This window comes from Arachis stenosperma, chromosome 7, assembly GCF_014773155.1.
Source record: "Arachis stenosperma cultivar V10309 chromosome 7, arast.V10309.gnm1.PFL2, whole genome shotgun sequence".
Lineage (NCBI taxonomy): Eukaryota > Viridiplantae > Streptophyta > Magnoliopsida > Fabales > Fabaceae > Arachis > Arachis stenosperma.
This window is the reverse complement of record NC_080383.1, coordinates 74,920,668-75,050,215: the sequence shown is the minus strand read 5'-3', so window position 1 is coordinate 75,050,215 and position 129,548 is coordinate 74,920,668. Positions and strand designations below refer to the sequence as shown.

Below are 129,548 nucleotides of genomic sequence, written 5' to 3'. Positions count from 1 at the left end.
ATTAACAAAATAATGAATTATGAGAATAATCAAACTTATCATAATGGAATAATTAAATATGTCATAGTTAAATAATTAATTTTTTTATAAACACTAAACAGATATTTTTATACGGTTTTTATATTTTATGCGCGTATATAGTTGTACTTAGAAATTAAAATAAAAACTTTTAAAGGATTTTTTAATAATATATACATGCGCAAAAAATATTAGAACATGCAAATTTAGATTCTAAATAAAACTTTTTATATTTAGTATTAATTATGTTAAGTATATATTAATATTAATTAATATAAAATATTTTTTAAAAATACACATTATATATTAAATATGAATAAAATTATATACACATATTTATACAAAAATATATAATAATTAATTTTAGTGACGGATGTTAATATATATATATATATATATATATATATATATATATATATATATAATATTTTTGATTTAATATCTTTAGCCAAACGCTCATTTTAATAGATTATATAATTTAAATATAAATACTTTCTGTAAACGCATCAAGGATATTAGGGGTGCATATGGTCCGATCCGGCCTGAAAATTTGGTTTGGTTTCGAACATTTTAGGTGCTAATTTGGTGTGATTTCACTGAATTTAGGGTCGGGTAAGAGTCTCAAAAATAGACCCGGTCATTATTTTGGGACGGGGTCCGAATCATAGTTCGGATCACCTGAAGTTGGTCTGGTGACCTGGTCATCATACATAATTAATATTTTGTGTTATTAGTAATGGATAATGGCTATTCTTATGTGAAATTTAAGTATTGTAAACCTTAATATTTTGTGTTATTAGTCATTATAAGACTATAAATTAATGTTTTATGTTTAGAATGCATAAGACTTTAGACTAATGCATAATATTATGTTATTTGTATTAATTTAAATATTTGGTGTTATTAGACAATATTAGTATTGATTGTGGTTATGCTTTAATTTTGAAGAAGGGTTGGTTCTTGTTATATTTTTCTAAGTGAATTTTACCATGTCAAATAATGGTTGGAGTCTTAGAAATTTGGATATTCTTACATGCTAACTTACAAAAAGATATTAACGTAATGTAATGTTAACGGCCCGGTTTTTACCCGATATAATTGTGGTTCGAAAGTATATTGATTTCATCGGATCTAGAGTCGAGTTCGGATCTAATAAATAGATCTGATGTATATTTTAAATTGGATCTAAATTAATCAAATTCGGCTTCATCTTGCCTATGTGCAACCCTAAACGATATATATGAATAGGAAGTCCTTGGCTATTAACTATTAGTTTACCGCTGATTGGTGATTCTTTTGCTTGAGACTAACCACATTCTCTTAATTAGTTTAAGAGTTTAGATAATTAAATTTATTATTAACAAAAAAAACTATATATTTTTATCTATTAAATATAAAATAAATGTATTAAAAATTTAAAATTTTTATATTTAAAAAAATATTTTATAATTTTAATATTTATTCTTAAGACACATATGATAAATAAATTCTTAGTCTAATGCCAAAAATAAACGGTACTACTTAAGTAGTGCATTGAATTAAGCAGATAAGGCATAGATATAATAATACTATGTGGATTGAGATATTTAGATTGCTGTCGGCCAAGCACCCTCCAAAGTCCAAACATGTTGTTGTTGTTACTGCAAATATATTTTATTATATATATAATATAACTTTTCTTAATTGCGCAGTTGTACTTATCGTTTATCATCATATATATTAAACTTATGAGTATTGAGTAGCTAGACAGAGTCTGCAAAAATTAGTTTTCATCATATCATACTAAAGCTTTTAACAACAATATATATCAATACACACACAGATATATTAAATAATTTTTCTATGAGCACAGCCTTTTACTTTTTAAAATGATTATATTTAATAATACATTTTATAACTAATACTTATTTTCTATTGTTCAGAAGGATTCGCTTAAAAATAACTATTATTTATTTTATGATGTAACTTGTTTTTGTTTCTCTTAGAAATTGTGTTTATTAACAAAAAAATATTATTTATAGGTGGCTAGTAGATATTCCTAATCGCAAGGATGATTTTCAAATAATAGAATGGTGATCTTTTAAATTTTATTTGAATTTTATTAACAAAGATACCATGGGAGATGATAGAAAAAGATTGTCTATCTAAAGTGAGGAGAATATAATCATAAAGTAATAAAATAAAAAGTTATTACCATTAAATTTGTAATTTTTATATGCATGAGCTCTACTTTTTTTTATTTAAGAGTTATTGATACATGTTGAAAAAGATAACAGGGGCATTCTAAGGCAAAAAGACAGAATGAGAATTTCACACTTCCAGAGGACCTTATCACTAGAGCACGTGCAAAGAAGTTCAAAGAGAGTTTTGGAAACCTGGCAGCGCTTGTGCATATAGAGTTACATCAAGTTCTAACCAAGAAAGAATGGGCAAGGCCCATTGGACTAAGTCAGGACAGCAAAAAACCCAATAATGCTTTCCGAATTCAGTGGGAGGCATAATTTATTTTTAAATTTCGAAATTCTAGACTCTTGTTTTAGTTTGTTAGATGGTCAAAAGTTTGTTAGAAGACTTATTTTAAATCTGTTATGCTTAATAGTATTTTTAGGGATTTTAAATTTAAATTAAATCTGATCTAATCCAATAAGATCAAATCTGATTTAAATTAGTTATCTTATCTTTTAGTTAATTGTTAGGTGCTTATTTAAACACCTTTGGTGAGACAATTTACATAATTTTTGATGAATAAATTTTAGTTGCTTTTAAGCACCTTTTATTGTGTGAGAAGTGAGGTGAGTGATTTGCTTCACTTGTTGCAAGAGGAAGATTGGAGGATCCAACACTAAGGTGATCTGCGTGGTGGTTTCTTTCAGTTTTCGCCCCTCTGGTATAGGTTGTCAAGGACAAGTTCTTTGAAGGTCTAATAGAAAATCCTTTTCGGTGATCTAGGTTGCTAAGAACAAGTATCTTAAAAGTTTAGTAGGAAAAATCCATTTATCTATTCCTTTTAAATTCCTTATCAGTTATTGTGTTCTCGCTTTCTCATTTGACTAACATTTTAATTTTAGAATAGTTTGATCCGGAGATGAAAAACATATATGAGTATGGATAATTTTTTTATTTTTTCATTTTTATGTATTCATAAGCTTATAATAAAATATTTTTTTATTTTAATAAATATATAAAAAAATTTAATTCAATGGATTCTTTTAAATTCATACTTTTTTTGTTAAATTCGTTATATAAATTTTTGTTTGTTATCTTTTTTTGCATATTTTATAAGTGGAAATTATTTAAATTTCAACTATATATACTACATGAATATAAAAAATCAGTCCTTGTATAAAAATATATATTTAGTATTTATAAAAACTTTACTAAAGTTGCTACAAAAATGTTTGATTATTCTGCTGTAAAATGTTTAATTATGATAGGTGATTCCTTTATTGAAAAATTTTATTTTTGTTTTAAGGATGCAAGAGTTTAAAATTAGTATTTTTTAAAATATAACAAAGAAGGTATTAAACATTATACTAAAATTGGGTAGATCACGTCACATTATGAATACTCTAAGAACCATATTTTTGAAAAATGTAAGAGTTATTTATAATAAATCAAAGGGAATTGTATTAAAATGTATGGAATAAGAAAAATAAAAGTAAAAGTATTGATAAAATGAGAATTTCATCGTGCTAGTATTATAGCATAAAACTCCATATACCATAGAAATTATAAATTTAAGAATGATTATGTCATTTTTTTTTTTACTTTTTACTTTAAAACATTGTTTTAATGTTTTCAACAAAACAGGTTTTATATGAAGCATATACAAGTATAAAATTACTTTTTTATATATTGATGTGATCATAATATATATTTGTAAAACATTTTCTTGTACACAAAAGTATTAATATACGATGTCATGTATATATTATAATAATAATAATTAAAATATGTTGTTTATGTAATATTTCTTAATAATGACACCAAAATCATGCAGTTTGGATTTGGATAAGTGTTCGTTCCTAATTACAGAAAGGTTGAATCAGAATATGAAACGAAACCATACAAAAGTGGAAAGAAAATCCAAGTATGGTTAAAGCAGGAAAACGGAAAGCTTTTATAATTTTATATTAAGAAAATAACATAGAGGATCACGCAAACCAAGTGAAGAAAGAGAAAAAGAAAAGAAAAACAAAAAACAATGAAATTAAAATACCACACTAACCAAAGCAGGCTTTACAGCACATATACACATGATAGGTAGAACTTACAAGTTACAAGCCATCCACATCACAGTCGCAATAGGCTCCTAGCTCCCATAAAGATTAAAAAGTCATCCAACTCCTCACATGCATGCAATTGTGAAACTAAGAATTTCTCTTATTATAAGTAGTAACCTATTCACATTTTAATTTACAAAGGGTGTAGGTAGATAATAAAAATATTAAATAATATAAATAATAAATATATTGAATATTTATTTTATTAAGTATACAGATAGTTATTTTAATATTAAGATTTAGATAAATAATTTAAAATATAATATATTTTTATTTAATTAATAATTATTCATATTATTTAAAAAAATTATTAATTACTTATCATAATCTTTTAATTTAATATATACGAAATGATTAATATAAAAAAATTATATTACTGTTCAATTATATATTAATATATATTACTTAATAAAATCGCATTTGACTTAAATTTATTGAGATAATAGTACATAATTTAAAAGAAGTTATTCTACTATCATATTTTTAGAGAAGATAATAACCCTAATTATTTGTACACTTTATCATTTATATTAGATTTAATATTTTAAAAGTATGAGTTTATGATATTTCGTTATTATTAGTTTTAATTTTTTGTTTGTTAAAAATTTTAAAAATCTAGCTGCATTGTCTGCTATCTTTTCCTCTTCTTACTGGCCTCGCACACTGCCACACCACCATTCACATCTTCTCTGTTTTGTCCTCATTGTATTGCATGTCCCTCTCTTCATTATTGTTTTTTGGGGTTAATGTTGGTTTTCTATAACTTCATTTATGTTTTTCTAAATTTATTATTTTATGTTTGGATCTAATTTTATGTTGTTCAAGAAAGTTATTATTTATCTAGCATAATCCATAATTTCATATTAGAATACATTTTTAGAACGAAAATGTGAGAAAGATATTCAATGATTCCTCTTTAACCTTATGTTTGCTGGAAATTAGGGAGTAATAAGAGAGTGTATATGAAATAATAAAAAAGATTACATGTTTGATTAAATGTGTACATTTAAGTATTTATTTCGTGAAAAATGAAATATTGCTTGGTAGAAGCCAAAATTTTGTGTATTTTTTTAGAAATATATGATGTCATTAATGTCTATTCTATAGGGGTGAAAACAGGCCATGTCAGGCCAGGCTTTGCTCTTAATAGATCTGGCCTGTCATATAGTTAATTGGCCTGAGCCGGCCTGTAGCCTGTTATAGGCTCTTTATAAAGTACTAGGCCTGGCCTGTTATTCAGCCTGGCCTGGCCTGGCTTGAAGCCTGTTAAAAGGCCTGATAATTTTTTTTTTACAAAAATAAAAATATTATTTAAAAAAAATATTTTTTAATAAAAATAATTATATGTAATATGTCATATATTTAATATTTATAAAAAATTTTAAACTTTTAACATATTTAAAATATACAAAAATATTTATAATAAAATATAATAAATTTAAAATATCTCATAATTTTATTAATAATAAATAATTATTTATATATTTAATTATATTTTAACAGGCCCAGGCAGGCCTGACAGGCCTATAAGGCTAATTAGTAAGCCTGGGTCTGGCCTATTAATGTAATAAGGCTTTTAAAAGAGCCTGGGCTTGTACCTATTTTATAACAGGTCAGGCCAGGCTAGGCCAAACACAGGCCAGGCTGTAGGCCCCTGGCAGGCCGCCTGGCCTTTTTCCACCCCTACTATTCTATATGTTGCTATAAAAGCTTTTTACATTGTAAAAATGAAAATATTATTTGCTGAAGACCTCTAAGTCAAGGGAAAATGCGATTGAAAATTCGAAAAATATTAAAGTGATAATATCACTAATGTCCAGGTTGTTTGCCCTTTTTTAGAACATGATTCTAATTTATCATTTGTGGATGGATGATATGTTGCACAATTTATGAAGATAATAAAACTTGAGAGTATTTTTATAGTGTCGATTTTTTTTGTTGCACATGCGTTCAACGTTAAATTGTTAGATTGCACTACAAAAAACTTGTTGAAAATTGTTGAAATTACCATTAGATTTTGCATGAGTCATTATCAGAGGATTTACCGTCGGACTTTGCAACGGTTAGCAATACCGTTTCGTCAAGCTATAAGCGTTACTGTCGGATTAATTAACCTGTTGCGAAATTTGCCAGCTACCTTGGCACAAATCCAAATTAAAAGAGCTCGCTTATTATCATCAAAATTTATGTCGGATAAATCTGACGGTAATCAAAATTTCGAAACCCATCATTTTGCTTAATGAAACCAATCTTACCATCGAAAGTGTTCGACAAAAAATCTGACGATAAACGTAACCTAAATTCAAATTCACACCCATCCTCCCTCATTTCTGAATCTCCCCCCTCTCTCCCCTCTTTTCTCTTTTCTATCTTCTTTCCTATACCGCAGTAGCCACCACCCTCCATTGTCGCTACTAGTGACTTCCGACGTGGTCACCGTCATTGCCACTGTTACAACACCCATCATTTTTCTATTTTTTCTCTTCTCTCACTACCACTAGCCTTCATTGTTACTATCACTGAGGTCTATCATCGCCACTATCTCTGCCACTGTAGTTGTCCCCTTCTCTACCATCATGAATGGGTGTTACGCAAAGGAAGAGCGTCTTCAACCTCCTTCAACTGCTGTTACCACAGCTATTGCTTCCACTGTCACTGCTGTCACTGCGTAGAGGTGCCAACGTCACTGCTTCTGCCACTCTTTATAACAACCCAACTCCTAGCACATCATGACTAATGGTAATAGCTAGGTGCTACTACTCGACTTACCTTAGGGACTCTAAATTAAATATATTAAGCATATAAATATGATCCTGTATCGCTTATTGAGATGGTGTGTTGCCAGATATAAAGGAATCCATATAAGTTAAACAATAAAAACATGTAGCATATAAATATACAAAAGCATAGTAATATCATATACTTGTCCATAGGCTTAGTTTAATACATCATAAAGATTACATCCGCTGCTTATTTATATGATATATAGATATTCATCGACTCTGGAAAAAGACGACAACTATACTATTACCACTACCACCACTACCACCACTACCACCACTACTACTACTACCACTACCACTACCACTACTACCACTACCACAACTATTACCACCACTACTACTACCACTACTATTACTACTACTACTACTACCACTACCACTATCATTATTATTACCATTACTACCACCACCACCACTACTGTCACTACCACGATTACTGTTGCTGTAGGAGATGATGGTGGAGTGAAAGGCATAGGTGCATCCGACATCACTGGCTCTTGAGAAGGATCAAACCATGTGGATACTCTGACTCATAGATCATCGGGGATTTCAGCTCAGGCTTTGCCATGTTCAAAGGATATAGAAGGAACAGGTATTGGCCTCTACTTGGGTGAAGCTCAAATAGCAGCATGTCATACGACATGTTGGGGTCAAAGTCTAAGGTGAGCAAGGGATGGGAGAATGGATGGTCTGAAAGGTAGTATGTACGAGTGCGTGGAGTGCCCCCAAAATACCGCACCTCCCATCGCAGGATTTATGTACCGTCAAAACACCAAATATTCAAAGAATATCACGCCTGTCCCTATCTGCGGACATGAAAAGTAAAGGGGTGAGAACCTAAGGCTTCTAGCAGGGTACTACAGAGGAAAAAATTAAGGGGTCTGCAACCTAAGTCTAGGAATTCACGCAGTTGCATCGATAGATCACATAAACAAGTACAAGCACAAATATATAATAGAATATCAATTATAGGAACTGGTAAACAATCACAATCACAAGAACTGGTAAACAATCACAAACACAGAGAAATACAACAAGCAAGTATGATGTATGTCTAATCCTACGTAGGCCATGAGTGCATAGGTTGGTTGACTACCTGCAACCCGATGTTACCTATCCCTATGTCCGGATATGGTTACTCCGCTGTGTATAGTCGTGCATACGTGCCTCATGAGTTTCAATAAACTATGTCCATTTTATAACACTTAGAAAGAATGGCCCAAGAAATGTGCTCACAATGAATAACGATCCACATGGTGGACATTTCCACGTTCATATAGTCTCTAGGTAGGTGGAATGGAAGTTTACTCTACCAGGAAACCTTTAGCACCTTGGGGTTTATAGTTTCTCTTCATGACACATTTTAATTAAATTTTCACGTTCTTGTTTTGCATCAATACACATCCTAAGCCTTTTACTAAAGCATCACAATAAACCTCAAATGATCCTTGGGGCTTTGGTAGTACTAACATCGATGCTGTTATCAGCTTCTCCTTTAAGATCTTGAAACTTTTTTTACAATCATCCGTTTAGACGAATGGTATTTCTTTTCTGGTGAGTTCAGTTAGTCGTAAAGCCAACTACAAGAATCTCTTTATAAACCTTTGGTAGTATCCGGCCAATCTGAGGAAACTCCAAATCTCAGTGACCGTCTTAGGTAGTTCTCATTCCAGTACTACTTCTTTCTTGGTGGGATCTATGCCTATGCCTCCTTTCAATACCACATGTCGCAGAAATTTTACTTCCTTTACCCAAACTCACACTTAGAGAGTTTGGCAAACAATTTCTTTTCCTTCAGAATCTGTAGTACCATCTTCAGATGTTTCCCATGCTCTTCCTCCATTCTCGAGTAAATAAGGATATCATCGATAAATACCACCACAAACTTGTCCAGGTAGGGGCAAAAGGTTCTATTCAAGTAATCCATGAAAACGGCAGGAGCATTTGTCAGTCAGAAGAACATAATGATATACTCATAGTGATCGTATTTGGTCCTAAAGACAGTCTTTGGTATATTTGATTCTCTGACTTAGATCTATGGTACCCGATCTTAGATCGATCTTGGAGCTGAAAAAATTGTGGCTCTTCTTAACTGATCCATCAAGTCATCGATCCTAAGAAGAGGATACTTATTCTTGATAGTGATCTTGTTCAGTTGCCTACAGTTAATGCACAACCTCATACTACCATTATTTTTCTTTACTAGCAAAACTGGGCTCCCCATTGCGGTGCACTTGATCGGATAAACTTTTTTTCTATCAGTTCCTCTAGTTGCGACTTTAACTCCTTGAGTTCCAGTGTTGACATCCAGTAGGGTGCAATCGAGATCGTCCCTACTCCCAGTGTAACGACCTACATTTTTAAAAATCTAAATAGAAATAAGTTATAATTTATTTTATTAACTGGAGCTTCTTATTTTTAGGAACTAATTATTAAGAATAATTAAATTAATTTTATGATTATTAAATTTTAAATTAATTATGATTTATTTTATTAGTTTGAACTATTTATTAAAAAACTATTTTTATAGGCAAATTTAAATTGATTTTTTATAATTATTATTATCATTTGAGTTTAGATTAATTAAGATTATTATATAATTTTGATATAATAAGATATTTACATAACTGATTTTATGATAACTAGAGTTTAAATTAATTAGAATTTTTATATAATTTTTATTATAACAAGATATTTTAAGAAAGGATAAAATTATTATTATTATTATTATTATTATTATTATTATTATTATTATTATTATCTTTGATTAAAATAAAGTTTAGTTAATATTATTATTTAGTTCAAAATTTGCCGGTATGAGTAAATATCAGTACTCTTTGATGAACTTAGTTTTGCTAATATTTTATCATATGTCTTTATCATTATGTTACTAATGTAATTTATATTAGTAACTCATGCATATATATACATATATACATATGTATGTATATATATATATATATATATATATATATATATATATATATATATATATATATATATATATATTACTTGTGTTTTAATATATTCAGCTTTCATAGTTATCCGCTTAAGATATTTATAACTTAAATCGTTGACTCAGCAATTTAAACATGTGACACGTGGCCTTAATGACACTTGCCCCTTTTATTAATCTCATCATATCATTATCTTACTTATTTCTTTTCTTTTCAATGGAATTAAGAAAAAAAGGGAGGGAGCCGTGAGTGAGAGAGAATGAGAAGCCATGAAAGCCATAATCTTCGGCATTCGATTTCTTGAGTTTTGTAACTCTGATAAAAAAAATCTAATCCAAATAAAGTATTCGTATCTTCCAACTCTTCGCATTGACGTCACTTTTGTTTGGAAGAAGTCGCGAAAGGGAGCCGCTGAACCTTCCATAGCCGCAGCCGTGAAGAGTGTCGCCGTCGAGCTGCCGCAAGAAGAGTCAGATGAGATAGAGAGAGAGACGCGATGGAGAAGAGGGGAAGGTGTGGTGTTTTCCTTCACTACCATTGTTGTTTGAGGTTGACCGGAAGAGTGGAGGTGACGGTGACTGATGAGCGGATATTTTATATGCTTTTTGGGGATATTTTCATATAGTTTTTAGTAGGATCTAGCTACTTTTTAGTATATTTTTATTAGTTTTTATGCAAAATTCATATTTCTGGATTTTGCTATGAGTTTGTGTATTTTTCTATGATTTCAGGTATTTTCTGGCTGAAATTGAGGGACCTAAGCAAAAATCTGATTCAGAGGCTAAAAAAGGATTGCAGATACTGTTGGATTCTGACCTCCTTACACTCAAAATAGAATTTTTGGAGCTACAAAACTACAAATGACACACTCTAAATTGCGTTGGAAAGTAGACATCTAGGTCTTTCCATCAATATATAATAGTTTATACTTTGTCCGAGTTTAGATGACGAAAACTGGCGTTCAACGCCAGCTCTCTGCCCTATTCTGGCGTTAAACGCCAGAAACAAGTTGCAAGCTAGAGTCAAATTCCAGAAACAAGTTACAAACTGGCGTTCAACTCCAAAGAAGGCCTCTACACGTGAAAGCTTCAATACTCAGCCCTAACACACACCAAGTGGGCCCTGAAAGTGGATTTCTGCACTATCTATCTTAGTTTACTCATTTTCTGAAAACCTAAGTTATTAGTTGAGTATAAAAACTACTTTTAGAGATTTATTTTTTACCTCATGGCATTTTTACATCTAAATTTGTATCTTGGACGGCATGAGTCTCTAAACCCCATGGTTGGGGGGTGAGGAGCTCTACTGTGTCTCGATAAATTAATGCAATTACTTATGTTTTTTATTCAATCACGCTTGTTTCTATTCTAAGATATTCATTCGCACTTCAACATGATGAATGTGATGATCCGTGACACTCATCACCATTCTCAACCTATGAACGCGTGCCTGACAACCACTTCCGTTCTACCTCAGATTGAATGTATATCTCTTGGGTTCCTGGTCCATGCATTTGATTGCCTCTCCTGATGGCAGAGCCTTCAATTCTTTGAGATTAGAGTCTTCGTGGTATAAGCTAGAAATAATTGGCAGCATTCTTGAGATTCGGAAAGTCTAAACCTTGTCTGTGGTATTCTGAGTAGGATCTGGGATGGGATAACTGTGCCGAGCTTCAAACTCATGACTGTTGGACGTAGTGACAGACGCAAAAGGATCAATAGATCCTATTCCAACATTGGTGAGAACCAACAGATGATTAACCATGTACATGAACCCTTTTCACTGAGAGGACGGCTGGTAGCCATTGACAACGGTGATCCACCAACATACAGCTTGCCATGGAAGGAGACCTATGTGCGTGAAGAAGAAGACAGTAGGAAAATAGAAATTCAGAAGATAGAGCATCTCCAAAACTTCAACCTGTTCTCCATTACTGCATAACAAGTATCATTTAATTCATGCTCTTTTACTTTTCGCAATTAAAACTAAGAACCACTATTGATATCCTGACTAAGAATAATAAGATAACTGATAAACCACTATTTTATGGTTTATCTTGTGCTCAATTGAGTGATTTTTATTAACTCTTTACCCACTTATTCATATGATTTGCATGTTTTACATTTTTCTTCCTGATTTTGTGCTATGATTGAAAACATGCTTCTTTGGTCTTAATTTTGCTATGTTTAATCCTCTCTTATTACCTTTTGATGCGTTGATATGTGTATTAAGTGATTTCAGAGATTATAGGGCTAGAATGGCTTAGAGGATGGAAAGGAAGCATGCAAAACTGGAAGGAATACAAGGAACTGAAGGAACTGCTAAAGCTGTCCAGCCTGACCTCTTGGTACTAAATCGACCATAAATTGAGCTACAGAGGTTTAAATGACGCGGTTTCAATTGTGTTGAAAAGCTAACATTCGGGGCTTCGTAATGATATATAATTTGTCATAGTTTCTCCAAAGTTAGGCGACGGAACGCGTGGATGACCCGCCCACGTCGCATCTGTGAATTTCAATCCACGCAAACGCGTAAACGACGCCTCCGCGTCACTTTCCCGCGACCTGTACGTACCAAAAAATGCTGGGGACAATTTCTGGGCTATTTTTGACCCAGTTTTCGGTCCAGAAAGCATAGATTAGAGGCTATAAAGTGGGGGAATCCATTCATTCATGATATACTTCATATACAACATACATTCATCCATAAGTCACACTTTTCATAATTTAGATGTAGTTTTTAGAGAGAGAGGTTCTCTCCTCTCTCTTAGGATTAGGATTAGGATTTCTCTTAAAGAATTTAGGAATATTTTCATCTTCTTTATCTCAGGTTCAATGTTCTTTTTATTTATTTTCTCTTTTATTTGTTTATGAACTCTTCATGTTAGGATTTTCTTAATTAATATAATTTGAGGTATTTCAGACTCATGATTGCTTTCTTCTATTTATTATATAAATAATTTAGATTTTTTTCCTTTTGGCTTTGGTTGATTAATTGGTAACTCTTGAGTTGTCAAACTCATCGTGATTGATAATTGTTATCTTTGCTGATTAATTTAGATTCCTATAACTCTAGTCTTTCCTTAAGGAGTTGACTAGGACTTTAGGTGTTAAATTAATTTGTCCACTTAACTGACCTTCATAGTTAGAGGTTGACTTAGTGGGAGCAAAAATATAATTTTCATCACAATTGATAAGGATAACTAGGATAGGACTTCCAGTTTTCATACCTTGCCAAGAGTCTTATTAGTTATTAATTTATTAATTCCCTGCAATCTATTTCTCTTATTCAAATCTTTCAAAAACCCAAAAATACTGTTTTTCATAACCAATAATAAATCATACTTTCCTGCAATTCCTTGAGAAGTCGACCCGATGTTTGAATACTTTGGTTAATTATTTTTATTGGGTTTGTTACTTGTAACAACGAAACGTTTGTAAGAAAGGAATTCTTGTCGGTCTAGAAGCTATACTTACAACGGAAATTTATTTGTGAAAATTCTAAATTGCGCTAGAATTTTGTTCTTCAATAACCATAGCTTGCTTCAAACCGGCAATCTCCGTGAGATCGACCCTTACTCACGTAAGGTATTACTTGGACGACCCAGTGCACTTGCTGGTTAGTTGTGCGGAATTACAAAGTGTGATTGTAATTTTCGTGCTCCAAGTTTTTGGTGCCATTGCTGAGGATTGTTCGAGTTTGAACAACTGACGGTTTATTTTGTTACTTAGATTAGGAAAAATTTGTCTTTTTGGTTTAGAGTCTTTTACTTTCTTTTCAAAAAAAATTTCTTCAAAAATATTATTTTTCTTTATTAATTGTTAGTTTCTCATTGAGTCTAGTTGCATGTTTTAAGTTTGGTGTCCTTTGTGTTTTTATCATCTAAAAAAATAGTTTTTCTCTGTTCAATCCTTGCATTTGTTGAATGTGTTTATGTTCTTGGAAATAGTTGCTCCTTTGAGTCTTCCTTTCTAAAATATTTTTAAAAATAATTTTTCTTTGATTAAATCTTGTGCCAAATTTTAAGTTTGGTGTTCTCTTGTTAATTTTTCTTTAGTTTTCGAAAATTTTATTTTGGTTTTCTAAAAATTTTAAGTATGGTGTTCTTTCTTTTTGTTCTTGTTGTTCTTGTGAGTCTTCAAAGTGTTCTTGAGTCTTCTTTGTGTTTTGATCTTGTAATTTTTAAGTTTGGTGTGCCTTGGTGTTTTCCCTCCAAAATTTTCGAAAACAAAGAGCATTGGATCTAAAAATTTTAAGTCTTGTGTCTTTTGTGTGTTTTTCTCTTTCATAATAAAATTCAAAAATAAAAAATATATTTTCCTTTAATTACTCATTAATTTTCGAATCCCTTGGGTTGACTTGGTCAAAATTTTTAAAATCATACCTTTTTCAAAAACTTCCTAACCACTTTCTCTCTCCTCATTTTTTCGAAAATCCTCATAAAATATTTTCAAATCTTCTTTTTTTTATTTTATTTTTTTTATTTTATTATTTCGAAAAAATATATAAATTAATAAATAAATATAATAAAATAAATAAAATAAATCCACATTATCTCCCTTTCTCCATCATGGACCTAAGTAGAAATGAACAGTCTAGAAGGACTCTGGGGTCATATGCTAACCCCACTACTGCTTCATATGGGAGTAGTATATGTATACCCTCCAACGGAATCAGTAGTTTTGAGTTGAATACTTAGCTCATTATCATGGTGCAGCAAAATTGTCAGTATTCCGGTCTTCCACAGGAAGAACCTACTGAGTTTCTGGCACAGTTCTTACAAATTGCCGACACAGTACATGATAAGAAATTAGATCAGGATGTCTACAGATTATTACTATTTTCATTTGCTGTAAAAGACCAAGCTAAGAGGTGGTTAAATAACCAACCTAAAGCTAGCATAAGAACATGAAAACAGTTGTCAGACAAATTTCTGAATCAATATTTCCCTCCTAAGAGGATGACACAGCTAAGGCTGGACATCCAAGGCTTTAAACAAGAGGATAATGAATTCCTTTACAATACCTGGGAGAGGTATAGAGAGATGCTAAGAAAATGCCCTTCTGAAATATTTTCAGAATGGGTGCAGTTAGACATCTTCTACTACGGGCTTACAGCAAAAGCTCAGATATCTCTAGATCACTCAGCTGGTGGATCTATACACATGAGAAAAATAATTAAAGAGGTTCAAGAGCTCATTGATACAGTTGCTAGAAATCAGCATCTGTACTTAAGTAGTGAGTCCTCCATAAAAGAATAGGCTAAGGCAGTATCCATTGAACTTAGTCCTCCAGAACAAGTTGCTGAAATTAATCAGCAATTATGCTATCTGACAGAACAGTTGGCAGAATTTAGAGAGATGTTATAAGACACTAAGGATGCTAACAGGAACATGAAAGTACAACTTGACCAGACAAGATAGCAGTTATCAAAACAGATAACAGAAGAGTGCCAAACAGTTCAATTAAGGAGTGAAAAAAGATTGAATACCTCAACTCAAAGTAGCAGAAAGCCCAGAAAAGAACAAATAATAGAGGATGAGCAGACTGCTATCTAAAATCCCTCTAAGGACAGTAAGAGCCCAGAGAGGAATGATTCTAGCGTTTAAACACTAGAAAAGGGTGAAAAACTTGTGTTAAACGCCAGAAAAGGGAGAAAAATTGGCGTTAAATGCCTAACCCATGTTCAGTTCTGGCGTTCAAACACCAGAAAAGGGAGGGAATTTGGCGTTAAACGCCAATCCAGCCCCTAATCCTGACGTTCAAACGCCTATGAGGGGTCAAACACTTGCAAGTGCTGATAATAACTCCCTCAAGAAGGCTTTTCAACCTACCTCTGTAGGAAATAAACCTGCAGCAACCAAGGTTGAAGAATACAAAGCCAAAATACCTTATCCTCAGAAACTCCACCAAGCGGAACAGGATAAACAATTTGCCCACTTTGCAAACTATCTCAGGACTTTTGAAATCAAGATTCTGTTTGCAGAGGCACTTGAGCAAATACCCTCTTATGCTAAGTTCATGAAAGAGATCTTAAGTCATAAGAAGGATTGGAGAGAAACTGAAAAAGTTCTTCTCACTGAAGAATGCAGCGCAATCATTTTAAAGAGCTTACCAGAGAAGCTTAAGGATCCTAAAAGCTTTATGATACCATGCACATTAGAGGGTACCTGTACCAAGACAGCTCTATGTGATCTTGGGGCAAATATCAATCTAATCCCTGCATCCACTATCAGAAAGCTTGGCTTGACTGAAGAGGTCAAACTAACTAGGATATGTCTTCAACTTGCTGATGGCTCCATTAAATACCCATCAGGTGTGATTGAAGACATGATTGTCACAGTTGGGCCATTCGCCTTTTCCACTGACTTTGTAGTGCTGGAAATGGAGGAGTACAAGAGTACAACTCTCATTCTAGGAAGACCTTTCCTAGCAACTGGACGAACCCTCATTGCCGTCCAAAAAGGGGAAGTAACCCTGAGAGTCAATGAGGATGAGTTTAGGCTACATGCTATTGAAGCAATGAAGCACCCAGACACATCAAAAGACTGCATGCGTGTCGATATTATTGACTCCCTGGTACAGGAGATCAGTATGGCTGAGAGTCTCGAATCAGAGCTAGAGGAACTAGAGGAAATAAAAGAACCTCTGAAAATTCCTTAGGAAGAGGAGAAATCTCCTAAACCCGAGCTCAAACCACTACCACCATCCCTAAAATATACTTTTCTGGGAGAAGGTGAAACTTTTTCTGTAATCATAAGCTCTACCTTAGAGCCACAGGAAGAAAAAGCACTAATTCAGGTGCTAAGGACACACAGGACAGTTCTTGGGTGGTCCATTAGTGATCTCAAGGGCATTAACCCAGCCAAATGCATGCACAAGATCCTACTGGAGGTTAATACCAAACCAGTGGTTCAACCACAAAGGCGACTGAATCCAGCCATGAAGGAGGTGGTGTAGAAAGAGGTCACTAAATTACTAGAGGATGTGATTATTTATCCCATTTCTGATAGCCCCTGGGTGAGCCCTGTCCAAGTTGTACCCAAAAAGGGAGGCATGACAGTGGTTCATAATGAAAAAAATGAACTGGTTCCTACAAGAACAGTTACGGGGTGGCGTATGTGTATTGACTACAGAAGACTCAATACAGCCACCAGAAAGGATCATTTTTCTTTACCATTCATAGACCAAATGCTAGAAAGACTAGCAGGTCATGACTATTACTGCTTCCTGGATGGCTACTCAGGCTACAACCAAATTGCAGTAGATCTCCAGGATCAAGAGAAAACGACATTCACATGTCCATCTGGAGTATTTTCCTACAGAAGGATGCCATTTGGTCTGTGTAATGCACCGGCAACCTTTCAGAGATGCATGCTCTCTATTTTCTCTGATATGGTAGAAAAATTTCTGGAAGTCTTCATAGACAACTTCTCCGTATTTGGAGATTCATTCAGCTCCTGTCTTGACCATCTAGCACTTGTTCTGAAAAGGTGCCAAGTGACCAACCTGGTTTTAAACTGGGAGAAATATCACTTTATGGTGACTGAAGGAATTGTCCTTAGACACAAAATTTTGAACAAGGGGATAGAGGTGGACCAAGCCAAGGTAGAGGTAATTGAAAAATTACCACCACCTACCAATGTTAAGGCAATCAGAAGCTTTCTGGGACATGCAGGATTCTATAGAAGGTTTATAAAGTATTTTTCAAAAATCACAAAACCTCTGAGTAACCTGCTAGCTGCTGATACACTATTTGTCTTTGACACAGAGTGTTTGCAGGCCTTTGAGACTTTGAAGGCTAAGCTGGTCACAGTGCCTGTCATTTCTGCACCGGACTGGACATTACCATTTGAACTAATGTGTGATGCCAATGACCATGCTATTGATGCAGTATTGGGACAAAGGCATGACAAGCTTCTGCACGTCATTTACTACGCCAGCCGTGTTCTAAATAACGTGCAAAAAAATTACACAACCACAGAAAATGAATTGCTTGTAGTGGTTTATGCCATTGACAAGTTCAGATCCTATTTTGTAGGATCAAAAGTGATTGTGTACACTGACCATGCTGCTCTTAAATATCTACTTACAAAGCAGGATTCAAAACCCAGGCTCATAAGATGGGTGTTGCTTTTGCAAGAGTTTGATATAGAAATAAGAGACAGAAAAGGGACAGAGAATCAAGTAGCAGATCACCTGTCCCGAATAGAACCAGTAGAAGAGATGTCTCTCCCCCTCACTGAGATCTCTGAAACTTTTCCGGATGAGCAACTCTTTGCCATTCAGGAAGTGCCATGGTTTGCAGACATTGCAAACTATAAAGCTGGAATATTCATTCCCAAGGAGTACAGCAGGCAGCAAAAGAAAAAATTACTTTCTGATGTGAAGTACTACTTGTGGGATGAACCATATCTATTCAAGAGATGCGCAGACAGAATAATCCGTAGGTGCGTGCCTAGAGAAGAGGCGCAGAAGATCCTATGGCATTGCCATGGCTCACAATATGGAGGACATTTCGAAGGTGAGCGATCAACCACCAAGGTCCTTCAATGTGGCTTCTACTGGCCTACACTCTATAGAGTCTCCCGAGAGTTTGTACGTAACTGTGACTATTGCCAGAGAGCTGGTAATCTGCCTCATGGTTACGCCATGCCTCAATAAGGAATCTTAGAGATTGAGTTGTTTGATGTATGGGGTATTAACTTCATGGGGCCTTTCCCACCATCATACTCAAACACTTACATTCTGGTGGCAGTAGACTATGTATCTAAATGGGTGGAGGCAATTGCGACACCTACTAACGATACTAAGACAGTCCTGAAGTTCCTCCAGAAATATATCTTTAGCGGATTTGGTGTCCCTAGATCACTAATCAGTGATGGAGGCACTCATTTCTACTATAAATAGCTTTATACTGCCATGGTCCGATATGGGATTAGCCACAAGGTGGCAACTCCATATCATCCACAGACCAATGGGCAAGCTGAAGTCTCTAATAGAGAATTAAAAAGAATCCTGGAACGGACTGTAATTGCCGTAGAAAGGATTGGGCAAAGAGCTTAGATGATGCTCTATGGGCATACAGAACAGCATTCAAGACTCCTATAGGAACCTCTCCATACCAGCTTGTGTATGGGAAGGCCTGTCACCTGCCCGTGGAACTGGAGCATAAAGCCTACTGGGCAACCAGATTCCTAAACCTTGATGCCAAATTAGCTGGAGAGAAAAGATTGCTCCAGCTGAATGAGCTAGAGGAATTCAGACTCAAGGCTTTTGAAAATGCCAAAATTTACAAGGAAAAAGCAAAAGGATGGCATGATAAGAACCTGTCATCCAGAGTCTTTGAGCCAGGACAAAAGGTTTTGCTGTTTAACTCTAGGCTCAGACTATTTCTTGGGAAACTAAAATCTCGGTGGAGAGGACCATATGTTATTACAGGTGTGTCACCATATGGATATGTAGAGCTTTAGGATATTGATTCTGGCAAAAAGTTCATTGTTAATGGACAGAGAGTCAAACATTATATTGAAAGCAATTTTGAGCAAGAATGCTCAAAACTGAGACTAGATTAAGGCTCAGTAAGATCCAGCTAAGGACAATAAAGAAGCGCTTGCTAGGAGGCAACCCAGCCATTACTGTAGTATATTTGTTATTTAAATAATAATTATAGGAGTTTAATAAATTATTATCAGAATTAATTCTCATTTACAGGAGTTCACAGAGTTACAGAAGGGTTCAGAATAGAGAGCAGAGAAAAGAAATTCACTGGCACAAAAACGCCAGTAAGAGGCACTTTTGGGCGTTAAACGCCAGAATGGGCATCATTCTAGGCGTTTAACGCCAGTAAGGATACATTTCTGGGCGTTTAACGCCAGACTTACAGCATCCTCGGCGTTTAGAAAAATGCCCACTGACAAAGGCTTTCTGGCATTTAACGCCAGCAAGGGTACTTGGCTGGGTGTTAAACGCCCAAAACAAGCAACAAATGGGCGTTAAACGCCCAAAACAAGCTACAGTTGGGCGTTAAACGCCCAAAACAGGCAACATTTGGGTGTTTAACGCCAGGAACGTGGAGGGAAGGTAGTTTTGTTTTCCAACTCAATTTTTTTTATTTTTTTTTATGTTTTCATCCATAATTTCTTGCATAAACATATTACAAATCCTCATCTTTCAATTTCAAATTTCAAAAATAACTCTTAATCCTAAAAATCTTTTCTTCTTTTCAAATCTTTTTTCAAAACTCATATATCTTTTTTATTTCTTTTCAAATCTTTTGCAAAATCCATCTATCTTTTTAATATCTTTTCAAATCTTTTTCAACTCATCATACTATCTTTTCCAATTCAGTTTTATCTTTTTCAAAATCCTCTCATATCTTTTCAATTTTAAAATTACATCATTTGCATTTCATACTTATCTTTTACAAATCATATCTTCTATCATATCTTTTTCAAAAAAAATTTCAAGCCCACCCCTTCTTTTAAATTCACATTTGACCACCCCCTTTCCTCCACAATTTGAATTTGGCTCTCCTCCTTCTCCTCTCTTTTTCTTTCTTTTGCTTGAAGACAAGAAAACCTCTAAGTTTGGTGTGTTTTGCATGATCACTGAGCTAAGACTCACTAAGATCATGGCTTCTAAGGGAAAACAAACCACTTCAAGAGGTAAGAAAGAGAATAATCCAAAATCACTTTGAAATCAAGAGAGGTTCTTGACCAAGGAACATTCCGACCATTACTACAAAATAATGGGTCTAAGGTCAGTGATCCCGGAAGTTAAATTCGATCTGAAAGAAGACAAATATCCGAAGATCCAAGAGTAGATTCGAAACAGAGGCTGGAAATTTCTAGCTAATCCTGAGACAAAGGTGGGTAGAAACATGGTTCAAGAATTCTACTAAAATCTGTGGCAAACAGAGAGGCAGAGAATGATTAGAACCACTTTTTATACCTTTCGAACCATGGTCAGAGGGAAGATTATTTACTTTGACCTGGACAGAATAAGAGAGGTCTTCAAGCTGCCTCAACTACAAGATGATCTAGAATCCTTTAATAGGAGAATAGTGAGAGTAGATAAGCACTTGGACCAAGTTCTAGAGGACATATGCATCCCTGGAGCCAAGTGGATAACCAACATAAAGGGTGTCCCAAATCAACTCAAGAGAGGAAATCTCAAACTAGTTGCTAGAGGCTGGCTGGGTTTCATTAGGCATTCCATACTGCCCACCAGTAACCGCTCTGAGGTCACTGTCAAAAGAGCAGTGATGATCTATTGCATTATGCTGGGAGACAAAGTGGAGGTTCATCATTTGATTTCTTGTGAGCTTTACACAATTGCAAACAAGAACTCCACTGAAGCCAAATTGGCCTACCCAAGTGACATGCGAAATTGTGAACTATACTTTTTCACAACTCTCATAATCCCTGGTAATGGCTCCAAAAACTTGGTGCGCCTAATACCATGGCATTACACAACTTCGCACGACTAACCAGCAAGTGCACTGGGTCGTCCAAGTAATAAACCTTACGTGAGTAAGGGTCGATCCCACGGAGATTGTTAGTATTGAAGCAAGCTATGGTCATCTTGTAAATATTAGTCAGGCAAGCTCAAATGTATATGATGATGAACGAAAATAACATAAAGATAAGGATAGTGATACTTATGTATATCATTGGTGTAAGAGCTTCAGACAAGTGTATGAAGATGCCTTCCCTTCCGTCTCTCTGCTTTCCTACTGTCTTCATCCAACCCTTCTTACTCCTTTCCATGGCAAGCTCGTATAGGGTCTCACTGTTGTCAGCAGCTACCTCCCATCCTCGCAGTGAAAGCTAATGCTCAATACTCTGTCACAGTACGGCCAATCACCGGTTCGGTTCCCTCCCCTACCGGAATAGAATAACTCTTTTGCGTCTGTCACTAACGCCCAGTAGGTTATAGGTTTGAAGCACGTCACAGTCATTCAGTCATTGAATCCTACTCAGAATACCACAGACAAGGTTAGACCTTCCGGATTCTCTTGAATGCTGCCATCAGTTCTTGCCTATACCACGAAGACTCTGATCTCACGGAATGGCTGGCTCGTTTGTCAGGCGAGCACTCGGTTGTCAGGCGATCAACCATGCATCATGCAATCAGAAATCCAAGAGATATTCACTAAGCCTCAGATGCTTGTAGAACAAGAATGGTTGTCAGTCACCTTGTTCATGGGTGAGAATGGTGATGGGCGTCAATCATCACCTTCATCATGTTGAAGAACAAGTGATATCTTGGTAAAAGAACAAGCGGAATTTGAATGAAAGAACAATAGTAATTGCATTAATACTCGAGGTACAGCAGAGCTCCACACCTTAATCTATGGTGTGTAGAAACTCCACCGTTGATAATACATAAGAACAAGGTCTAGGCATGGCCGAATGGCCAGCCTCCCAAAGAGGGTTCAATCATAAAAACATGATCAAAAGCTTTCTATACAATAGTAAAAGGTCCTACTTATAAGAAACTAGTAGCCTAGGGTGTACAGAAATGAGTAAATGACATAAAAATCCTTTTCCGGGCCCACTTGGTGTGTGCTTGGGCTGAGCAATGAAGCAATTTCGTGTAGAGACTCTTCTTGGAGTTAAACGCCAGCTTTGGTGCCAGTTTGGGCGTTTAACTCCCATTTGGGTGCCAGTTCCAGCGTTTAACGCTGGGATTTCTTGAGGTGACTTTGAACGCCGGTTTGGGCCATCAAATCTTGGGCAAAGTATGGACTATTATATATTGCTGGAAAGCCCAGGATGTCTACTTTCCAACGCCGTTGAGAACGCGCCAATTGAGCTTCTGTAGCTCCAGAAAATCCACTTCGAGTGCAGGGAGGTCAGAATCCAACAGCATCTGCAGTCCTTTTGAGTCTCTGGATCAGATTTTTGCTCAGGTCCCTCAATTTCAGCCAGAAAATACCTGAAATCACAGAAAAACACACAAACTCATAGTAAAGTCCAGAAAAGTGAATTTTAATTAAAAACTAATAAAAATATACTAAAAACTAACTATATCATATCAAAAACATACTAAAAATAATGCCAAAAAGTATACAAATTATCCGCTCATCACAACACCAAACTTAAATTGTTGCTTGTCCCCAAGCAACTGAAAATCAAATAAGATAAAAAGAAGAGAACATGCAATGAACTCCAAAAACATCTATGAAGATCAGTATTAATTAGATGAGCGGGGCTTTTATCTTTTTGTCTCTGAATAGTTTTGGCATCTCACTCTATCCCTTGTAATTCAGAATGATTGGCTTCTTTAGGAACTCAGAATCCAGATAGTGTTAATGATTCTCCTAGTGAGGTATGATGATTCTTGAACATAGCTATTTATTGAGTCTTGGCTGTGGCCCAAAGCACTCTGTCTTCCAGTATTACCACCGGATACATACATGCCACAGACACATAATTGGGTGAACCTTTTCAGATTGTGACTCAGCTTTGCTAAAGTCCCCAATTAGAGGTGTCCAGGGTTCTTAAGCACACTCTTATTTGCCTTGGATCACAACTTTATTCTTTCTTTTGATTCTTTCTTTTCTTTTTTTTTCGGTTTTTTTTTTTTTGAAATGCTTTTTCTTGCTTCAAGAATCATTTTATTGATTTTTCAGATCCTCAGTAACATGTCTCCTTTTTCATCATTCTTTCAAGAGCCAACATTCATGAACCACAAATTCAAAAGACATATGCACTGTTCAAGCATACATTCAGAGAACAAAAGTGTTGCCACCACATCAAAATAATTAAACTATTATAAAATTCAGAATTCATGCAATTCTTTCCTTTTCAATTAAGCACATTTTTATTGAAGAAAGGTGATGGATTCATAGGACATTCATAACTTTAAGGCATAGACACTAAGACACTAATGATCACAAGACACAAACATGGATAACCATAAGCATAAAAATCGAAAAACAGAAGAATAAAGAGCAAGGAAATCAAGGAACGGGTCCACCTTAGTGATGGCGGCTCTTTCTTGCTCTTGAAGATCCTATGGAGTGCTTGAGCTCCTCAATGTCTCTTCCTTGTCTTTGTTGCTCCTCCCTCATGATTCTTTGGTCTTCTCTAATTTCATGAAGGATGATGGAGTGTTCTTGATGCTCCACCCTCAGTTGTCCCATGTTGGAACTCAATTCTCCTAGGGAGGTGTTTAATTGCTCCCAATAATTTTGTGGAGGAAAGTGCATCCCTTGAGGAATCTCAGGGATCTCATGGTGAGAGGGGTCTCTTGTGTACTCCATCCTTTTCTTGGTGATGGGCTTGTCCTCATCAATGGGGATATCTCCCTCTATGTCAACTCCAACTGAATAACAGAGGTGACAGATGAGATGAGGAAAGGCTAACCTTGCCAAAGTGGAGGTCTTGTCCGCCACCTTGTAGAGTTCTTGGGCTATAACCTCATGAACTTCTATTTCTTCTCCAATCATGATGCTATGGATCATGATGGCCCGGTCTATGGTAACTTCGGACCGGTTGCTAGTGGGAATGATTGAGCGTTGTATGAACTCTAACCATCCTCTAGCCACGGGCTTGAGGTCATGCCTTCTCAATTGAACCGGCTTTCCTCTTGAATCTTGCTTCCATTGTGCGCCCTCTTCACATATGGTTGTGAGGACTTGGTCCAACCTTTGATCAAAGTTGACCCTTCTAGTGTAAGGATGCTCATCTCCTTGCATCATAGGCAAGTTGAACGCCACCCTCACACTCTCCGGACTAAAATCCAAGTATTTCCCCCGAACCATAGTGAGATAATTCTTTGGATTCGGGTTCACACTTTGGTCATGGTTCTTTGTGATCCATGCATTGGCATAGAACTCTTGAACCATCAAGATTCCGACTTGTTGAATGGGGTTGGTGAGTACTTCCCAACCTCTTCTTCGGATCTCATGGCGGATCTCCGGATATTCACCCTTTTTGAGTGAAAAGGGGACTTCGGGGATCACCTTCTTCAAGGCCACAACTTCATAGAAGTGGTCTTGATGCACCCTTGAGAGGAATCTATCCATCTCCCATGACTCGGAGGTGGAAGCTTTTGCCTTCCCTTTCCTCTTTCTAGAGGTTTCTCCGGCCTTGGATGCCATAATGGTTATAAAAAAGCAATGCTTTTACCACACCAAACTTAAAATGTTTGCTCGTCCTCGAGCAAAAGAAGAAAGAAGGGAGTAGAAGAAGAAGAAATGAGGAAGAGGGAGATGGTGGTGTATTCGGCCAAGAAGGGGGAAGAAAGGGTGTTTAGGTTGTGTGAAAATGAAGAGTTGAAGAAGGGTATTTATAGGAGAGAAGGGGGTAAAGGTTCGGCCATTATGGGTGGGTTTGGGAGGGAAAGTGGTTTGAATTTGAAGGGTGAGGTTGGTGGGGTTTTATGAAGGATGGATGTGAGTGGTGAAGAGAAAGATGGGATTTGATAGGTGAGGGGTTTTTGGGGAAGAGGTGTTGAGGTGATTGGTGAATGGGGGAAGAAGAGAGAGAGTGATGGTAGGGTCCTGTGGGGTCCACAGATCCTGTAGTGTCAAGGAAAAGTCATCCCTGCACCAAATGTTGCTCAAAATCACGTTTTGAGCCATTTCTGGCGTTAAACGCCGGGCTGGTGCCCATTCCTGGCGTTTAACGCCAGGTTCTTACCCTTTACTGGCGTTTAACGCCAGTCTGGTGCCCCTTTCTGGCGTTAAACGCCCAGAATGGTGCCAGACTGGGCGTTAAACGCCCAACAGCTAGCATTACTGGCGTTTGAACGCCAGTTTCTTCTCCTCCAGGGTGTGCTGTTTTCTTCCTGTTTTCATTCTGTTTTTGCTTTTTTCATTGTTTTTGTGACTTCTTATGATCATCAACCTACAAAAAAAAGATAAAATAACAAAAGAAAATAATTAATTATAAAACATTGGGTTGCCTCCCAACAAGCGCTTCTTTAATGTCATTAGCTTGACAGAGGGCTCTCATGGAGCCTCAGAAATGCTCAGAACCGTGTTGAAACCTCCCAACACCAAACTTAGAGTTTGAATGTGGGGTTTCAACACCAAACTTAGAGTTTGGTTGTAGCCTCCCAACACCAAACTTAGAGTTTGACTGTGGGGGCTCTGTTTGGCTCTGTTTTGAGAGGAGCTCTTCATGCTTCCTCTCCATGATGACAGAGGGATATCCTTGGGCCTTAAACACCAAGGATTTTTCATTCACTTGAATGATTAACTCTCCTCTGTCAACATCAATCATAGCCTTTGCTGTGGCTAGGAAGGGTCTGCCAAGGATGATGGATTCATCCATGCACTTCCCAGTCTCTAGGACTATGAAATCAGTAGGAATGTACTGGTCTTCAACTTTAACCAAAACATTCTCTACAAGTCCATGGGCTTGTTTTCTTGAGTTGTCTGCCATCTCTAATGAGATTCTTGCAGCTTGCACCTCAAAAATCCCTAATTTCTCCATTACAGAGAGGGGCATGAGGTTTACACTTGACCCTAAGTCACACAAGGCCTTCTTGAAGGTCATGGTGCCTATGGTACAAGGTATAGAAAACTTCCCAAGATCCTGCCTCTTTTGAGGCAGTTTCTGCCTAGACAAGTCATCCAGTTCTTTAGTGAGCAAGGGTGGTTCATCCTCCCAAGTCTCATTTCCAAATAACTTATCATTTAGCTTCATGATTGCTCCAAGGTATTTAGCAACTTGCTCTTCAGTGACATACTCATCCTCTTCAGAGGAAGAATACTCATCAGAGCTCATGAATGGCAGAAGTAAGTCCAAGGGAATCTCTATGGTCTCAATTTGAGCCTCGGATTCCCATTGTTCCTCATTGGGGAACTCATTGGAGGTTAGTGCACGCCCACTGAGGTCTTCCTCAGTGGCGTCCTCCTCCTCTCTTTCCTCCCAGAATTCGGCCATGTTAATAGCTTTGCACTCTCCTTTTGGATTTTCTTCTGTATTACTTGGGAGAGTGCTAGGAGGGAGTAAGTAACTTTCTTGCTCAGCTGACCCACTTGTCCTTCCAAATTTCTGATGGAGGACCTTGTTTCATTCATGAAACTTTGAGTGGTCTTTATTAGATCAGAGACCATTGTTGCTAAGTCAGAAGTATTCTGCTTAGAACTCTCTGTCTGTTGCTGAGAAGATGATGGAAAAGGCTTGTTGTTGCCAGGCCTGTTTCTTCCACCATTATTGTTATTGAAACCTTGTTGAGGTCTCTCTTGATTCTTCCATGAGAAATTTGGGTGATTTCTCCATGAAGAATTATAGGTGTTTCCATAGGGTTCTCCTAGGTAATTCACCTCTTCCATTGAAGGGTTCTCAGGATCATAGGCTTCTTCCTCAGATGAAGCTTCCTTAGTACTGTTTGGTGCATTTTGCATTCCAGACAGACTTTGAGAGATCAAATTGACTTGTTGAGTCAATATCTTGTTCTGAGCCAATATGGCATTCAGAGTGTCAATCTCAAGAACTCCTTTCTTCTGACTAGTCCCATTGTTCACAGGATTCCTTTCAGAAGTGTACATGAATTGGTTATTTGCAACCATTTCAATTAGCTCTTGAGCTTCTGCAGGCGTCTTCTTCAGATGAAGAGATCCTCCAGCAGAGCTATCCAAGGACATCTTAGATAGTTCAGAGAGACCATCATAGAAAATACCTATGATGCTCCATTCAGAAAGCATGTCTGAAGGACATCTTCTGCTTAATTGTTTGTATCTTTCCCAAGCTTCATAGAGGGATTCTCCATCCTTCTGTCTGAAGGTTTGGACTTCCACTCTAAGCTTACTCCATCTTTGTGGTGGAAAGAACTTTGCCAAGAAGGCATTGACTAGCTTTTCCCAAGAGTCCAGGCTTTCTTTAGGTTGAGAATCCAACCATATTCTAGCTCTGTCTCTTACAGCAAAAGGGAATAGCATCGGTCTATAGACCTCAGGGTTAACCCCATTAGTCTTGACTGTGTCACAGATTTGCAAGAATTCAGCTAAAAACTGATGAGGATCTTCCATTGGAAGTCCATGGAACTTGCAATTCTGTTGCATTAGAGAAACTAATTGAGGCTTAAGCTCAAAGTTGTTTGCTCCAATGGCAGGGATAGAGATGCTTCTCCCATAGAAATCGGGAGTAGGTGCAGTAAAGTCACCCAGCACCTTCCTTGCATTGTTGGCATTGTTGTTGTTTTCGGCTGCCATGGGTTCTTCTTCTTTGAAGAATTCGGTCAGGTCTTCTAAAGAGAGTTGTGCTTTGGCTTCTCTTAGCTTTCTCTTCAAGGTCCTTTCAGGTTCAGGATCAGCTTCAACAAGAATGCCTTTGTCTCTGCTTCTGCTCATATGAAAGAGAAGAGAAAAAGAAAATGTGGAATCCTCTATGTCACAGTATAGAGATTCCTTGAAGTGTCAGAGGAAAAGAGAAATAGTAAGAAGAAGGAGAAGAAGAATTCGAACTTTAATTGGATAAGGTTCGAATTGTGCATTTAGAAGGAGTAGTATTCCATAAAAGGATGTGGGAAGGAGGGAAGAGAATTTTCGAAAATTCAATCAAAAGATTTTGAAAACATTTTGAAAATTTGATTGAAAAATTTCGAAAATTCAAAGTGAGAAAGAAATCAAGTGATTTTTGAAAAAGAATTTGAAATTAGAAATCAAAAAGATTTGATTGAAAACTAATTTGAAAAAGATGTGATTAAAAAGATTTGATTGAAAAGTTATGGTTTTAAAAAGATGTGATTGAGAAGATATGATTTGAAAACAGTTTTAAGAGATATGATTTGAAAACAATTTGAAAAGATATGATTTGAAAACAATTTGAAAAGATATGATTTTAAAAATTAATGACTTGCCTAACAAGAAAAGATATGATTCAAACATAAAACCTTCCTTAATAGAAAAGGCAAAAAATGTTCAATCAAATCATTAATTGTTAGTAAGTATCTTTGAAAAAGGAAAGAAATTGATTTTGAAAACATTTGATTGAAAATATATGATTTGAAAAAGATTTGATTTTGAAAAACTTGAAAAAAATTGATTTGAAAACAAAATCTTCCTCCTGGCACCATCCTGGCGTTAAACGCCCAGAATGGTATACATTCTGGCGTTTAACGCCCAAAATGCACCCTTTTTGGGCGTTAAACGCCCAACCAGGTGCCCTGGCTGGCGTTTAAACGCCAGTCTGCCTTCTTCATTGGGCATTTTTGAATGCTCAGCTTTTTCTGTATAATTCCTCTGCAGTGTGTTCTGAATCTTCAATCCCTTGTATCATTGACTTGAAAAGACACAAATTAGAAATATTTTTGGATTTTTAATAATCAAAATGCAACAAGAATCAAATAATAATGCATGCAAGACACCAAACTTAGCAGTTTGTGTACTACTGACACTAATGAACTGAAAATGCATATGAGACACATAAAATACTCAAGTCAATAGAATTCAAAGATCAAAACAAAGAAATATATGCATGGATTCGAAAATTATAACAAAAACATGCAATTGACACCAAACTTAGGATGAGACACTAGACTTAAACAAGAAATATTTTTGAATTTTATGATTTTTTTTTAATTTTTTTGTGTTTTTTTCGAAAATTAAGTAGGAAAAGAAGGTATCAAAATTCTTAATGAGAATTCTAGGAATCAGTGCAATGCTAGTCTAAGACTCCGGTCCAGGAATTAGACATGGCTTCACAGCCAGCCAAGCTTCCAAAGAAAGCTTCGGTCCAAAACACTGGACATGACCAAAGGTCAGCCAAGCCTTAGCAAATCACTGCTCCAAAAGCAAGATTGATACGAAATCAACAAGCTCTTGTGGTGATAAGTTGAAACCTCGGTCCAATCAGATTAGACATGGCTTCTCAGCCAGCCAGATTTCAACAAATCATCATGAAACTCTAGAATTCATCTTCAAGAATTTCGAAAAAAAAAATACCTAATCTAAGCAACAAGATGAACCGTCAGTTGTCCAACCTGAACAATCCCGGGCAATAACACCAAAAATTTGATGTTGTTGCCGGATCTTGGCTCTGATGTTACCAAAGGCTTGCTCAAAACTAGAACAATCCCCGGCAACGGCGCCAAAAACTTGACATGCGAAATTGTGAACTATACTTTTTCACAACTCTCATAATCCCTGGTAATGGCTCCAAAAACTTGGTGCGCCTAATACCATGGCATTACACAACTTCGCACGACTAACCAGCAAGTGCACTGGGTCGTCCAAGTAATAAACCTTACGTGAGTAAGGGTCGATCCCACGGAGATTGTTAGTATTGAAGCAAGCTATGGTCATCTTGTAAATCTTAGTCAGGCAAGCTCAAATGTATATGATGATGAACGAAAATAACATAAAGATAAGGATAGTGATACTTATGTATATCATTGGTGTAAGAGCTTCAGACAAGTGTATGAAGATGCCTTCCCTTCCGTCTCTCTGCTTTCCTACTGTCTTCATCCAACCCTTCTTACTCCTTTCCATGGCAAGCTCGTATAGGGTCTCACTGTTGTCAGCAGCTACCTCCCATCCTCGCAGTGAAAGCTAATGCTCAATACTCTGTCACAGTACGGCCAATCACCGGTTCGGTTCCCTCCCCTACCGGAATAGAATAACTCTTTTGCGTCTGTCACTAACACCCAGTAGGTTACAGGTTTGAAGCACGTCACAGTCATTCAGTCATTGAATCCTACTCAGAATACCACAGACAAGGTTAGACCTTCCGGATTCTCTTGAATGCTGCCATCAGTTCTTGCCTATACCACGAAGACTCTGATCTCACGGAATGGCTGGCTCGTTTGTCAAGCGAGCACTCGGTTGTCAGGCGATCAACCATGCATCATGCAATCAGAAATCCAAGAGATATTCACTAAGCCTCAGATGCTTGTAGAACAAGAATGGTTGTCAGTCACCTTGTTCATGGGTGAGAATGGTGATGGGCGTCAATCATCACCTTCATCATGTTGAAGAACAAGTGATATCTTGGTAAAAGAACAAGCGGAATTTGAATGAAAGAACAATAGTAATTGCATTAATACTCGAGGTACAGCAGAGCTCCACACCTTAATCTATGGTGTGTAGAAACTCCACCGTTGATAATACATAAGAACAAGGTCTAGGCATGGCCGAATGGCCAGCCTCCCAAAGAGGGTTCAATCATAAAACATGATCAAAAGCTTTCTATACAATAGTAAAAGGTCCTACTTATAAGAAACTAGTAGCCTAGGGTGTACAGAAATGAGTAAATGACATAAAAATCCTTTTCCGGGCCCACTTGGTGTGTGCTTGGGCTGAGCAATGAATCAATTTCGTGTAGAGACTCTTCTTGGAGTTAAACGCCAGCTTTGGTGCCAGTTTGGGCGTTTAACTCCCATTTGGGTGCCAGTTCCAGCGTTTAACGCTGGGATTTCTTGAGGTGACTTTGAACGCCGGTTTGGGCCATCAAATCTTGGGCAAAGTATGGACTATTATATATTGCTAGAAAGCCCAGGATGTCTACTTTCCAACGCCGTTGAGAGCGCGCCAATTGGGCTTCTGTAGCTCCAGAAAATCCACTTCGAGTGCAGGGAGGTCAGAATCCAACAGCATCTGCAGTCCTTTTGAGTCTCTGGATCAGATTTTTGCTCAGGTCCCTCAATTTCAGCCAGAAAATACCTGAAATCACAGAAAAACACACAAACTCATAGTAAAGTCCAGAAAAGTGAATTTTAATTAAAAACTAATAAAAATATACTAAAAACTAACTATATCATATCAAAAACATACTAAAAATAATGCCAAAAAGTATACAAATTATCCGCTCATCACCAAGCTTGATTTCTCTGCTATGAAAAGATGCTGGGGTAAAGATGGGAGTAGATGAGTATATCTCAGTCGACCACCCAATCACAAAAAAAGTCAATGGAAGGACAACAAGTGCAAGATAACTCCATCAAAAGGAGGGCACAGGAGTTCCTCCCAGAAATCTCTCAGATTGACTACTGGACCCACCTAGAAGCATCTATCACCAAGCTGCAAGAAACTATGGATCAACTTAAGGAAGAACAACAGAATCAAAATAGCATGCTTTGCAAACTGCTTAAGGAACAAGAGAAGTAAGGGCGTAAGCTATAGGAGCTGAAGTGCCAGAAGCTGTCTCTTGAAGGACCAGACACCCCCCAGATTGAAGGAGCATCCATCTCCCAAAATAGAGATTGTTGAGTCCTAATCTTAACTCTGTAATAACTTCTGCTATTAGAGATCTATTTTAGGAGTCATATGAGTAGTAGTAGTTGGTATTTTTATTTTTATTTTTATCATCTCCAAGTAAGCTATAATTTATTTTTTTCATCATCATTAAACATGAATGAAATAGCAGATATTTTTAGAATAAGGAAGCAACTTTTTCGAGTTCTTAATAAGAAAAATTCAAATTATTTATATGTGGTGGCAACACTTTTTGTTTTCTGAAAGAATGCTTAAACAGTGCATATTTTTTATCTTGTTATTTATGAATGTTAAAACTGTTGGCTCTTGAAAGAATGATGAAAAAGAGAAATGTTATTGATAATCTGAAAAATCATAAAATTGATTCTTAAAGCAAGAAAAAGCAGTGAATATATATATATATAATAATAATAATAATAATAATAATAATAATAATAATAATAATAATAATAATAATAATAATAATAATAATAATAATAAATTTGGCGCAAAAGAAAAAGAAAGAAAAAGAAAAGCAAGCAGAAAAAGCCAATAACCCTTTAAACCAAAAGGCAAGGGTAAAAAAAAAAGATTCAAGGCTTTGAGCATTAAGGGATAGGAGGGCCAAAGGAATAAAATCCTGGCCTAAGCGGCTGAATCAAGCTGTCCCTAATCATGTGCTTGTGGCATGCAGGTCCAAGTGAAAAGTTTGAGACTGAGTTGTTAAAGTCGTAATCCAAAGAGTATGCTTAAGAACTCTGGACACCTATAATTGGGGACTTTAGCAAAGCTGAGTCACAATCTGAAAAGGTTCATCCAGTTATGTGTCTGTGACATTTATGTATCCGGTGATAATACTGGAAACAAAGTGCTTAGGGCCATGGCCAAGACTCATAAAGTAGCTGTGTTCAAAAATCAACATACTAAACTAGGAGAATCAATAACACTATCTGAATTCTGAGTTCCTATGGATGCCAATCATTCTAAACTTCAAGGGATGAAGTGAGATGCCAAAACTGTTCAGAAGCAAAAAGCTACTAGTCCCGCTCATCTAATTAGGATTGAGCTTCATGTAAAACTCTGAGATTGCCTCTTGATCTTCATGCTATCCTATTTTGTTTATCTAGTTGCTTAGGGACAAGCAACAGTTTAAGTTTGGTATTGTGATGAGCGGATATTTTATACGCTTTTTGGGGGTATTTTCATATAGTTTTTAGTAGGATCTAGCTACTTTTTAGTATATTTTTATTGGTTTTTATGCAAAATTCACATTTCTGGACTTTACTATGAGTTTGTGTGTTTTTCTGTGATTTCAGGTATTTTCTGGCTGAAATTGAGGGACCTGAGCAAAAATCTGATTCAGAGGCTGAAAAAGGACTGCAGATATTGTTGGATATTGACCTCCCTACACTCGAGATAGAATTTTTCAAGCTATAAGAGTGCAAATGACACGCTCTTAATTACATTGGAAAGTAGACATCCAGAGATTTTCAGCAATATATAATAGTTCATACTTTGTTCGAGTTTAGACGACGCAAACTGGCGTTCAATGCCAGCTCTCTGCCATATTCTGGCGTTAAACGCCAGAAATAAGTTGCAAGCTAGAGTCAAACGCCAGAAACAAGTTACAACTGGTGTTCAAATCCAAAGAAGACTTCTACACGTGAAAGCTTCAATGCTCAGCACCAACACACACCAAGTGGGCCCCGAAAGTGGATTTCTGCACTATCTATCTTAGTTTACTCATTTTCTGAAAAAACCTAGGTTACTAGTTGAGTATAAAAACTACTTTTAGAGATTTATTTTGTACCTCATGATATTTTTTACATCTGAATTTGTATCTTTGACGGCATGAGTCTCTAAACCCCATGGTTGGGGGTGAGGAGCCCTGCTGTGTCTCGATGAATTAATGCAATTACTTCTGTTTTCTATTCAATCATGCTTGCTTCTATTCTAAGATATTCATTCACACTTCAACATGATGACTGTGATGATCCGTGACACTCATCACCATTCTCAACCTATGAACGCGTGCTTGACAACCACTTCCGTTCTACCTCAGATTGAATGTATATCTCTTGGGTTCCTGGTCCATGCGTTTGATTGCCTCTCCTGACGACAAAGCCTTCAATTCTTTGAGATTAGAGTCTTCGTGGTATAAGCTAGAAACAATTGGCAGCATTCCTGAGATTTGGAAAGTCTAAACCTTGTCTGTGGTATTTCGAGTAGGATCTGGGATGGGATGACTGTGACGAGCTTCAAACTCATGACTGTTGGGCATAGTGATAGACGCAAAAGGATCAATGGATCCTATTCCAATATTGGTGAGAACCAACAGATGATTAGCCATGTCCATGGACCCTTTTCATTGAGAAGACGGCTGGTAGCTATTGACAACGGTGATCCACCAACATACAGCTTGCCATTGAAGGAGACCTGTGTGCGTGAAGAAGAAGACAGTAGAAAAGCAGAAATTCAGAAGACATAGTATCTCCAAAACCTCAACATGTTCTCCATTACTGCTGGTGCACGAAATTGTGATTCATTCTTTTCTAACTCGAAACAATCCCCGGTAATGGCTCCAAAAACTTGGTGCTCAAGATCACGGTGTCTAAAATTCAATTCACAACTCCGCACAACTAACCAGCAAGTGTACTGGGTCGTCCAAGTAATACCTTACGTGAGTAAGGGTCGATCCTACAGAGATTGTTGGTATGAAGCAAGCTATGGTCATCTTGTAAATCCCAGTCAGGAGGATAAAATTATGGAATTTAGAAAATCAAATATGATTAATAAAAATAAACAGAAAATAAATGGATAGAGATACTTATGTAAATCAATAGTGGAAATTTCAGATAGGCGTATGGAGATGTTGTGCTCCTCTTGAATCTCTACTTTCTTATTACATTCATCCAATCCTTCTTACTCCTTTCCATGGCAAGCTGTATGTAGGGCATCACCATTGTCAATGGCTACATCCCATCCTCTCAGTGAAAACGTTCCTATGCTCTGTCACAGCACGGCTAATCATCTGTCGGTTCTCAATCAGGTTGGAATAGAATCCCTTGATTCTTTTGCGTTTGTCATCACGCCCAGCCTTCAGGAGTTTGAAGCTCGTCACAGTCATTCAATCCCAGAATCCTACTCGGAATACCATAGACAAGGTTTAGACTTTCCGGATCCTCATGAATGCCGCCATCTATCTAGCTTATACCACGAAGATTCTGTTGGGGAATCTAAGAGATATGTGCCCGGCCTAAGGTAGAACGGAAGTGGTTGTCAGTCACGCGCGTTCATAGGTGAGAATGATGATGAGTGTCACGGATTATCACATTCATCAAAGTTAAGTGTAGCGTATATCTTGGAATAAGAATAAAAGAGAATTGAATAGAAAGTAAGAGTAATTGTATTGAAACTTGAGGTACAGCAGAGCTCCACACCCTTAATCTATGGTGTGCAGAAACTCCACTGTTGAAAATACATAAGTAAAAGGTTCAGGCATGGCCGAATGGCCAGCCCCCAAAACGTGATCACAGGATTCAAAATACAATCCAGGATGAGATTATGATAGTAAAAAGTTCTATTTATAATAAACTAGCTCCTAGGGTTTACATGAGTAAGTAATTGATGCATAAATCCACTTCCGGGGCCCACTTGGTGTATGTTTGGGCTGAGCTTGATCTATTCATGAGCTGAGGCTTTTATTGGAGTTGAACTCCAAGTTATAACGTGTTTTGGGCGTTCAACTCCGGATCATGACGTGTTTCTGGCGTTTAACTCCAGACAGCAGCATGTACTTGGCGTTCAACGCCAAGTTATGTCGTCAATTTCCGAATAAAGTATAAACTATTATATATTGTTGGAAAGCTCTGGATGTCTACTTTCCAACGCCGTTGAGAGCGCGCCATTTGGAGTTCTGTAGCTCCAGAAAATTCATTTTGAGTGCAGGGAGGTCAGATTCCAACAGCATCAGCAGTCCTTTTGTCAGCCTTTTTCAGAGTTTTGCTCAAGTCCCTCAATTTCAGCCAGAAATTACCTGAAATCACAGAAAAACACACAAACTCATAGTAAAATCCAGAAATATGAATTTAACATAAAAACTAATGAAAACATCCCTAAAAATAGCTTGAACTTACTAAAAACTACCTAAAAACAATGCCAAAAAGCGTATAAATTATCCGCTCATCACAACACCAAACTTAAATAGTTGCTTGTCCCCAAGCAACTGAAAATCAAATAGGATAAAAAGAAAAGAATATACTATAAATTCCAAAATATCAATGAATATTACTTATAATTAGATGAGCGGGACTTGTAGCTTTTTGCTTCTGAACAGTTTTGGCATCTCACTTTTTCCTTTGAAGTTTAGAATGGTTGGCTTCTCTAGGAACTTAGAATTTCAGATAGTGTTATTGACTTTCCTAGTTAAGCATGTTGATTCTTGAACACAGCTACTTATGAGTCTTGGCCGTGGCCCTAAGCATTTTGTTTTCCAGTATTACCACCGGATACACAAATGCCACAGACACATGACTGGGTGAACCTTTTCAGATTGTGACTCAGCTTTGCTAGAGTCCCCAGTTAGAGGTGTCCAGAGCTCTTAAGCACACTCTTTTTCTTTGGATCACGACTTTAACCACTCAGTCTCAAGCTTTTCACTTGGACCTTCATGACACAAGCACATGGTTAGGGACAGCTTGATTTAGCCGTTTAGGCCTGGATTTAATTTCCTTGGGCCCTCCTATCCATTGATGCTCAAAGCCTTGGATCCTTTTTACCCTTGCCTTTTGTTTTTAAGGGCTATTGGCTTTTTCTGCTTGCTTTTTTTTCTTTCTATTTTTTTCGCCACTTTTTTTCTTTTTTTTTTTATGCAAGCTTCTTCTTTTTCACTGCTTTTTCTTGCTTCAAGAATCAATTTCATGATTTTTCAGATCATCAATAACATTTCTCTTTGTTCATCATTCTTTCAAGAGCCAAAAATTTTAACATTCATAAACAACAAGATAAAAAATATGCACTGTTCAAGCATTCATTCAGAAAACAAAAGTATTGTCACCACATCAATATAATTAAACTAAATTCAAGGATAAATTCGAAATTCATGTACTTCTTGTTCTTTTGAATTAAAACATTTTTCTTTTAAGAGAGGTGAAGGATTAATGGAATTATTCATAATCTTTAAGGCATAGTTACTACATACTAATGATCATGAAGTAGAGACACAAAATATAGATAAACATGAAGGATAAAAACCGAAAAAACAGAGAAAATAAGAACAAGGAATGAGTCCACCTGAGTGAGGGTGGCGCCTTCTTGAAGATCCAATGGTGCTTTTTGAACTCCTTTATGTCTTTTCCTTGCTTCTGTTGCATGATCCCTAGTGATTTTGGTGTTTTTATCCTTATTTGCTCCCAATAGTTGTGTGGAGGATAATTTATCCCCTGAGGTATCTCAGGGATCTCTTGATTTGCAGTCAAATATTCTACCACTGAGCTATAAACCCTTTAAATGAGTCTTTCCATCTCCCATGACTCGGAGGTGGAAGCTTTTTGTCTTTCCTTTTTCTCTTTTTTTTTCTTCTTTTTTTTTATTTTTTGAGGTTTCTCTGAATTGTTGATTTTTAGTTTCTCTTGACTTCCTCTTCAGAGTCCTTTCAGGTTCATGATCTGCTTCAATAAGAATGTTCTTGTCCTTGCTCCTGCTCATATAGGGAAGAAGAGAACAAGAAAAGAAAGAGGAATCCTCTATGTCACAGTAAAGAGGTTCCTTATTGTTAGTAGAAGAAGAAAGGAATAAAAGTGGTGAATCCAATGACAATGGTGAGGATAGAGGCAGTGATTGGAGATGAAGAGAGGTGAAGAGAAGTGTTAGTAAATAAATAAAATAAATAGAAAGAGATGAGGGGGAGAGAAATTCGAAAATAATTTTGAAAAATGGGTTAGTAATTTTCGAAAATTAAAACTAAAATTTGAAACAATTAATTAATTAAAAAGAATTTTTGAAAAAGAGGGAGGTATTTTCGAAAATTAGAGAGGGAAAAGTAGTTAGGTGGTTTTGAAAAAAAATAAGAAACAAACAAAAAGTTAATTAGTTAGTTGAAAAAAGATATTAAAATCAATTTTGAAAAGATAAGGAGATAAGAAGTTAGAAAAGATATTTTAAAATTTTTTTGAAAAAGATAAAAATTTTGAAAAAAATATGATATAAAAGATATGATTTAAAAAGATATGGTTTTGAAAAGATAACATTGAAATTAGTTTTGAAAAAGATTTGAATTTTAAAATCACAATTAATGACTTGACTCACAAGAAATCACAAGATATGATTCTAGAACTTAAAATTTGAATCTTTCTTAACAAGAAAGTAACAAACTTGAAATTTTTGAATCAAAACATTAATTTTTTATGCAATTTTCGAAAATATGATGTAAAGATAAGAAAAAGATTTTGAAAATATTTTGAAAAAGATTTTTGAAATTTTCGAAAATGATGAAAAAATGGAAAAGATATGATTTTTGAAAAAGATTTTGAAAAGATAAGATTTAAAAAGATAAGATATTTTTTTATTTTTGAAATTTTTTTTTTGATGAGAGAGAAAAACACTAAAAATACTCAATGCATGAAAATTTTGGATCAAAACACATGATGCATGCAAGAACACTATGAATGTCAAGATGAACACCAAGAACACTTTGAAGATCATGATGAACACTATGAATGCATGAATTTTTCAAAAATTTTATGCAAGAAAAAGATGAACATGCAATTGACACCAAACTTATGACTTGACACAAGACTCAAACAAGAAACACAAAATATTTTTTTATTTTTATGATTTTCTAATTTTTTTGTATTTTATTTTTATATTTTTACGAAAATATATAGGAAAAATAAAATAAGAAATTCTAAATTTTTAATATGAATTCCAGGAATCATGCAATGTTAGTCTAAAGCTTCAGTCCAGGAATTAGACATGGCTTACTAGCCAGCCAAGCTTTTGTAAAAGCTCCGGTCCAAAACACTAGACATGGCCAATGGCCAGCCAAGCTTTAGCATACAGCTAATAATCAAATTAGCTTGCCTCTATGATGATGGTTTTGAAGCCTCAGTCCAAAAGAATTTAGACATGGCTTTACAGCCATCCAGGCTTCAACATGCTTCATGAAACTCTAGAATGCATATTAAAAAATTTTTTTGAATAATTTTCAAAAATAGGGAGAAGATTTTGAAAAGATTTTCGAAATTTTTTTTAATAAAATAAAAATCACCTAATCTGAGCAACAAGATGAACCGTCAGTTGTCCATACTCGAACAATCCCCGGCAACGGCGCCAAAAACTTGGTGCACGAAATTGTGATTCATTCTTTTCTAACTCGAAACAATCCCCGGTAATGGCTCCAAAAACTTGGTGCTCAATATCACGGTGTCTAAAATTCAATTCACAACTCCGCACAACTAACCAGCAAGTGTACTGGGTCGTCCAAGTAATACCTTACGTGAGTAAGGGTCGATCCCACAGAGATTGTTGGTATGAAGCAAGCTATGATCATCTTGTAAATCCCAGTCAGGAGGATAAAATTATGGAATTTAGAAAATCAAATATGATTAATAAAAATAAACAGAAAATAAATGGATAGAGATACTTATGTAAATCAATAGTGGAAATTTCAGATAGGCGTATGGAGATGTTGTGCTCCTCTTGAATCTCTACTTTCTTATTACATTCATCCAATCCATCTTACTCCTTTCCATGGCAAGCTGTATGTAGGGCATCACCGTTGTCAATGGCTACATCCCATCCTCTCAGTGAAAATGTTCCTATGCTCTGTCATAGCACGGCTAATCATCTGTCGGTTCTCAATCAGGTTGGAATAGAATCCCTTGATTCTTTTGCGTTTGTCATCACGCCCAGCCTTCAGGAGTTTGAAGCTCGTCACAGTCATTCAATCCCAGAATCCTACTCGGAATACCATAGACAAGGTTTAGACTTTCCGGATCCTCATGAATGCCGCCATCTATCTAGCTTATACCACGAAGATTCTGTTGGGGAATCTAAGAGATATGCGCCCGGCCTAAGGTAGAACGGAAGTGGTTGTCAGTCACGCGCGTTTATAAGTGAGAATGATGATGAGTGTCACGGATCATCACATTCATCAAAGTTAAGTGTAGCGTATATCTTGGAATAAGAATAAAAGAGAATTGAATAGAAAGTAAGAGTAATTGTATTGAAACTTGAGGTACAGCAGAGCTCCACACCCTTAATCTATGGTGTGCAGAAACTCCACTGTTGAAAATACATAAGTAAAAGGTTCAGGCATGGCCGAATGGCCAACCCCCAAAACGTGATCACAGGATTCAAAATACAATCCAGGATGAGATTATGATAGTAAAAAGTTCTATTTATAATAAACTAGCTCCTAGGGTTTACATGAGTAAGTAATTGATGCATAAATCCACTTCCGGGGCCCACTTGGTGTATGTTTGGGCTGAGCTTGATCTATTCACGAGCTGAGGCTTTTATTGGAGTTGAACTCCAAGTTATAACGTGTTTTGGGCGTTCAACTCCGGATCATGACGTGTTTCTGGCGTTTAACTCCAGACAGCAGCATGTACTTGGCGTTCAACGCCAAATTATGTCGTCAATTTCCGAATAAAGTATAGACTATTATATATTGTTGGAAAGCTCTGGATGTCTACTTTCCAACGCCGTTGAGAGCGCGCCATTTGGAGTTCTGTAGCTCCAGAAAATCCATTTTGAGTGCAGGGAGGTCAGATTCCAACAGCATCAGCAGTCCTTTTGTCAGCCTTTTTCAGAGTTTTGCTCAAGTCCCTCAATTTCAACCAGAAATTACCTGAAATCACAGAAAAATACACAAACTCATAGTAAAGTCCAGAAATGTGAATTTAACATAAAAACTAATGAAAACATCCCTAAAAGTAGCTTGAACTTACTAAAAACTACCTAAAAACAATGCCAAAAAGCGTATAAATTATCCGCTCATCAACTGCATAACAAGTATCATTTAATTCATACTCTTTTACTTTTCGCAATTAAAACTAAGAAGCACTATTGATATCCTGACTAAGAATAATAAGATAACCATAGCTTGCTTCAAGCCGGCAATCTCCGTGGGATCAACCCTTACTCACGTAAGGTATTACTTGGACGACCTAGTGCACTTGCTGGTTAGTTGTGCGGAATTACAAAGTGTGATTGTAATTTTATCGTGCACCAGTGGCGCTGCTACGTGTGACAACAAACGGTTGCGTTGTCGCCCAAGCTCTCTACCGATATTGATGGACAAGAGAAATAAGATTTTTAGACACGTTTGGTTTTATGGGTTTGACTATTCGAGGTAGGGATGATTTTTCAAATTCAATTTACTATCAAGAATTGTTACAAGTCAATATTAGTGTGAAAAATGTATTTTTATGATTTTTATAAGTTCTTAGATTGAATTGAATTATTTTGGATGTATTTAATTATTTGTTTGATTGAATTATTGATTGGTTGTGGTGGCTAGAAATTAATTTTTTATTGTTTATGTCGAAGTTGGTTTAAATTGTGATTTATTGGAACCGGTTTGATTTGGAATTGGTTTGATTTTATAAATGATTTGCTATTGGAGTTGGTTGGTTTTGGAAAAAGATTTAATATTAGAATTAGTTTTGTTGATTTATCGGAAATGATTTTGAGAATTGGAAATGATTTAAGATATAAAAATGATTTGATTTTGGAAGTGGTTTGATTTTGAAATGATTTAATACTGTAAATGGTTGAGAAGAGTTTGATAAATGGTTTGGTTGGGACACGAGAAGGGTGAAAAAGTCTAAGTTTTAGGAAAGGTGTTGTCGAATTTTTTATAAAACTTTGAGAGTTATATATTGTGGGGTTTTTAAACGGAATTAAAGAATGGATTATTGAAATTGATTTAAGACTTTTGTTTTGGTGAAAAGAAGTTTTACAAAAGAGAAATAGATTTGAAATATTTTTAAAGAGAGATTTGGATATTTGAAAAAAATTTGGGCAGTACGCAAGGGTTGTAGTTTAGTCCCACTTGCTCCAGGTTAAAATTTTAAAAGATTATGATTTTGAATGTGAGTTTTGACCTAGTTAAGATCGTGGTGGTATACTGCTTGTCCAATGTCGCAATGTCTATGGGGATCGTAGTGGTGTACCGCTCACAGATGGTGAGAATCGTGGTTATCTACCGTCCATGGGTGTGTGTTTTCCAATTGAAAATCTTACGAGGATCATGGTAGTGTACCGCTTGCAATGGTGAGGATCGTGGTGGTGTACCACTCATCAGGTACGGATCGTGGTGGTGTACCGCCTACCAGTTTTCAAGAGGACGATATTCGGATTAGCTACGGAATGTGTCGTGTTTTGGCAAAGTAACTGACATGTGAGCTCACAGCTAGTAGGACAGGCATGCATCATACTGAATTTATTTGCTTTTTCTGGGTGTGCTTAAGTGTTTTGGTTTGCCTATCTGATGATTTCTCTCTAATTGTTATTTGTTGTACTTGCTGTAATTACTTTCTGATTATGTTTGCCTTTCATTGTTTGTGCCTATGATTGATTCTATTTTGGGTTTGAGTTTTGATGGAGATTTTTTTTTAAATTGGAGGCCAAGTTGATTTGATTTGGGGCAGAGGCCGTAATTGGTTAGATCAGCTGTAAGTTTTAGTAAAAATAGTTTCTTAGTAGGTGGTGAAATGTATGAAATGTTATTTTGCGTGAAATTTTTATAAGAAAATATGACTTTTAAATTTGGATTATAAACTGACGAATCACTGCGATTGAAAATAGTTTTATTTAAAATATCTTCTTATAACAATTCTTAAATCCTCTACTGAGAACCAACGAGGACGATGTTCTCACCCCCTATAGACTTCTCTTTTAAGGATGGACGAGGAAGCTCACAAATTTTTTTTTGTTAAGCTCTTAGATATGCTATGTTATGTTGTATACATGTTATAGATTCCCCTTGCCTTTATTATTATAAGCTTGTAAGAGGGATAGGAGTTATAAATTTTGTATGTATATTATATTTATAAGCTACTTATGTAAGAAGTTTTATATATATGTGTATGCTTGTTTGTTTTTAAGATAAAGTACTTTTCCGATTTTTTTCAAAGAAAACAGCGACACAGTTTCGAGTCAAAGGCTGCTATTTTATTATTAAGTATATGAAGTCGTTATAATACTTCTTGATATTATAGTGGCATAGCCGGAAGCATGACATTCTGATAGTGAGGGTATTACACCCAACACTAGATCTATTGTAAACTCTATCTCGCACTGAGGAGAAAATTTGGGAATATTGTGCAAAAAGACCTCAGGAAATTTCCTTACCACGGGAATCTGCTCTAGGTTCTGTTCATTCTCAGCCAAACTGGCCGCTAAGAGAATATACTCTCTACACTCACTACTACTAAGGTTTATGACTATTGAATTTAGATAATAGCTATGGAGAATATTGAGCGTACTAACAGATAGAATCAAAGCAGTTTTCTTAAAACAATCAAGAAAGACATGATACATAGATAACCAATCTAATCCTAGGATATATAAATACCAAGTAGAGAAAGACAAGCCCAATCATGCGTGAAATATTTCTCTCTAATGATGAAAGACACACCTCTACAAACTAAACTAGTCACAATATTTTATGCAATGGATGTGTGAACAGTCAAATCATACTCAAGTCTAGAGAGTCTTAATCCTAGCATGCATGCACATTCTATAGATATAAAGAAATGAGATGCGCCTGAATCATATAGTATATTTAGGGTTTTGCCTTGAACGGAACACTCACCTTGGATGAAGGAGTCAAACGTGGAAGCATCCTTAGCTGTCATTGCAAAAACCCTTCCTTGTTGTTGGGGTTGAGGGAGAACCAGTCAATTCCTTTTGATGCGATAGTCTCTTGCATGTGGCCCGGTCTACCGCAGCTATAACAAATGCCTAATCCGAACTAGCAGGGTTTATTCCCATGGTTATTCGCACACTTAGTATAAGTAGGATCTGCCTGAGCTCTCTGGAGTTGTCTCCCTGAGTCCTATGACTAATTGTAACTCCTCATGTTGAACTGAGAGTTAGGATTTTAACTTGGTGGGTTTCGGCACTGTAGCTGACCGTCTCTTTTGAAATTCCTTTATTGGTGTGCTAGGTTTCTGTTAAAATTCCTTGAGGAAAAGTCCTAACGGTTTGCTCGGGCCATTGCTAGCTTCTAGGTGCACTCCTCAGCTCAGTAGATTTTGTTCACCAACTCAGTAAAATTTTAGATTTTCAATGGTCCCATTAAGGCTAGCAGTTCCTCCCTAATTCCTCCCTCATACTTGATATATTTTCATTCCTCAAACTCTGCGAGATTTTCATGACACACCTTCGAGAATCAGCATAAATCCTCAAATTTTGTACTGTACTCAGCCACATTCATACTCCCTTGTCTGAATTATAACAATTCCAAATCCTTTGCGATACAATAGGACGGAGAGAGGTATTTCTTGTAGAATTTGGTTTTGAAATTATCCCAAGTAATCGTGGTGTCTCCTTGACCCAGAAATTGGTGTACCCTCTACCACTAATGCTATGTATCCCCGTTTAGCATATAAGCAGTGAACTCCACAGGTTATCTCTCGGGACGTGCTGCACCTGTAAAACTCGTTCCATAGCACGAAACCAATCATCTGCCTTGGTTAGGTTGGTGGTTCCAGAAAATTTGGGAGGGATGACCTTTAAAAAGGATGCCAAGTTCATTGGCCTATCACCCTCAAGTGCACCATTCTCTTGCCTATTTTTGTCCCCGTTACCATTCCAATTGCCACTATCATGCCGTCGTTCCATCCTGTCCACAGCTCTATTAGTCAGCAACAGAATCATGCATAGCCGTAGTTATTGCGTTCATAGCTTCTAACAAAGCAACCGGGTCTAACGCCAACTCGGAATTCAAACTCGCTCTTCGAGGATCACACCTGTTTATGGCTGTTTGGGTCCTGTTAACACCAAACAATTAATATTAAGGTGATCAACCTCAACATATGCAGTTTAAGTGCTAACATTTCCAAAATAAATGCCTCCAAGCAATCATGCAATTATATCATAGGGATATTCGAGCAACATGATAAAAAAAAGCACAGTATGTAATGAAGCATAGCCAGTCCATTCTCCAAACTCTACTAAGGATGAATTGCTCTGATACCAAATTATAACGACCAAACTCCTAGCACGTCATGACCAATGTTAGTAGCTACGCTCTACTATTTGTCTTACCTTAAGAACTCTAGACTAGATATCTTAAGAATATAAATATAAGCCTATGTTGCTTATCAAGATCATGTGTTAGCCAAATATAAAAAGTAGATATAAGTTAAGCAATCAAAACATACAATATATAAATACACAAAAGCATAGTAATATTATATACTTCCCTTAGGCTCAGTTTAATACATCATAGAGATTACATCATTTGCTTATTTATATCACATATAGATATTTATAGACTCTCGTTCTTATATTAACAGGCCTTGACTCTACAAGAGGCACCCTATTTTAGGACCCATCTAACTTATGTAAATATTTACAAAAAATACTAGCCCTTTAAAAAATCTATACAAAGCGAGAAAAAAGATCACACAACTATTACTACTGCTGCTGCTGTTACTGTTGCTACTACTACTGCTACTACTACTATTGCTACTGCTGCTACTACTACTGCTTCTACTACTACTGCTGCTGTTACTGCCTGTTACTACTACTGCTATTGCTACTAATACTGATGCTACTACTGTTACTACTACTACTACTACTGTTGCTATTATTACTGTTATTGTTACAACATTACTACATTTACTGCTATTGCTACTGCTACTGCTACTGCTACTACTACTACTATTACTCTATTGTTATTACTACTGCTACTACTACTACTACTACCTACTGTTATCGCTACTACTACTATTGCTGCTACTACTACTGTTGCTACTACTACTATTACTACTACTACAAGCCATAGATCAATGATAGCTGAAAGAATAAAGAACATTGTGTTGAGATAGAAGGAGTCACTCTGACACATCATTAATATTGTTGCTGCTTGCCTCTCAAACGATTTTCGCTCCCACTAACTTAAGCGAACTAGAATAAAGATCTTCAATCATCTAATCGATCTATATCTATGAGTCCTTCCCTAAAATAGTTTTCACTCCCAATATCTTGAGCGAACTAGAACACAAATTTGCCATCATCTACTCAATCCATATCTTCGAGTCCTTTTGCGATGAGGATGATGACGATCCAATGCCCTCGGGAGCTGCCTGTTCGTCAGCCTCTCCCTAAGGGTTATTGAAGGGCTCGGCTATAGAAGATGGTGGTAGAGTGGTAAGCCTAGGTGCATTCGAAATCACTGGCTCCTGAGCGGCATCGAACGATGGCGGATACTCTGGGTCATAGATCATCAGGGACTCTGGCTCGGGATCTGTTATATTCAAAGGATATAGAGGGAATGAGTACTAGGTGAAGCTCAGATAACAACATGTCATACGGTATGTCGGAGTCGAAGCCTGGGCTGAGCAAGGGATGAAAGAATGGATGGTTCAGAAGGTAGTATGTATGAGTACATGAAGTGCCCCAAACTTAAGGTGATCAGTCTTAACATGTCACGCATAAGCACTTGATATTTCCAAAATGAATGCGTACAAACAAGCATAAAATTATATCATAGAGATACCTTAGTAGCATAGAGTAAAAGACAGAGTATGTAGTGAGGCATAGTTAGTCCATCCCTAGGCTCTACCAAGGACAAACTACTCTGATACTAAATTGTAACGACTCGACTTTTAGCACGTCATGACCAATTCTAGCCATCAGGTGTTACCATTCAGTTGACCTTAGAAGCCTTATATTATATGAATATATGAATGAGCCTTCCTTACTTTCCGAATTTCGTGAGTTAGTGAATTCAAGAAAATAAATGCATCAGTTACGCAAGTAGCATATAGTAGAAAACATAAAGAACATTTATCACATAGATTGCCACTAGGGCATAGTTTTTTTCAAGATCATATGCAAGAAAAGTAAAATGGGTCTTTTAGATACATGCTATTAGTAAGTAATAATATATAAAAACCTCCTTATTGACTCTCAGGCCCCGGCCGACACAAAGGTCACCATAGTCTGGGACTTGACTAAGATATATATACAAAAGAAAATCTTATCCCTCATGAAAATCTATACATGGCGAAGGAAAATAATACTAGACTGTGGACCTGATACTACTCTTCCGGTGCAGAATCTTTTGAAGGACTGGAAGTCAAGTCGATAATCATCGGGTCAACCCATGACAAACTATTCTTGGCCAAGTCAAGAAGCCATTGGAAATGGCTGACATGAAGGCTTCATCCAGAGGACCGAACTACTCGATCGTATCGATTGTAGGATCAAGTGGCAGATGGTTTGGAATGGGTTCCACAAGGATCCAGCTCGAGTATTGGGTCGAACCACTCCAGGTAAATGGGCTGAATGTCAAAGAGAGATTTTGTCTTCTAATCTACTTAGTATAATGCCTAGGGTGGAAAAGGAAATTAGGCACCTCCAGGATGAATCTTGGACATAAAAAAATTATAAGGCTAATCAGGATCAAACTTCAGACTGTTGAATGGGTACGAGAATAAACGATCGTGAAGAATGTACATTCGAGTGTGTGACTCACCCCATACAATGATGATGTCTTATACGGTGTCCACATAGTTGTATACTGCAACAAACCTAAAGAAGAGAAATTCCAAGCCCATCTGTGAGAAAGGGGTAGATGGAAGGTGAGAACATAAGGTTTCCAACAAGATTCTTAAGAGAGAAGACTAAGGAGTTTGTGTACTTAGCTTGTAGGTCTACATTGTTTTGATGTTAAACTACTTAGATAGGAGAAGACTGACAAGGGTAGGCTAGCAGTAATAATCATGAATGTACACACATAATTACAAGCACACAGAGATGCAACACACAAGTATGATGCATGCCTGATCTTAATGCAGGCCATAACTTACATTTATTACTTACTTAGTGCTTATCCTTTCATTTGTTGCTACTAGTAATTTATTATCATTAATCTCTTACTATTTTTAATTATCATAGTTTATTATTTATTTATTTTGTTTTTCTTTAATTAAAAATAAGGTTCTTACAATCCTTCTTTACCATTATTCTTGAATCGGGTACTTTGGTGATGTTCTCCATAGTTACAAATGCACCTTCACATTTTTAAGAGACCATCGCAAAGGTATGTGAGTGAATCCAAAACCTTACAATTTGGATGATCAATGTTACTACTTGCATGAAGCTACGGTCTGTTTTACTTGATCAATTATATGAACATGAGTAAATACTAGAAAAGGACAAACAAGCTTTTGTAGCGCCCATATCAAAATGTTGGGGGACAAAAAAGAGACATCTCAAGATATCAGATGACATCATAGTGCACTATCAACAAGTACGTGATGATAGAAGTTCCGTAGGTAAGGGTCCATCATCATCATCAATACTGCCAATTCGAAAGGAGAACACTGAGGAATAAGATGATGCCAACGATTACGTGGACCTATAGCATTAATTTGATTAATTGATTAGTATTTTAATATTTGATTTAGTATATTTTGTATTGATATTTTTATGATTTAATATACAATATTATCCATATGAACATGAGTAGATGCTAGAAGAGGACAAATAAATTTTTATAGCGCCCATGTTAAAATGTTGAGGAACAAGGAGGAGACATTCTTAATATGATAGGTAACATCATAGTGCACTATCAACAATTACGTGATGATAGCACACTACAAGAAATTATCAGAATAGCGACCGATTTTAGCAACTGAAAAAATTGGTTGCTAATTGTGACTGATTTAGAAACTGATATAGAATTTCTAGGATTAGAAAAAATTGGTCGTTAAATCGGTTGCCAAATTATATTCAGTGACTTATTTTAGTGACTCACAAAATTGGTCACTAATAGCAACCGAATTAGCGACCGATCAGTTTATTATACAACTAGAATACAGTTGGTCGCTAAATCGACCGCTATTTTTTAATTTAGTGACCGAATTAGCAACCAAAACTAGAGAAGAAACGACTTTGGAATTTTTGGTCACAAAATTGGTCGCTATTTTTTAATTTAGCGACCGATTTTGCAACTAATAGAAATCAATGCTGCCAATGCAAAAGAGATCGATGAGGAATAAGATGATGCAAGTGATTATATGGACCTATAACATTAATTTATTTAATTAATTAGTATTTAATGTTTGATTTGGTATATTTTGTATTGATACTTTTATGACTTAATATACAATATTATTTATATTGAGAATTGATAAATAATAGTTTTTTAATAAATTTTATAACAAGATTATGAATATAAAATAAATAAATAAATAAATATTATTTATTTAAGACATACTGATGAAAGAAATGTCGAAAACAGGCGGTTACAAAGTAGATAATTGGATTTATATTACCCTTAAATTTAGTGTAAATAAATTCAACAGTAATAAAAAAATATTATATACACTTTAAAAATAATTTTTTTTAAATTAGAAATAAAACTCAAACCCCACAACTTTTAGGTGAATATTAAGAGATCATATCCAGTGATAAACCTAAAAAATTTTAAAAGTGAGCGCAAAAATATATATACTAAAATATATTTTGTTGAACATTATTAATTATATAGAGATATAAAAATTAAAAAGAGTTAGTGGACACTTTCATTCTTAAAATATTATTTATTATATATAATTTATAAAACATATTTTTTTATTTCTAAAACTTGAACTTAAAATATTTTAATTAAATTATAAATAACTTATTATCCTAACTAATTTTTTTATGTACATTTAATAATAAAAAACTGAATCAATTGGTATATTAGCGTCACACTAATATTTATAATTTAAAATTAAAATTATATATAAATACTAAAAAAATTAAATATGTATATGTATATGAAAAGTATGTTTATATAAAATAATAAAAACTTAATTTATAATTTTTTTATTTTTTTTAAATAATTAAATTTGTTATATATTTTTTAATTTAATTTTGATATAATGTTAGATGAAAGATTTTATGCATCTATTTAATTATGTATTGTAATTAAAATATTTTTTATTATTATTTTTAAAAATAAAAAAATATATTTTAAATTAATAAATTAATCAATTTATTTTAAAAATTTATATGCAACATAGGTACATATAATAGAACAAAAAATAAAAAAATATGTACTAAAGATGAATAAATTAAGAATAAAATAAAATATATAAAGTCATGAAGAGAATAAAATGTTAGTTTAATATCTAAATTATAATTGTTTGAATTAAAATTTGTAATTAAAAATAACAAAAAGAGAAACAATGAAATTGGAAGATACATAGAGTCATCGATCTATATAAATTAAACAAAATGAAGAATTTGAAATTTACCTTTTGACGAAGAGAAGATGACCGCTAGACAAAAAATAGAAAAAGAAGGTCGAAAATATAAAAATAAGAAGAGGGTTTAAGAGAATAAAAGAGTGGTGACACAAAATTAAATTTAATTAAATTAAATAATAGTCAAAATGATAAAAAAAAATAAAAAAATAAATTTGGAATTTTGGCCAATTAAATTTAATTTATTTGTAATAAGGTCATTTAAAATTTAAAATGAAGACATATTATATATAATTATTTTTTTTAAAAAAATTAAAAAATACAGTAGGGGCAAGTTGTCACAGCCTTGGACACACTACAACGCTATCGTGTCGGCACTTGGACTTACTCAACCTCTTGAATTAAGACCAAGTCAGCCTAACCCTCAAACACTTAGTAAGAAAGCTAAGAACACAAGAGAACACAAGAGAAAGAAAGTTTTGGTGGAAAGAGTACTTTATTACTCAAGTGTTTATTACAACTGATTCACACATACATCACACTAACTCTCACCTCCTATTTATAGCCATCTACCTCCTCAATTGATGGTTATGATTAAATCTAATCAACGACCTTGATTAATCATCTAGAACCTTCTTTACAAATATCTATCATACCACAACTTTCTAAATACTTCTAGATTCTTCCATACTACTCTTTATACTCATATATACGTCCACACTCTTCTAGAATACTCTATGGCCTTCCAGAGTATTCTAGAACCTTCTAGAGTATTCCGAGACCTTCTAGAATATTCTAGAACGTTCCAGAATCATCTAGAGCATTCTCAAATCCTCTAGAAAACTCTACAAACACTATTAAATTTAACCTTCTAAAATTTACCGTGACAAAATACTTCTCATTGTTGTTATTAAATTCATCCCTGATTATATTATTTGAGTTATAATTTATTGATATCTAAAAATAATATTTTTGTATATTTATAACTATTGTTTTATATATTTATAGATTCATTATACTTGTTTATGACACTTTATATAAATTATTAACATTTCTCTAATATATAATACACATTAAAATATATAGAATCATATACATAAATATACACAACTATTGTTTTTGGGAGTGCATATAATATTTTAGAGAAATTGGTAACTACAAAAATGTATTTGTATGATTATATATAACATTTCAGTAGCTACTCATATAAAAGTGGCTAGAATAGCTTTCATATGAAGATAATATAAATGTCGTTGTTGAACAGTCAAATAAATTTGATTAAATTGTTACATAACAAATTTTACATCTCATCTATTTTCTTTATCTAAAATTCGTTCTAATTTTCAGGAAAATAATTACCAAACAATAACATCTCTCCTAATTTAACTGTTTAGGCTTTAAAAGTAAAGTTATATTATATTAAAGTATTTTTTTTTGGTGACTATATTATATTAAAGTATTAAACTATATTAATAAGAATAGAATTCAAATTCAATCCAATAATAAACCCCACATAAATTAGCATAATATCACAAGTAAAATTACTACAACAAATAAATATGAAAAGAGCAATGTGAGAAATTCTTTTCCGGTTAGCATCAGCTGACTATTTTAAAGTTATTTTTTATTTATTTTAAAATTTATATTTTAAATCATAAATTATTAATTTTAAATATTAAATTATAAATTAAATTATTAATATTAACTAATTAAAATTGATTCTCCATATTTTTATAAAAAAACAAAAGTTTTAATTTTATCTTTAAATTAGTTCTTTAATTTTTAAAAAATTTAAAATTATTTATTTATTATGTTTTCTAAAAATATAACATATATATTTATAATTTTTTATTCTTTCAAATATTAAAAACTTATAAATATGAATTATAATTTTAAATTATTACTCAATAAATATTACCAAAAAGATCAATTATATTTTGAGTAAGTAATCTAATAGTATTATTACGGAAGTGAATTTTCTTAATATTTTTTTACATATTTTTTATTGGTTTCAAATATAAAGTAAAAAAGTTATACACACCTTACAAAATAATTGAGAAAAAAAACGAGAGAATCCATTTTCGTAATATTACTATATATACAACACATGATTAATCTGCAACATTGTTATCTGGTATTATCTGCTGCAGCTACCCACCCACAGAATCCCGTTACGCGCTACATTACCATCCCAGTTCCCAGGCCACTAATGGCGCCCTTCGCACCTCATCGTTAACGTGTCCTCTCCCCATTCGCACCCCATATGACGTGTCGCCTCACCGAGACATATGAACTCTACCACCCCCAGCTCACTTTAGCATACCGACTTGGTATATATAATTCTTTTCCATTTCCCACCCAATTCAATATCCCAAAAACTTCGCATAAAAAAACACACTGCCTTCGTCACGCACTAGCCAAAACCAGCTTTTCAGGACTTAGTCTCACACAAACACAAACTCTAACACACTCTTTCCATATCTCTTTTCCCATACTCTCTCCACCGCCCTCTGAAGTCCAAAACTTCTGCACTGCAATACCCATTGGTGGATTTTTTGTTTTTTGCTAATATTCTTTATTATTTATTTATTTATTTATAGTACTACATAAACTTCCGCTCTAAGCTTTCCCTCTTGGGTTCTACGAAAGGTCATCAATTGCCTCATAACTGAAACCCCGTCATCCATTAAGTTTCTGTTTGCACGCAGCGTTGAACCATAAATTTGCAGGTGCTTCATTTTAAATTGAAATTTCTATAAGATTAGTATTTATAATGATATATGTTGCAGCTTAACAACGTTTACGTATGTTATGTGCATGTTATAGTTTGAGGGAACAAGAGCACGACGACGATCACCCCAAACAACACGACGACGATTTCAGAGAACAGTGGTTTGCACGGGACAAATCCGTGCATCATCTTCAAAAGCAGCGATATTTACAACTGTGATTGTCGTAGGTGCGTAAGGATCTTCGTGTGGGTGGGTGGTTAAAATAGAAAAGAAAGGAGAAAAAAGTGAGTTCACGGTTTGCGAGTGAATAATAAAGAAACAAACAAGAAAAGGAGAAAAAGAAAAAAAAAAGGCAAAAAAAAAAAAATGCCTCATAGAGCAACTTACATTTTCCCTAGGCAATTTCCAGAGAGAGGGTTGGATGAATCTGCGAGGCAGAGATTGGATCACGAGAAGAAGAGACTCGTCAACTCTGTCAAATCACCTGATAATGATAATAATTTTGGCACTGAAAACGACGTCGTGTCTTCAACGACTACTACTACTGCTACTGACACACCTGCTCCTCACTCCAAAGACGTCGTCGTTTTTCCCTCGGGCAAACACTCGGCTGTTTCTGACCTCTTTGCCGGCGCCGGCGTTGCCGGAGTAGGCAGGTTCAGGGCAAAGAGCAAGCAAATCGCCGCCTTCTGTAACTGGATCAACGATAAGCGTGATTCTGGTAACCGATTGGATCGTCGCCGCCATGTTTTGGCGGCAGCCGAGGAGGAGGAGGAGGAGGAGGATGACGATCACGAAATGTTGCTTCCTCCCACGACGGCGGCGACGGTCAAAGATTCCAGCGGCGGCGGAGGCGTTGACCAGAGCTTCGATCGGCAGGTGTCGCTGCCGCGGTTGTCGAGTGGAAGCAGCTACGCCGGGAGCTTGTTCTCCGGAACGACGACGTTCGACGGCACCGCCACATTTTCCAGCGACATTAACACCATTAACATCAAAGACGACTCCTCCAACGCAACAAGGAAGCACCACCACGACGAAGAAGAGGAGCAAGATCGCAACAACAATAACATCGATAACAGTTATGCTAGAAAGTACAAAGAAAGCTACTACCTCCAAGTCACATTAGCGAAGAGGCTCGCTTGCTTAGCAAGCCTCAGCACGGAACCCTTTCTCATCACGGCAACCGAGACTTGGGATGCTGAATCCGTTTCTTATCGGTTATGGGTAAACGACACTACTTTACCATCAACATATTTTTTTCTTTTGGCTTCGCTGAATGTTCGAGTGCGTTTTGTGTGTTGTTCAGGTGAATGGGTGCTTGTCGTACACGGATAAGATATCGGATGGTTTTTACAACATACTGGGTATGAATCCATACTTGTGGGTGATGTGCAACGAGAACGAAGAAGGGAAGAAGCTGCCTACGCTGATGGCGCTGAAAGCAGTGGAGCCGAGCGAATCGTCGATCGAGGTTGTCGTTATTGATAGGCACGAGGACTGTCGGCTTAAGCAGCTTATGGATAAAGCGCAGGAGCTGTATTGTGAATCGGAGAACTCGTTGGCGCTGGTTGAGCAACTTGGGAAGCTAGTTGCCATATGCATGGGGTAAGGACTCAAGAGAGAAACTAAATTAATCGCATTCTTGAATATCCGTTTCTCTATTTCATTTATATATGTTTGTTTTTTGCATATGGAGGGGCACCTTTCCGGTTGAGCAAGGGGATCTGCACAACCGGTGGAATAGGGTAAGCAAGAGGTTGATAAGTTTTTACCAATGCGTTGTGCTTCCCATTGGAAGCTTGTCTGCTGGTCTGTGTAGGCATCGCGCCATTCTCTTTAAGGTGAAATTCGTTCACTGAATTAATTAATTTATTTATTTGTTATATATGAGTATGTGGTATGGATCATTCTATGATTATGTTACGGTGATTAAAAAGTGCTTTAAAAATTAAAGTAACTTTTATTGTTAAACGCTGCTTTTTAAAAGGTTTTGCTTAAAAAAAAAAATTGTTGCTATTGACAATACTTGCATAGTTACCATAGTCAAATCATAGTACGTCATACTAGAATTCACCTGGTATAACTATGTTGCATGATCAAAATAGTAGCAACACGAGAATGCATGAATATTGGATTATTATTCCAGATTCAGCTGATCTTAGATTAGTATTTGGTTTGTCGAATTTTTCTTATGCAGAGATTGGCAGATTATGTAGGTTTGCCATGTCGCATTGCTAAAGGTTGCAGGTACTGTGCTTCAGATCATAGATCCTCTTGTCTTGTCAAGATTAAAGACGACAGGCAGCACTTAAGGTTAGTAAAATGGCTACTGCCCTTTTTGCAGTTTCACCTATTTTTTAGCTTTCGGTCTTCTTCACAGTTGGGATAGTAATGTCAATCCATAACAATAATGTTTCTCTGCTATGTATTTAATTTTTCCCAGCAGTTTTCACCGACTTGCTTCCGTTTTCTCCTATTTAAATTTTATGTTATCGCACGTTTGATTTTTGAGTCACACGTTGATTTATAAGTTGTATCGTTGTAATTTTCTGTTTACAAATTCAGACTGCTGGTTTTCGGAACTTGGCTTGTGACTTATATATGCTTATTAACCCTGTTGAATATTGCTGTCAATGGATTCCTCAGATCTGTGTTGGCTTGTGACTTATATAGGCTTATCCCTACTTTTCTTTGGGATTTGACTCGTGAGTTGTGCCTTATGAGCTTATCCAATCTAATTTATTATTACTGTGTTTGTAGATCGGCTTATGATACCCTTGGGATCTGTTTCTTGTTGTCAATGGATTGTGATATTATCTAAATTCCTTTTTAACAGGGAATATGTTGTGGACCTAGTCGGAGAACCAGGAACCATCCACGGGCCAGATTCTTCGATCAATGGAGCATATTTGTCTTCCGTTCCTTCTCCATTTCGGATTTCTCATTTAAAGGAATGCCAGTCGCCATATCTGGCTGGTGAAGCATGTACCCGTTCAGTAAATTCAAATCTTACAGGTTGTTGTGTACAGGAAGGTCCTGAAGGAAAAGATACTAATTTGCTGAAAAATTTTAAGAACTCCGGTTTTGCTTCAGTTGATCAAAATTCTGGAGGTATGCCAACTTCCATCTCTTTTTGGATTTGAATGTAGTCACGTAAAATGTGAAATTGTGGGATTTATTAATTATCCATTCTTTTCATGAAGGTGTTTCTGAAGCTGTTCGTCCAGCCTCTGTAACATATGATGAATATCCTGGAATTGCTAAAGATGAGGTTGTGGCACAAGGCATTTCCAACAATGAGATCATTACGAAGAAAAATTCTGAAGCAAAAACCATTTCTAAGCAATCTATACAGAGCACAACCAACCAGTCAGCACCAGAGAAGATAGGCAATAAACATGAAAACCACGGTTCTGGAAATATTCCAAGATACGTGAATCTTGAACCATCGCTTGCAATGGACTGGCTAGAGATAGCATGGGAAGATTTACGTATCAAAGAGCGTATTGGTGCTGGTAAATTTTCTGTTTGCCCATCTACTTCTCTTTGAAGGAACAAAATAGACTCATTTGACCCTCAATTTCGTTATTTTCCCCACTTTATGCAGGATCATTTGGGACAGTGTACCGAGCTGAATGGCATGGATCGGTAAATTCTCTTAGGCACCTAATTTTCATCAAGTTGATGCTGGTGTACTCCATGCAAATTTATCTGGAAGTTCTTTTTAATGACTTCACAGTCATAAAGCTTCCGAAGCCCGTTTGATTGTAGTTGAGTGGATAAGTGCATTATCCATGACTCTGATTATATGTAACCATGGAAGCAACTTGTGTTGAATATGAATTTTTTACGCAGCCTATCACTTTTCATGTTATTTTTCATTTTGGGGTTCCTCATCTGTTGAATTTCATTATAGGATGTTGCTGTCAAGGTTTTAACAGTTCAGGATTTCCATGATGATCAGTTGAAGGAGTTTTTAAGAGAGGTTAGTGTGATGGATCAAGAAATGTATTACTTATTCAAATGTTAATTATTGTGATCAAATGGTCATTGCCCCGTCTTTCTTGAAAGCAAGCATGCATATTAAATGGCGATCAAGGATTCTTATTTAGTCTAAGAGATCATTTACTCGGATAAATTTCTCTTCCATATAAATGTTTACATTTTTTCCGAATTGTTTTGTTTTTATCTTGATATGATAATTATTCAGATGTAGGAGGCCCAAAGCTTATCTAGTAATGAGAAGACACATTCACATGTTACTTTCATTCCTTCAGGTTGCAATAATGAAACGTGTTCGGCATCCAAATGTGGTGCTCTTCATGGGTGCGGTTACAAAACGTCCCCATCTATCTATAGTCACAGAGTATTTGCCTCGGTATTACATCTGATTCCTACCATGACTTAACTGTCTTACTGAACTCTATTGCATGAAGTGTTTTAAGTGTCTTACTGACATTTTTTGGTATCTTTGACAGGGGTAGTCTATACCGCCTGATACATAGGCCGGCATCTGGTGAAATTCTTGATCCGAGGAGACGACTACGGATGGCTTTAGATGTGGTGTATATCAGTTATTCTTATTCTTACATGTTGATGGATTTTGTAGTCCTTGATGATATATTAGATTGTCTTTGTTTGATTGCAGGCTAAAGGGATAAATTATCTCCATTGTCTAAAACCTCCAATAGTGCACTGGGATCTGAAATCTCCAAACCTGTTGGTGGACAGAAATTGGACAGTAAAGGTATAATGACATTGGTTTGCAGTTGAGTTTCTCCGTGAAACTTAGATGAATTTTTAGCGTGTGTCTGATTTCTTCATAATTTCCTGTTCAGGTGTGTGATTTTGGATTATCCAGATTTAAGGCGAACACTTTCATATCATCAAAATCTGTTGCTGGAACAGTAAGGCTCTACTCTGATCAAGTGATTATGCCCATATGCATGATGGTATCAATCATTTAGACTTAGTTGTTTTCTAATTCATTGGTGAGTGATTCACTGCTTCATAGGGAAAGGAAAGGGATTTGAGTAGTACTTCAAGTTTTATGTAGTGAGAATTCAACTATTCTAATACACAAGTGTGCCTAATGCTTGCCCGTGAGGTTGTATATTTGATGACAGTTTGATATCTTGGGCGGGGAAAAAGGTACCTTGTTATTCAGCTGTGCTTTAAGGGATAAATTCATCATTTGTATAATTAGGTCGAGTAGGTTGTGCATGTTGGAATAGATCTGGAGGAAGTTCCTTTTAACATTGAAGCGGTTATTCTATTAATATTTTGCAGGTTGATCTTTCACTTCACCGTGCTTCAACTTCAATTAGTGTGTAACACTCTTAATTTTCTTTTCAGCCTGAATGGATGGCCCCAGAATTTCTTCGCGGAGAACCTTCGAATGAGAAGTCTGATGTCTACAGTTTCGGCGTCATCATGTGGGAACTCATAACCCTGCAACAACCATGGAGTGGACTTGGCCCTGCCCAGGTGAACATTTTCATACCGAATTGCAGATTCTTGTGGACAATCATTCTTGCAATAGTTTCTTACATCAATGACAACAAGATTGCTGGATTTCGTAAAAACAATCGTCCTTTGTGTGTTCAGGTCGTTGGAGCTGTGGCTTTCCAGAATAGAAGGCTAGCTCTCCCTCCAAACATCTCCCCAGTATTGGCATCTGTTGTGGAATCATGCTGGGCCGAGTAAGTGTCGATTAATTGGTCCTTTAGTCTTGCACATCAAACTCTGTAGAGTTCTCGAGGAAAATATGTTGGAAATATCACACAGGAGTTCATGTTTTCTATTCTTGCTTTATTAACTTCTGTCTTCTCGGATTTGCATCATTTCCTTATTTCTAATACGTTGCTCTTTTCTTCAGTAACCCTGCTGATCGACCATCTCTTCCTAGCATAGTTGAGTCGCTGAAGAAGCTGCTAAAGTCCCCAGTGGATTCCATAAAAATGGGTGATGAGACATAAGAGGAGCATGCATGCCTGCTTCCCATGATTAGCTGTTAATTTTTTTTTTTTTTTTGTCAGTGTTTTGTTGCTAACTGGCGGCTATGGAGAAGTTATTGTTAATTTAACCTGAGAACCTTGGCTGGTTTTTCAATTGAGGGAGAACCACCCCCTGAATCGATTGCAACAAATGGTTGCTCAATGCTTTTTACTAACCCGTTTCAGAAGGACAATAAAAAATGCCATCAAGTGGAGTGGAGTAAAATGAAAGTGGTGATATTGTAGGTTTCCTTCCTGTATCTTGAATCTTGGGCTACTGAATTGTATGAATGGAACTCATGACCTCGAGCTCTTTTATCTCTGGCTCGAGATCAATAATATATATTCAAATATCTAGAGCTTACTATATATATATATATATATATATATATATATATATATATATATATATATATATATTTTGTGCCTGTAGTCTGTAGACATGTTCAATTGAGGGCAAAACTTATTCTGGTAGCCACATTCTCTTCTAGCATTCTACGCGCAATGTGTTGTATTTGCCTAAGGAGTAAGGAGAAGGCGTTGGTTGTCGATGCAGTTGGTGATCTATTGTAGATTTTGTAGATTTGTTAGTTTATATACCAAACAATCATGAGATTTAGTTTTCACCAGAAAATGGGCGAATGCTAAGCAAACTTGGAAGTGCAAGTGCCGTACTTTTTAAGGGGGGGAAAGTATTTTTTGGAAAATAATTTTCTTTTAGTGGTAATGAATAAAATAGAATGGATATTGGGATTAAAAATAAATAATTTTAAAAATTATTACAAGAATACGTGATGTATTCTTATCTTGTTTACACCAATGCAAACGAGATATTAAAAATTATTTTGTAAATGAGATATATAAAATTATTTCGTAAATGAAATATATGTAATTATAAATATAAATGTATTCTTTAAAAATAAAAAATATTAACTTAAATTAGACTAAATTTTTAAAAATAGAATATTTTAAATAATAGAAAAAATAGAACATTTCAAATAATAAAAAATGATCGGTTTTATATATCAGAAAAATGAAAAATTTTAAAAATGGAATTAGAGCTATATATGCTTGGATCTATATATGCTTAATTAGAGCTACAATGTATAGAATTGCTCTGCATTTTTTCCTATGAAACAAAATAAAGGTAACATACTAAAATCTACCTAGCTACGTTCCCAGCCCTCAATTTCCTATCTGGCTGTATCATATTTGCTGATGTATCATTTCTATGATCTCTACCATCATCATCATCATCCACAATGATAATTTCGCCATCATCATCATCTTCACCATCCCAATCATCATCAAAATCCTCATCATATTCTGTTTCATATCCTTCATCATCATAATCATCATCTGCACCAGCGCGCAGAGTATGGAACTCGGGAGGAGGAGGACAATCTTCGGTGATTGCCTCGTCCCTCTTGATCACAAGATGCCTAATAACTCTCATCTTGGTCCAATATTGTCTTGAACTCGTTGATATATTTCGCGTCCAACTCAAAGTTCATCAAAATGTAGTGTGCATTTTTAGCTTTCTTTATTTTGTAAGCCAGCCTTCTCATACCCCAATCACTAAATCTCCACACTGCCTTTCTTTTCCCTCAAAAAGTCTGCAAATGTTTGTGAACATGTCCGGAAAACAATCACAATGAAAGAAAAAAGGAAAAGAAAAGAATCCTTAATAAAACAATTTCCAATTTCAATTGCTGACATGTTCCATAACTCCATTTCTATATTACAATCCATCATAACATGCAATAAGTCCTATTATTTCTATTGGATGGTAGTCTCCGAAGAAAATATACTTTTGCTAATCACTGTTAGCAAATCTTAACCCATAAACTTTAAACTCAGCTAAATATAGCAGAAAACTTTTCCGAATTCTTACAAGAACCACTGTTACATCTAGCATCTTTGGAAGAATCCAATTAACAATTTACTTGTTTATGAATTCACACAGATTACGTTTTACTACCCTCAGTTCCTTGGAGCATATAGAACTCCCAATATTCCCCTAAAGAGGATAAAGTATATTTAGTGGTTTCTTTTTTCTTTCTTTTTCCTTCTCATAACAGTGTCTTCCTACTGAATGAATACGAACAAAGAAATCAAAACCTAGCATGTCTACCGAGGATTATGATTTGTTAAGTAACTTGGGTTTCAGCAAAGTACGGTTAAAAACAATATCTATAGAGTTAATTAGACGGATCAGTTACACTCAAACAGAAAACTATTGAAGTAATTCTACAGGCATTCAGGGAACATGAATGGCTAAAAATATACACACATGTAAAGGAAAATATTACCTTGAATTTTCTCGTTGACAGCTGCAACTTGTTCCTCGTGCTTTTCATGAATCAAGTAAACAATCTCATAATGGCGCACTGCACAGACAAAGAAGCAAGACATTGTAAGGTAGAACATTTTACTTTCTCCATGAGAACTAGACAAACATTGGCAACAAGCTCTTTCATTTTCCCACTTACTCGTGTAAAACAGATAATTTAGCAACCAGCTGTGTTCAATTACATCGATAGATACAAATACATATGAAATTTTGACTATCTTTAGAGAAAAGGAAATTGATCAACCAAAAGAAATTCCATTTTCTTTGTCTTTAACTAAAAAGGACTTATAATTCTGCCTAATAGAAAGGTAAACAAATCAACATACTTTGATCAACACTCGTATCACTATCCAGCTCAAGCATAAGTGCTTCAAAAAGTGTTCCTGGAAAAAAAAATAAAAAATAAAAAAAGGAAAAGCGAATAATCTGGGAACAGTAATCCATAAGACAGAACAGAACTGAATGAATAGCAGAAACACAACCACTCACTTTCTTCAGCATCTTCGAACTCCGGCAGAACCTTGCCATCTTCCTGGATTGATTTCTGAAAATAGATAAAAACACAACATCCATGCCAATGAGAAATTCCATCTCACAAAGAACAAATACCAACTCTAAAAAACTAACAGAATAATATAAACAAAACATGGAAATGATGCAACATAATCCTTCTCGAATCTCCGTATACAGATTATAAACAAGTAACAACTAAACTGAATAATATATACAAAACATGGAAAGGATGCAACATATTCCTTCCGAGCCTCCCCAAAAACTATGTCATGCTACACACCTAAACAATACTCCCCAAATTCTTCACCAAAATCAAGGTCATAGTTGGAAGAAACTAAATAGTATATATATAACTGTATAATTAATGATTCATCCAAGAGTCAATCCTCAATAATCATATCATACAATCTAGCAAGTTCTAAAGTTGGCAAATTTTCTTACTCTCTAGCAATTCTTCCTATAAAAGAGAGTAGGAAAAGTAATCCATTTCCTTACCTTCTATCATGATTGAAATTCTTCCTTTTGAACAAAACAGAAAACAGATAAGAATTTTGCTTTTACAATAGAAAGAAATGACTTTCAATCACTAGAAGTGCACAGTACTAATAGAAACAAAGCAATTTATACCGCTAGAAGCTTAAGGTGAACGAATATCCAAAAGGGTATCTTGTTCTCAACGCAAGAAAACCCACAGAAAAACGAGAAAGAAAAAAAACAATTAAACAAACAGTTGGTGTGCGTAAAAAAGCTCACTTTTTTAAGGAGTACTGCTTCTGGGAAGAAGCCAGTGGACTCGTTGGGGTTGGAAACAAAGCTATGGCTGTCATCTTTATTGTCTTTCTTGTGGGCACTCACAACCAGTGATGCTGATTTTCTTCTGGGCTTGGTTAGAATTGAAAATGGTAGGAAAGAGGAAGAAAAGGAAGGGTACCCATTTGCGGAGATGAAGAAATGGTGGTTGGTGTTCGTCAACATAAGAGGAACAAGAAGCTGCAGTTGCAGTTGTAGTTGTAGTTGTTCAAGCTTGTAAACAAACAGCTATGTTTTATTTTTTAATAATTTTAATATGATAATGTTGATGTGCATAACTCAACGTTAAGAAGGTTTGAGGGGTTAATACAGTAATATAACAGCGTTAGTTAGCTGAATAGGGGCTGGAAATCGGACCATCCGATTTTTTTGGGGGAGAAAGGAGTGCACAAATCGGACGGTCTGATTTGTGGGTAATGGAAGAATTTGAACATAGTAATCGGACCGTCCGATTACATGAGGCTGAAATATTTATGAATGGTTCACTAAAATCAGATGGTCCGATTTGCTACATGCTAAAAATTTTAAATTCGAATGTGATCAAAATCGGACGGTCCGATTTCAATGCGTAATAAAACTTCACTGTTGAGATGCGGTCGGACCGTTCGATTTCTGGTTTTATATATACCTCAACATTACCCGAAGTCTCCATTTCTTGTTAGTCTCTGAAATCTCTCCTCTGAAACCCCTTTAATTCTTTCTTCTTCTTCTTCATTGTTTCAGAACCAGCTCTCATCTTCATTGTTTGAAGATCCTATTTTTCCAGGTTTGAGAGTGTTTCGTGTGTGAGTATATCATAATGAATGATAGAGTATTGTTAAAGGTTTATTATCATGGGCAGATTTTATTACAAACAGCTGAAGGTGTAAAATTTGTGTGTGAAAATCCATTGGATGTTGTTATTCCATTCACGTTGTCGTTTGAAGAATTAAAAGGTGTAATTTGTGAGAAGATGGATTCTCGGATACGTAGGAGAATATCGTGCATTTTATACAGGAACCCAGTATCTGTATTTGGTGTGTTCGTTCAGTTTCAAACCAAATATGTAACCGATGAAGCGAGCATGCAGGATATGTTTTCAGTGTACATGGAAACCCGCTCACGGATGTCGTTCATCGAGCTGTATATTGAGTTCGAGCAGTTGGAAGCAGACCGGAATATTGAGATAGAAAATTATAACAGTGATAGTGAGTATGAGTTCGAAAGTAATTATGAATGCCTTGATCTGGGTGGAGACGAAGATCAGGCCGACAGCACTATGCAGGCAGATGTGGCGGATGTGGCAAATGCACTAGTAAACCAGCATCCGTTTGTGAAGCCTACTTTCATGCGCTAGTTGGATTTGGAGGCCATGCATACACCGAAATTTCTTGAGTATATGAATACAGGTATGTAGTTTTGATACAATGTATGATAGATTAATATGATAGATTGATTAACTAGCATGACCAACATGTGATCAGTAGAAATGGTAGTTGATTGTGCAAGATTTTTTTATCTGGTAACTAGCGTAGTTGGCAAAATCGGAATGGATCGGCTCGTTCGACAGGGTTGGACTGAACCGGATCGAATGGTCTGGTCGGGGCTAGACCGGTTAGACTGGAGCAAATCGGTTCGACCAGATCGGACCGGACTAGACCGGATCGACTGGACCAGACCGATTCGACCGGACCAGGTGAACCGACCATCTGACCGGTTCAGTTGGTCGGTTAGACCGCACATGGACACGAATTAAAAACAAGTAACAGCCCATAGGATATAAATATGTTGATATATTGATATTGATTGTGTTATCTTTTTTTTCATTTTAATTTTATTTTTATTTTTATAATTCTATAATTTGATTTAATTATAACCAGGTCAACCGGGTAAACTAGTGACCCGGTCGTATGACCTGGTTGATAACCGGTTCAGTGCTGCTAACTATGGTAATTAGCGTTTAGTTTTTTGGTTGATTTTTTATTTTTTCTGTATTTAATTACTGATTTATATTTATATGTGTAATTTATAATTATTAATCAGAATACATCATTTGTGGTGTGAATGTAGCAGAGCTTCCTGCTGTAGCAGATGGTGAATTCATCGTGGGGATGGAATTCAGTTCTAGGGAGGGCAGTGATTAAGGCAATAAAAGATTACACAATCCGTCGAGGCGTAGATTATCGGGTGTACGAGTCGGAGCCAACAACATTCTATGCTATATGTACACAGTATAGTACTGGTTGTGACTGGCTGATCAAGGTGAGTAAAATGTGCAAAAAGTACTGCTGGAAGATAAGGAGGACAATGGTAGTCACACGTGTACTCGAGCCACATAAAACTTGTTATATTAATTTATGATGATGTTACATGACTATTTGAACCTATTATATGTCCTTGTTATATGTATGTCTGACATTTATGAACTTGTTGTGTGAACTTATTCTATGAACTTGTTATATGAATTTATGATCTTGTTGCATGAATATCTGAACCCATTATATAAACATGTTATACGAAATCAAAGCATATTTAGTTACATAAACTCTACTTAACATAGTACATGTCAAATAAAATAGTTCATCACATAAACTCCAATGAACATAGTACATGCAAATTAAAATAATACATGACCTAAAATAACAACAGGAAGTATTAATCAATGCCGACTGACATTGGACAACTCCGATCTAAAAAACGTGATAAAATCATGTCTCCCACAAATGCCCCTCCACAATTGGATTATATGAATTCGGTGACAAATAATGATCACATATTAACATATGTAAACCCTACAAAATATTACCATATATCACATTAATCAACCATAACCATACTTAATTAACATACAATATTTAACATTCTACCCTTCTCATTATCACATAAGCAACATAACATAACTAATGAACCTTAAATAAATGTAAAATATACATCTATTTATTATTATTATTTCTATCAAAACTATCTTTTTTAATATCTAAATCCTATTTATTTCTTAATAACAATTTCCATTGGTTTAGTATAAATAGAATGTTAAACTCAAATAAATTTAAAATTAAATCTAATTATTATTATTAGTCGACGACAATAAAAATATATATTCTAACATCTAAACTAAATCCTATTTGGTTTATAATAATAATTATTAATAATACCTAATTTATATTAATATAACTGATTCCTCATCTTTTTTATTATTATTATTATTATTATTATTATTATTATTGTTATTATTATTATTACTGTACTGGCACATATAAAAAAATTAACAACCATACATGATATATTCTATTAACTAACCACATTGTTCCTAACGTAATTAACTACCTAAACTAGATTAAATTAGTAACCTAAACCTAAATTAACGGCCACCAGAAAACTAATAATAATAATAATAATAATAATAATAATAATAATAATAATAATAATAATAATAATAATATATCTCAGAAAAAATAATCTATGATACTTAGTTCACTAATTATACTTACACAACTATAACACTTGAATTAACTAACAGTATAGACTAACTAAATATTCGAATAAAATATTTAACTTAACCTAATTATTACTATTTAAATTTAAAAAAATAATTTAGTAAAATAAACTTACATAATTAAGATGATCAAGATAATCAACAATGTGTAACTTTGGACGATTAACATCTTTTGTTCTTCGTTTCCTTGGCATTATTTATTTTGGTCTCTCCTCATTGGATTTTTTTTGCTTCTGCTGGAGCTTCAATGGAAGAAAGGGAATGGGGTTTGAAAGAGATGGAAGGGTGGAAAGTGAGTGTTGAACAAAGTGGGGCACTTGGATGGATGACTGGGGTATTACTCGAATGTCATGAGGGTTCACTGGCTGGTTGATGCATGCGCGACGTGTGGCTGTGGTACGCAAATCGGACGGTCCGATTTGTTTATCCTCTACGCCAGTAATCGAATCGTCCGATTATATGCCTCCTAAATCGGACCGTCCGATTTCACCTACGCAGCCCCCACACCCATGTAATACACGCCAGACCCCAATAACCATAGAATACACCAAACTTAGCCTCATATTAAAATTAAAAAAGTATTTTATCGAATATATTAGTTACCTATTTTTTATTTTTTAAATAATAAAATAAAAATTTAAAAACTTACGTAAAAATATTTGTTGGACATCTCATGCCCTACAATTAAAGCGTAAAAACTAAAAACTTACGGAAAAATATTTGCTGGATCTTTAATCTCGACTAGTATAAAACTCGCGCTATATACCCAGGACGAATATTATTTTATTATAAAAATTTATTAATATTTATTTATTAATATTAATAGTTATTATTTTTAATTTAAAAATTTTTATATGTAAAATTCTATTATTTAGTGTAGAAGAGTATTTTATTCTATGCTTATAAAAGTTAAAATAATTTTGTTATTTTTTAGTTTATTCTAATAAATTTCACTTAAATATAAAAATTATTATATTTGTGTGTTTAAATAAATATGGTTATCCAATTTCTATTATATTATCCAAAAAAAATTAAAATTTCAATCAAAATAGTTTATATTTTAATCACACAAATAACAAATATAATAAATTGTGTATCATTTTAAAGAAATTCCTATTTTAATGAAGAAAGAAACATAATTATATTAATTAAAATATAAATATATAAAAAATACTATTTATACACTAAATATTTTTTATACCTGTATAATAATATATTTATTATTAATTAGTGACATTTAAATTATTTTTAATTAACAAAACAAAAAAAAATCTGTGTATAATTATTAAGAAAATACTGGTATCAAAATAGTATTTATTATAAAGATATACATATATCGAGAATAACAAAAATTAATCAGTTAAATTGTTTCTTTTAAATATTCATTACTAATAAATTCATAATATATCTTACCTTTTATTATAATATATCTTTCACCACCTAAATTTTGAATAAAATAAAAAATAAATTTAATTTATTATTTATAGCAGTTAAGACAATAAATTTTATTTATTTGTTTAATTATACAATAGATATTTTTACATATCTAAAAATAAAAAGATAAAAATACTTCCTACAAAAATAATAATAATATATACTACCATCATCGCCAACACAAATATGAAAATTACAAAAAAAATTTAAATATGAGATATTTTTCTATTCTATAAAAAAGATTATTATTATTATTATTATTATTATTATTATTATTATTATTATTATTATTATTATTATTATTATTATTAAAAACATTAACTATAAAAAAAATAGTGAAGTAGGAAAAAACAAATAATTTTGATACGATCTAATCTTTACATGCTTTTTGAATTTCTGCCTTTTTGATAGTTAATATTTTTTATTACTATTATTTGGTAAGTATTTTGTGAGTTAAATGAATTTTAATTATTTATTTATTTTACCAACCTAAAATAATTTTTATTTTTAAAAATAAAATCTTAAAATTTTATTCTTTAATTAATACGATATGAGAAACACTTACCATTTGTACTATCTTAAAAAAATATGTATATAAAATAGGAGTATATTCACGCTATTTATTTGATGTTAAGTGATCTTTAATAAAATTTGAAGTTATTATATTAATTAAATTGATGATCTATGAGTGTGATTCATGTTAATTATTTTAAAACATTATAAAGAAGTAAAATTACTCAGCTAGAGCCTAAAGGCATAGACAAAGAAAAACTTAGTAGGAATATCAATTTTATTAGAAAGATGATAAAGAATAGCAATTGAGATATGCACTTTTTTATTAGAGTAATTGATAAAATAACATAACATAAAAAAGACAAATTCTTATGTGATATAGACATTTCTTTTCAATTATTCTACTTCATAATATAAAACAATTCATCTGTGTTAGAAAACGATAAAATTGAGATATTACCTTTTAAAAACTAATACCTTGTCAAAACACAATGCAACAAAACAAATTTTTTGGTTTGCTGTTTTATAAATTCATCAGTTCACTCCATTATATAGTCTTTCTCAATTGCACATTGAAATTGATATTTATTTAATTCAACTATTTGATATTAAAATGAAATACCAATTTAAGTGCCACAAATATTATTTTTTAATTTAAAGAGGGTTTATTTAGTTTCACATAAGATGTTTGAACATAAAAGTATTGAGAAAAGAGGAATCCTAAGAGATGTTACACATTCTAATAGAATAATGCTTTGAATTCTCCTATTTGAAATGAAAAACTAAAAAAGGAAAGAAAACACAATAACAATGTATGAGACCTACTTCAGTAACTAGAAACTCAGTAATATTCATATTTTTAAATTCTCTATTGTTACTTAGCTCTTAATATTTTATCAGAAGTTGTTCAGATCCAATGTAACTGAAAATAATATCACAAAAATAATTGTTTATCCTATGATTTGAATATGCTTTCCATTTAAGAATGAGCGGTGAAACTTTGAAGAAAGATAGCAACTACATTTATAAAAATAGTATGGTAATAGATAGCTAAAACAGATAATAGAACTTGAAAGGATCGAATAGTGACAAATCAAAATAGGTTATGTATCTTATAAAGCCTACACATTCTATCATGAGTGTACAAAAAATAAACTTCTTGTAAATTGCATAATTTACCATTTTGTAAAAAATTTGTAAAGAATAATTTGTAAAGAATAAGAATTAAAAAAAATATTAACAGATCTAAATAAAAGAATAAGTGGTAGTAAAATTTTATATGAAGAATAAGAAAGATGTTAATTACCTACTTATTCTTGTATATACACATATAAATTTGAGTGAATTTCAATAAATAAACATGTGTCATTAGTTATACAACAACATCACATTTGGTAAAACAACAACTTGCCTTTATAATTTTTCTATCCAAAATTATTTCAACCATCCATGTGAATATGTTAATTTTTTGCCTATTAAAAAGATAAAGCAACAATAAAAAAATCCTAAAAAAATCTAAAAAATATTCACAGCAATTTTAAATAAGCTACCATTCCAATAAAATCATTTTTGTTACAAAAGATCAATATACCAAGAAGAAATGACACAAATTAAAATGTAGATCTAAAAAAGAACAAAAATCAATTATCAAGTAATAAAAAATAACTCAGCATAGAAATGGACAAAAATTAATTATGAAGATCATAGTATTTAATTGTCTAAAAATTATATAAGTTATACATTTGTGCAGCATAATCAATTCGGCGCATATAGTCAAAAATAATAAAATTAAATAACAACCAATAATATAATACAGTTAATAGAATCTTTTCATTTAACAAAATACTATAAAACTACAGGCCATGTGAAAATCAAGTTCAAAAGGTTTACGGATAGCTAAAACATACACATACATCCAAGCTAACTGTTTAAAAGTGTTAAAATTAAGTTCAATAAATCCAATAAAAGATAATAACCCAATCTCAAAATTAAACGTAAATGGAGCAAAAATATAATATCTTTTTTACCTAATACCCAATTATTTATGACAATGTTATTAGTTCTAATACTTATAATATGAAATGAGATTATTTTGTTAGACTTAAATTGGTCATAAACATTAAATATTAATAAATTTACAGATCAATTTTCAATGCCTAATACACTATAATAACTTAACTTAATCAACTTTAAATCAATAAAAATCGATATCAAACAAAGTATCACCTCATAAAAATGCTTCCACAATACATGTTTCACATGCCAAAAATACATAAACAAAATGTAAAACAAAAAAGAAATACAACAACATTTCATCTAATCTACATATGATACATGCATAACTATTAATTTCCAACATACAGAAGTTATTCAACCTAATTTCTGAATGGTGAAAAATAACATACTAAATCCTTTTAGAAAATATGAATAAAAAACAGTGAACATTCCATTCACACGAACTAATTTTTTAATATTGGAACAAAACAAAGCAAAAAAAAAACCAAAATGAGCGAAACCAAAAAACAAATCTTAAAAGCCAACCTTTAAAAAATACATAGAACTGGCAAAACTTAAACTTACCTACAAAAAGTAATCCACACTAAAATCATTTGCCGTAAAACAAATGACCTTTAAGCTGCTGTTCTCCTCCATGCTCTGCACTTCATAATTTTTAAAATCACACACTAAGGAATCACAAATATAAATATCTATCTTGGTAAAAGTAAAAAACTAATAATAAAGTCAAGTATCCCTTTAAATCTTGGTAATGAATATTAATTGGATGAATTCTTTACATAAAATTTATTACCAAAATTTTTATTTCAATTTTTAAAGGAACATGAAATTAATCCCTCAATTGTAAATTTTAAGAAATATATTCTAAAATTGAATTTAATTTTTTAATAATTTTTCAGCAAGCTATAACTTACAGCTAGATTTAATATTGGCAACTATTTCTTAGAATGACAATTTCAACTCCCAAGTCATAAAAAGTTATCCATGGAAATAAGTACACTAATATCCCAAACATATTACACAAAAATAAAATAAATTTCTAAGGACAAATAAATTATAACACTGTACAACGGTATAAGAATAGATGTCTTATAATACATACTCTAATTCATGCATTTCGAACACTTCTAATGCTGGAATCTCAAATTATCACAGTCAAGATGTGAATCAATGCCTAGAATTAAGTATAATTGTACTATTGAAGCAATCAAAGCCAATATATGTATATTGGTTGCAAAAGAAAAAATTAGTCTCTGAAAGAAGAACAACTCACATGAAAAGTAAAAAAAAAATACCTTGACAATACCCAAAATCATCACATCAAACTCAGATATGCAAGGTCAGATAAAGAAAAAAAAAGAACAAATAGTGTATTGGAAGAGCACTCATAAGCTGCAAAAATCATTTGGAAGGACTTGATTGAGCACCCTCACATAATCAATTTTTCATTCTGAAGTTTAAAAAAGGAAAAAAATTATTTATTTTACAAAATGAGTGAAAAGAAATCTGTACAATTGTCAAATTGTTATAGTTATAGATTTCTCTCTGCTTAAATTTCGAACCCTAATGGCATTCTCTGGAATCTTTTTTTAAAAGAAAGAAAAATAAAAATAAATTTCTACTTTTAAAAAAGAAAAATTACCCACACCGCCGATGACAGGATCTCAGAGCTCTCCATTCTTTTGACCAGTGTTTCAACTTGTTGCCAACTGTACCTTCTTCACTGACAGCAATAACACCACTCACCGTGCCACTGTTCTTTCTCCTTGCAGCTAGGGGTGGCAATGGGATGGGTACAGTAGGGTTTGGATTCAACCTTAACCCTATCCACGGGTTGAGATTTTTATATAAACTCAATCCTAACCCTACCCGCTCTTAACCTGCGAGTACCCGACCCTACCCGCGAGTTACAGAAAATATATATTATTATTATATAACTTGATGATAATTCAAAATAGAACTGATTTTTTTAATGGCCTAGGATTTTTTGCATTTAGTAAGAGTCTTTGGTTCAACATCCACTTAAAACATATTTTTATATAAGTATATAACATATACATATATAGAGTGCGAGTTGGTCGGGTAGGGTTAAGGCTCAACCCACACCCTACCCTACCTGCACGAGAACCATACTCGCACCCTATCCTACCAGCTGCGGATCGTATTGGTAACCCTATCCGACCGGGTGCAGTCGGATTGGATACCCGCGGATAGAGTACATATTGTCATCTCTACTTGCAGCTGCATCAACAGTCACCGTCAGCTGATAGAAAATTATTTATTTTATATTAAAAATATAAGAAAAATAGAAAATTACAATAATAGTATATACCTTACAGGCTGATATAAAACCATTTTGACCTTTGTCAAAAACATTAAAATCCAATTTTGAGCTCCTCTTTTGCATCATTTTTTAACTGCAATTGGCATTTTTTAAAAAAGGAAATGCATTAGAATCAAAAGAAAGCAAAACTCAGGATGCTCTTTGATATTTTGTTTCAAACATACCAAAATTACAATGCAAACATTCTCAAGAATGGACTCTCAATAAGCAAACTAAACGGGTTTGAAACAAATTTCTTTTTCATTTTTGTTAGGGAAGTATTTGAACAGCTGATGTATCAAATTGAATCCATTCAGAGTAACCAAATTTCAGTTAGTGAAAACAACTGTTTCATCATTGCAAAAAAAAAATATATATAAAAGTGTAAAGGTTAGTAATCAAACGCGTAGTCCCATATGTTTCCTTCTTAGAACTGCTTTTGTGTCATCGTTCTCCTCTTCTTCTTGAGCTTGTGAAACCCAGTCACATAGTTCCTTCACAACCAAATCAAAATTCTCATTTTTATTAATATCATTATACACTTAAACTCTAAATCACAATCACATAAGTTGCAAACTTTTTCAACACAAACAAAACTTCCAGGAAATCAAAACAAAAACAAAAACAAAATGGGCAGTCGCCTATTTTTCTCAGCATAAGGAAGAAATAAATTAAAAATATGAATAATTTTAAGTACCTCATTTCTGGTTGAACCGAAACCACTTGTCGGATCTGGTTGAACAAACTGTGGAGGTGCCTTTCGTCGACCTCAGGATCCAAATCCCCAATGAACAACGACGTCGTAATGAACTGGTTTGTTGCATGCAGCACCTGTCACCTGTCACCTGTCAAATTCTAAAGTTTACATGTTTACTGACTAAATTGAATTTGAGTTGTGTTTTACTATTTAAGTTTACCTAAATTTACGTCCTTAACATTGTTAACATTAGCTTGCCATTTGTCTTCATATAAGCATTCAGAATTTCACTCAGTTTAAGAACATGTATAAAAAATCAGCTTTATTTTTGCCAAGAATCATATGCATTGTTGAAGAGTTTCAATTTTTCAAAGAGTATTTGCCTAGCATCAATGTTGTGAGTTTGTTAACATCAACGTCGCAAGCTTTTAAACCGTTATCAAATTTGCCGCATCCAGGAACAAATATCACCCTTTTACCATCTAGGCCAATATTGAAGTTAGTGTAAAGCCAGAAATTAATCATTGTGAAAATCAAAGTTCAATGAAATTGTATGATAGAGAAAAATATATACTGAAACTTTTTTAAGAAAGATTTGTATTTTTATATCAAGTAAATACAAATAAAAGAATAGTCTGATATAAGAAACCTATAGAGAATTGATATGCAATTCTAAATTACATTTCTATCCAAAAAATTCTAAATCCCAAGCCTTTGCAACGAAGCATTAAGAGCATCAATAATTCCATCAAAACTACCAAACTTGGAAACCAGCAGAGATCAAATTACTAAACTAACCTCTTCTTTTAAAAGAATCATGACAATTCCAATAAAAAAGATTGCTTTTCAACCTGTTGTTTCTTAATTCAAACACATAAAAACACAAAGAATTAGTATTTATCTCAAGGCATTGTTCTTACCAAAATAGTTCACACACAAATCATCTATACTTACCGAAGATTAACGTAACCTCAACCGAGCAATCATAAAAAGTTGTCAAGTCACTGCCTAAACCAAGTGCCTCCATCTGTGTACTAAGCATTTTTCCTTCTCTTCTCTTTTTTCGACAAAAAAATCCAAGGGGCTATTTTTTTTTTGCAACAACAGCTAGAGAACATCATAAACCAACTATATCTGCACCGGAGAACATCCTAAACCAACTGTGTCTGCATTAGTCATCACCAAGACCCAAACATAGCATAATGAATAAAAATAGAAAATAAAAAGATAGTTCTCTAATAAAAATAAAACAGAAAATAAAAACCAGATATACAAACACAGAAAAACTATAGTAACTAAGAAAGACAGTTCTCTACATCACCAGCCACTGAAATGTTTTTGCTCCAAAAAACACAACTAAAATTTAGAATAAAAATAATTTATTAAACCAAGATGACAATCTTTAACTGGCCATACCTACACACCAGAAACATAAAAAGATTAGTGGAAAACATTGAGCAGAGAAACTTAACCAATCTCACCGTATTTAAGCTTGAAGTCATTTGAGGTGGAGTGAGCCACTGCACGAGTTAGCCTTTCCTGGGCAAACCTGTTTGATTTAGAATAGTGGGGGTTGGGCCGTCACTGCTACATACTTCGTGTGCGCCACTGTGGCGCTTTGCATCACCATCTCTGGCGCTGATTCCTCACCATTGATCTATTAACACTGGTATAAATTTCGTTAATATAAGACGCTGCATTTCAATAATTAAAAAAAAACAATGTAAAAAAATAAATCAAATAATAAAAAAAGTGTGTGACATAGAGAACAAACCATGCTTCATTTGCAACACCTGCCGGCGAAGGAACGTCTGCGCCGTCGTTCTGCGGTGGATGCAGTTCTACGGATCCAACAGCAGCCTCCATCACCCCCGTCGCCACATATCCGAACAGTTCAGTGCTGCAATATTTGCACGATCAGAGGCTTTTTCTTTTGAAACCACCATTGGTATCTTCTGTGAATAAATTTTTTCTACAAGCAAGTCCTAAAAAAAGGAACTTGATTATATATCCTGCTATCAGCACATACATATGCAGCAAGGGTATCAACCTAAAGATAAAACAATTCAAATTGTTAAGAAAAATAATGTTTCTTATGGTAAGTAATGCTCATAAAATGTGGAATTCAAATACAAGTTATAAGGTATCTCCACAGTCAGGTAAATGAATCTATACCTTCTGCAATGGTTGGGAAGATTGTTCCACCCATCCATCACCCGACAGAATGTTGGCAATCTCTTGCAAAGATGTAAAGACTGCCAATTATTTATTCTATGTATGGTTTAAAGATTAAAGAAAAGATAGAGGAAACACCTGGCACCATCTAGCTCGAGACTTTTGTTTCTTGGTGTGTATCCAAACATGAAAGCCACCATATCTTTTGCAAGCTATCCGCCTCGAATCACCAAATGGGTCCTCACCATTTGCATCTGATCGTGCCAATTCTGAAGCAAAAAATCTGTGCCTACCATTCTGGAACATCAGTTGAAACCACAGCTAATGTTAGACAAGAGAATAATAAAAGACTATTGTCTATTAGGTTCAATAAATGGCCTGCAACATCAGAGTGAGCGTGTGCATGTGCACGCACATACTGCATATTTTGTTTTATCTGTAAGCCATAACAATAGAAACAAGATTTATAACAATTGGCTGTTAGATGGGGGCAATAAAATATAAACAAAATAGTTGTGGTTCTTATTCCCCCCAATACTCGTGAACTTTGATCCTGACCATGATGTCTTAAGAGTTATAAGAATAAGAGTGAAGCACTAATCCGATCCCTGTCCATTTCCAAGAATGACAACGCGACCCCTCAAAATAAAATTGATCCAGTTTGGTCCCTGTCCCCGATTTCTGTCACACAAGGCGGTCCCCATGCGTTTTTCTCCGGCGATACTTGACGAAAAATGCTGAGCTGGCTATTTTAGTGTGTGACATGTCATATGAGGTGGATGACATGTTCAGTCAGTGCTGAGATGGAGAAGTTGAGATGGACAGGGGCTAATTTGTCATATCCAGTCACCATATAAACGATGTCGTTTTAGTGGGAAGCAACGTTTCAGTTGCTTTTGAAAAGGTGGGTTTCTTCCTCCAACCTTCACATTTAAAAGAAAACCCTAACAGAGCCATGAGCAGTAGCAACAAACCACCGTCGAGTTCCATTGATGGGAGTGGAAGAGAAGTTTTTAAAGATGAAGGTAGAAGTCCTCTAAGTGTATCTGCAAGAAGTGTTGCTGCACCGAAGAAGAAGAAGAAGTTCATTGCTCCACGATGCCGGTGTGGGGCGCATGCTATTTTGTTTCTCTCTTCAACAGAACTAAACCCTAACCGGTTATTTTTGGGATGTCCACACTTCAAGGTAATCTGAAATTTAATTTAAGTTTAGTTGATTTTAACTCGATGTGATCTAGTATTTGAGTTGTGGGTATATTCTACAGAGCACAAAATCGCATTGTAAATTTTTTGCATGGTTGAATGATTATGTTGAATCGTTTGAAGAGTTTCCCAGAAACTCTCCTGATATAAAGGGTTGGACGCGAGATCAAAGTCAGATTCCTGATGCTGCTGGTGTTGATGCTAGAAAACTGAGGGAACTAGATGCTAGAGTTAGTGGATTAGAATTGGAAGCTAAAAATTGTAATGCCAATAGTGGTTCTAGCGGTGTTAGTGTTAAAGCTTTGGTTATTGCTTTTGTATTTGGAATTGTGATCTCTAAATTTTTGTAAGGCATATGAGTAGCAGGAACCTTATGTGATACTAGGTTCAAAGTGTGTCTTGTTTTTTTGAAGTGTATATTTTTTACATTGTAAGTTGTATTACTTTAGAAGTATATATGTTGTTTCAGATGAGATTATGATTTGATCCAAGAAAAAGAGTTTGTTACTACTTTGATGAATTCTGGCAGCATGTAGTCATACAGATTTCTTACTGAAAAATGTTGGATCAACAAACCCAAAAGATGCTTTATATAAAACATGTACACAAAACACTTAAAAGCTTCCAAAATATTTTCTAGATTGTAAACACTGACACTTAAACTAATAACAAAAGGAGTCATTCTTATCATCTATGTCAACAACAACATATCAGATATCAAGTCTTCCTCAGAGATATAAACCCAGGGGTAGGAATGAACTTGATAAGTCTTGTTGTAGTCTTGGAACTTGCTGCAACCATGGTCTCAGCAGAAGGAGCACTTTGTTGAAAGGGAACATAGTAGTTGTTGTCCTCGGGTTCACAGCCTGACCGGTTGGAACACATGGTCTAAGACCTGATGTTGTTTGAACTGATGGTGGAGTAGGTTGTCCAAATGAAGGTGGAGCTGAGATAGGAGCAGTTGGGGGCCTAACAACAGAGTGCTTTCTTCTTTGGGCATAATTGAGGTTGGGGGTGGAGCAGGGTTGTGGGGGTGGTTGATTCAGGTTCATAGCCTCTCTTGCAACCTGTAACAAAAATTTAATGAGTATATAATAAACAAATAGCTTAAAACAACATTGACCAATGACTATACCTCATCTGGCTGGGGTGCATTTTGTTAAATGAGAATTTCATCTCCCTGTTCCTGTTGGTTAGAATTACCCTTCTTATGCATTGTCTTTGGAAGTTTCTTCTTGTTCTTCTTCGCCTTTGTCTATCACAGTAGTATTAGTGTAAGGAGAGTCTAATCTGTCATCTAAACAAAAATATGGATAAGGAGCAGGTTAAAAGATATTACCAGTGGATCCACAAGTGGGGAAGGTTGTACAATATCACTGTTCAGATTGACATTAGATCCTACATCCTAATCATATAAACAACCAATAGTGAGATACATAAACCCCTCACAATATTTAAATGAGACACCTAAACCCCCCACAATTTTTAAATGAGACACTTAAACCCTTAACAACTAATATAGTGTTCCAAATCAAACCCTAATTACCTGGCCTCTGTTCTGGTTTGAGACAAAGGGTACAATCTGCAACCCCTTCCCTTTACCAGTTTGGATCCTTTGGGTCATTCTTACAGGTCTTGTAGTAATGCCCAAGCTGTCTACACTTGCTGCACGTCACTTCAAAGGTTTTCTTGGCTTTAGTGGCGTGCATATCAGGTTCTAAAGGATCTACCTTCCTCTTCATCTTGGGGCGATGAGCTGGTCTATTGATGTTGGGTGGTTCCATCCTTGGAGCATCACATGGGGTCTAGTATTCCTCTGAATTTATTGGTTTGATGCAATGCATATATGTTGCTCTGATTGATTGCATGGTGAGCCATTTATGCACATGATCCTCTGGCTTTAGACCAATGTTATAGATTGCTGCAACAGCATGACAGCAAGGCATGCCTAACAAGAAGCACAATCCAGACATGCAATCCACAAGGTTATATGAATGATGTACAAATCCAGACATGATTGATTTTCTTCATTTTCTCCATGCATGCATTGAATTCCTTTAATGTTGTGCATCTTGCTGCTTCCCATACCATTTACTTTGTTTGTTGGTCTTTGAAATGCTTGATAAAGTTTTTCCAAATATGTAGTACACAATTGCGGTGGTGTGCATTAGGCATTACTTCCTTGATAGCTAACTCTAGTCCCTGCAAGCGTTAGTCACACAGAAACAGTTAAACAGTATACACATCACTTGAATTAATTGAATTTCTTCATAAAATATAACAAACGAACTAATTGAATTACCTTCTGCTGATCACTGATAAAATTCCATCCATGATGCGTCACCAGCCCCAAATCATCTTGCAACAGTGTTAGGAACCACTTCCAGGTGTCCTTACATTCATTAGGGACAACAGCGTATGCTATGACAAAAAAGATGGTTGTTCGCGTCTTGGCCCACTGCACTCAGCAATTGTCCGCCATAATACCCTTTCAAGAAACAACCATCTAGACCAATTAACGGCCTACAACCCTGAATGAAACCCTTCTTGGAAGCGTCTAAGCTAATGTATAACCTATCAAACAATGGGAGGGCTTCAGGTTGTGGTATTGTCTCTATCAATGCTGTGGACCTGGGATTACTCCGATGAATCTCACTCAAGTAGTCTCTAACTTTTTTATATTGTGCCCGTGCATTACCAATGACCACCTCTCTAGCTACTTTCAAGGCCCTCGCAATCATTCTATGGTTAAGTTGCACATTGTACTCCTCAATCATATGATCCATTGCCTACCTTGGTTTCATATCAGGATGGATAAGTAGTCTCTTAATGAGCTTCGATGTCACCCAGCCCCTATCTGTCATGTTGCTGCCATAGTCTCTGGCACAGGTGTGCTCATTTATCAGAATTTTTACCTGGAAACACCTACTAGCATTATTCCAGGATGTGAAAATCAGCCATGGACAATCCTCAGTAGCACATGCTGCCTTCAACCTATGCTTTTCATTTTTAATATATAGCACATCCTTTCCCTCAAATACAAAGTAGTCTTTTAAAGCCTTCTTGAATGTTTCCATTGTAGGGAACATCTGACTAACCTTAAACACTACCTCTCCATACTCAGTATCCTCACTAAAGGAATCATATGCTGTCCTTCCCTCATCCTCAGAAGAAACTGGGCTCTTGAAGGCCTCACTCTCATACTCATATGGTTTCTCATAATCACTATCCATCTCCACCTCAGTTGGGACTGAGCTTCGGTTACTAGGCCCATCACCCATACTAAGACCCTCACCTACAGGCCCATCTCTCTGGTCTGTTTGTCCAACCCCAATACTTAGTCCAGCTTCTCTACTTTGGCCCTCCATCCCCTTCTTGCCTAGTCCATCTCTTAAGATATGCCTCCTTCTAACACCAGAATATTTTTTAGATGTTCTCTTCTTAGCAGTTTTTGGTGATTGTCTTGGGGTATTACTACTTAAACCACCCTTCTTACCCTCATTCTTTTTAGGTGACACCATTTTTTTAGGCACACTATTCTTCTTCTTAGTTCTTTTTTCCTCTTCTGTATTTTTATCTTCAGTTTCATACCCAACAACCTCATTACTCGTCTTTTTCTTTGCTGAAACTCCTTTTTTTAGAACCTTTTTCTTCCTATTGTATTCTTCTTCACTACCACTGTCATTTGTCTCAAATCCAGGGGGAGGAGGCTTGTAAGGCTCATCCTCTGTTGTCTTATATCCATCATCAGTTGATGATGATGATGATGATTAATCCAACACAACAGTCTCCTCAGCCACATCTTCTTCAACTACATCAGGCATGTCCACATCGTGTTCAAAGTAGATGTATAGCTCATCAGTTTTCCTGTACCTCAATTTACCCTCCCTCATCTGATTAATTCCTACATCTTCTTTAATTACATGGAGTCCAGCTTCCATATTCGGTTCTCCCATATCAAGGCAGAACATCTGCTTATACTCCTGGTAACCCAATTCTTTAAATAATTCAACCAAGTCAAAAAAATTTACGTAATCCAAGTCTAAGGGGGGAAATCTCTTCACTTTACCATCCAAGTAGCAGAAATCACCTTCAGAGTTTCTAACAAATCTCCCCCCATGGTGAAACACAGGAATGACCATATATTTAGACATCTGCAATCAGTTTATTCAAGCTTTAATAAAATCTGCCTAACAATAAACATGTTTAAACAAGAATGACCACCACTATATTATTTAATTTTTTCGAAAATGCACAAAGTTCTGGGTTATTTGAATTTTTCTATGACTAGGACCACAAATGGTTGCATACAACAATGGTTCCTTGTCAGAAGCAGAATCAATTTGGAAGGACCACACAATGCACAAGGGACAAATGCTTCATATAAAATCACTAACCTAAACTGTCTACAACGTCCTGACACGATTCCGTCCAGCTCCGTCAACAGCACCACCAAACCGCCGTGAACTATGACATCGTCAACACTGTAAGCAACAACGTCAGTGCTTCCCTCCACCAACACAGCATCCACAATGGTTTTAAGAAGTGAAGAAGTTTTTGACCTAGGATTTTCTTGTAAATGTCAAGGCTGGGGGTAGGGGATTTATGGAAACCCACCTTTTCAAAAGCAACTGAAACGTTGCTTCCCACTAAAACGACATTGTTTATATGGTGACTGGATAGGACAAATTAACCCCTGTCCATCTCCACTTCTCCATCTTAGCACTAACTGAACACGTCATCCACCTCATATGACATGTCACGCGCCGAATGAACCAGCTCAGCATTTTCCGTCAAGTTTCGCCGGAGAAAAACGCATGGGATTGCCTTGTGTGATGGAAATCGGGGACAGGGACCGAACTGGATCGATTTTATTTTGAGGGGTCGCATTGTCATTCTTGAAAATGGACAGGGGCCGGGTTGGTACTTCACTCTAAGAATAAGATATAATTTCTCTCTAGTTTCCTCATTACTCAAATATCTACAAAAGGCATAAATCATACCTTTTGAGAATCATTATGAAATCTGCGAAATACACTCAAAGCTCTTCTTTCGAGTTAGACCCCAAAATGGTCTCTGAGATTGGTGTTTTGCACTAAAATCGTCCCTGAGATTCTAATTGTACCAATTACATCCCTGAGATTGAAAAAAATGCACCATATTAGTCCCTGGCTCATTTTCTATTAACAACGTGATGACATGGCATGATGACGTAGACTGTAAGTGACACGTGTCACTTCATAATTTGGCCACGTGTAATGGTATGATGATGTGGTGATCAGTGACACATGGCATGCTGACGTAGATGGTTGTGCCACGTGTCACAATGTTATTTGGCCACGTGTCATGTTGGGCCACGTGTCGCAACAGTATTCGCCCACGTGTCATCCATTATGTCATCGTTGTATATGCACCAAATTAGTCCCTCACTTTGCATTAAGTGACTCATTTTAGTCCCTAAAATTGAATGTTGTGCACCAAACTAGTCCCTTCACCAGTGTTTTCTCATTTTTTTCTATAAATTCAAAATTCTCAATATTTTTGAATGCATTAATTTCAATTTTATTTTTTCACATGTTCTTCAAATAAAGGTGTTTTTATAAAATATTTTTTCTCTTGCGAATACTCTAATCGCTGACTTGGAGTTGACGTGAAGGCTTTTCAAGCACCTTCACTATCATCTCCGACCTCTTTCAATACTTTTATAAAATATTTTTTTTCTTGCAGATACCTCTAATAGCCACTGTCTTGGAGTTGACGTGAAGACATTTCAAGCTTCCCTCATTACCATCTTCGACCTCTTTCATTTAGACTGCAGAGGTCAAATGTGGTAGTGAGGGTACTTGAAGTGCCTTCAATCTAGCTCATTTATACATAACGAAAACGTGTATTTCATAAGAAAAAAATGTTTATTTTAATTATTAATTTCTTGTTAAAAACATGTTTTTTTTATGAAAAAAATGTGTCTAATCAATCATATAATTATTTTTTTATAATAACATACTTATATATTACAAAATTTACCAATGTTAAATTATTAAAAAAATTATATAATTAAAGCTAAAATCTTAAAATTTTTTATAAAAATACTTGTATTTAAACGATATATAAAAAAATAGAATTGAAATTAGTGTATCCAAGATATTAAAATTTTAAATTTAAAAAAAATGAGAAAAAATTGGTGAAGGGACTAGTTTGGTGCACGACATTCAATTTCAGGGACTAAAATGAGTCACTTAATGCAAAGTGAGGGACTAATTTGGTGCATATAAAACGATGACATAATGGATGACATGTGGGCGAATACTGTTGCGACACGTGGCATAACAGGATACGTGACCAAATAACATTGTGACACGTGGCACAACCATCCACGTCAGCATGCCACATATCACTAGTCACCATATCATCATACCATTACACGTGGCCAAATCATGAAGTGACACGTGTCACTTACAGTCCACGTCATCATGCCATGTCATCACGTCGTTAATGAAAAATGGATCAGGGATTAATATGGTGCATTTTTTTCAATCTCAGGGACGTAATTGGTGCAATTAGAACCTCATGAACGATTTTAGTGCAAAACGCCAATCTCAGGGACCATTTTGGGGTTTAACTCCTCTTCTTTCCTTAACTCGTCATCATATGCTTTTCACAAAAGCAAAAAAAGTTTACCTCGTATCCATTCTGAAGTTTCTTGAAAGCTTCTGCAGCATTTTCATTACCCATATTTTTGTCGGGATGAACCAATATTGCTTGATAACCAGTGAAATAACGAGAATTATCAAGTAAAAAGTAGTGAAGTTATTGAAGGAAATTTGACTTGCATACTACAAGCAACTAAACAGAAATTAATTAATGAATGGGGAAAAAATGGTGATGTTCAAGTATATTGTTGCATGGCGTGTAATACTGGAATATGGATCTGCAAGTGGCAGGAAAAGCAAAACGCAGGAAACGTTTTGCCTGCATGAGGAATTCTGAAAGCTATTAGCATGCTGCAAAATGCAGTATGCATTTTGAAGGGGAGTAGCTCCAACAAGCGAAACGTGTCCCTGTGCCCCCTGCATGCAGACCAAGACTGCTTTTTTGATCGCATTGGAGAAGCAAAACGGAAGATACGTTTTGAAGCTGTCAAGGAAAAACGCAGGTTACGTTTTGAAGGCTCCCCTGCTGCATGCACGACACGTGTTCAGGACATCAGTTCCATGGGCTATAAACGCAAGTGCAATGTAAAACGCAGGAAGAAAATTTTGTAAAGTGAAAGGCTTGTTGAGAGAGAGAGGCAATGGTGAGGGGTACCCTTGGAGGCTTGCTGAGTGGTTTAGTGAGGAAGAAGAAGAGCAAAACGGGGCTGGTTAGAGTGAAGACCATCATTTAAAAAATGGTTCATGATTTTACTAAATCTGAAGATCACATTATTGAATATTTGGATCATCCTCAATGGGTAAGTAAATTTTTTATTTTAATATATATTTATTTAAATTTTGTTTGTAATTAGTACTGTGGTTAGTAATATTACTATTACTAATATTATGTTATTATTTATTTCTCATAACCGTTTAATTTTTTTTGGTAGTGTTATTATTATATTATTATTATTATTAATATTACATTATTATTTGTTTATAATAGTGGGTATGACAATGAGAATAATTTAATAATATTTTTTAATAATAAATCAGATAGTGTACTAAGTTATTATTATTTGTTAGTGATTTGCTGTTATTTTTCATGATAATGATAATAATGTCGTACTCAACGGTTTTTATAAATGATGTTTGTTTAATTAAAAAAAAATTATTAATTGTTATTGTTATTGTTATTAAAAAAAATCAATATAATAAATAGTTATTGTTATGATTATTATTGTTATATTTGAGTAATTATTATTATGATTGGTATATTATTATTTGTTTATAATGCTGGTTTGTTATGTTAGTGTACTAAGTTATTATTATATATTAGTGATTTGTTGTTATTTTTCATGATAATGATAATAATGCTGTACTCAACGGTTTTTTTTAACAATGTTTGTTTAAGTAAAAAAAATTATTAATTGTTATTGTTATTGTCATTAAAAAAATCAATATAATAAATAGTTATTGTTATGGTTATTATTGTTATATTTGAGTAATTATTATTATGATCGGTATATTATTATTTGTTTATAATACTGGTTATGATAGTGAGAATAACTTATAATACTACTGTTTAGTAAAAGGGTTTTTTTTAACACTGTTTGGAAATTTATTTTTACTAATTTTAATAGTTAGGTAGTATATTGTAATAATAAATAATATTATTTAATAACAGAATACTGTTTATTATTTGTGGTAATACTGTGTAGTGTATTAAGTTATTATTATTTTTTAGTGATTTGTTGTTATTATTATGATTAGTTTATTATTATTTGTTTACAATACTGGTTATTATGAGTAATCAATATTTATGAATTTTTAATAATTTATTATTTTTTTTAAGATAGTAATAATAATACTTAATAATTATTATTGCTAACTCTTTATTTGAATAAATTATTAACTGATATTATTTAGAATTTTAATAGCTATCAATTTTCTTGTTGCAGGGTATCAGGAATTTGTTGCCCATAAAACTTGATCCGCCAGATACCTTTAACGAGGTAGCTGCTGCGGCACTGGCATTGACTGGGTTTCAACTCGTTTTGTGAGTCGGCGAAATGAGAGGTCATTCTGCACTATTGAGTGGTTTGGTAGAACGCTGGAGGCCGAAGACTCACATATTTCATCTTCTGGTCGGTGAGGTGACGGTGACGCTGGAAGATGTGAGCTATATTCTTGGTCTCCCGATTAATGGGGAGGCCGTTACAGGTAGATCAGACAGCAGTCACCAGTTTCTGGCGGAGAACTGCATGGCGTGTTTTGGTCGGGAGCCCGGTCCGCAAGATCACGTATCGGGGAAGGTTAATATTGCATGGGTGCAACGGTGCAGAGACACCGAGAGGTGTGATACTCAGCAGTCTGTTGAGTGGTACGTCCGAGCGCACATTTTCTGCGTGCTCAGAACAGTTGTGTTTCCGGATAAGTCGACTACTTCGTTGAACTCGAAGTTTCTACCGCTACTTCGAGATTTCGACCGCATTTCATCATACAGTTGGGGGGCAGCCTGTCTGGCACACCTGTACAGATCGTTGTGTCATGCATCACAATACAGATGCAAAGAGATGGATGGCCCCCTGATATTGCTTTTTGTTTGGGCGTGGAAGCGTATGCCGCTCCTGGCACCTATACCCCGCGATCAGCTCGGCGATGTTGGTATTCCACTTTCGCGACGGTATTGGTTTTTATTGTTATTCGTATTGTTATTCTTTTTTGGTTATTATTATTGTTATTATTATTATTGTTGTTGTTATTATTGTTATTGTTATTATTATTATCGTTTTTATTAATTTGTTATTCTAATTAATGGTTTTATTCGATTTTTTGTTAGGTGGAGTCATTGGCGCCGACATACAAGGTATATACGACGGCCTACTGCGCACTTTAGGCGAGGACTCGACGACATGGGAGTTGACGATGTAAGTTGTAACCATTAATGTCCAATGTTTTTTCGTTCAGAAGAATATTTTTTCTAATCAGCCTCTTGGTAACTAATATGCAGTTTATATGGCGGCCGTATATAGCTGTCGAGATTCCGGATGTCGTCGCTGCCCAGTTGTTTATGTGCTCCACCCAGTCGCCGCTAGTGTCATTCAAGTGCATAGAATGGCACCCAACAGACCGAGTTAGGCGACAGTTCGGGATGCAATAGCTTCCACCAGGGCCAGCGTTCGACCTTGGTCGTGATCATTGTACTGGGTTGAGAGAAGCACAGAACCATGACTGGGGACAGATTTACAGTCGATGGGTTGACAGGTGGAGGACCGACCGCTATAACACATTGCAGTTAGGCGAGAGATTATTGACTTTCATCCTCTCCCAGTGTACTACGAGTGGTACACAGAGCAGTATGGGATGCACCTGCGACTGTCAGACAGAGTTGCAGGTGAAGAGGTTGGCGCCGATGAGCCACAGCAGCAACAGGAAGAACCAGCTGGCCCTCAACAGCAAGTCCCGCCTCAGCAACAAGTCCCGCCTCAGGTATTATTGTTACTGTTGTTGTTATTGTTATTTAGGTTTATCAATTATGAATAATTACTATTAATTGTAATTAATTGTAATATAGGTTCCGGCACAGGATCACCACTTTCAGGTCCCGGCATATGACCAGCAGTTTCAGATGCCGGCATATGACCAGCAGCATCAGATGCCGACATTTGAGCAGCCGTTTCAGATGCCGGCATATGAGCCACAGTTTCAGATGCCGGTGTACGAGCAGCAGTTTCAGATGCCGGCATTTGACCAGCAGTATTTGGTAGTTCCACCCGGCGAGCAGTTTAGTCCCTTGGTTCCAACAGACAGCCTCAGCCTGTCTCAGGTTCTGAGAGATACAGATACAGCACATCTATTTCTGACGCGAGAGCAGGAAGCGCCTACTCCAACTGTGCAGTCTGCTGGTCGTCGCGCCTCATCAGGTCATGCCAGTGACTTCGACGTGGACACCTCTACGGGGCATGTACATCATGTCGGTCCTTCCGCACCACCGCGTACCCAGTTGTTTGACTTGAATAAATGCCCTCAGGAGGAAGAGGATGTTTTGGGGGATGACGTTCAGCACTGTTATGACCTTGGTGGAGCGAGTGCTCCAGGGGTAACTGGTTCCTGGATATGTGACACTGGCAGTTCGAGCATGACAGATTTTGGGGGTCTGGATGCCGGTGTGTCTCAGGGTCATCCGTATAACTTACGGACACAGACTGCGCCTTCGGACAAATACACGCTGTCGTTGTATTCGAAGAAGGCGCCGAGGAAGTAGTCAGTTGCAGTTTATGTTGTACTGCTAGAGTTTAGTTTTGTTTTCATTGTCATATTTTGTATTCAGTGTTTTATTCAGTATTGTATTATGACTTGGTAGTGTTAAGTATTATTGTTGTTATATATTTAGCTTTGTGCTCGCATAAAAGACGTCCCAGATTATCCTGCTTAATTATTATTCAATGTTTACCGCGTAGAATGAAAGTTAACAACATAGAAAGTTACGTGACAAGTTTAAAATATTTATTGATTTAATAAGTGTTAACTAATTTAAAATAGAGGACCAGGTTACATAAAAGCCACATACAAATGTGACGTAGGGGATAATAAAGTTACACAAAAGCTTAGCCACTAATGTCCTCCAGCGGAGCTTGGACCTGCACGCTGAGGACACCGGCTGCGGCTATGTCCCTCGCGTCCACAAACCGTACACCGGCGAGGACCACGCATATCCCGCAAATCCATCTCATTCAAGTAGCGGGTTGACTTCGGTCCTCCCTTTGTCGCGCGCCTCAATGTCCAGTTGGCGATCACCTTCGCTCCTTCGTATCTATCCCACGTAGATGGGTCACCCATCGGAACAAACTCGCCTCTATACACCTTGCAAATTTGAGACATCTTGTACACATCGTGCACGTACACTTGCCAATCAAGACGCTGGTTGGCGCAACATGCAAGCCCGTGGCGACATGGAAGTCGCTTAACCTGGAAGTCGCCATAGTCGCAATGTCGTTGCGCAAGATTAACAGTGTAAATGGTACCATCTTGCATTTCGCGGACCTCAAACATCTCGTTGCGCTTGTCGAACCGGTTGACCACAATGTTTCCTGCACGTCGGAAGCTTTCTTCAACTCTCTTCGTTGCAAATTCTGAATACGTGAATCCGTTGTGGAGACGGTCATGAGCCTCAGTACTCTTCCGAGTGAACAACTCATTCAGCCGATAGAAAGTTGACCGGACAAGGGCAGTCACAGGAAGGTTGCGTGCACCCTTCAGGACAGAATTTATACACTCTACCAAGTTTGTTGTCATATGTCCCCAACAATGACCACCATCGAATGCCAACACCCATCTCTCAACACCGATCTCATCGCACCATTGAGTATATGCCTCACCCCGCTCTTTAAGCCTTTGGTAGTTTTTGTTGTACTCCTGCTCCCGCACCAACGGCCTAATGGCATCTGCAATTGTGTCTGAGTCCAACTTGGTATGATCTTGTGAAATCGTGCTCATGGTGCACGTGTGCTTCCCATTGTATCTCCTGATCTCCCAACAAGCTTTTTTTCGAATCAAGCTAGCTCGGATAAGCCAGTCGCACCCTGCACCATACCTCTTGCATTTCGCATAGAATGTCTGCGACTGAGACTCATACACAGTGTAATCACAGAGATGGTGTAGCTTTTGATTGCAGATATCACTGACTCTCTCGAACCAAATTCCATTCCGACACTAAACTCGCCATCTTCCGCCGCAACGTTGCCTTCACCTACGACGTGCGCACCAGCATCAGTTTCAGACAAGGCATATTATTTAAGCACTACAGGAAACTTGAGTTAATAATCATAACATACCCGTATTCGCATACTCAGAAAATTCCGGGGCATGCATGGCTTCGAGATCTAGAGTCCGCATAAAAGACGGAACACCAAACGGGTGTTGGCTTACAACGACATTCGCTTTATTTTGCACTGTCGGATTGCTTGCCAAGTCTCCGTCATCGTTTTCGTCATCGACTTCATAGTTAGCTTCGAATTCCTCTTCGCTATCATTATTATCTTCTTCCCAATCTATATCCCCGAGCTCATCAACATTGACCTCCTCGCCAACCGTACTCATCCCCGACTGCTGTTCAAACTCAACGTACAACTCTATCATCGACACTTGAGATCGGGTTTGTTGATAAATATAAAACATCTGCTGCATACTGGCATCGTCAGTGATGGGCATTATTTGAAACTGTATTGCCCACCAAATACTTGCACAGGACTTCTGTATAAAAGATTGCTCACCCTTTTCAAAATGTGGCTTTGAATATTATTACAAAGACCATTTTGCAACTCGACAAAACTCATGGTACATGGAATGGCAAATGACAATGGACATTCACAAACAAAGGTCACTCCTTCATGTGTGTTTGTTATAACCTCACCGTTATAATATACTCGCAAGTTTGCAACACCTTCCATAACTTCAGCCTCAACTAACTCTATTTTTTTGACATAGTTATCTGCCAAAAAACACCCTATTGAGGACTTTATGAAAGAAAAACCAAGAGGAGAAGTGAAGATGAAGAAAAACAAAACCGGACTTCGTATTTATAGGCAAACTTGTGGATTTAAATATTATTATGTGCACAAAACACAGGCTGCGTTTTTGGACTTCCAAGAAAAAGTTTCTGACACTAACAAAACGCAACCTGCGTTTTGTGGATTTCAAAAAAAAATTCAGCCTTTTCAGGTGCAAAAACACAAGGTGCGTTTTTTTAAAAGCCAACTAAAAAAAATTTAAAAAGCCAAAACGTAAGCTACGTTTATTTTATGTCAAAATTAAAAAATATTTAACAAATATAAAACGTAAGTCACGTTTTGTCTCTGACCCATAGCAGTGCAATATTTTGCATTCCTTCCATTTCATGGTGATACACATAGCTTCTTTCCATAAGCAAAAAAATAAGCCGCAACTAAATATCCAACCAAACTCCAATAGCACAAAAGCTTAGACTCATTCAAAAAATATAAAAGAAAATAAAAAGAGAAGATTCTCGTTTCAGTACTGAAACATCTATATTTTGATACCCAACGCTGAATAGTGATCAGAGCAGTACTTCATCTTCAGACGTCAAATCAGAATCCACTCCACTAGTTGAAGGGTCTCCCGCTGTGTTGTCTCATCATTAGAGAAACCTGATTGAGCATGCATTCCAGCTCTTTATTCAAAAGGATTTGACCTACTTTTTCCATGTTTTTCTTGAGCAAGTATATCAACATATCACTTGAGATAAAAGCTAAGGCCAATTCTATGGTACCTGTAACTTTGGTGCCGAAATTGCTGAAGTTATCTTTTATGGTAAGTTTTAAATATTAAAAAATTGTTTATTTTTATATTTTTTAAATTTAAATATTAAATTTTATCTCATTTTAGTAAGTTAGGCAAATATACATAGGCACCATAGCATGCACCAAAAGCTAAATTAAAAGCCAATAGCAAACGAATTATATCAACTGGTGTATATCAACATTTTCAATGCATATCTGTTCTTTTGTAATATGATCCCTTGTAGAGGAGAAGATAGATAGAAGACGTTCAAAGCAACAGACACAGGAAAAATAATCACCTCCAAGGATGACGAAAAATGTCGTGGTCCAAAAGCTACCATAAAATCACAAGAACACAACCCAAATGATTGCGAGAGTGAGCCCAACAAAGAATCTAATTAAGGCAGCTAGGCCCTGATCAATAACAAATCCAGTCAGCTAGAACAAAGGAGAAACAAATATAAGACCTAATTTAAGAATGAGAGAATTAATATCGAACAAATACACCAGGGGGTGGAGGGGGTGTTTTCAAATTTTGAAAGTCAAATAGTTTCCAAGACAATTGCAGTTCACAATAATTTAACCGATGTAAAAACAGAACCATCTTCTGGAAATGGTTTTCAACTCACATGAACATTTATTCATCGAGTAGAACAATACCATTTGGATTTTTCGTTTTCTTCTTTTTTTTTTTTAAATTTATTTCTTGCTGGATAATCAGATGCATATCTGAACAAAAAATTGCACAAGAAGAAGTGTCTATTGGAAGTTGGAGACAGCATCCAATATGTGCAAGATTAACATAGTAAAATAAAATTAATCAGGAATATAATTATAACGCTATAGATGCAGGATAATGTAACGGTTCAACATGACTAAGAAGATAAGATTGACTTGGTGGTATAATGAATTAATCATAACAGTTTCAATTGCAAAGATTTACTCACTAGACAAACTGTAATTAAATAAGATGAAATGACAATTGTGTATGTTTGGGCGCTATTATTTTGTTAAAAAAAGATTTTTTTTCAATGAAAAAAGATCTTTTTTTATTTTTTAACGTGTTTGGCAAATTTCTAGTAGTAAAAGTAAAAGCACTAGTAAAATCAAAAAAAGATCTTTTTTGAGAAGCTGTAATTTACATCTTTTTTTAAAAGATCTTTTTTCCTTAAAAAAAAAGATGTTTTTCATGTAATAAATAAACAAAAAAGTACTTTTATATTGTTATACACAAACATAATTGATAGATAAAAAGACCTTTTTACATGAGATATCCAAACATAAAATTACTTTTACTTCTTTATAAGATCTTTTAAAAAAAGATAACTCGAAAAAAGATCTTTTCTTAGAAGCTCACCCAAACAAGCCCTAAGGGCAACAAAAGTTGAGCATCCCTATCATGCTAATCACAGAGAATACGCTGCACCCACACTCCACACTATTACTAAACCCTTACTAAACCCTCTTCACCCCTGCGAAAGTAAACCCTCTTCCTCTCTGCGAAAGGGTTGGCTTCATCGCACGCCAAAACCTAAACCCTCTTTCTCTCTGCTAATGGGAGTCGGAAGTTGCATTACTCGCCTGGACAATTTCCCTCTTCCCTTCCTCACCCGTTCCCCTTCCTTCTCTTCCTCCTCTTCTCGCTTTAAAGCACCAAAAGCAACCTTCCAGATCCGCTTCTTTCCCCTTTCCACAATCTATGGCAAAAGAAAATCAATTTTGTGTTCCAACGAACACCGTCACGTGTCTTCCACCGCCGCTGCAGCGGCTGTTGCTGCTCCTGCTCTCGCTGCTGACACTGCGACCAAAGTTGGAAAACGAACAGACATAAAAAAAATTCTGATCCTTGGAGCTGGACCAATCGTCATTGGTCAAGCATGCGAGTTCGATTACAGTGGAACGCAAGCATGCAAGGCTCTCAAAGAAGAAGGGTATGAAGTTATTCTAATAAACTCAAATCCTGCTACTATAATGACTGATCCTGATATGGCTGATAGGACCTATATTACCCCTATGACTCCTGAATTAGTTGAGCAGGTTCTCGAAGCGGAGCGTCCCGACGCCCTGCTTCCCACCATGGGTGGCCAAACTGCCCTCAACCTGGCTGTGGCTCTCTCTGAGAGCGGCGCCTTGGAGAAATACGGTGTGGAATTGATTGGGGCCAAGCTGGAGGCTATTAAGAAGGCCGAAGATAGGGATTTGTTTAAGCAGGCTATGAAGGATATAGGGATTAAGACTCCGCCTTCCGGGATAGGAACCACCATTAGGGAGTGCATGGAAATTGCCAATGAGATTGGCGAGTTTCCATTGATTGTTAGGCCTGCCTTTACGTTAGGTGGAACGGGTGGTGGGATTGCTTACAATAGAGAAGAGTTTGAGGAGATTTGTAAGGCTGGGATTGCTGCTAGTTTAACCAGTCAAGTTTTGATTGAGAAGTCCTTGTTGGGGTGGAAGGAGTATGAGCTTGAGGTTATGAGGGATTTGGCTGACAATGTGGTTATTATATGTTCCATTGAGAATATTGATCCCATGGGAGTTCATACCGGAGACTCAATTACTGTTGCACCTGCACAGACTCTTACCGATAAGGAGTATCAGCGCCTTCGAGATTACTCCATTGCTATAATTAGAGAGATTGGGGTGGAATGTGGGGGATCCAATGTGCAGTTTGCTGTCAACCCTGTGAACGGTGAGGTGATGGTGATCGAGATGAATCCGAGAGTCTCAAGGTCCTCGGCCCTGGCATCGAAGGCTACCGGATTTCCAATAGCAAAAATAGCAGCAAAATTGTCTGTAGGCTATTCACTAGATCAAATTCCAAATGATATAACAAAAAAGACTCCGGCTAGTTTTGAGCCCTCGATAGATTATGTGGTTACAAAGGTTAGTGACTCGTTGATAATTTCATCATCCATTTTCACTTTTGAATGTAGTTTGGTTGTTGAACATTTACAGCAGAACTAATGTCAATTCTATTGTTGTTGAGGGCTTGTATTTTATTAGTTTCTTTAGCAGCATTATTACACCCCTTATATGCTTGTAGAAAAAGTCTTGGTTGTTGATATTATATTTGAAGTCTTGAATCTTCTTGCCTTGTAATTTATCTTAAAAGTTTTGTTTGCAATAGCTTATAGCGTTGTAATCTGATAAACCAATATTTATGCTAGGTCATCAAATATTAGTATTATCTTGATGAATCATTGACAATATCTATTTTGTTATATGTTTGATAATCTTTATTCAAACTTGTTTTTTAATCCCATATGTACTTTTCTCCCATGGTTTTTTATATTTTAGATTCCTCGGTTTGCTTTTGAGAAGTTCCCTGGTTCAAAGCCAATATTGACAACGCAGATGAAGTCTGTTGGTGAGGCAATGGCTATAGGGAGAACCTTCCAAGAGTCCTTTCAAAAAGCTGTCCGCTCACTGGAACACGGATACCCTGGATGGGGTTGTTCGAAAGTGAAAGAGTTGGACTATGACTGGGAACAATTGAAGTACAGTCTTCGAGTTCCTAACCCCGAACGCATCCATGCCATATATGCTGCAATGAAAAAAGGCATGAGCATTGATGAAATTTTCGAGTTGAGTTACATTGACAAATGGTTTCTTACTCAGCTCAAGGAGCTAGTTGATGTGGAAAATTTCTTGATGTCCCACTATTTGTTTGATTTGACGAATGTTAATTTTCATGAGGTTAAGAAAAGAGGGTTTAGTGATAAACAGATAGCATTTGCAACTAAATCTGCTGAAAAGGAAGTTCGGTGCAGGCGATTGTCTCTGGGTGTTACTCCAGCATATAAGCGAGTTGATACCTGTGCTGCAGAATTTGAAGCTAATACTCCTTATATGTATTCCTCTTATGATTTTGAGTGTGAGTCTGCTCCCACTAAAAGAAAGAAGGTTTTAATTTTGGGTGGTGGACCAAATAGAATTGGCCAAGGGATTGAGTTTGACTATTGTTGCTGTCATGCATCCTTTGCTCTTCAGGTGTGTTTTCTTCTATTTTATGTTGATTAGATTCCACATTCAAACATTCTTACTTTACTGGTTGCAAATATGCGGCTCAGAAACCAAGTAAAGAGAAAATATATAACTCTTTTTTATCTCTCTGCATGCTTTATTTTTTCTTTCTAAAAGTGAAACTGTAAACTTAAGGTGAGAGTAAAATTAATGAATTGCACGAGTTAAGCCTTTGATCTTGATGACATATTGAATTCAAATGTACATTACATGACTTGTCTTTTTTGCTTGGTATGTGTCCTGACTTTCGGTTTGGCATATGCTTTTAAAATGATTAATCTTCCCGTATTCTGTCTCTCTCTCTATATTTGCAGGATGCAGGATATGAGACAATCATGGTGAATTCAAATCCTGAGACAGTCTCTACAGATTATGACACCAGTGATCGTCTATACTTTGAACCCTTGACCGTTGAAGATGTTTTGAACATTATTGAATTGGAAAGACCTGATGGTATCATTGTGCAATTTGGAGGTCAAACACCATTGAAATTGTCTCTCCCCATACAACAATACCTGGATGAACACAAGCCAGCATGTGCCAGTGGACTTGGTCATGTACGTATATGGGGAACATCCCCTGATTCCATAGATGCCGCTGAGGACAGAGAAAGGTTTAATGTGATGCTCAATGAATTAAAGATTGAACAGCCAAAAGGAGGAATTGCCAGGAGTGAGAAAGATGCACTCGCCATTGCGGCAGAGATTGGATACCCAGTTGTTGTTCGCCCTTCCTATGTTCTGGGAGGTCGAGCAATGGAGATTGTTTATAGTGATGATAAACTTGTGACTTATCTTGAAACTGCTGTTGAGGTGGATCCAGAGCGCCCTGTATTAATTGACAAGTATTTATCTGATGCCATTGAGATTGACGTTGATGCACTGGCTGACTCACATGGCAATGTGGTCATTGGTGGGATAATGGAGCACATTGAACAGGCTGGGGTACATTCTGGTGACTCTGCCTGCTCTATTCCCACAAGAACTGTTCCGTCTTCTTGCTTGGAAACAATCAGGTCATGGACTGAAAAATTGGCGAAACGACTGGGTGTCTGTGGGCTCATGAATTGTCAGTATGCAATTAATAATTCAGAGGAGGTATTTTTGCTTGAGGCCAACCCTCGAGCTTCTCGCACTGTTCCATTTGTATCAAAAGCAATAGGTCACCCGTTGGCTAAATACACTTCCCTTGTCATGTCTGGAAAGTCTCTCTATGATATACAGTTTACAAAAGAGGTCATTCCTAAATATGTGTCCGTTAAGGAAGCTGTTCTTCCCTTTTCGAAATTCGCAGGCTGTGATGTGCTTCTAAGTCCTGAGATGCGAAGTACTGGTGAGGTCATGGGTATTGACTCTCTGTATAATACTGCATTTGCTAAGGCTCAAATTGCTGCTGGCCAGAAGTTACCAACTTCTGGAATTGTGTTTCTTAGCCTAAATGATTTAACAAAGCGTCACCTTGAGAAGATTGCAAAGACCTTCGTCGAGGCTGGTTTTAAGATTGTTGCTACTTCTGGAACAGCTCATGCTCTTAAATCAGCTAATATCCAAACTGAGCGAGTGCTGAAGATGCATGAAGGTAGGCCTCATGCTGGTGACATGATTGCCAATGGAGACATTCAGCTAATGGTGATAACGAGTTCTGGTGATGCACTTGATCAGATAGATGGTTTAGCTCTGAGAAGAATGGCTTTGGATTACAAGGTTCCTATTGTCACAACGGTTAACGGCGCTATTGCAACTGCTGAAGCAATAAAGAGTTTGAAATCCAATTCTATCAAAATGATTGCTCTACAAGACTTCATTGAGTGTAAAGAGTCAGAATAGTTTTGCAGCAACCTCTTTCTCTCCTAAGTGGCTATGTGATATATACTAGTAAGGTTCTGTTTTCCCTCTTAGTGAGAATAGTTTTTCCTGTTAGTATTTGTTAAATGAAAATTATCTTATAATTTGGTCATTGTTCATATCTTGCTTTTTTTAATTTTAAATCCAATTAGTAAACAATAATTGCTACTGTTGCATGTTTGCATGATATATTGGTTGATTGTGCAGTAAACACTCTAATTCACATTGCATTTTGTCATCATTTATAATTTATCTTGCCATGGTTGCATGTAGAAGAGGTGATATCACATCTTAATTAATATGAAATTTAAGAACATTAGTATGGTCCTGAAAATTTATTGATATTTTTTAAATTTATTCTCTGAATAAATATCGATATTTTTTAAACTTTTTCAGTAAAGGATTAGGAGAGGCATATGAAAGGGATGTGGCATTTGCTACTGCCCTCGAAGATTTTGGAGTGACCATAATTATCTTCATTTTGCTGCTTTAGTAGATAAACCTCATTCTTTCTTTCTTAACTAGAACTAAATATCTTTCTTTCTCTACTAAATTAAATTGTGAACCTTGAATATAATCAGGTCTAGAGAGGTTCACTTGGATATTGGTCTATGTTGCTTGAATTTTTTTGAAGTTTCCAGTTCTATTCCAAGCTCGAGATAATCTGAACTTGTATATAAATTGTCTTAAGAGTATTTATAATCCCAGATGCATGTGCTATATTATGTAGAAGTTAATGTAATTTTCTAATATCTATGAGAAATATGCTATTTGTTTCCATCTCTAAATGGAAGTAATTGTGTTATCATGGCTTCAATTTTAAATCATTCCTTGCTGTGGATATATGGAGTTTATATATGAATTTTTTTTTTCTTGAGAAATGCTGCTATAGTTACATCATTTTGTTTAGGATACCATCTAATTAATATGTTTCCTTTTTCTGTTGTTCATTATTTTTGTTTTTCTATTTGTTTGTTTTAAAAATATTATTGATGCTTAAAATTTTTATAATGGCACAAATATGCATGTATATGGTCAGAAACGGTATGCATGATTTATATTGAAACTTTTGGCACAAGAGTTACGTATTTCCCTCTGTTGAAACTACTTATTGGTTGTGCTTTTCTCTTTGATCCATGAATCAAGAGTAGTTCATTTGGTCATATTTGTTCCGAGACTTTTTACTGCATCAGCTCATATGGTGGATCTTTTCATTCTATTTTTTTTTTCTTTTTGTCCCTTCGCACATAATGTGTTGTCTTAAAAAAATTTCTGCCATATAAACTTTGTTTTCTATTGCATGCTCCCTTCAAAGTGCTTTTTCTTCACGAATTTAAGTATTAGTATATAAGCTGATTTTGATTTTCAACTTAAAAAATATTATGCTATTCATTTACTGTTATAATCCATGCTAACAGATAAACGAGGAAAAAATTGACAGAAAGCTAGAATTGAATTTTACTAATGGTGAGATTTAGATTTACATTAGAGATACTAACTATAAAAAAACTAACACAATGTGGTAACTAATAACAGAAATTACTCGCATCTATCTCCAATTAAGTAACTAATATCTCTAAAATTTATTCTGATTGGTTGGTAATTAAATGATCGGACTAATATTTTAGTTTACAGAATATTTTGGCTTGGAGGAAGGAGGCTAGGGTCAAGATCCTCACAACACTGGGATTCATGTTGGCACCTTGAAATGAGAGCAGGAAGTGGATGAAGAAAACTGTCTCAGCATCAATGGCAGTGAAACTAATGCTACCGTTTCTAGAGCACTCACATAGAACTATGCATAAGCTTAAGTCTTTCTACTTTTGCCAACTTTCACCCACTACAAATTTAGCATATTAAATTGACTGTAAGTTCTTATCAGAAATTCAGCTTTTTTCTTTCGGCCTTGAACCATCAATTCATTTAACCGATGTTATGTTAAAACAAAAAAAGCTTTGGAATAATATTATGTTCACACTATAGAGATGTTACCTTCTTAGGCAGCTAATGTTACTATCTAAAGTCTAAACATTTGTGATTAGTCTAAAACGGGTTTAAGAAAATGTCACATTCATGCCGTAAAGAGTGTATCAATATCCAATTGGGAGTGTGTCCACATTTTCCATAACCAATAATTTTTCGTAGAAGAGGGGTGGAGTGACTTTGTTATGGCAAAAGTATAGTTGTAAGGACCTAAAAGGAAAAAAAAGGTTACAGTATGTAGTAGGAGTGAACCATAAAGCGAAGTTGGCTAATGTTGTTGTTTTTAAGGTCAACATGCATAGGGCTGGAAGTGAGCTGAGCTGAGCTGAGCCAGACCAAGCTTAAGCTCGGCTCACGAAAATTGAGTTTGGCTCATGGCTCAACTCATTAACAATCAAGCCTATTTCTTAAGCTCAAGTTTGGTTCACTGAAAGTTCATGAGCCGACTTGAGCTCACAAGCTGGCTTAAATAACAGAAACATAATCTATAATTCTATATCAATAAATTATAACTTATATATATTAAAAAATATTAATTTTATACATAAAAAATAATTATAAAATTTTAAATAAGAACATTAATATATATAAAATTATATATTACTATTTTATATGTATATATATAATATTAAAAGTATAAACTAAATGTACATAGGATATATATATATAATCGAACCATCTCACGAGCTAATGAGTTGAGCTTATTCAAGCTCAATTTCGGCTCATTTAATTTATGAGCTTAATTCCAGGCTCAAGCTCACCTCATCAGCTCACGAGTTCAGCTTATGGAGCTATTAACAAGTCGAGTTCGAACTGGCTTGACTCACTTCCAGCCTAATAAATGCAAAATACTCTAGCCAAGATCATAGAGCCAGTGGGAAAGGAAAAAAAAACAATTTTAGTTTTTTTTAACTTGTGGAAAACTTTTTCATTCGAAATTAAGATAAACCCACTTAATTTTCCCACCCTCAATTATTTTAAGAACTAACAAGTACTAATTTTAGAACTAGAAGAGAGCATTATTGAGTAATTATATATTATAGAATATTGGTGTAGTATATAATGTGTTTATGTTTCAATAGTTCAAAAGTCACAATGGTTAATTAGTTAATAAAAAACGTTATCTACACACAAAAAAAATTAATCACCAAATTAACTATTACATATTTGTATGTATTATACATATTGATTAATATTTTTATCAATTAAATAATCTATCACTAAAATAATCAATCAAATTTATCATATTAGAATAATCAAATTTATGATATGCTAACAATCAAACTTATTTCAGCAGTATAATAAAAAAAAATTATAAAATGCTAAATATATGCAATAATTCACTAGTGGCTATTTTTTTTTTATTTTTTACAGATAGTATTACTGTTAATTAATAGCATTTTGATTATGATAATCAAACTTGTTTGCTCTTATTTTTCTCTTTTATCATTGGGCTAGTTGGCCTTCTCGAGCATATACTTGTTTTGTATCTCGTGCTTAAGTCTTTGTAAATTTCTATTGTGGGGAGTATCCATATTGATATAAATTCTACAATTGATATAGTTAAAGAGTAGTTATAGTTTTATATTAGTTAATCTTTACCCTTTTTGATTTTTTTTTTCGTAAGACAAGTCTGTGATGTATCTATATATATCATCGCTGCTACTCATACTAATAAGAACATTAATAATACATTTCTTTTCATGCAATCTAGCGTAGTATCATCTTTTCTACTCACTAATTCTCTGATATCTTATCATCTCAGCAATTGTCCAAAGGATGAAGAACTATACCATTAGTTTCCTTGCTTACAGAATTTAATCACTTCACTCTACTTTTTTGATATTTTAGTGTTCTAACATGGCAAAATTTTTCATTTTTGCTTATGGCAGATATATGCAGTGTCAATCACCATTCGTATTGTGGTAAGTTTTGAAAATAGGTGAACAACCAAAATGTTCTTTTACATACCTAATTAAATAGTTCATATAATTTTATTTGATCTACTTTTTATTTTGCAGTTTAATTTCATGTTTATTGCATTGATTTGGAAGTTTGATTTTGCACCCTTTATGGTGTTGATCATGGCCATACTAAATGATGGTAAGATAATATTGTGCTGAATGACCTTCATGTAGTTTGCTTGGACTGTTGTGTGATTTTTCAACTTAATTTTCCTTCACCATTATCCCTTTAGGTACCATTATGACAATATCCAAGGATAGAGTGAAACCATCCCCACAAACTGATAGCTGGAAATTGATGGAGATATTTGCTACTGGTATTGTGCTTGGAAGTTACCTGGCACTAATGACAGTAGTATTTTTCTGGCTTATGAAGGACACTGACTTCTTCTTGGTAATCAATTTAATTTCACGTTTCTTTCAGTATATTTGGTTGTAGGTAGAAATCAGCAAGGATGAGCTCTATTATAAATTTATACATTAGATTCATCTATGAAAAGTTCACATGTTATCACCTACTAGTGGAAATTGTGACAGTTATGGACACTAACTTTCTGTTGTTGCGGGACAAGTTTGGTGTAAGGTCTCTGAGACAGAGCCCTGCAGAAATGATGGCAGCCCTTTACCTACAAGTCAGTATTATTAGCCAGGCACTAATTTTCGTCACTAGGTCTTGCAGCTGGTCCTATGTTGAAAGACTTGGTCTTCTTCTACTGGGTTCTTTCATGATTGCTTAGCTGGTAATCTTAATTCTCTTTGTTCTCCTCTCAGCAACTTAATATGTAAAGATATGTGTTGGCTTGGTTTTCTTCTGTTGTAACTGAAAATTTTTCTGTAATTGGCAGGTGGCAACTGCTCTTGCAGTATATGCTAACTGGAGCTTTGCAAGAATCAAGGGAATGGGATGAGATTGGGCTGGTGTAATCTGGCTCTACAATTTAGCGAGCTATGTGCCTCTTGATTTGCTTAAATTTGCAATCTGCTATGCTTAGTGGCAAGGCCTGGGATAATCTTTTGGAGAACATGGTTAGTTTAATTCCTTCTCTGTGATTATATATTTATCTATTATTTTTTTAGTGTTTTTTTATGTTAATATCTCAAGTTTAATAAATATGATGTAAAGAAAATAAGTTATAGTAAAGAGAAATGGTATTAAAATAACTTAATATAATTCTCAAGTTCATATGCAACACACCCAGAGGAATGGACATCTTCATCTTCATGGAGTTGAGAAAAGCAAACTTTAAACCTTCCTCTCCCATTCCCCTTCCTTCTCCTCCTCCTCCTCCTCCTCTTTTCACTTTAAACCTTTCACATAAAAAAGAACCTTCTTAACCGACTTCTTCCCCCGTCCCACAACCTATGGCAAAAGGACCTATGTTACCCCTATGACCCCTGAATTGGTTGAGCAGGTTCTCGAAGCGGAGCACCCTGACCCTCTGCTTCCCACCATGGGTGGCCAAACCACCCTCAACCTCGTTGTGAAGCTCTCTGAGAGCAGTGCTTGGAGAAAAACGGTGTGGAGTTGATTCGGCGAAGCTGGAGACTATTAAGAAGGTTGAGGATAAGGATTTGTTTAAGCAGACTATGAAGAACATAGGGATTAAGACCCTGCTTTCTGGGATAGGAACCATCATTAGGGAGTGTATGGAAATTGCTAATGAGATTGGCGAGTTTTCGCTGATCATTAGGCCTGGCCTGCTTTTATGTTCGGTGGAACAGGTGGTGTGATTGCTTAGAATAGGAAAGAGTTTGAGGAGATTTGCAAGGTTGGAATTGCTGCTAGTTTGACAAGTCAGGTTTTGATTGAGAAGTCCTTGTTGAGGTGAAAGGGGTATGAGCTTGAGTTTATAAGGGACTTGGCTAACAATGTGGTTATTATATGTTCCATTGAGAATATTGATCCCATGGGAGTTCATACCGGTGACTCAATCACTGTTACACCAGCACAGACCCTTACCGATAAGGAGTATCAGCGCAATCGAGATTACTCCATTGCTATAACTAGAGAGATTGGGGTGGAATGTGGGGGATCCAATGTGCAGTTTGCTATCAACCCTATAAATGGTGAGGTGATGGTGATCGAGATGAATCCGAGAGTCTCAAGGTCCTTGGCCCTGGCGTCGAAGGCTACTGGATTTTTGATAGCAAAAATGGCAACAAGGTTGTCTGTAGGGTATTCACTGGATCAAATCCCAAATAATACAACAAAAAAGGACATTGCTGATTATGAGCCCCCCATAGATTATGTGGTTATAAAGGTTAGTGACTCGATGATAATTTCATCATGTATTTTCATTTTTGATTGTAGTTTGGTTGTTGAACATTTATAGTAGAACTAATGTAAATTCTATTGCTGTCCAGGACTTATATTTTATTAGTTTCTTTGGCAGCATTATTACATCCCTTATATGCTTGTAGAACAAGTCTTGGTTGTTGATATTGTATTTTAAGTTCTGAATCTTCGTTCCTTGTAGTTTATCTTGAAGTTTTGTTTGCATCAGCCAATCATAGAGCTGTAATCTGATAAACCAACATTTATACTAGGTTATCAAAATCAGTATTATGTTTATGAATCATTAACAATATCTTTTTTGTTATATGTTTGATAAATTTTATTCAAACTTGTTTCTGAATCTCATGCACTTCTCTCCCATGGCTATTTATATTTCAGATTCCTCGGTTTTCTTTTGATAAATTTCCTGGTTCAAAATCAATATTGACAACAGAGATGAAGTCTGTTGGTAGGCAATGGCTATATGGAGAATCTTCCAAGAGTCCTTTCAAAAAGTTATCCTGTCACTGGAACACGGATACCCTAGATGGGGTTGTTCAAAAGTGAAAAAGTTGGACTATGACTGTGAATGATTGAAGTATAGTATTCAAGTTCCTAACCCTAACGCATTCATGCCATATATGCTGCAATGAAAAAAGGCATGAGCATGGATGAAATTTTCGAGCTGAGTTATATTGACTAATGGTTTCTCACTTAGCTCTAGGAGCTAGTTGATGTGGAAAATTTCTTGATGTCCCACAATTTGTCTGACTTGACGAATGTTGATTTCTATGATGTTAAGAAAAGAGGGTTTAGTGATAAACAGATGGCATTTGCAACTAAATCTGCTGAGATGGAAGTTCGGTGCAGGCGACTGTCTCTGGGTGTTACTCCAGCATATAAGCAAGTTGATACCTGTGCTGCAGAATTTGAAGCTAATACTCTTTATATGTATTCTTATGATTTTGGGTGTGAGTCAGCTCCTACTAAAAGAAAGAATGTTTTAATTTTGGGTGGGGGACCAAATAGAATTGGTCAAGGGATTGAGTTTGACTATTGCTGCTTGTCATGCATCCTTTGCTCTTAGGAGTTTTCTTCTATTTTATGTTGATTAGATTCCACAGATTTGAATATTCCTGCTTTACTGGTTGCAAATTTGCGTCTCAAAAACGAAGTAAAGACAAAATACATAACTCTTCTTTATCTCTCTACTTGCTTCATTTTTCTCTCTCTAAATGCAAAAACTGTTACCTTAATGTGAGAGTAAATCTGATGAATTGCACGAGTTAAGCCTTTGATCTTGATGAAATATTGAATTCAAATGTTACATTACATGCCTTGTCTTTTGGCTTGGTATGTGTGCTGGCTTTATGTTCTGTCTCTCTCTATATGAGACAATCATGGTGAATTCAAATCCTCAGACAGTCTCTACAAATTAAGACACCAGTGATCGTCTATACTTTGAACTCTTGACCGTTGAAGATGTTTTTGAACATTATTGACTTGGAAAGACCTAATGGTATCATTGTGCAATTTGGAGGTCAAGCACCATTGAAATTGTCTCTCCCCATACAATAATACCTGGATGAACACAAGCCAGCGTGTGCCAGTGGGCTTGGTCATGTACACATTTGGAGAATATCCCCTGATTCCATAGGTGCTGCTGAGGACAGAAAAAGGTTTAATGTGATGCTCAATGAATTAAAGATTTAATAGCCAAAGGGAGGAATTTCCAGGAGTGAAAAAGATGCACTTGCCAATGCGACAGAGATTGGATACCCAGTTGTTGTTCGCCCTTCCTATGTTCTGGGAGGTCGAGCAATGGAGATTGTTTATAGTAATGATAAACTTGTGACTTATCTTGAAACTGCTGTTGAGGTGGATCCAGAACCACCTGTAGTAATTGAGAAGTATTTATCTAATGCCATTGAAATTGACGTTGGTGCACTGACTGACTCACATGGCAATATGGTCATTGGTGGGATAATGGAGCACATTGAACAGGCTGGGTACATTCTGGTGACTTGCCTGCTCTATTCCCACAAGAACTGTTCCATATTCTTGCTTGGAGATAATCACACGATGGACTGAAAAATTGGCAAAACGACTGGATGTCTGGGTACTCATGAATTGTCAGTATGCAATTATTAATTCAGAGGATTTATTTTTGCTCGAGGCCAGCCCTCGAGCTTCTCACACTGTCCCATTTGTATCAAAAGTAATAGGTCACCCGTTGGCTAAATGTGCTTCCCTTCTCATGTCTGGAAAGTCTCTCTGATATACAGTTCACAGAAGAGGTCATTCCTAAATATGTGTGTATCAAGGAAGCTATTCTTCCCTTATCAAAATTCGCAGGCTGTGCTGTGCTTCTAAGTCCTGAGATGCGAAGTACTGGTGAGGTCATGGGTATTGACTCTTTGTATAATACTGCATTTGCTCAGGCTCAAATTGCTTCCAGCCAGAAGTTACCAACTTCTAGTATTGTGTTCCTTAGCTTAAATGATTTAACGAAGCCTCACCTTGAGAAGATAGCAAAGACCTTCGTCGAGGTTGGTTTTAAGACTTGCTACTTCTGGAACGGCTCTTGCTCTTAAATCAGCTAATATCCAAGCTGAGAGAGTGCTGAAGATGCATGAAGGTAGGCCTCATGCTGGTGACATGATTGCCAATGGAGACATTCAGCTAATGGTGATAACGAGTTCTGGTGATGCACTTGATCGGATAGATGGTTTAACTCTGAGAAGGATGGCTTTGGATTACAAGGTTCCTATTGTCACAACGATTAATGGAGCTATAGCAACTACTAAAGCAATAAAGAGTTTGAAGTCCAATTCTATCAAAATAATTGCTCTTCGGGACTTCATTGAGCATAAAGTGTTTTAAATAGTTTTGCAGGCAGCCTCTCTCTGAAGTGGCTATGTGATAGATACTAGTAAGCTTCTATTTTTCCTCTTAGTATTTGATAGAAGTCAGGATGTGACATATTTTGAACTTGAAATGAATGTACGAATACTTTCGGTTTTATTTAGTTTCGTGTGTAATTAAAGTTGCTAAAATGTAGTTCCAACGCATCATATCACTCTTTATAAAGAGAAATAAGAATTTTATGTTTTTTAAGGTTTATTATAACTTTTGAGTTAAAAACAATCTCCATAGTTCATACCCTTACTTTCTTTCCCTTTCGAATTAATCTTGAGCAATTTTCTATTGTGCTTGGTAATTTTGGACTGATCTACTTCATTTTCTATTTACTGTGGTTAAAATTCACCTGTTGCAGATTATTGTGAGATTGTACATCACATCTTGTTTAATTTGGAGAATGGCAATTGTATTTGAATTGAGATGCTTTCATTTGTGGAATCAAAATTGACCAAAGCAAATATGAAAGGACATGTAGTATGTTGACCTTGTTTCCAAATCCTTTACTCTTTTTTTGATGGTAAAGTTTTTTATTTGTAGTACCTTGGCTTGACTCCTCATAAAAGCAGTTGTCATGTTTTGCAAAAGCCTTTGTTTACATGCTTGATTTCAATTTTTTTTATAATTAATCGTTTTAGTATAACAATTGTCACACCTAGTGTGATGCTGTTTACCCTTATCATGCGACACACTAAAGTCTCAAACTATAGACTCTGAAGAGTGTGAACATGCCTAAAGGTAATAATTGTGAATGTATAGGTATAATTTTAGTCTCTTTTTGTATTCTTCTCTTCTCTTCTCTTGTATTAATTAATGCAGTTGTTGAATACTTATCCCTGATTTGATGGTTTTAAATTTTGAAGCTATGCCTTTGATTAATGCAATAGAGAATAAGAAAAAAAAATTCAACTTTCAATTAGTATTACTATAAATAAGAATTTTAACTATTCACTATTGTACATTATTAATAATACACTAGCTGGTAACAATAATAATAATCCTTTGAATTTATATGGTCATTATTTACTTAGATGGATTTGTTCAATGAGGTGAACAGTTTTTCACCTACCTTGTGGGCTAATATTAACACTATACATGAATACGGACACACAGAAATATATCATTTAAGTTTTTAAATATTTAAAAATACAATTAGGATATTGACAAAAAAAAAAAAAAAAAACTCGAATCTTAGGCTCTAGTTCAATCTCTCACTAATCTCTAATTTTGACCAAAAAAAAAACCTAATCTTAGGTCCTAATCTAATCCTTCACTAATCACTCACTCTGACAAAAAAAAAACCACACCCTTTGCCGTCAATGTCTTCTTCATCTTCCTTTTTTATTGAAATTCAAGCTCTCTCATCTCTTGTTCATTGGCTCTCACAATCTCAAGTTCTCTCCCTCTCTTGTCTCCGGTCTTGCACTCAAGATCTCGGAGTGATCTTCGTCGTTGTCGGTGACAAAAGCAGCCAGTCCTGAGATTGATCGTTGTTGTCGTCTTCTTGCTTTGAGTCTTGCTGTCAGCTTTTTTCGCGCAAGCAGAAGCTGGTCCCGATTTGGTGAGTTTCAACAAATTTTCTATTCTTTCTTTTTCAGTTTTGTTACTGTAATTTATCACTATACTTTGATTTTGTTGCTGAAAGTTGAATTTGTTGTTGAAAATATCACTAACTAGTTTCTTTCTAGTTGAAAGTCATGATCGACATGAATTTTTTAATGATGAGAGTATAGTTTAACATGTTATTTAAATTTGTAGATTTCAATTACAAGTATATTGTGTGTTAAGAAAATAATTAGAATCGAATCAGATCAACTATTTATATAGCGTATTTGTATATTAATTGTATGATTCTATGTCTTTATTACTTTGGTTCCTCTAGCAGCTGTATATATACCCCTTGTACATTGTATTTTTCTTCGGACTGAATAATACACAAAACACTTTCTTTAGCTTAGTCTCTTATTTCTAACATGGTATCAGAGTTTAAGTTCATTTTTTTTTCAGAAATAATTGGTTTCTAGTTCGTTTATTTTGTTTCCTCGGACAATACTTCGCCCTCACTTTTCAAAGTCTCTCCCGACGTTTTGGTTCGTCATCGCTGCCACCCTCGCTTTCTTCTCGTTGCAAGCTTTCTAACATTGTGGATGATAGAATACTTCTATTAATAAAATTTTGAGATTTTTAAAATTTTTTGAGACTGTTTTGTACTTTACCATGGGGACTCATTTGTCCAGAATGCACATGTGAACACTTAACGATCATGTGTGTGAGTTAACATTCCACGTCAGCAATCGACTAATGGAAGGAGACTGTATTGTCTAACGGAAATAAACGTTGATGATTATTTTATGCATTTTAAAACATAAGAGACTAAAATGTTCGATTTCAAAAATTTCAAAAACTAATTTAAATAATTACTTTTTATTTTATTATTTGTAAAATTAATTTATGCTATTAAATTTTTTATAATTTTTATATTTTACTAATCATGTTTTATATTTTGTTTTACAATTCAACAAATTATAATTTTGAACTAACTTAGTCAATTAAGATAAAAGGAGTCACCTCGATAAAGATATTTAAAACGTATTTTTCTAAAATATTTTTTATTAATTAAAATTTTATATATAATCGATTAAACTATATTATTTTTGTCAAAATTAGATCAGACAAATTGATTTGGCCGAAAAATTAATAAATCAAACTTTAAACCAATCTAAATTAATATTCTTTTTTATAAAAAATGACTACAATAAACTTATTATAAAAAATGACTAAAATTCTTATTATATATATTTTTTAATTTTAAAAACTCTAAACTCTAACGGCACAAAAAAAGAAAATAGTTAAAATTTATAATTTTTATATATATATATAATAAAAATATTTTAGTTATTTTTATAATAAAAATATTATAATTATTTTTTATAAAAAAATATTAATTTAAATCGATTCAAAATATAATTTATTAATTTTTTAATTAAATTAATTTATCTGATCTAATTTTAATTATTTAAAAATATTAAAAAAATTTAAACACTTTTATTTAGGCGGCTCCATAAAAACTACAAATTCACTGTCTTATTTATAATACAGAAGAGAAAATGACTATCTAAAATTTTTTTTCAGGGCAGACCACTCCCTACAGAAGGGGGATCGAGAAAATGGAGAAAGCCAATGAAATATGGTGTAGCCAAGTGTGTAAAGCTAAAACCACTTTTTCAAGTCAAAGGAAACTAGGAAATCCCCCACCCCCTTTTCCATCCCAAATCCACGCTTCAGGGCTCAGCCTAATGGACAGCAACAAAGACTCATCCCTCAACGACACCGTTTTACAGATCCTTCTCGTCATCCTTATGGCCTTCTCCTTCTACTTCATTCACGACGCCCCAAAGAAGCTTTTCTCCACTCTCCGAAACCGCAACCGGGCCCACGTCCAGGCCAATCACCACTTTGTCCGCGGGGCCCAGATCCTCGCCAAGGCCCGGGCATCCCCTTCCCGATCCTCAGCCTCCTCCCTTGCCAAACAGGCCCAGGACGAGGCCCGCCAGGCCATCGCTCTCGACCCTACTGATGCCGCCGCCCACCTCCTCATCGCTCTCGCCCTCGACCTCCGCGGCCTCAGCGCCGCCGCGATCGACTCCCTCGACGCCGCGTTGTCCCCCGCCTTGGCCCGGTCGCTCAGCGACGGCGAGAGGGCCGACGCGCTGGTGAAGCGGGCCGAGCTGAGGATGACGGTGGGCCCGGGCCAGCGAGGGCGGGCCGATCCCGCGTTGGCGGATCTGCAGGAGGCCCTGAGGATTAGCCCGAAGAACGCGAAGGCGTTGTTTCTGTTGGGAAAGTACTATGAAGGAAAGAAAATGGAGAAAGAAGCTATTGAGGCTTACATGGAGGCTCTGAAGGCGGAGCCACAGTTGCGTAAAGCTCAAGAAGCTCTTCAGAGGTTAGGGTCTTAGTGGTGGTGCTGGTGGTACTGAAATTTTACCCCCTTTTTTTTAATGTTTACTTCTAGTTTTTGGTATCTGGAAAGTATAAATTGTAATTGGTGTATCTTGAAGATTTAGAATTAACTGACTGAAACTTGTAACTTCGTGAATTTATGTATCTTGATTTAGAATGAGCTGAAACTTGCAGTTTTGTAAATTTTCACTGCATAGATAATCAAAGTTTAAAGGTCTGACAGGGTTACATATGTTTGGAATTTTTTTTGAGAAAAGGATAAATAGGTCCTGAACTTTTGTTCTGCGGACATTTTTGTCCTGACAATTGAAAAGTACTTTTTAAGTTCCTGATTTTCATAAAATTTGGACGGATCAGTCCTTCCGTCCAAAGTCTCTTCTCCGTCAGGGATTTATCTGTCCAAATTTTGTGAAGGTCAATGACTTAAAAATATTTTTCAATAGTCAGGACAAAAATGTCCATGAGACAAAAAATAAGAAATCTATTTATTTTTTTTTTAATTGTTCGAATGTTTTAATTCGGTATCAATTATCAAATGAATTTCTAACTGTCTACCAAAAAGACCTAACTTTCATTATATTATCTATTATATTATCATTTTTAGTTAAGTAATTATTTATTATTTCGAGCTGAGAGTGAGCGACATCAATGACCGTTATATAGTAAGACCCTCAAACGCCGGTGCTGCTTGAATCAGAATATCTGATTATCCGTCGAAGAACGTGAACTTTATGTTAAGGAAATAAATTTTTCTAATGTAAAATTCTCAGGAACCTCAAGCTCCGAAAGAGTATATGGAAAGAGGAAGGAAAATAGTGTTACCTAGCTTAAGTTTTAAACAAAGCATACCGAAAACTGTGGCAGATGTGATAAATTCGAAATTAAGCTTAATTCACAATAATGGGTGGGTTTAGAAGTGTGAGATCTAAGAATTTGGTGCAATGATATAAACTTTAAGATGGGAGATTCTGAAGAAAAGAAAAAGAAAGAAGATTCTTCCCATTTTCTTCATTGATGCACATAGATCAAATGAGTTGTATTCAGTTTGGATCAAATTCGTGTTTTTACTTGATTTTTCAATAATATGCAATGTCCAAAACAAGATTAAGATGTCAGAAACCAAGGTTTAAAACGGGCTTGCATATGCTGGATAAGTAAATATAATGCACATGATTTGATTAGGTCACTGAAATAAAGGCTATTCATCCATTAAGAATGTGTGAGTGAAATGATAGTACTCGTTTATTTGAGCTTACTACAAAAGCCTGACGAAAAAGAAAAAACAAAACCTAACAATTTATCAAGAGAAAGCATACCCTATTTGTGAATAATCTGGATGAAAATGTTACATTATTGGCGAATAAAGATGAGAATTCATTCATTAAAAACCTCAATTCAAGATAAGTCTTCTTCATCAGCAACCACATTTCCTTTTATGCCAATGCTGTCTGTAAAGATCTTGAACCGGTCCCATGCAAGTTCTTCAGTGTGAGACAAAGGAGAAGAGCATATAGGTACCTTGTTGTGTCAATAGAGTGAATGTGTGATCCAATCACTCAGATTCAAACAAGATAGAAGATCAGAAGTTGCATTTCCTCCAAGGCTCCAACCCTGTCAATGAATTCAGTATGTTGAGAAGTTTCTTTCCACTTTATATATCAAATAATGAAATACATTTCACTTTTTTCCATCCTAGATGGAATCGACTTTTCAATTTTGTTTTTTTACCAGATTTCATCCGCAATACAAAACTATGTTAAGTTATTAGAAACTTATACCTTCAATTGATCGAAGTTGACTAACCCATAATAAAGATTTTGTAATCGGAGACAGACATAACCAGCAATTGCCTCTGTCGCATCTATTGGGTTTCTTGGCAAGCTTATCACCAGACTGCAATTTTCTTGTTGAGGTAACCAAGAATGCAAAAGTGAAAATCAACACAAGGCTTATGCAAACAAGAAGAAAAGATGCAGAGAAAAAAATATCAGATTTATTGGATTTCCTAATTTCATTCAATTTTGAGAAAAATCTCGTTAAAGCTGATCAAACACATTTGGACTATGTTCTAGTATAATGGAAGTATATTTGCCCATTTCAAGGACAAAATTGATAGCATAGCACTACTCCGTAAATGCGAAATCAAAGTTCTTTGTAATTTGTTCCTTCTTGGTCACTTGTAATGCTATTCATTGAGATCCACATATCTATTAAATTAACATAAGTAGAAGGGATTGGTTTCATAGATAGCTAATACTAAAAACAATTACCTAATGAAGTAGTACTAGACTACGTTCATCCTTGTAAGTTGTAACAAAGATAATGTGTTAGATAATCATATTAGCACGTGGAGATGGTAAGGAATCAAGAGCAGTAAGCATAATAATTAGAAAGAAAACAGGTAAAAAAGATCAAAATGGATCAGTAGAACACATGGGCTCTGATTCCTGAAATGCTCATACTTCCAGCTAGGTAATCTGTATACAGAACAGAATTCAAAGGTGATGCAATACCTTACTACCTTAGAGATTAAATGTATTATTGCTGTCACGTTAGGATTTTGACAAATGTCTAAATAAATATTGTTTCATGACAAATATTAATATAAAGCATATCCTGTTTGCTACTGGCACACCTTGGCTTTTGCTACACTATGTTAATTAGTTTAGTTTAGCCTGAGTAGAAGATATTGGGCCAGGGGTATTTGGGCTTTTTTGTTGTTTATCGTGATTGTTTTTTGCCATAGTGGGCATTGAATTAGAACTGGGTTCTTTAAACACCGTGACATTACAAAATCATGTTTGACAGAGAAGATATGGACAGAGATAGTATGTTCAGAGACATTGAATTAATATATTTTATACAAGAAAGACACAGAGACACTAATAAGGAATACAATTTATTTTTTATTCTTTTTTTCATTATTTTTTTTAATTTTTTATAATTATATATTTTTATTATTATATTTGTCATCTCAAAATTTTAAATAAAAAATGAGAATAAATTAAATTTTCATAATTTGTTCTAGTTTATCACTAAATAAAATATAAAAATATAAAATTTTGTATCTCTATTCATTAGTATCTTATTTTATCCTATTCTATTCTCAGAAACAAACTCAACCTATGAGATGGAAATGTTATGTGAGTTTAGTTTAGAGTTTCGTTATGGATTTTGAATGTTGGTGCCAGTGATTTTATTGTCAAACAACTCTAAATGACAACATATTAAAGCTCAAATATTTAAACCACGCATTCTAAATCATAACATGTATATTATAATACTATAAATTATATAAACAATTATTTTTATATTCTAAATCCTACATTAAACTATAACTCGGTAATAATAGTTGTTGGTAATTTATTATAGTTATTATTATTTTTGGTATATTACTTTTACTGCTATTATTATTATCTTCAAATATTATTATGAATTTATTGTTATTGTCGATATTATTTTAACTACTTTTAAATATTATTGTTAATTTTTTAGTTTTATTAATATTTATTATTATGAAAATAAACAAATATATCCGTAAATAAATTACGTTAACACTATACATTAAAATACTCTAACACTACCCATAAATTATTCTGAAATATGTTTCTTTGTATTTTTTTTTATCTTTAACTTTTTTTTTGTATTTTTTTTGTCAAATTTTTTTTTTTTTGGACTAGAATCAAGGTTCACAAATAAGACCAATATCCTAATCCGTTTCCACCTCTGCTATCATCTCTAATGTTAACAATAGACAAATAACTCCATTGATGTTGAGAAAGGATTCTTACAATACATAACAAAAAATACAAAGATCATTACTTATGGATACGTTTATTTGATGGGACACAGACACTAATATATAGACATGGTGATACACGTTAACTGTTTGTTTGTTAAAATATAAATTTTTGAAAGACACAGTGACACACAAACATAATTAAAATACATGTATTTGGTGTTCTTCAAAATGATGAGACACTGAGACACATTGAATAAGACACAAATATTTACTCTTTAATCTTTAGTAATTTTTTAAAATGGCACTCTTATCCCTGGTCTTAATCCATCTTTCTTCTTCTCCTTTCTTATTTTCTATTCAAATTCTACCCTCCTCCTTTTCTCTCATCTTTTTCTCTTTTTCTCTTTGCTGTTGTCTTTTTTCTCTGCCACTGCTACCCTCACTGTTGCCGCACCCTCCTCTCTTTGTCTTCCTCTTCTCACTCTTCTCTCTGCGTCTACTCCACATTCATCCTCCCCTCCTTACTCCTTTTTCTGCCTCTGCTCTACCTTTGTTCTTCCTTTCTCACTCCTTTTTCCGCCTCTTCTCTATCATCGTCCTCCCTTTCTCATTTTTCTCTCTGCCTTCTACTCCACCTTCGTCCTCCCTTTCTCACTCTTCTCTCTGCGTGATTCAAAGTACGATGTAAATTAATAATACAACTTTGTGCATAATCATATGAGTGATATGAATGTAACATAGATTTGAGATAAAAAGAGGTTTTCTAATTTTTAGTTGAATAGAAAAAGTTTAATCACTACAAACTCTTTGCATGGGGTGAGACTATTTTTTATATTGGTTACAACAATGGAAGTGTAGAAAATGTTAGTGTTTTGCATGGTATGAGTGGTGCTGATGGTTTGTTTGAGAAAAAACTGCGGAGATTAATAGAATGCATACTTTAGAGAAAAATAATAATTCGTTATCAAATATAGAGTGGAGAAACACAGTCTCCAATATAGCATATTTTGTTATAGGATTTGTGATCTTAGCTTGGTTTCTTACTTTGAAAAATCTTGAAAAATGTTAGATTATGTATTTTGTGTATGGCGGTTGTAGAAAATTAGCTTTGGAAATGGTCTTTGTATGCATATTCCAATTTAGCAATGAATGTGATAGTTCTGATTTCTTCCAAGGGAAATTAGTGGCAATTATTTATCATAATTTACTCATGAATAAAAATTGAATAAAATGGACAAAGATTAAAATGTAGAGTAATACAAACTTGTAAGTACTATGATGATAACAGATAATGTTTGAAGCATTATCTCATCATAATTGATATGATAATGTCTAAAGAAGCCTATTCTTGGCAATGCTAAATTGACTATGAACGAAAAGAAAACACCAACCATATTATTATCTCAAAAAACATATTATTGACAATTCTAACAACACTAAACATACTTTCATACATGCAGTAGGATGATGAATAAAAAGAAAGTACCATAATAATGTATCATAACAAAGTATTATCAAAAGGCGAGTTAAAAGTTGTTCCAAAATACATCCGTAAAACAAAAAACCACTAAATACTATGCACATATGAATCACTTCTTCTTTGGTACCTTGAATCTTGGATTAGATATAAACTAAAACATCCTTGAGGCAGCTTCTTTACTTACGGCGGCCATAGTTTTTGCTAAGATACTTTGTGATTGAGGCAATTGAATTGGTGGTAGAGTGCTAGATGGGATTGGTGGAGCATAATGTGGCTGAATAGTAGGCTGCTTTGCTCTTGCATTTGCTTGAGCATTAAATTCATTCCAAATAGATTGTTGCACTGATCCAACATTCTATAGTTGCCAAACAAAAAATGATAACATGGTTAAAATAAGAAATAAACTTAGGTTAATAATATAATAATTGTAAACTTATTGACCAAGTTAACTCACCACATTGGTGGCTGTTGTGCCTGCTAAGGTTGAAGGTCCTTAAGATTGTGCAATCGCATTAGCACCAATTTGATAAAAATGAGTATCCAATTTAATCTTTATCAGATTTTTTAAAAGATAATGCATTTTCTAACTTTTTAAAATTTTCATAGCAATTCTTATAAAGTTTTTAAATTACCAAATAAATCCTCTTGAAGGGGTAATATGAAGAGTATCAATGAATAAGATTATTTGTGTTTGTAGAGGCAACTGAGAGAGTTGAATCTCTTTTACTATTTGGGTGGTTGTTCTAACATTGGCTCTTGCTGCATTTCTTCTGTTAGCTCTTTTGTTAGGAGTATGAGGACTTTTATAGGTCTTGTAGTTATGACCAGACTCTCCACATTTACTACATGTGACTCAAAAAGTTCTTCTTGTCTTGGTTGCACTTGACTGATTTTCAGAAGGGTCCTTCTTTCTTTTTGTGACAGGACAACCAATAGGCTTCATAATTCAAGGTGCAATTAAAGCCAAATAAGTTGTCTTGTTCGAGTACTCTTTGCTATTAACAGACTGGATACAATGTTGGTAGGTGACTTTAGCTACACCAAGCTTTAGTAATGGATGCTCATAGGTGCCAGATCTATCTCTTCTAGCAATGGCAATAAGTGCATGAATACATGGGAAACAATACCAGTAGCTAGCACACTAATTAAACATTTACATTTAACATAAGTAATAGTACATTTTAACATGTCAATTGCTATCTATTGCATGTGTATTTGTTGCAGCCTAAGTTCATAGAGAGCTTCTTGGAGTCTCTCTGCACTTCAAATATTTTGCTTTTATCATCACTTACCCAGACCGAATGCTAAAATCTCACATCTTTCATGATGTCATCAAGTTGCTTTTGTTGTTTTGGTGCCAACTTAGTTCTCATATAAGTTTCTGAAATAATCTTGACGTATAGTTGACTATCCTTTGATTCCAAACTTCACACATGCTATTTGTTGGATATCTGCCTTTGGACTATGGCTGAAATGAACCTTTGTCCAATAAGAGGGCTCAAACTTTGTCATATAAAGCCATGCATTCTTGTTAACTCTTTTCAATTTCTCCATGCTTATTTTGAATTCGGCATCAGTTGTGTATTTTGCTCACTCCCAAAACGTATTCTTCACTTGCAGGCCCTTGAAGCAATTGGTAAAGTTATTCCAAATATACCTAACACAATTACAGTGATGAACATGCAGCTTCACTTCCTTCAATGCAGGTAGCAGTCCCTAAATAAATTTACTTAGTAATTGGTTTGTGGACAACAAGTCTTATTTCAATTTACTAAACAACAATCATTGATTTTGTAATTGTTATTTGAATCAAGTAACAATAATAAATGAAAACAACAAATATTATTTGGATTAAGTAACAAGAACAAGTCACATCAACTATTTTTCAAATTGCTAAACAACAACCGTTGATGACAGTAACTATTATTTGACTTAGATAACAAAAAAAAGTGTGACAACAACTATTATTTGAATTTACTCAATAATAACAATTGGGGATATAACACCCGTACTATCAGAATGTCATACTTCCGGTTGCGCTACTCTGATAGCGAGGATATTACGACAACATCCATATATTTAATAATAAGATAGAAGCATTTAACTCGAAACTGTACAAACATTTCTTTTAAAAACCAAAAATACTTTTTCTTGAAAATGTACGTACACAAATACAAAACCAATCACAACACTTCATATATAATAATAATAATAATAATAATAATAATAGTTCTTTATACAAGTAACTTATAAACATGACATGTCATTACAATCACGACTCCTATCCCTATTTACAAAAACATAAAAATAATAACGAGGGAAAATAATAACTAAACTAATACAACAATATCGCATAAGCAAAAGCGTAAAGATCTCTTCATAAGCTTCTTCTTCCATTTTCTGAAAAGATAAAGTTGTAGGAGAGTGAGAACCTAACCACACGGTCTCACCAAAAGAGTTTCAGAATTGTCATAAGACGATACATAAAAGAAAGTTGTTTTTAATCGTAGTGATTATAGCTCGTCTTATGAACCTTTTCAAAAATCTACAATTGATTACCAAAAATCTAGTTTCAAGTTTTTCTTATAAGAATCTTAAAAGTTACCTAATCTATATGAATGACCAACCTGTTCCAAGCATAGATTTATTAAGTCTATGCTAAACCAACTTGATTTTTCATACTTTGCTAAATCTCAAACACAAATCAATCACAACCTTCCACCCATCACATAATCAATCATGGCCTCCGGCCCAAGTAATTAGATCAACACTTAAATCATCACAATCCGAGCTAACTAGTCACAATCATAAGTAATGGAGTTTAAACACAATGAAGAGCAAGTGCTGCAAGTATAGTAATTAGCAGTTAAACATAAATATTCACATAGGCAAACCAAATACAATATGCACATTCAAATAATGTCACATAGATGCACATGATGTATGCTTGTCCTACTAGACATGAGCTCACGTGTCGGTTATATTGCCAGACCTGACTCGAGGAAGCAGAATTAAACAATTGTCCCCACTCTTAGGTTCTGTAAAAGCAAATGGGATTCACCAACCATCCTTGTCCGGAACGTTCTTACCTATGTAAGCGGGATTCACCAAATTGTCCTTGCAATCTAATCAAACGACAAGTAAGCATCCTTACCGGATACCTTGAACAAGTGGGATTAACCAAACAGCCTTTGTTCAGATGTCACACATATCCAGGAGGAACCAGGAAGGGGATCTTAACCTTCTATCATCTTTTTGGAGGCGATCTTACATTCTCAGAAGGAACAAAAAAGGGGATTTTTTCCTTCTACCATCTTACCGGGGTCGCACTCTAACATATACAATTGGGATATAGTGTCCATGCACACTCTTAGGATATAGTGCCTGACGCACTTTTCAATCACATGCATAAGCATAGTCAAACGCCTTTTCTTTTAAAGGATCATAGTTGGTCCATTTACTTTCTATAACAAAATATATTTAGTTCACTTCTCGCCAAGAATAATTTTCATATCTCATTCAATCAAAATTTACAATTAGATTTACAAACGATTTACAAACTCAATCTATTGGATTTACCCACTCTCATTTCAAAGCTTAAAAATTAGTTATCAAACATCATATAGGTCCACAAGGGATGATAAGCTTGTTGGAAAGGCTAAATAGTCAAAACAAAGTTCTTTCAAGAACGCAGGATGTGTGCGCATGCATACCTATGTGTGTACACACAGATCATAACCAATTTTCGACGGGTGCGTACGCACCACCCTGTGCGTACTTGCAACTTTTAATTAGCATGCGTACTTACCACCTTGTACATATGCACAACCTCCAACAAAAGTGAAGTTGGTTTTAAGTGAAGTTGTTTTGAAGTTTCCGAAAAATATTACAAAAGTGGTATTGGTTTTAAAGAAAAAGAAATTTGGAAAAAAGGATGAAATAAGGATTTAATTTGCTTTTCAAGAGAATGAATTTAGAAATTATTTATTTTCAAAAAATTCAATAGGCAATAACTTGGACATCGGGTCTCAAATTTGTGAAACTTAATTTGAATGAAAAATGGGTTTGTCTAGTTTATGACATTCAAAGAACGGACGAAAAATTATTTCTATAGTAAAAGTTACAAAGGTTTGAAAACTGGGCTTTAAAACTGAATTTTAGAATTTTGTTAGTGTGCGCACACACAGAGACATGTGTGCGCAATAGACAAATCTAACTTTCACTTAACCAAAATCCTTGAACTAATTTCAAAACCATTTCAAGTTTAAACCTCTTTCAAAAGACTTAAAAATCATTTATCCTTAAATCAATCACTTAATTAAATCCAAACTTATAAATGTTTTGCCAGCACTTCCCTTAAAACTCAGACTTTACCATCCTTCAAAAGTTCCATCCAAACTACATTTCTCAACCCTTCTAACAAATTCAAAAATCAAACCATTTCTCAATATAACATATAAATCAAAATTTCAATACAAAACCATTTATCTCAATATAAATTTACAAATTAAATCTAATTTTCATCGTAAAATCACATTTCAATATATACAGTAATCAGCTTTCCAAATCAGCTTTCATTAACTACCACACGCCAACTTAATCAATTAATAATTCAATCAAATAAATAGTCATATTAATCTAAAATAAACGAGTCAATCCATAAGATTCATATAATAACCAAATATATATTTTTCGCATCAATATCAATTTATAACAATTCCGTAAGATAAAATATGTTTTAAGAAAAATCCCAACCTCAAATCGTTGAAACCTTTAAGCCATAAAACGCGTTAAAATCCTTATTCTTCCAAACCGCAACAGCGGTAGCCGCATGGTGCGCGAAATTTAACTCCGCACAACTAAACCGGCAAGTGCACCGGGTCATCCAAGTAATACCTCAGGTGAGTGAGGGTCGAATCTCATGAAGATTGTCGGATTGAGCAAGCAATGACTATCTTGTAAATCTTAGTCAGGCAATTAGAAAAGATGGTTGTTTGTTGAGAAGCATAAATAAAAAGTAAAGAACAAAATACAAGATTAGTGTAAAAGCAATGATGGATAATTAGTTAAGGCTTCGGAAATGTGTATTCTTTCCGGATTAACCTTTCTTACTCTCTACTTCAACAACGAACGATTCATTCAATGGCAGCCGTAATTGACTAACTCATGTAGCATCCTCATCAAGTTAGTCTCTTCTAAACCATAGCAGTCCACCATATCCGAGCAACTCATGTAGCATCCTCATCAAGTTAACTCATGGCTTCCCACCATAGCCGAAGGTGAAGACCTAAGCAATCCACTCCCCTTTGCGATCCTACTCAAAATGTCACAGACACGGTCAGATCTTTTGGATTAGGGAACACTGCTTCTTATGCTCTAGCCTTAATGCTACAGAAACCTCAGTAACCCATGGTTCACGGAATTATATGTCACATATCCAAAGTCGCCCAGGCACGCTCTTGGAATCCGCAGTGCATTCTCTAGCTTGTGCTTCAATGCTATCCGGGAAAGACTCACACAGAACCCATGTAGAACAAGGAAGATTGTCACGGGTCATTCCCAATTCATGAGATGAAGAACAAAAATGCACAAGATAATGGAATCAAATGTGTATTGAAATAGAACAGTAATATTATTAATCCATGAGAATTAGTAGAGCTCCTAACCCTAACTTAGGAGGTTTAGTTGCTCATGCTTTACAGAAAGTAAAATGTGAAAAGGTAAAGATGAGGCAGAAGATCCTAAACATGGGTGATTTTCTCCTTTAAATACTAATCTAATGACTAAGAAGTACAAAAAGTATGATAGACTAGACTAGAGGTGCAAAAATCCAACCTTGGGCCCACTTTGGTTGAGTACTTGGGCTGAGCTTGGCATCCAACCTTGAGGAATGGGCGTTAAACGCCCATTAGGGGGGTGATTAGCGCTGCCTTGTGTCTTGGTGGGCATTGAATGCCCCAAAGGGGAAGGTTATTCGGCGTTCAATGCTGGCTTGTCTCCTTTGGGCGTTGAACGCCAGCCAGAGGTAGCTCCTTGGCATTCAACTCCCAATATGGGCAGGCTCCATTGAAAAAAAGTATAAACCATTATATATTATTGGAAAGCTCTAGAAGTTAGCTTTCCAAATCCATTGAGAACATGTCATTTAAACCTCTGTAACTCCAGAAATGTTTGTTTGAGTGCATGGAGGTCAGATTTTGACAGCATCTGTTATGCTTTCCTTGCCTCTGAATCAAACTTTCCCAAAGCTCCTCAATTTCAGCCAGAAATGACCTGAAATCATCATAAAACACAAAAACTCAAACTAGAATCCAAAAATGTGAATTTTACACTAAAACCTATGAAAATATAATGAAACTTAAACAAAACACAACTAAAACAATACGAAAATGATGCCAAAAAGCGTATAAAATATCCGCTCATCAAAATACCAAACTTAAACTGTTGCTTGTCCCCAAAGAACCAAAACAAAGTAGAATCAGAAAGAAGAGAAAGATACAATGGATCTTAGAGTTTTTCAATGAAGCTCAGTTTCAATTGATAAGCAGGGCTAGTAACCATTTACTTCTGAACAGTTTTGGCATCTCACTATCCTTTGGCACTCAGAAGTGTTGGTGTCTTTAGGAATTCAGAATCTGGATGATATTATTGACTTTCTTAGTTTAGTTCTTTTTTATTCTTGAACACAGCTTCTTTTAGAGCCTGGCTGTGACCCTAAGCGTTTTGTTTTCTCGTATTACCACCGGATACATAAACGCCACAGACACTTAGCTGGGTGAACCCTATTAGATTGTGACTCAGCTTTGCTAGAATCCCCAGCCAATGGTGTCCAGAGTTCTTAGGTACACTCTTTTGATTTTGGAATCACGACTTTAACTGCTCAGTCTCAAGCTTTTCACTTGACACCTTCACACCACAAGCATTTAGTTAGGGGAGGAGCTCATTTGAACTTTTTAGGCCAAGATTTTGTTTCTTTTAGGCCCTCCTAACCATTGATGCTCAAAGCCTTGGATCCCTGCTCTTGCCTTTTGGTTTAAAGAGCTACTGGCTTTTTCTCTTTTTTTTTTTCATTTCTTTTTCTCTTTTTCTTTCTTTTTGCTGCTTTTTCTTGCTTCAAGAATCAATAAGATCTTTTCGGCTCACATCGGAAAAATTATGGAAGTCTACGTAGACGACATGCTAATAAGACACAAAATGAAGAAGCACTATTGTCCAACCTGACCCAGGTGTTCGACACTATAAGACGACATGGCATGTGACTCAATCCCACAAAATGCACCTTCGTAGTAGAAGCTGGCAAATTCTTAGGTTTTATGCTCATACAGAGAGGAATCGAAGCAAATCCGGATAAGTGCCGGGCCATACTTGACATGAAGAGTCCAACTTGTGTCAAAGAGGTACAACAACTCAATGAGAGGTTAGCAGCCTTCTCCAGATTTTTAGCCGGATCGGCAATAAGATCTCTTCCCTTCTACGCTGCTCTAAGAAAAGGAAAGAAATTTGAATGGACAACGGAGTGCGAGCAGGCCTTCCAAGATTTCAAAAGGTTCCTCGGATAGCCACCTATCCTAACTCGGCCATGGGAAGGAGAACCACTCATATTATACCTCGCAGTAGGAAGTCGAGCGGTAGCCTCAGCACTAGTCCGAGAAGACGACAGCGGGCAACAACCCGTATACTTCATCAGCAAAGCATTACAAGGATCCGAGATGAACTATCAGAAAATAGAAAAATTTGCTTATGCTCTCATACTAACATCACGACGACTTCGCCCATACTTTCAAGCCCACAGCATTAAAGTTCGGACCAACCAGCCCATAAAAGAAATCTTACAGAAGACAGACTTGGCGGGCAGAATCTTGCAATGGGCAGTCGAATTATCCGAATTCGATCTTCAATACGAAGCTCGGACGGCCATCAAATCACAATATCTGGCCGACTTCATTGCGGAATTCACGGACACACCAGAAATCCCCACAGAATGGAATCTCTATGTGGATGGTTCCTCAAATAAAATGGGAAGCGGCACGGGTGTGATAATTGAAAGCGACCAGGGAACCCAAATCAAACTCTCCCTTAAATTCGGGTTTCCTGCCTCAAACAATCAAGCGGAATATGAGGCACTACTAGCTGGTTTGAAGCTGCTAGGGAGGTTGGAGCTCAAAAAGTTATCATCTTCAGCGACTCACAGGTAGTTACTTCACAAATAGCAGGAAGCTACCAAGCCAAAGACCCCACTATGAAAAAGTACTTGGACAAAACCAAGGAACAGCTCGGACAACTCGGAGAATATGAGATCCGTCACATACCCCGAGAACAGAATACCTGAGCTGACGCACTCTCAAAACTAGCCAGCACCAAACCAGGAAGCAATAATAGAAGCCTCATCCAAGAAATTCTGCAAAATCCATCAATCTCAGAAGAAGAAAAAGTCATGACTATAACAGGACAGAATCAAGGATGGATGACTCCCATAATAAACTACCTCAAAACAGAAGCACTCCCCACAGAAGAAAAAGAGGCAAAGAGGTTGAAACGGGAGGCACAATACTACACTATCATAAATAATACTCTATACAAAAGAGGGATTTCAATACCACTACTAAAATGCATACCGACTTCCAATACAAAGGAATTCCTAGAAGAAATACACAGTGGCATTTGTGACAATCACCTCGGAGCACAAGCACTTACCAAAAAAGTACTTCGGACAGGATTTTATTAGGCAACTCTACAAAAAGAAGCCATAGAATTTGTAAAGACATGTTCATCATGTCAGAAACATGCCAACTTTCACATCGCCCCGCCAGAAGAACTCATCAGCGTGACCTCACCTTGGCCATTCGCAAAATAGGAACTCGATCTTCTCGGACCCTTTCCTCAAGGATCAGGACAAGTCAAATTCCTCATAGTGGGAATAGACTACTTCACAAAATGGATTGAGGCAGAACCCCTAGCTAATGCCACTGCTCAAAGAAGTCGAAAATTCCTATATAAAAACATCGTCACAAGGTTTGGGGTTCCATACTTCATCACTACAGACAATGGTACTCAGTTCACAGATGCAGGCTTCAGAAAGCTAGTGGCTAACTTGAATATAAAACAACAATTCACCTCTGTTGAACACCCCCAAGCCAATGGATAAGCTGAACCTGCCACAAAGTCATATTAGCCGGGTTAAAACGGAGATTACAAGATGCAAAGGGAGCCTGGGTTGAAGAGCTCCCTCAAGTCCTATGAGCATATCGGACAATTCCACATTCCACCATAAAGGAGTCACCTTTCCGATTAGCTTACGGAATGGAGGCAATGATCCCACTGGAGGTCAAAGAAGGATCACTCAGAGTGATCCACTACAACGAAGAAGCCAACTCCCAACTTCAAAGGGAGGAGCTCGACCTACTTTCGGAAATCTGAGAAAAAGCTCGGATAAGGGAAGAGGCATTGAAACGACGAATGGCTTCTAGATACAATCAAAAGGTAATACAACGGGCCTTTGTGGAAGACGACCTCATCCTAATCCGAAACGACATCGGAACAACTCGACCTGGAGAAGGAAAGCTAGCAGCAAATTGGAAAGGACCCTACCGAGTCATAGAAGTGCTGGAAAAGGGCTACTACAGGCTTTCCGAACTCGACGGACGAGAGCTTCCTAGGTCATGGCACGCCTGCAACCTAAGAAGGTACTATAGCTAGGGATGATAAAGGACCTTGGACAAGGCGCATTCTTTTTCCAGAAAAGGTTTTTTAACGAGGCGCCAAGTCAAGACCTACAAATCACCCGACTTAGGAAATTAACCCCTGCATGTATATATTTGCATTTTCTATTAATAAAATCTGTTCAGATTTTCTACAAACGCTCAAGCCGCATTATTCCGAAACATTCATCGTCCGATTATAAAGCTACAGATCGACGGAAAGTGAAAATCAAATTCACTGCACGATTGCGATAAAGACCAATGATGAAAACCAAATTCATTAAAAGGTCGACCAAACGAGGGTTAAAACCCAAACTCTACAAAATCGACAAAGATGAAAGCAGAATAATGCAAGAAGTTATAGAAAGTGATCCATAGAAAGGATCTGACGAGGTCCTAATAAAATGGATTGCTATAAAATAACTTGAAAGACTGGCCGGCATAAAAAAGTCGGACCAGCCACAACAACCAAAGTTATAAGTAAAGCCTTGGAAAGAGGTCTGGCCAGCCCTATAAAAGAGGATTATTATAACTTAGAAGATTCCGACATGTTGAAGTCGGACTCCCACGATAAAGTTACGAAGATAATCCCTGAAAGAGACCTGAACAAGGTCCAAGAAAGAGGATTACCAAGTAACTCGACAGGGCCCGACGTGACAAAGTCGGCCCAAAATATAAAGTTACGAAGGTAATCCCTAAAAGAGACATGAACAAGGTCCAAGAAAGAGGATTACCAAGTAACTCGATAAGACCCGACGTGACAAAGTTGGCCCAAAATATAAAGTTACGAAGGTAATCCCTGAAAGAGACATAAACAAGGTCCAAGAAAGAGGATTACCAAGTAACTCAACAGGGCCCGACGTGACAAAGTCGGCCCAAAATATAAAGTTACGAAGGTAATCCCTGAAAGAGACCTGAACAAGGTCCAAGAAAGATGATTACCAAGTAACTCGACAGGGCCCGTCGTGAGAAAGTCGGCCCAAAATATAAAGTTACAAAGATAATCCCTGAAAGAGACCTGAACAATGTCTAAAAAATAGGATTACAAAGTAACTCGACAGGGCCCGACATGACAAAGTCGGCCCAAAATATAAAGCTACAAAGGTAATCCCTGAAAGAGATCTGAACAAGGTCCAAGAAAGAGGATTACAAAGTAACTCGACGTGGCCCGACGAGACGAAGCCAGCCCGAAACATAACTCTACAAAAGTAACCCCTAAAAGAGGGTCACTAACAACTCTTCAGACAAAAAACGACATGAAGAAGTCGGCAACCTCAGCATTATAATTCCTAACGAAGACCTGAACAAAGTTCAAACAAAATAAATTGCTGAAAACAGCATCAGGTAAAGGAATCAAGCCGATCATGTCAGACAGAGTTCCAACACTCCTAAAGCCTACGAAGATACCAATACAAGTGCAGACAGACATGATATAAAAACATGAAGTTATAATAATAGCCAGCTTCAGAGGCCACCAAGTTCAACCCACAAAGCCTGGAAACTACTTTATAAAGTTACTAAACCAGCAACTAAAAAAGTGTCGAAAGTCAGCAAAATAAAGAGTTCAAAAGCCCACAAACCGGGCTATCTACACAAGTAATTACAGAAAACAATTAAACACCCGAAGGCTTCTCGGTAGCATCAGTACGGGGTGAAGGAGGGTGAGTCTGGAGAGGCACTGCATCCACTGTCCCGTCGTCTCGATTCAAAATATGGCAATCAGGATCTAATTCGGGACGAACAGGAGCTGAAGAAGCTGACACAACAGAAGCTTTGGCAACAGGCTCAGAGGGAGGCTCAACGTTGTCATCATCAGGATCATCGGGGATGATCTTACCATCCTTCACAACATTATCCAAACTAAATAAAGCAAGGTCGGCTTCTGGGGCAATAACCTGAACCTGCTCCTTCAGGTTCTCATAAGCAGCAGTTACGCTGCCCACAAGGTGACCCTGGAGCTCAGAATAATCAACCCGGACCGACTCTAACTCCCCTCTGAGACGCATCACTTCTCGGTAAGTCGTGACATAGCTATCTTTGTGCTTCAATACCATATCCTCAGCCAACCGCACAGAGGCCGCCAAGGCAAGAGAGCTGTCCTTCTCCCCTACCAGCTCCTTCTTCAATTTAGTCACCTCCACTTTGAGCTTCTCCTTCAGACCCTTCATCCGATCGAACTCTCGCTTAGCTTCCTCCATAAAGGCTTTAGTAGCATGTAGAGGAAGATTTTGAGCAGTTCGATACAGAGCAGCTCCCATATGAGCCATCTTAAACACTGCTTTGAGTTATAAAATCTAAGTGATGAAGGAGAGAAACATCATCCATAGAGAGGGCACCATAAGGGGCGATCTGCTGGTCGACAAAGCCAATGGGGTCAAAATCCGGGGCATCCAGATTGAAAGGTTCAACGGTTCGAGGTCTTTTAGGAGGAGAGACGGCCGAAGAAGAAACCACAGCAGTAGTAGATGATTGTGGGGGATCCACTAAACGAACCCGAGGAGTAGGGATCATTCTCCTCGGGCCAGGGGAACTCGGCACAGACGGCTTCAATGGAACCTGAGAGGACCCTTCCCCATCTACCCGGGCTGAGGTGTTTTGAGCTGCAGTGGCTTTCCTCGCCTTTTTGAAAGCCTTCATTGCATCATTATTCTTGGCCATCTCTGAAAAATGAAAAACAACAGTTTTACATACTGGGAAGAAAGGAGAAAAGCAAAAAACAAGAAATAGTATACATCAAGTAATACCCAATATATCTCGGACAAGGGAGGGGTCTCCCAAACATTTTTTGGTATCTAAATGAGGTGGTTTCCCCCAAAGATCATCCAAAACCGTCACAAAATCCTGTTCGACCTCATCAAGCATCTCCCACGTATAACGGGATACTACTACATTCTGCTGCCAATGTAAAGGGAAGGATGGCTCCCCATTCGCTTCCAGAAAAAAGGGACGAGCTCCCTCAACAGCTCAAACCTTGAAAAAATCATTCTTGAAGTCCCTAAAAGACTCGTCATACATGGTAAAAACCTTATGTCCTTGTGCAGATCTAAAAGAAACCCACGAGGCTTTCTTTTTTGAAGAAATTTCGGGCTTAGTTAAAATAAACAAATAAAGGAAAAGAGTTTGAGAAGGGATAACATTCAGTTCTTGACAAAGAAGTTGAAAATCTTAATAAAGCCCCAGGAGTTTGGATGAAGCTAGGACGGAGCTATATTACACGACCACAACAAATCGGTCTCAAACGAGGTAAAGGGAAAGGTGATATCCAACTGGCTGAAGAAATAGTCATAAGCATAAAAGAAAAGGCGCTCCCCCTGGGTCATGACAGGGAAGTAAACCCTCTCCTCGGAGTCAGGTGCAACCAACTCATAATTCTTCTCTTGATCCCTACTCTTACAGAGACGGTGATGTTTCTTAAGCTCCATACAGAATTTAGCATTGACCACAGAAACACACATCAAAACAAGGGAGTCTAACCAATCGGACATACCCTCAGGAACTTTACAAGACGTCTCTACAATATTTTTGCGAGAAGACATAGCCAACTAGCCCTACAAACAAGAAAAGGAGAGTGGATTACTAAAAACATCTCGGACGAAATCAAAACAACTCAGCCAGCACAGTCCAAACACGGCACAAACAGCAAAAAGAAACCCCATGACCCACACCAAGAAGGCCCAGGGGCATCCTTTGGAGGCAATCAGGGAACAAAGATTCAGGAAAATCTACAAGGCTAACGACCCAACAAAAACTCACAGCAAGAACAAAGAGAAACCCTTTCCTGGAAAGCAACATCCCAAAAAGAAAAACAAACGCGAAGAAGATCAAACGAGCAGCCAAAAGAAAAAGTTCTTTTACGGAGCAATCTCCATCAAAGAAAAGTAGTCAACAGAACAAAAGCCATCAAAAGGAGCAATCTTCCTCAAAAAACAACAGTTCAGAAATCAGCAGTAAGCATATGAAGCCCTAAAGAGCCAAACCAGGAAAATACACCCAAGAAGCATACATAAGGTCAAAAGAAAAACCAGAAAGCGTGCATCATAGTGATAAACCGAGCGTGATAATATACAAAGACTCAAGCTTTCCAACATGCACTCAGTCAAAATCAAAACTTCAAAATCAAATACAGAGCAACAAAAATAGACGATGAAAGAAAAAGCAAAACCAACTTGAAAAAGGAGAAGAATGCGGAAGAATGTTGAAGACAAAGAGACCAGAAATTGCCGTCAAAAGCACTTACGATCGCCAATCAAACGTTGCAAGAAGAAACGCCAAGAAACGTAAGTTTTCATATGAAAACATAAGGAGAGAAGAAAAATGGGAAGTTACAGCAAAAAGCAAGAGAAAAAGAAAAACGTTCCTTGAGAAGTGAAAATTCAAAAATAAAAGCCAAAAGAAACGGAGCATCAAAAACCAATTAATGAGGGCATTAAAAACCCTCGCGCATTCCCAAGGCCAGGACACTAATGCAAAAGTGCGCGCTTTCAGAGGAAACGGAACAGAAACGTTCCACATTCAAAAAGGAACTCTACAAAGATAAAATCGACGGAATGCTCGAGTTTGGTTTCACCCAAGAAGAATCGAAGTCCTAAAACTAAAGACTCGACCTCAAAAAGGAAGACCGAGCTCGAGCAGGGGCACTGTTCATACCCTGGGTCGAGCTGTCCGACTCGGGATGTTCTACCGACAAAGCGACCGACCTCTTCAGGTCAAGATAATCCGATTTCTTCTCAAAGAGCTCAGCCAAACTACCAGGAAAGTCCAATAAAGGGCCCAAACAGAGGAACACGACCCGAATCCAAGGGCAGCCCAAGCCTATAGAGATAAAGACGGTTCCCTTAAAGATAAGATGGCCTCACT

The 129,548-nt window shown here is 35.7% G+C and overlaps 4 protein-coding genes and 3 pseudogenes across 4 annotated transcripts; 5 read left to right on the top strand and 2 right to left on the bottom strand.

The window, feature by feature from the left end:
- Nucleotides 1-7,294: 7,294 nt before the first annotated feature.
- On the bottom strand, nt 7,295-10,579 carry LOC130939943 (cell wall protein IFF6-like). Its single transcript, XM_057868003.1, has 3 exons — nt 10,459-10,579; nt 9,214-9,436; nt 7,295-7,580 (listed from the first exon to the last, which is right to left on the bottom strand). The coding sequence occupies exons 1-3, from the start codon at nt 10,577-10,579 to the stop codon at nt 7,295-7,297; spliced, it is 630 nt and encodes a 209-aa protein (XP_057723986.1).
- Nucleotides 10,580-53,015: 42,436 nt separating this feature from the next.
- On the top strand, nt 53,016-59,707 carry LOC130941276 (serine/threonine-protein kinase CTR1-like). The gene is made up of 16 exons (XM_057869714.1): nt 53,016-53,356; nt 53,454-54,583; nt 54,666-54,964; nt 55,056-55,200; nt 55,557-55,672; nt 56,196-56,470; nt 56,563-56,874; nt 56,967-57,007; nt 57,276-57,344; nt 57,637-57,737; nt 57,838-57,922; nt 58,008-58,106; nt 58,198-58,266; nt 58,715-58,846; nt 58,967-59,061; nt 59,238-59,707. Exons 2-16 carry the CDS (start codon nt 53,726-53,728, stop codon nt 59,335-59,337), a joined length of 2,796 nt encoding a protein of 931 aa, XP_057725697.1. The 5' UTR covers nt 53,016-53,356; nt 53,454-53,725; the 3' UTR covers nt 59,338-59,707.
- A 667-nt stretch (nt 59,708-60,374) lies between these two features.
- Nucleotides 60,375-63,683, bottom strand: LOC130939941 (protein REGULATOR OF FATTY ACID COMPOSITION 3, chloroplastic-like; annotated as a pseudogene).
- Nucleotides 63,684-92,249: 28,566 nt separating this feature from the next.
- LOC130941064 (carbamoyl-phosphate synthase large chain, chloroplastic-like) lies at nt 92,250-98,631 on the top strand. The gene is made up of 4 exons (XM_057869436.1): nt 92,250-93,683; nt 94,098-94,790; nt 95,138-96,697; nt 98,303-98,631. The coding sequence occupies exons 1-3, from the start codon at nt 92,355-92,357 to the stop codon at nt 96,647-96,649; spliced, it is 3,534 nt and encodes a 1,177-aa protein (XP_057725419.1). The 5' UTR covers nt 92,250-92,354; the 3' UTR covers nt 96,650-96,697; nt 98,303-98,631.
- A 1,081-nt stretch (nt 98,632-99,712) lies between these two features.
- On the top strand, nt 99,713-101,664 carry LOC130939940 (ATPase 5, plasma membrane-type-like; annotated as a pseudogene).
- Nucleotides 101,665-101,726: 62 nt separating this feature from the next.
- Nucleotides 101,727-105,948, top strand: LOC130939939 (carbamoyl-phosphate synthase large chain, chloroplastic-like; annotated as a pseudogene).
- Nucleotides 105,949-108,975: 3,027 nt separating this feature from the next.
- Nucleotides 108,976-109,767, top strand: LOC130939938 (uncharacterized). Its single transcript, XM_057868002.1, has one exon. The coding sequence runs from the start codon at nt 108,976-108,978 to the stop codon at nt 109,765-109,767; it is 792 nt and encodes a 263-aa protein (XP_057723985.1).
- Nucleotides 109,768-129,548: the final 19,781 nt, after the last annotated feature.

Excerpts from the sequence above, each read along its gene's own strand:
- LOC130939943 (XM_057868003.1), bottom strand. The coding sequence starts at position 10,579 with ATGGTAGTGAAGGAAAACACCACACCTTCCCCTCTTCTCCATCGCGTC. Across the intron at positions 9,437-10,458 it reads CACGGCTGCGGCTATGGAAG|GTCGTTACACTGGGAGTAGG; the intron begins GTTCAGCGGCTC and ends TTAAAAATGTAG. Across the intron at positions 7,581-9,213 it reads AAGATCACTATCAAGAATAA|AGCCAGTGATGTCGGATGCA; the intron begins GTATCCTCTTCT and ends ATCCTTCTCAAG.
- LOC130941276 (XM_057869714.1), top strand. The coding sequence starts at position 53,726 with ATGCCTCATAGAGCAACTTACATTTTCCCTAGGCAATTTCCAGAGAGA. Across the intron at positions 56,471-56,562 it reads AGTTGATCAAAATTCTGGAG|GTGTTTCTGAAGCTGTTCGT; the intron begins GTATGCCAACTT and ends CTTTTCATGAAG. Across the intron at positions 56,875-56,966 it reads CAAAGAGCGTATTGGTGCTG|GATCATTTGGGACAGTGTAC; the intron begins GTAAATTTTCTG and ends CACTTTATGCAG.
- LOC130941064 (XM_057869436.1), top strand. The coding sequence starts at position 92,355 with ATGGGAGTCGGAAGTTGCATTACTCGCCTGGACAATTTCCCTCTTCCC. Across the intron at positions 93,684-94,097 it reads TAGATTATGTGGTTACAAAG|ATTCCTCGGTTTGCTTTTGA; the intron begins GTTAGTGACTCG and ends TTTATATTTTAG. Across the intron at positions 94,791-95,137 it reads ATGCATCCTTTGCTCTTCAG|GATGCAGGATATGAGACAAT; the intron begins GTGTGTTTTCTT and ends CTATATTTGCAG.
- LOC130939938 (XM_057868002.1), top strand. The coding sequence starts at position 108,976 with ATGGAGAAAGCCAATGAAATATGGTGTAGCCAAGTGTGTAAAGCTAAA.